Source organism: Salmo trutta, chromosome 18 (assembly GCF_901001165.1).
Source record: "Salmo trutta chromosome 18, fSalTru1.1, whole genome shotgun sequence".
In the NCBI taxonomy this organism is placed as follows: Eukaryota; Metazoa; Chordata; class Actinopteri; order Salmoniformes; family Salmonidae; genus Salmo; species Salmo trutta.
The window spans coordinates 50,237,615-50,357,585 of NC_042974.1; the positions used below are offsets into that span (position 1 = coordinate 50,237,615).

The following is a 119,971-nucleotide window of genomic DNA, read 5'->3' on the forward strand; positions in this document are numbered from 1 at the left end:
CATCTTTGCTTCGATCCTGACTAGTCTCCCAGTCTCTGCTGCTGAAAAACACCCCCACAGCATGATGCTGCCACCACCATGCTTCCCCGAAGGGATGGTGCCCTTCCCCAGATCTGTGCCTCAACACATTCCTGCCTCGGAGCTCTACGGATAATTCCTTTGACCTCATGGCTTTTGCTCTGACATGTACTGTCAACTGTGGGACTTTATATAGACAGATGTCCAATCAATTTAATTTACCACAGGTGAACTCCAATCAAGTTGTAGAAACATCTCAAGGATGATCAATGGAAACAGGATGCACCTGAGCTCAATTTTGAGTCTCATAGCAAAGGGTCTGAATATGTACAGTATGTAAATGTGATATTTCAGTTTTTTACATTTTATAAATTAGCAAATATTTATAAAAATCTGTTTTCACTTTGTTATTATTGGGTATTGTGTGTAGATTGCAGAGGATTTTTATTTAATCAATTTTAGAATAAGCCTGTAACATACCAAAATGTGGAAAATGTCAAGGGGTTTGAATACTTTCCGAAGGCAATGTATGTCCCCTTTTGAGGAATTACATTTCTGAGTGCATGATATTCAGTTTCACTGGCATATAGTACATTCTATGGATGGCTTTAAACTGCAGTAATTTATGTCTGAGATTATATGAACATGACTGGGAATTCAAACATATCTGTATTCATTCATCATCAATAGTGTCTCCCAGGTCTTCCTCACATTTTTGTTTTACACGCTTTGTGCCTCTATCAACCCTTGATACAGTTTGGAAATTAACTTTAGAGGTTTGTCAGACTACCTGAAAATACAGTAGTTTCAATCATTGAAGCTTCTGGCTCGTCCAGTGTTTGCATTAGAGAGAATTAAGTGTGCATCTGAAAAAAGTTCAACTCAGCGCTGTCACAGACTGGTCTTCCCTGGTTGCCTGACCCTGCTGAGACCTCTGTCATCATCTGATCCTGCTCAGATGAGGTAGGACAAATAATTACCTTGGTGTACATTTATACATTATATTATCCAAGTGTAGAATCAATGGTTCAATTGAAATTAACATTATTCCCAGATCCCAAAAAGGTAGCCTACCCATCAACTCAAGATGGAACTTTGTATCCATTGTTATAATATACTGCAAAATTCCCCTGAGCTCTGTAGACTGGTCTTCCCTGGCTGTCTGACCCTGCTGGGACACCTGTCACCATCTTTTCCTGCTAAGACATGATGAGCATAGTGTTCTATACTGACTGTGCACCATGACAGTGAAGCCTGTAGAGCTGTTTATACCGTGTCAGTGTGAAAAGTAGGGAATTAGCTTGGGAAACTGACAGCTCAATAACGTTACATTGTAGAATAGTGAAAATTCACTTTGTCTGAGGATGACAGAGAGTTGTAGAGGGACCCTAATATATGATGTACTATCTGACTCCACTATAATTCGAAGGCTAAAGGCCCATAATCGTATCCAGTGGGTATCGCCAAGGTTGCGAGCCTTGCGTCACCACTCAGAATACTATAAGATGCACGTGTCTAGGTTTACCGTTATGCAATTATTAAGAGGCTAAGGAACAAAGAACTACTATCTTGCAATCAATGTCCTAGCATAAAATGATTGAGTTAACCTTAGCTCAGAGATGCACAGTTAGAGACAGAGCATATATGCTATGTATATTGTGAATAACATTTACCATTAAACATTTCACCAAATAATAATTCAAGGAATATTACACAGAAATGTGACGACTACGGTTTGTATCCATTTAAAAATAACCTGATTTATTACAGTTTCGCAATAAGAATAGAATTAACACATGGTACATACCAGAAATCTTCATGATGAAAAGAATACAAAAATATAAGTATTTTAACAACGTACAAAATTCCCCACTCTGACATACAAGCATACTGTATATCAGGAGATCGGTTTACCAATGACTCCATGATCAACATTTAAACCCAGCTTTAATTCTTCCAAGAGCGCCAAATCTCAGTATCTTCCATCGTCTAATTAACATCACTTTGCATGGCCCAAAACATAAAAAAAGGCATGAAAACAACACAAAGATTCTTGGATCTAATCATCACAACATTTATCTAAATTATACAGATTCACCCCTGTATCACTCTTCTTTTAACTATTCCCTGTCCGACGAACAGAATAACACAGTTTCTCTGTAACAATAAATCCATAGCACTTACAGTACAATGAAATGTATCAAATTTCATAGCTTTTCATGAACTCTTGAAACAATCCAAACATGACAATTGAATTCACACAGTGACATTCATTTAGTCGATTCAAGTTTCATCAGTCTTCACCTCTCCTGACTTCTGTGGAAATGTATCTTCATCAAGATTGCCACAGATAAGGTGTGTTTGACCGCTGGGATAGCCCACAGATGGTTTGTCATGCAAACATTGCCAGAAATCGTGATTGTGTCATCACGCTGGCCCTCGGCGCCAGCAAGTCGCTAGATGCATCTTCATCACTGGCCTTCCTCATCTTTCCCATTTGTTTACTCTCTTTAGTTTTCCACTGCAACATTGCTATACTGACTAATAAAAACTCATATTGCATTGTCAAAAAACTTCAGAATATCAGTCTTCAATCATTTGGCTGGTGGTTTCAGCATTTCATTCATGTTTAGTGTGATTGAGGCACAAATATTAGCTAACGTTAGCCAACTTTTGGTACATCAACTGGCGAAAAACGACCAAGTTAATTTACTTCCATTGAAGCGGAACAAAGCAAAGGCTACAAATTTCCATACACACAACAGCTGTTAGATACAGATAGCTAGAAGCTAGAGCTGAACTGTCTATGTTAGCTGCTAGCTAGTTCATTCACTTCAGACAGAACTTCAGTTGAGAGGGGATTAAAATTAGCTAAAGTTACATGTCAGTTACACTACTAGCTCAGCACTGGGAATATATATTTTTTTCTGTTAAGTCAAACAGCAGTTAACTTGCCAACTACATCAGTCAAATAAAGAGTAGCCAGTTTCTGCTCTGCTTGATTTTACAACTGAGAAAAAGCACAACACAGACAGACAACAGCTGCTTCTTTTCGCAGGCTCTGTGGTGTCCTAAATCCAGCCGTCTGAAACTTCAAAACAGCCTACCCGAATGCTCGGAGGCTTCCGAATAGTCCTAAAGCACACTGATACCGCTTTTTGTATCACAGTGCAATGATAAAACTGGGGGAGACAAAAATGCCATTTCAGAATATGGGGGGGTCATGTCTATCAGGCAACACATGTTCTAGCACCCCTTGAAATCCCTTACATTTTGTTGACAAAAATGATAAAAGCATTTTAGTAATACTTCACTTGAAGTGGTCTGAAAGAAGGCATTTATAGCAACCTGACATGATCCTCTTATGTTAATTCAAAGCATCAAACGTTTGTTTTCCTATGAGCTTCACAATGGTTGATGTCATGTTCTGGCATTTTACAGTCCATTAAATATATTATAACGGTGAGGCAAGACTACAGAATCCCATTAGATGTACCTTCTTCTGCATCCCTTCATAAGTACATTTTGCTTCTGTCAATATATTGTCTTGAACAGTAACTTTCAGCAAAGACAACAAACTTACTCGGGTCTGGTGCCACGAGGGGCCTAAACGGGGCTTAGCCCCTTCAGTTCCAACTTTATTTTTATGTCCCTATATAAAAGTTGCAAAAAAGTTAAAATGATTGAGTGACAGATTGGCACCAACAAATCTGTATCTCCGCTGCACTGTGTCAGCACAATGGACAGGGCTGGCTACCATGTGTGTAGCCAGCCTGGTCTCATAGACTAGACGTAACATAGTAAATGTAAATCCGGGACACCTAATAAGAAAGACAGAACTATAACTAAACTTTTCTATGCAGCGTTAAGGCAAAAACGTATCGCACATTTTGTAAATTCATAACATATTGTAGTACATTTTGCAGATCGTAACATATTATACATATTTAAATTTGTAACATATCATACAAAAATGTATCAATATGTATCATATTAAATGGAGTGTCTCAGATTTACTTACAAAATAAAACAAAATGCTCTGAGACCAGGTTGCAGCAGGGGGACTATGGAAAACCACTGGGTGGTTAGGTATGACTCCTTTGGATTTATGTAAAAAGCGAAAAACGCTCCTCATTTCTCCTCTCTGTGGTAGGCTAAGTGAATAACGTGATACACCTCTGCCTGTAATATTTGATTTTGATTTAAAAGGGTTAATTATATCATTGAAGCGGCTTCACTCTTAGCTATAGCTGTAAAAAGCATTAGTGTTATAAGCCTTAGCCTATTTAGCTAGCACGAACCAGCTAATCTGCCTAGATGGATATCAGAAATTGGCTTCGCCAAAGTACCCAAACAAAGGAGGAGAGCAATGAGCAGCAGCAGCTGAAAAACATTTTGCCTGCGCTGCAGACGACTATATCGGTCTGCTAATACAGGACTAAAGGCCCAAAATATTTTTTTTCTAAGAATAATATTTATTTACTTGTTTTTTATTCAGATTTGTCAGGGGGTGCTGACTATATGATTTAGATGCACTATTGTAAAGTGGTTGTTCCACTGGATATCATAAGGTGAATGCACCAATTTGTAAGTCGCTCTGGATAAGAGCGTCTGCTAAATGACTTAAATGTAAATGTAAATGTAAATATCCACTGTAGAATATACTATATCCACTGGACAGTACAGTAGGCCAGCAGGACAGAGGAGAAGAGACAGTGTAAAATACTGTTCTTCAGCATGATGGATGCTGTCATTGGTGAAATGTCAGAACGATTCAACGAACGCAACAATCAACTGGTGGAGGCCCTGTGTGCCCTTGACCCAGAGAGCCATTGCTTTCTAGATGTGAAAAGGGTGAAGCCACTGCTGGATCTAAGTAAAACAGATTTAGTGGAAGCTGAGTTTAGTGTCGCTCGCCAGTTTTCGCAGATTTAAATCGCCTGCTCTGGCTCCAATGAGGACAAATGGACCCCACTTGATATCCTGCAACGATTCTCTGGGCCTCTCTCCGCTATTCTGACCGTGCTTACTGCTTTGAAACATGGACTGACTTTTGGGACATCCACAGCTACGTGCAAGAACTAATTTTCCACTTTGACAAACGTGTTCAGTCAGCACAGAAGAAGCATGCTACACCGGAGGAAAGCTCAACTAATCCAACTGGTATTTGATGGGGATCTTACAAGAACATTTGGGGGGAAATGAAATGATCAATTACTCAGGAACTTCAACAGAGCATCAAGCTGCAACTCTGTTGAAAAGGTAAGATTTAAACAATCTAGCTGGTTGGTTGCTTTAGTGTGTATGGCGCTGTCCATGGTGCTGATAGAGCGCAGCGTGATTTTGTGCCATTGAACCTGTCAATTCTTTGTCAAAAGCCTTTTTTTTACTTTTATGTGTATTGTGGTATAGCGTGATATAATCAGAATTCAATATAATTCCAATGCAAGAACCCAAGTGACGCCCCTGGGTATAGCTCTATATCAGTATGTTTCATCAAAGAAATTGATAACCATAAGAACGTAGGCTTTCTTGGTAGCCTATTGGTTTTCATTGCTATAAATAACTGGACGTATTGGAAACGTGTTTATGGTAGTCTGGCATTGCTTAATTGATTACGTAGGTCAAATTTGATTCACAGAAATGTACTGTGCCATATCACAACGTGTTGCTGAACTCGAGAGCGAGCGGCATGATTTTCCATGTTTGAAGTGCGCCTGTATAGGCCTATTTTTGGTCAAGACAGCTGTGCATGGCTGCATCTCACTGTAGCAGGTTGTAGGCTATGTTTTGGTTATTTGGATCTCCATTAGCCATTCGTTTACTGTGTTTTATTGCTGTTAATGTAACTAGCCTACATATAGATTGCGTCATACCTTTATTTATCTGATATTTAGTTTACTAGGCTCACTACTCGGCACCGCTGTTTTGTTCTGTTCGCATTTATTCATTCATTCGCTATCGCAGTTGTGTCGGTATTCTAAGCCAAACTGCTATTCAGTATTTTTGTGTGCATGCATGAATAACTAGGCTACTACTTTCAGCATTTAGTTTGCATTATTTTGGCAAGACAGCTGTGTGTACGGATGCATTCACATAGGTTATTTGCAATAGGGTAATTGCCCATCTAAACGGCATTGCTATAGGGGGCTGTTCATTGTGCTGATACAGCGCAGCAGAGATAGGCTACCGATTTCAAAAGCACTCAATGATCTCGGAATCTCGGCATTTTAACTTTATGTTTATTATGGCATGAATTATAAGCAGAATTCAATATCATTCCAATGCAAGAACCCGAAAATGTTTTGCCCCTCTGCGATTTCAGCTGCCCCTTTAGTCACTTTATCCTGGCGCCAGGTCTGAACTGACTGTATGATAAACTGTCAAGATAGCTGTCCATTTTTAGGTAGTGTGCTAGTGTCGATTGGAGTGCAGAGATGTCACGCTTGTCTCTCTAGACATCTGGGTTGCTTCCCACAATTTTAAAATGTTCTGGCTTAACAGAACATTTAGAACATTTAACATTTAATAGAACGTCCGTTTGGCATAGAGGAACTACGCCACTGCCTACATCACTACCTTATCTGCTTGAACAAAATACAAAATAGTAGCTAGCAAGATGGAGATCACATAGGTTATTTTTAATGAGTGCATTTTGTCTAGCTGTCATCAACTACCTTCACTAAAACCACTGCAAAGGTTTTGTCTGCAGACTGGTTTCAAATCGCAACGTTCTGGCTTGTCTCCTGTGATTTGTTGGGAGAGTTGTCTGTCTGAAGAGGGCCCACCCTGGAATATTTTTCCCCCTTTTGGAAATTGCCACAAGAGTCGGTTATTGAAACCAGCTGTTGCCTAGGGTCAGGATTACAAGACTAGTGTCGCACATATTGAAACTCAGGGGCACAGGACCTTCAACTTGATACTGTACATTTTTAGATAATAAAATATAAATGTACAGACTTTGGCTATCGGTGCCCCCTGAAACATTTTGGTGAGGGGGAACAACGTAAGAACTATATACCTGTAATAGAGGCCTTGCCATGTAATTTCACGGTGCAGAGTGGACCGGCTTCAAAACGTTTAATGTGATTGCCATCCTCCCTGGACTATCATTAAAGCCCCTTGGAAGCATATGTTAGAATGTTAAATGTAGCCAAAGTAAAACTAAAAAAATTAAGATAGCACCTCAGTGAACACCATGAAACACTGACTTTTCAAACGTGACGCACCAAATGACGCACCGAAACCAACACTCTTTGTTACACTCATTCACAAAATGATATGTGGTCAATTGGTATGAATCATCTTCGGCCCAATCTTCATCTTGGAATTCCACTCCATCCTGTAGTAATCCTGTGGTCTGGTCGATGAATAAGTGACTAGTTAATTGGACGTTTAACCTGCAGATTGAAGGTCCACATTCCAAGTAAATTTTGTATAACGTGTTTCTGGCCGGAATTGAATTATAGGATGTTTATCAGTTGTTAATCAAATTAATTTTTTTCAGCAAAGATTTGTTTAAAGGTGTGCACGGAAACCCTGGATGACCCTAGCGAAACACATTTGGAGCATGAACTGAAATGTAGAAAGAGCTTTAAGCATAAAAAAGCAATTGCTGTCTATTTTATAAAATTTCTGCGAAATGATGCACTTTCCTATAACACACACAACATGTTTAAGTAAAATTGCAAGGCCTCAGAAAGTAACCTGTCTCAGATTTGTGCAGTATTACAAAATGAACACTGACATGATTTGTCTTCTTTATAAAGTATCCGTTCTGTAAGCCTGTTACTATCAAATAACACTGATGTATTTCTTGGCATGTGACAAATCCTTCATTGTCTGGATCTATCCATCGCTTTGGATATTACAAAAGGATCTGGGGCACTTATCGTAGGAGGTAAAGGTATTAACCCTCATGTCCTGGAGATATTCCAAACCAGATGTATTTCACTTTCTGACCAGATAGTCATTCCCTGTGACGACTACATACAGTATAGCCAACTCCCCAGTGGCCAGGTGAACAATACCTTGGATATTGCAGACCGGAGAAATACATTTCACGTTTAGATACAATACATTGTGATATACAGCATAGCATAGAATTTGCTTTTACTTTAGTCAGAGCAAAAATAGCTGGTAAAGTTCACAACATTGCAAGACTTATCATTTCAAAATGTTGTATTTATGAGAGAGACTCAGAAATGTCTGTTGGCACCATTCCTTTGTTCTGTATAGAGAAAGCTAACATTTCTTCAAAGGGATTTCACCCACACTCACTTTATCTGAAAGTGAAAAATGCCTTGTGCCTCCAATGATAACAATGGCAGTTTCTACTTCAAAGTAATCTAAAATCGGACTTTTTTTTTACTCTCATACACCGAGAACCAAGATACTTCTGTTCTAAAACTAATTGTATCACAGACTCAGGGCTCTATTCAATCTGTATCACTGAAGCGTTCCAGATTGCGCGATCAAAATGTAAAGGTAAATTCTGATTGTGCCAACCTATGCAGTGTTTAACCGTAAATTTCAATCACGTTGTAACGTTGAACTTTCACGATACGGATTGAATAGAGCCCTCTATTCAAGTAACTACAGTAGTAGTGCTCTCTTTGTTTTGGGTTATTAAATCAATGAACACAAACAACTATTTTTAAATCACTGATAATGATCAGCAGGGGCGTCATGCCCATAGGAGGCACAAGGGCACGTGCCCCTTAAGATATGTTGTGTTTTTAAATTTGTCAGTTAAATTAATTACTCAACTTTATTTTTAAACCCACTTTTTATCATAAATCTTGATAAAATTGTATTTTGCGGATTAGGCACACTGACTGGACAGGGTAAAGAGTACCCCCCCCAACCTTCCCCCTAGTAAGTGGTTCCTTCCAAGGTGCACCACAGAGCAAAGATATGCTAGGCAGGATGCTAGATACTTTAGTGCTTGCAGACAGTATCGTCAATGGAGGAGGAGAGAGGGTGTAGTGACACCCCCAGCGTTTTATTTGATTTTAGCTGCTGGTGATGGGCAGGGCTCACAGGAGGTATATTTGTAAATTAATTTGATCAAGCTACGTAGCCTATTGATTCCTTCTTGATGAACAAATAAAACAAATTGTTTTTTTCTCTCTGTAATATTAGCCACATAGCGATTTTATGAAGTTGGCTTTAGCTAGATAGGTTCCCAATCTCCCAAACTCATAACTCTCTACCAAGACATTTCAGGCTATCAAGTTAGAGTAGCTTGTGTAAATAAATATCTTAGCTGGCATGGCTGCTGGTAAGGTTACTAGACTTTAGAAAAGCAAGCAATTACCAAATGTACTGAATAAAACTCACATTCCTTTCAATCTTCAACCCAGATTCTAGCAGAAATGTAGAGAAGCATATTTCATTTCTTTATAAAAAAAGAACCACAAGTCAGGAGGATACAGACAGCTAAAAAGGTATGGATATTAAGAAAAATACTTGATTTAAATCATGATATTTGTGTATTCATTATTATGCCATGATGTGCCTGTATTGATGATGTGTGTTATGATCCCATGTACTGTGTTGTAATTTTGATGTAATAGCCTAGGCATGTTAGTGCAGTACATTGAGATGTGTGATTTACAACAGTCGAATGACACCCTCATTAAAATGACAATTGAACAGCTAAAGAGGTATGTTTAGATAACCTATGCAGAAAAATATACACTACATCACCAAAAGTATGTGGACACCTGCTCGTCGAACATCTCATTCTCCAATCCAAAGTTAAATCTAGAATCGGCTTCCTATTTCGCAACAAAGCCTCCTTCACTCATGCTGCCAAACTTACCCTCGTGAAACTGACTATCCTACCAATCCTTGACTTTGGCGATGTCATTTACGAATTAGCCTCCAACACTCTACTCAGCAAATTGGATGCAGTCTATCAGAGTGCCAACCGTTTTGTCACCAAAGCCCCATATACTACCCACCACTGCGACCTGTATGCTCTCGTTGGCTGGTCCTCGCTACGTATTCGTCGCCAAACCCACTGGCTCCAGGTCATCTATAAGTCTTTGCTAGGTATTGCTCCGCCTTATCTCAGCTCACTGGTCACCATAGCAACACCCACCCGTAGCATGCGCTCAAGCAGGTATATTTCACTGGTCATTCCCAAAGCCAACTCCTGCTTTGGCTGCCTTTCCTTCCAGTTCTCTGCTGCCAATGACTGGAACAAATTGCAAAAATCACTGAAGTTGGAGACATATCTCCCTTACTAACTTTAAGCGTCAGCTGTCAGAGCAGCTTACAGATCGCTGCAGCTGTACACAACCCATCTGTAAATAGCCCATCCAACCAACTACCTACCTCATCTCCATATTTGTTTTTCTGCTCTTTTGCACACCAGTATTTCTACTTGCACATCCTCATCTGCACATATATCACTCCAGTGTAAATTGCTAAATTGTAATTACTTTGCCACTATTGGCCTATTTATTGCCTTACCTCCTTACTTCATTTGCACACACTGTATACAGATTTTCTATTGTGTTATTGACTGTATGTTTGTTTATCCCATGTGTAAGTCTTGTGTTGTTGTTTTTGTCACACTGCTTTGCTTTATCTTGGCCAGGTCGCAGTTGTAAATGAGAACGTGTTCTCAACTGGCCTACCTGGTTAAATAAAGGCGAAATAAAAATAAAAATTCCAGAATCATGAGCATTAAAATGGAGTTGGTCCCCCCTTTGCTGCTATAAAGGCCTCCACTCTTCTGGGAAGGCTTTCCACTAGATGTTGGAACATTGCTGCAGGGATTTGCTTCCATTCAAGTCACAAGAGCATTAGTGAGGTTGGGCACAGATGTTGGGCAATTAGGCCTGGCTCGCAGTCGGAATTCCAATTCATCCCAAAGATGTTCAGTGGGGTTGAGTTCAGGGCTCTGTGCAGGCCAGTCAAGTTCTTCCACGCCAATCTCGAAAAACCATTTCTGTATGGACCTCACTTTGTGCATGGGGGCATAGTCCTGCTGAAACAGGAAATGGCCTTCCCCAAACTGTTTGCACAAATTTGAAAGCAGAGAATCGTCTAAAATGTCATTGTGTGCTTTAGCGTTAAAATGTCCCTTCACTGGAACTAGGGGGCCTAGCCCGAACCATGAAAAACAGCCCCAGACCTGTTATTCCTCCTCCACCAAACTTTACAGTTGGCACTATGCATTCGGGCAGGTAGCATCCTCCTGGCATCCGCCAAACCCAGATTCATCCGTCGGACTGCCAGATCGTGAAGTGTGCTTCATCACTCCAGAGAAAGCGTTTCCACTGCTCCAGAGTCCAATGGCAGCGAGCTTTACACCACTCCAGCCTATGCTTGGCGTTGCGCTTAGGGATCTTAGGCTTGTGTACGGCTGCGTAGCCATGGAAACCCATTTCATGAAAATCCCAACTAACAGTTCTTGTGCTGACGTTGCTTCCAGAGGCAGTTTTGAACTTGGGAGTGTGTGTTGCAACCGAGGACAGACTATTTTTACATGTTACACGCTTCAGCACTCGGCGGTCCCGTTCTGTGAGCCTGTGTGGCCTACCACTTTGCGGGTGAAACGTTGTTGCTCCTAGTCATTTCCACTTCACAATAGCAGGGCAGAAATTTGACAAACTGACTTGTTGGAAAGGTGGTATCCTATGACGGTGCCAAGTTGAAAGTCACTAAGCTCTTCAGTAAGGCCATTCTACTGTCAATGTTTGTCTATGGAGATCGCATGGCAGTGTGCTCTAGATTGGCAGTGTGGCAGTGTGCTCCATAAAGATTATGGCTCTAGATTGCAGGAAAACGTTTCAGGTGTTTCAAAAATTCATCCTCATATACTTTGTGTTCTAAAAACAATGGGTGCATGATGCCTCTGATGATCAGTCATCAAAAGATTTAATAGCGCCATATCTTATGGTACATTATACATTAATAACATGGATTATATATTTGTTTATTTGGGATTCACCCAGCATTGATTGGTACCAGGTACTAGTTGCCAATTGTGTTGTAAAAGTACCCAGAAACAACCCAGCGATAACACATAATTTCCTAGTAAACACTTGATAAATACCAAATGTAAGCAGCACCATACAGAATAAAGTGAGACCTACAATTATAATAGATAATTCCCATATTACAGTATTATTGGTCAGCAATCACTTGTGGTTGATGATTGTTTCTTTTGAATATACCTTGGAGATATTAGAACTATTCTAAATGTAGAAATTTATTATTTATTAGCACTGAATATCCTCCTTTTCCAGCCATGTTCTTATCTTCATATTTGTTGAATAGCCCCTTTGGGAGCAGTAAGTAGATAAATCTCTTGCTTTTGTGTGTATTTGGGGTGGTATTTTGTCCACAATGTAGTTTTGTGATTCATCCTCCCACAGCAAATCGATGTGTAAAAGTAAGCCACATGATTCAGTGACTGGTGGCTCCCATCGGGTTTAGCGGTTGTACATGGGAGGTGTCTGTATGAAGCACCAGTGCCACCATGTGGTCATAGGAAATAGAATACCTGTTCAAAACTGCATTTCAAGGAATGGCTCCAATATTATACTGTATTTGAGTTGAAATGCACATTTAGGCTATTGATGGGGGATTACAAATACAGCTCTACAGCTTTTCCATTTAGAGCCTGTTTGCAAGTAGCAATAATCCATATGTATGAACATTTTTCAGGGGACGAGTGAGAGATAGATGGGAACTAGGACCAATATTTACATAATTGATTGATATAAGTTACTATTGAAAACGCTGATTTATATTGACTATTTTTTCCAGTGATTAAATATGTATGATTTAATTACATTTACATTTATAATTATTTCAAAAGCTAAATAAGACCATTTTCCTTAATTTGAATTATTCCAATCAAATCCCAACTCCAGTGTAATGATTACTAGAGACAGTTTATCAGTGAAATGAGGAAAAACTGTGACGTTGCAAATTTACTTCAAGGGCTAGGGCTTTGAAGTGTATCAAGCTGAAACAGTTTATCAACTACCCAGAAAGTGTATGACGCAAATAGTTAATTGGCTTGTGCTTGACATGTCTCATATTTGGCTTTTTGAATTGAACACACTCAATTAGGTTAGGAGAAGGCAACATGAATAAAGTTATTTCCTTTCCCATCAAAAGTAGACGTGTGATTGTGTATATTAACGATATCCTTGTGGAGATGCTTTACTTACAACTCCCAATGAATACTGGTGAATCTGGTGGCAAGTTTGCAATGTGCAAACAGCCATACATGAAGTGATTTGTCGATTTGAAAATGAGAGTGGGCAAAGAGGCTGTGAAAAGTACTGATGCGATTCAGATATGCCTGTAGCCACTCTAATTGTTTACATATTTTACACTACGGCTGCATTCAGACACTTTGGGTGAGTGTGCGCTGGAACCCAACAGTAAACAGCTCAGGGACGACACAGTGGGAAGTGATTTTGGCTCTTTTTTATTAACACAAAAGCAGGGGGAGACACGCAGCGGCGAGGAGGGTGACATGATTTATTTGGGGCAGTGACTAGAAACGCCGCACCTGCCACTATGGGCTAAGTGGAGGTCCAGCACTTTGGGGTTATCCATCCGTAGGGAGAGCCAATACCTCAAGATTCCACCAGCTAATTGAAAATGCAGCTTTTAAAACAGAGATTTAATAAACTAAACATCAAAGCTGGCCATTTTTCACCAAAGCGCCTCAAGGGAGACAGAGCCAAGTTCATTAGAAGGCTCATTCAGCTTTGTAAACATTGGTGACAAGCTCTCTGTTTTTTTGTGGCACAACTTCCAACACACTAAATATCTCTTGGCTTCCCGCTCCCAAACCCCCTTTCTTTCTCTCCGAGACATTGGCTCTATCATAAGAAGAAAAAGTGTAAGAGAGCTCAACTGCATCTTCAGTGAAAAATGACAGATATCTACTGTTAAATAACTTTCTATTTGATGACTCATGCTACCAGATTAATCACTTTTTATTTTCCTTTCTCTCTTTGGAATTGAAATGCTTTTGTTGTTTACTTTCTCTTTGTTGGGGTAGGGGACTTCATGCCACGAGCTGGGGTGGGGGACTTAAGTCCCCTAGGAGGGGTGGGGGACTTGGCACCGGCTGGAGAAGAGACATGAGCAGGGGCTGGGGAAGGAGTGACAACCTTGGGACCTGGGATCTCAATAGGACGTTTAGGTGGGATAATCGACTTGGGCGTTACAGTTGGTTTGGCCTGAGGAATCGTATCACCGTGCTTGTAGATGCTCACAACGATATCCACAGACTCTCCTCCATATTTGTTCTGCACCGTCATGGTGTACCTGCCAGAGTTTTCCAGGGTCACACCTTTGATGGTGAGACTGGCAAACTTTCCGGACTCGAGGGACACCAAGTACTGGTCATCAGGATACACCTCTGCACCATTTTTGAACCAGGTGACTTGAGGTTTTGGGTCTCCGCACACTGTGCAGGTCAAACTCAGGGTCTACCAAGCGGGGCAAAGGAATTGAAGGAATGGAAAGACCTTGGTTACCAACACAGATATAACAGAAGAACATAGAATGTTACTCATGTTGTTCTCACCTAAGCAGTGCTGTTCTTTAATTTAATCAGAGTTTACTATGTTTATCATGTCCTAATTCGCTAGTCTCTTGTCTTTGCCTTTCTGAGATGAGCATGTTTCTCAATCCGCTGGAAATATCCCCTCTTGTAGCATCAAGGTAAAAGAACCAATCACACTACAAACAAGCGTGTGTAGTCACTTTGGAGAGACGTGTCAGTGACCTTTACAAGTAGCTCTATTCTGCCATTATGTAAACCATATACCTCTATGACATGTCTACAGAATACTCCTAGCACATACATCACACTGTATTTGTTTCATAAGGACCCCAGTTTATGCTTACCCCACAATATTTCATATGCTGTGTGAAACCAGACATGAAGTGCTGTAAAAGGCAATATATCTGCACAATCTTCGCCCTATGGGTGATTATCTAGTGCAGAGTATAATGCAACTATAAGCTACAGTGGACACAATCAGAAGGCTCTCCAGATTGAATGGAAATTGGGAGCATAGACATCAGCTGCATCCACCTGGTTATGATAGTTGACACTGACTTTCCCAATGTGTTAAATCATGTCTGGTTACCTGTTCTAGCGTTAAATATATTCACATAATTGTATTCAATCGCTAAATAAAATGTAAATTACCTTCTTCTCCATGATGGTAACAACATCAGGCAGACCGCCCAGCACTTTGCCACGGTCTAAAAATGTAGATATCATATAATCACAAAATTGTCTGAATCAAAAGATTTCCCACAGAGCCACGATCTAGCATTATGACAAGAGAAGGTACTCACTGGCTTCAGCATATGCTTCCTCTCTGGAAAACAACAGAAGAATGACATTGTTATTGAGTTCATTAGCACAGTGAGGCTTGCTATATTTCACCCCAAGACTGTGACTCCGTACACATGTTCTGCTTTGCCAAATACTTTAACACTATGTAGGAATCCGAGCTGCATTTTAGCTGTAGGAACGTGGCATTTATACAGTACTGATGCCCTACATATATGTGCATGAAATGAACACTGAACAGAATTATGACGTGATTATCTTACTTTAGTGTTGTGAATTCCGCAAAGGCTTTATCGTAAGCTGTGAACGAAGAAAGAAAAGAGAGGTTACAGTTGGGCTTTTCATAACGTTTCATTAATGTTACACCATACGGAACCAATTTTGAAGTGTAGATGGAGTAGCCTACTTTATTTAATTTTGTGGCTGTACTTACTGCTACTTGTCTGGGAGACACAACAGCAGTGTGGCAGAGACATATCATACCTCAATATTGTAATGTTGTTCTGTTTTGCCTGAAATAGCTCATCCTCGGTCACTCATTACTGTTTCCAGCCCACAAAATCGCATGACCTGTCAGGGACCAGCCCTTGATTATGTTTGTCATCAAACAATATGTTGACTAACTGAAGTATGAGCCAGGATTGCACCTTTAATATTGTTGTTCCTGTTATTTCATCCCCCGGATTTGCCTAAATATGCAGCTTGCTTCTGTGTACCCAGCTGCAGAGATGCCCTTTTAATTATAAATGTAGAAATCTGCAAAACAACAGTGTGAGACTGGACACTGCATGGGTTAGTCTAAGACTGTGGCAGGACAACAGTCGTGTGGGCAATAGTTAGAGATGGTATGCAAAAACTGCAACAGTGTTTGGTAGTTGGTCATTTTAATAAAGATGTCCAGTGATCTCATTACTGTGGTGCAACTGAAGACTCCACCTCATTGATATACTGCCAGAGCAATGGTAATGATATACAACCTCTGCTTTTTCTACATTCAGATGTTATGTACACGTACTAAGATGTTATGTACACGTACTAAGATGTTATGTACACGTACTAAGATGTTATGTACACGTACTAAGATGTTATGTACACGTACTAAGATGTTATGTACACGTACTAAGATGTTGTGTACACATACTAAGATGTTATGTACACATACTAAGATGTTATGTACACATACTAAGATATGTACACATACTAATGAAGACAACTACAAATGCATGTGAATACAAAAAACAAAAATGGAACTTACCATTATCCTGGTATTGTCATTGAGGTTCATACATGCTGAACGTGCTAATATCACTCTTGGGATTCATTTATTATGCTATTTGCAAGACTGACGGAGAAGTAGGTTGTCAAAGTACAAGTACAACAACATGCATAGTCAATATCAGATATCGTCTGACTTACCATCTCCAGAAAGGTCAATGGTGCGACTGTAGGTGTTCTCCGTATCTATTATCTGGATGTGGTACAGACCCTTATCCTTTTCTGTGGGTTCAAGGATCTCCATAATGGCCATGGCAGGGGTACCTCCAATATGCACCTTCTCAGAGTGAGAGAGTTTACTTTCCCTGAAAGGGTGAAAGGGGAGGAACCGATGGAGCATAAGTATTGTTTTTGGGATCCATTGCGTTGGATTGAGTAGGTCCCTACTGGTTTACTCAAAGAGCAGTCAATGAAACATGGTATCAACTGAAATTCACAGGTAGCTCGATGAGGAATTTATTAGGAGAACATCAAAAAAACATAATATGAAATTGTGATTGATTCTAATGAAAATAGTCAAATGTCCAGATTTCTTGCATAATAAGTGTACTTTCTAGTAGTCTATCAAATAATGACCCGCTACAATTGCTGTGCTGGACCATTTGAGCATCATAATTATCTTATTTATGTGCCATTGCCCTCTTAGCAGTCAGGGAGGTCCTGAAAGTTGCCCAGCTCAAATTTGTGAGGAATCATGGGAAATGGTAGGCTTTGTTCATTCATTGTGTGTGAAATTGTTGCCATGCTGAAACATGTTCCCCCTGTCAGTGCCATGCACACTGCAAGAAAGTAAAGACCTGAAGCAGCTACTTCAAAATGTTCATACAGGGATTAGAAGACCCACGCATGGTTTAGCTGAAACTGGTTTGCCTTACACAAGCTGCTGTAACCAATGACTTCCCACAAGCCTGAGGGAGTGTTTTTTAAAAATCCTGTAGCTATTCTGCTAGGTACAGTAGGCCTGTATAATTGTTTCCAAAGAACAGATAATTTGGGAAAATTGTAAATATGATAGATTTATTTTGTATAGATAGTGTGTGAAGAGAGGCAGTCTTTAGTCTCCCTTTTGTGTCACTCATTTTCAATAACCACCTTTTTATAATAATCTCAAATCATGTTTACATGCCTGGCTCATGTTAAGCCTTGGAATAAAACCTTGTGTGGATTCTATTTCCATAAACATTTCCATAATTTCTAATTATCTGCATAATTGAATAAAAAAGTACCCCCCCCCAAAAAAATGTGCATATGCTTACGCATGCAGCCAATGGATTTTCATCTCCTCTGTGTAGTATTTCATGTGGCAGTGGAGCTGAATGCCTGTTGCAGTGCAGTGAATTGCCAGCTCCGCTGCAGAGGATCCTGGAGAGAGAAAAAAGTAAAAACCATGCGTCCTTTAGTGTACATATGCTGACATTTATGTTCTATACTTCTCTTAAGCTAACATATCTTCTTAGATATATACAACTTGGGTATTTGCAGTGGTTTACTAATTGGTTGGCCGGTGCTGGGAATCGGAATCAGTGCAATAAATGCCGTAATGGAGATACGACTTCTGGCTAGGATGACAGGTACAGTACAGATGTTACTTGCAGCCCAGTTCATGAGGGTGGAGTAACAGGACCCTTGATATGCCCAATGGCTGTGCAATCCTCCTCATTAGTTGTGCTGTACTGATTTAGCTGCACTGAGAAAAACCACAGAACTGTGTGAGGAACAAATTATCTGCAATCTAACGATCAAGTGAGTCTAACGGATTTCTTGCACTGGTTGAATAACAAGCAGAATAAACTGATAACAAATTTGTTTTAATACTAAAAAGAGAAGTGACAATCAAGAAGATATTAGTACCTACCAGCAAGTTTAGAAAGCTTCTCGATTATTTCATCAAAGGCTGTAAGAGAGATGTTGATAAAACAACATTTTGTTCAAAGTATGTTTACAGTAAGACAATATTTCAGATGCAACATAATATAGTTTTCATATTAATATTTACCATGGCCGGATATTTCAATTTGGGACTGATCCTTTCCTCTGTCATCACTGATGGTAGCTTTGTAAATGCCAGTGGAAGCCTTGGAGAACTAGGTTGGATAAAAAACAAAGCACAATTTCAGGGATGAAAATAGAATGCAGTCGATAGGCCCACCCTCTGCAACAGTAGCAGAGACCATGTAAACTACATTAGCTGCATTACATTGAGAATAATTGTTTTAATTTAGTAATTTCCTGTTCATATAATTGAAAACAAATTGTCCCAATTTCATATAATTTTCTCAGCTCTTCTGGGACTTACATTGCCATCAGAAAGTAATCACACCCCTTGACTTTTTCCACATTTTGTTGTGTTAAAGTCTGAATTTAAAATAGATTTAATTGAGATTGTGTCATTGTTTATGAAAAATGAAAAGCTGAAATGTCAATAAGTATTCAACCCCTTTGTTATGGCAAGCCTAAATAAGTTCAGGAGTATATTTTTGCTTAACAATTCACATAAGTTGCATGGACTCACTTAACATGATTTTTGAATGACTACCTCATCTCTGTACACCACACATACAATAATCTGTAAGGCCCCTCAGTCGAGTAGGGAATTTAAAACACAGATTCAACCACAAAGACCAGGGAGGTTTTCCAATGCCTCACAAAGAATGGCTCCTATTGGTAGATGGGTAAAAAAGAAAAAAGCAGACATTGAATATCCCTTTGAGCGTGGTGAATTTATTAATTACACTTTGGATGGTGTATCAATACACCCAGTCACAACTAGCATACAGGTGTCCTTCCTAACTCCGTCGCTGGAGAGGAAGGAAACCACTCAGAGATTTCACCATGAGGCCAATGGTGAATTTAAAACAGTTAGAGTTTAATGGCTGTGATAGGAGAAAACTGAGGATGGATCAACAACATTGTAGATACTCCACAATACGAACCTAAATGAAGGGTGAAAAGAACGAAGCTTGTAAAGAATAAAAATATTCCAAAATATGCATCCTGTTTCAAATAAATCACTAAAGTAAAACTGCAAAAAAATGGGGCAAAGAAATTAACTTTATGTCCTGAACACAAAGTGTTATGTTTGGGGCAAATCCAACACATCACTGAGTACCGCTCTTCATATTTTCAAGCATCGTGGTGGCTGCATCATGTTATGGGTATGCTTGTCATCGGCAAGGACTAGGGATTTTTTGTATATAAAAAGAAACGTAATAGAGCTAAGCACAGGCAAAATCCTAGAGGAAAACCTGGTTTGTATTTATATTTGTATTTATTATGGATCCCCGTTAGCTGCTGTTAAGGCAAAATTAAGGCAGGCATACAATTTTAAAAACATGACAATGCATTCATAACAGATTTCACAACACACTACGTGTGTGCCCTCAGGCCCCTACTCCACTCCCACGTATCTACAACACAAAATCCATGTGTACGTATGTGTATAGTGCGTATGTTATCATGTGTGTGTACGCATGTGTCTGCGCCTATGTTTGTATTTCTTCACAGTCCCCATAAGGTGTATTTTATCAGTTTTTTAAATCTGATTCTACTCCTTGCATCAGTTACCTGATGTGGAATAGAGTTCCATGTAGGCATGGCTCTATGTAGTACTGTGCGCCTCCCATAGTCTGTTCTGGACTTGGGGACTGTGAAGAAACCTCTGGTGGCAAGTCTTGTGGGGTGTCTGAGCTGTGTGCTAGTCGTTTAAACAGACAGCTCGTGCTTTCAACACGTCAATACCTCACACAAACACAAGTAGTGATGAAGTCAATCTCTCCTCCACTTTCAGCCAGGAGAGATTGACATGCTTATTATTAATGTTTGCTTTCTATGTACATCCAAGGGCCAGCCGTGCTGCCTTGTTCTGAGCCAATTGCAATTTTCCTAAGTCCCTCTTTGTGGCACCTAACCAAACGACTGAAAAGTAGTCCAGATGCAACAAAACTAGAGCCTGTAGGACCTGCCTTGTTGATAGTGCTGTTAAGAAGGTAAATCAGCGCTTTATTATGGACAGACCTCTCCCCTTCTTAGATACTGTTGTATCAATATGTTTTGACCATGACAGTTTGCAATCCAGGGTTACTCCAAGCAGTTTAGTCACCTCAACATGCTCAATTTCCACATTATTTATTACAAGATTTAGTTGAGGTCTAGGGTTTAGTGAATGATTTGTCCCAAACACAGTGCTTTAAGTTTTTTAAATATTTTTGACTAACTTATTCCATGCCACCCATTCTGAAACTAACTGCAGCTCTTTGTCAAGTGTTGCAGTCATTTCAGTTGCTGTAGTTGCTGACGTGTATAGTGTTGAGTCATCCGCATACATAGACACTCTGGGTTTACTCAAAGACAGTTGCATGTCGTTAGTAAAGATTGAAATAAGCAAGGGGCCTAAACAGCTTCCCTGGGAATTCCTGAATCTACCTGGATTATGTTGGACAGGCTTCCATTATAGAACACCCTCTGTGTTCTGTTAGACAGGTAATTCTTTATCCACAATATAGCAGGGGGTGTACAGCCATAACACATACATTTTTCCAGCAGCAGAATATGATCGATAATGTCAAAAGCCGCACTGAAGTGTAATAAAACAGCCACCACAATCTTTTTTTAATCAATTTCTCTCAACAAATCCTCAGCCATATGTGTAAGTGCTGTGCTTGTTTAATGTCCTTCCCTATAAGCGTGCTGAAAGTCTGTTGTCAATTTGTTTACTGTAAAATAGCATTCTAGACACTGGGAGACAAATTCACCTTTCAGCAGGTTAATAACTTACTGTAAACTCCGGACTATAAGCCGCAACTTTTTCCCAGCTTTGAACCTCGCGGCTTAAACAATGACGCGGCTAATATATGGATTTTTCCCGGTTTCAATTTTTTTTCAAAAAAAAACATTCTGTGACGTGTTCAGTTTTTTGGCGGCATGAAGCTTTCATTAGACCAATGAAATTGCCGAACGGGTTAAGGTCAAACAACTTTTTTGTTTACTGTTTAGATTAAATGGAGCGCTCTCAAACTTCCCATCATTCTCATTACGGTAGTCATTTTGTCACCCTCATCATGGCAAAGACACGGAGAAATGCATATGATGCAGCTTTCAAGTTGAAGGCGATTGATCTGGCTGTTGGAAAAGGAAATAGAGCTGCTGCACGGGAGCTTGGTCTTAATGAGTCGATGATAAGGAAACAGCAGCGTGAGGAAACAGCAGCGTGAGGAATTGACTCAGTGCAAAAAGACAACTAAAGCTTACTGCTAATTTTTTATTTTTGTTACAAGCCGTGTTTCGTTAAAGCATATTTATTTTTGTTACAAGCCGTGTTTCGTTAAAGCCTATTTATTTTTGTTACAAGCCGTGTTTCGTTAAAGCCTATTTATTTTTGTTACAAGCCATGTTTCGTTAAAGCCTGTGTAAAGTCCATTTGTTTCAATGTACCGGTAGGCACCTGCGGCTTATAGACTTGTGCGGCTTATTTATGTTCAAAATAATATTTATTTTTTAAATTCAGTGGGTGCGGCTTATATTCAGGTGCGCTTAATAGTCCGGAAATTACGGTACAGTGAGGGAAAAAAGTATTTGATCCCCTGTCACGTCCTGACCAGTGAAAAGGGTAATTTGCCATAGTAGAATGGTCAGGGCGTGGCAGGGGGGTTGTTTTGTGTGTTTTGGGGTTTTTTGGTTCAAGGGGAATTTGTTCTAGTTTTCATTTTCTATGCTTCATTTTCCATGTTTGGCCGAGTATGGTTTCCAATCAGAGGCAGGTGTCTTTCATTGTCTCTGATTGGAAGCCGTACTTAGGTAGCCTGTTTTCCTTTGGGTTTTGTGGGTGGTTGTTTTCTGTTTAGTATGTTAGGATACCTGACAGAACTGTTTGGCTGTCGTTTGTTTTTCTTTGTGAAGTGCTTTTTTCATTCAAAAATAAAAGATGAGCACTCAACACGCTGCGCCTTGGTCTGTTCACTACGATGCCTGTGACATCCCCTGCTGATTCTGTACGTTTGCCCACTGACAAAGAAATGATCAGTCTATAATTTTAATGGTAGGTTTATTTGAACAGTGAGAGACAGCATAACAACAACAAATCCAGAAAACACATGTCAAAAATGTTATAAAATGATTTGCATTTTAATGAGGGAAATAAGTATTGACCCCTCTGCAAAACATGACTTAGTACTTGTTGGCAAAACCCTTGTTGGCAATCACAGAGGTCAGACATTTCTTGTAGTTGGACACCAGGTTTGCACACATCTCAGGAGGGATTTTGTCCCACTCCTCTTTGCAGATCTTCTCCAAGTTTCGAGGCTGATGTTTGGAAACTCTAACCTTCAGCTCCCTCCACAGATTTTCTATGGGATTAAGGTCTGGAGACTGGCTAGGCCACTCCAGGACCTTAAGGTGCTTCTTCTTGAGCCACTCCTTTGTTGCCTTGGCCGTGTGTTTTGGGTCATTGTCATGCTGGAATACCCATCCACGACCCATTTTCAATGCCCTGGCTGAGGGAAGGAGGTTCTCACCCAAGATTTGACGGTACATGGCCCCGTCCATCGTCCCTTTGATGCAGTGAAGTTGTCCTGTCCCCTTAGCAGAAAAACACCCCCAAAGCATAATGTTTCCACCTCCATGTTTGACGGTGGGGATGGTATTCTTGGGGTCATAGGCAGCATTCCTCCTCCTCCAGACACGGTGAGTTGAGTTGATGCCAAGAGCTCCATTTTGGTCTCATCTGACCACAACACTTTCACCAGTTGTCCTCTGAATCATTCAGATGTTCATTGGCAAACTTCAGACGGGCATGTATATGTGCTTTCTTGAGCAGGGGGACCTTGCGGGCGCTGCAGGATTTCAGTCCTTCACGGCGTAGTGTGTACCCAATTGTTTTCTTGGTGACTATGGTCCCAGCTGCCTTGAGATCATTGACAAGATCGTCCCGTGTAGTTCTGGGCTGATTCCTCACCGTTCTCATGATCATTGCAACTCCACGAGGTGAGATCTTGCATGGAGCCCCAGGCCGAGGGAGATTGACAATTATTTTGTGTTTCTTCCATTTGCAAATAATCGCACCAACTGTTGTCACCTTCTCACCAAGCTGCTTGGCGATGGTCTTGTAGCCCATTCCAGCCTTGTGTAGGTCTACAATCTTGTCCCTGACATCCTTGGAGAGCTCTTTGGTCTTGGCCATGGTGGAGAGTTTGGAATCTGATTGATTGATTGCTTCTGTGGACAGGTGTATTTTATACAGGTAACAAACTGAGATTAGGAGCACTCCCTTTAAGAGTGTGCTCCTAATCTCAGCTCATTACCTGTATAAAAGACACCTGGGAGCCAGAAATCTTTCTGATTGAGAGGGGGTCAAATACTTATTTCCCTCATTAAAATGCAAATCAATTTCTAACATTTTTGACATGTGTTTTTCAGGATTTTTTTGTTGTTATTCTGTCTCTCACTGTTCAAATAAACCTACCCTTAAAATTATAGACTGATCATTTCTTTGTCAGTGGGCAAACGTACAAAATCAGCAGGGGATCAAATACTTTTTTCCCTCACTGTAAAACACAAGTACAAATATACACTGGAGTTGCTTACCAAGACAACATCAAATGTTCCTGAGTGGCCTAGTTAGTTTTAACTTAAATTGGCTTGAAAATCTATGGCAAGACTTGAAAATGGCTGTCAAGCAATGATTAACATCCAACTTGACAGAGCTTGAAGAATTTTAAACAGAATAATGTGCACATACTGTACAATCCAGAGACTTACCCAGAAAGACTCACAGCTGTAATTGCTGCCAAAGGTGATTCTAACATGTATTGACTCAGGGGTGTGAATACTTATGTAAATTATATATTTCTGTATTTCATTTTCAATACATTTTCAAACATTTTGAAAAACATGTTTACACTATCATTATGGGGTATTGTAGGTTGTTGAGTGAGAAAGAAAGTCAATTTAATACATTTTGACTGTAACAAAACAAAATGTGGAATAAGTCAAGGGGTATGAATATTTTCTGAAGGCACTGTACATGTGGCCACTTGATGAGCAGTATGAAACATGCGACTGTATGTCAAGCACAGGATCAGAGTATTCTTTTTCCATCTCATAGCTTTGTGAGGACATAGTATGAGTGAGAATGCAAGATTGCAGGGTGTGATTATTTATAATGACATCATTGGATGTGACTGGTTTCTATGACAGCGGTGCTCTACTGAGGAAAGAGGCGTTCGTCTTCTTCCCCTCAGGGTTATTCCTCTTGTTTCCTATAAATGGCTGGTGTTCCTAGGACTGAGAGTCAGAACTCGACTTGACTGCATCAGTGTCCGCTTCTCATACTTCTCTTTCATGATCACCAAATGTTTTGGTGGCTGTGTTTTTGTCTTGTCTTATTGTATAAAGCCAACCGTTCCCCTAGGAACTGGCTGCATGAGCGTGTTGGCGGATAATACCCTCCTTCAACACAAACAAGTGCGATATATTGTAGTACTAGCGACAAAGATGTCTGTCTGACTCTTGCTTGGCCTGATTGTGTCTAGATGTTTGCTGATGATATGGAAAGCCATAGACCTCTTCAATGGCTGCCTTGAGATTTCCAGCAATGGAGGTCATAGTATGAATGCACCTAACCCAGTTTAACTGGAATCCAGACGGTAAGGTCCTTCACTGTAGCCTATTATCAAAACTACAGGGTCTCAAGAACTCCATTGTGCTTCTGCCTACTGTCCACCTAACTGCTATTATATGTAGTTTGTTCAATCTGTGTGTTTGTGTGATAAAATTACCAGGGAAATAGGAAGCTTGCAGGCTCCAGATGCCAGATTGGCTGGCCCTTCAGGGGTAATCTCAACGTCATCCTTGAACCAGTGCAGCGCTGTTTCTTTCTTCAGATTATCCACCTGCATTATGAAACAATAGACCCGTGACCCGCAGAGAGGTGGACCAGCCCAAACAAAGAGGCATGACTGCACTACAACAACACCATCTGTCATCATGCCTCTCAACAGAGTGGAACAACGACTAAGCTGAATCATGCTGACTGTGTTTGTCGTTTAGATTGGCATTAGCGATAACTCACGCCATAATTTCCATTTAGTCTCTTTGTCTAATCTAATTGTACTTAAGGTGAATGTCTAATTACCTTGCAGATGAGTGCAACAGAACAGTCGTCCCCGACATGGACTGACAAAAACTCACTGAAGTGGGGGCCTGGAAATAGGCCGAGAGACAGAAAGTGGGAGAAGGGGCGATGTGAGGGAGAGAGGTGGGGGAGGGGGGATTTGGAGGGAGGGGGAGAGGGGTCACAAAGGTCAGATTTTAATGCATTGTTTTGCTAATAACATCCTTGTATCCTTGTAATATTCTTGTAACAATGGGTGGCTTATGGATTTGCAGGTGCGATAACAGTGTGTGGTTTCCATAAATAATGTGAACCTTACTAATCCATTATGATACCTAATCATCATTTTAGTGTACTGGCTGTTTGAAATTAATATTTCATTTAAATATTACTCAACTTAATTTCACAATTTTTTTACTTTTACCTTCTTTCACTCTGATGTACTCGCTCCTTTGGTGTTCTGCGTCTGCAAGAGCTGCCTTGAAATCTACAACCCAAACAAAGTGATACATGGGATAAATCCTGGATACCTCATGGACCTATCCTGGATTAGAGCACAACAACTCCCCCACAGCAGACAGGTTCTCACCATCTCCGATAAGCACCAGAGAGGACTGGCCTCTGGCTTTGCCATCCTCGATCTGAACAGTAAAGGTACCCTCGCTATCCTCTGTGAAATGATCCAGCACAAACTCAATGATACCAGTCCCCACGTTGTGACTCGCATGATTTGGCTGAGAACACAGAGAAGAAGACACCAAGAAAGTTTACAGGAGAGGACATTACTGAGGGAATATTGCGAATCCAATAATGTAGTTATGTTGTGTGATCTACTCTAGTCTTGGCTTAAAAAGGCTATTCATGCCATACATAGTGATGAGAGTAGAATGTCTAGTTCAAAGACAACAAAAGAATTGTCTGTGCATGTTGTGTCTGAAACGACACCCTATTTCCTGTATAGTGCACAACTTTTGACCAGAGCCCCATAGGGTTAGCCTCCTAGGGCCCTGGCCAGAAGTTGTGCACTTTATCGGAAAAGGGTTTCTAAAGAAGTGCACTAAATAAGGAATGGGTGTCAAAAGTGCACTAGGGAATAGGGTACCATTTTGGATACATTTTGGACAAAGACAATGTGTCAGTTTAGTGATGACAGGAATAAGGATGTGACTCTTACATCATTTGCTGAGAGCTCCTTGTTGTTAGCAAAGAACTTGTAGGTGACAGCAGAGGAGATGTGCTCAGCCTGCAGCCAGAAGCACATGCGACCGCGCTCCAGAATCTTGTAGGCCAGTTGAGTCTTTAGAGGGATCACTGTGGAAGCAGGAAGAAGGGAGGAAGAAGGTGATGCAAATAGAGGTAAGTTTTGTGATAGAAATTACATTTGCTCATGAAAGAAATGTAATTTGTTCAACAGGTATACATTTTCCTCCTTAGAAAATTAGAACAGATTAGAATTAGAATCCTCAGCCACGCTCGAGGTCCTAAACGACATCATAACCGCCATCGATAAGAGACATTACTGTGCAGCCGTATTCATCGACCTGGCCAAGGCTTTCGACTCTGTTAATCACCACATTCTTATTGGCAGACTCAACAGCCTTGGTTTCTCAAATGACTGCCTCACCTGGTTTACCAACTACTTCTCTGATAGAGTTCAGTGTGTCAAATTGGAGGGCCTGTTGTCCGGACCTCTGGCAGTCTCTATGGGTGTGCCACAGGGTTCAATTCTCGAGCCGACTCTCTTCTCTGTATACATCAATGATGTTGCTCTTGCTGCTGGTGATTCTCTGATCCACCTCTACGCAGACGACACCATTCTGTATACTTCTGGCCCCTCTTTGGACACTGTGTTAACCAACCTCTAGACGAGCTTCAATGCCATACAACTCTCCTTCCGTGGCCTCCAACTGCTCTTAAACGCAAGTAAAACTAAATGCATGCTATTCAATCGATCACTGCCCGCACCTGCTCGCCCGTCCAGCATCACTACTCTGGACGGCTCTGACTTAGAATACGTGGACAACTACAAAAACCTGGGTGTCTGGTTAGACTGTAAACTCTCCTTCCAGTCTCACATTAAACATCTCCAATCCAAAATTAAATCTAGAATTGGCTTCCTATATCGCAACGAAGCATCCTTCACTCATGCTGCCAAACATACCCTCGTAAAACTGACCATCCTACCAATCCTCGACTTCGGTGATGTCATCTATAAAATAGCCTCCAACACTCATCTCAACAAACTGGATGCAGTCTATCACAGTGCCATCCATTTTGTCACCGAAGCCCCATATACTACCCACCATTGCGACCTGTACGCTCTCGTTGGTTGGCCCTCGCTTCATACTCATCGCCAAACCCACTGGCTACAGGTTATCTACAAGTCTCTGCTAGGTAAAGCCCCGACTTATCTCAGCTCACTGGTCACCATAGCAGCACCCACTCGTAGCATGCGCTCCAGCAGGTATATCTCACTGGTCACCCCCAAAGCCAATTCCTCCTTTGGTCGTCTTTCCTTCCAGTTCTCTGCTGCCAATGACTGGAACGAACTGCAAAAATCTCTGAAGCTGGAGACTCATATCTCCCTCACTAGCTTTAAGCACCAGCTGTCAGAGCAGCTCACAGATCACTGCACCTGTACATAGCCCATCTGTAAACAGCCCATCTATCTACCTACCTCATCCCCATACTGTATTTATTTATCTTTCTCCTTTGTACCCCAGTATCTCTACTTGCACATTCATCTTCTGCACATCTACCATTCCAGTGTTTAATTGCTACATTGAAATGACTTCGCCACCATGGCCTATTTATTGCCTTAACGTACCTCATTTGCACTCACTGTATATAGACTTTTTGTTTTCTTTTGTTCTACTGTATTATTGACTGTATGTTTTGTTTATTTCATGTGTAACTCTGTGTTGTTGTATGTGTCGAATTGCTATGCTTTATCTTGGCCAGGTCGCAGTTGCAAATGAGAACTTGTTCTCAACTAGCCTACCTGGTTAAATAAAGGTGAAAGAAAATGTTAAAAAATAAAATAAAATAGGCTGTGATGAACCACATGCTAAAAAGTTGATGGATCAAGGGCTGACAAAAACATTTTCTGGGATTAACAGTTGTCTCTTTTATGTGGTTTACACGGATCTTACCTCATCATCAGTCTACAACGGCGCACACGCCCATACAGTATATGCAGATTATTCAAGCCAAACCCCCAAAAATGTAATCGTCCTTTTACCCTGAGCTGTGTATTCCAAAATATAATTTGATGGGGACCAGAATGAATGAGATTGAAAATAAAAAATCCATATTGAATAATTCCGAACAAAACCTACCCGGGTGTCTGATACCATAGCTCTTTGCCAGCATTTTCTCCAGCTCTGTAATAGAGGGAAATAAGGGGAAATGCATTTCAGTATTCCAATGATCCAATATCTGTTTCGCAAATTGATTTCAGGAAACAGCCAAACAGCTTCATTCACAGCAAAGCCTTTTTACATGAAACGTCATCGTATACTTCCACGGTAAACGTTATCTGCACTGCACAAGACCAGACATGCATGTACTGTATCACTAGATCATATCATATTTATGAAAGACTGTGATAGGTGCCATTATTGTCTGCCGTATAATGAAGTGCTGTTGTGTTGATTTAGATGTACTAGTACAGTATGCATGCATGTATGGACAAAATCTATTTTATACCATGATCTGTCCAGAATGAGGGTTCTAAATAAGTAACCTCCTATTTATGATCCACTCCCCACCCAGGGCCTACCTTCGGCATGGATTTCATGGCTGGCAGAAACACCATCAGTGTTAGTTACAGAAACAGAGAAGCAACCCACATCCCCCTGGTCAGGGTGCTTGAAAATAAGCTTGGAGCTAGAATGTAATAAAAGAAAAGACACACCATTGAATATAGGGTCCAGTAGATATTTAGCACATCAATAGAAGTATATATTTTTTTATTTAACTAGGCAAGTCAGTCAAGAACAAATACTTATTTACAATGACGACCTAGGAACAGTGGGTTAACTGCCTTGTTCAGGGGGCAGAGTGACAGATTTTACCTTGTTAGCTCGGGGATTCGATCTAGCAACCTTTCAGTTACTGGCCAAATGCTCTAACCACTTGGCTACCTGCTACCTATTACGCATTTCTGAATCACTACTGAGAAGTTTTATTTAGATAAAATATATTTGATCTGTTGACAAGTTTTGTGCATAGCTTACGTGCTGCCCTCTGTTTTGATGACAATTTCTTTGGAGAAGTCAGTGATTTCCTTGTAGAATTTCTTCCACACAAAGTGGGAGCTCTCCGTAATTTGACAGCTTTCAAATGACAGGATGATGTCACCTGACTCTTTGTCCACTGTGCAGGTCATCTCCTGGGCACCTTTTGGATTGACAAAGCAAAGAGCGAAGTTGACAGGCAACAGCAATAAAAATCTGGCATTGCAAGTACAGCATGTCCTAGAGATGGGTGTTTAGGTGCAGTCATACAGTACTAGCGTAGTATGTTCATTATATGTCCACGGTGTATTTGTGTCTGTATGTTCTGCATCCTCTGTTGAATTAATATCAAAAGAATTGTGATAATGACTTTTCCCTGATCTCACCCAGTGCTTGAGTTGCTGAGGTCCCTGCAGAATACAACACTGCTCTCTGCTGGTTGCCTGATGCTCTCATTCCAACCACTTTACAGAGCTCCATATGAGTCATCTATTTTTCTCTCCTCCCACGTCCTCCCAATGTTCCTTATCAACAGAAGAACAGACAATCCCTCCCTAGGCCCCTCCTCAACATCCCTGTCTAGTGTACCCCACACTTCGTGGTGTTACTCTCCTACATTTCAGCTAATCTAACTCCCATTTTAATGGGAATCCTGACCCAAATAAACATTCTCTGTGGAACGCTCTGAATGAATGCTGCTCTGTACTAAACCACATTGAAGCTCAGCATCGGAAATTGTGTCTATCTAACAGTACCTTCCACTGCTTTGGCAACCACAGGGTTAGAAGCCAAGGAAGGCTTGCCGGCACCTTCAGAGTTCGCCGCGCGCACTCTGAACACATATGACACACCGGCTTCCAGCCCAGTCACCTGAAAAGGACAAGGACTGTAAAATGTGCCAGACAGGGTACATTGTCATAACTCATAGGTATTCTAGGAATACTCTGTACCTTGTGGTAGCGGTGACTGACAGCATGGCTCTCATTGGAACAGTGCCATTCATCTGAGCCTTTCTTGGCAAAGTCCACAAAGTAGCCTGTGATTGGGCTGGCGCCGGTGTAGATGGGAGCCTTCCACTCCACCACCACAGAGTCATCACGGATCTCGCAGAAGGTCATGTCATAAGCTGGACCTGAAATTCAGAGTGCAGTGAATGTAGGAAATTACAGCCAAGCAGTTCTTTAAGTCAGACACACAGAACATAGGGGTCAGACTGTGTAATGTGTACGTGCTGCTATCTTAATGATTGATGTTGGAAGTGGCACTGCCGATAAGCTTGAATGCACCTCTTCCAGAATTCATCATCACATAAAAAGGATGAGATATGCATTATGGTTTAAATATGCAACGGTATTTGCATGTAAAATGACATTCGCTTCTTTGAACTATGCACACTTTGTTTCATCTTTAAAATATCAACTTGTTTCAGAGAGGTTTGCGGTACTGTACCTGGCTCTGGCATGGTCCAGGCATCACAGTGGAAAGCCTTGCTCGGGGCAGAGGGGGCACCAAGACCAGCAAGACTTCCACCATAAACCATGAACTCATAGACTGCACCTGCACTCAGATGTTCAACCTGTAGTTGATAGGGAAAGTATTAAAACTGTTAAAACTGTTTGAATCACTGCATAATAGATTCATTATGATCCTATGATCCTAACTGTAACAGATTTTATTTTTTACTAAGGTCAATCAGATTTATACCTTGAACAGCCTCTCTTTGATGGGTGGGATGTTGACCTCTCTCCATGTGTGTTCTCCGTGCCTGCGTTTGTTGATGTAGTATTCAGCCACCGGAGAGCCACCAGAGTGGACGGGCCGCTTCCAGTTCAGAACCATGGACTCTCCATCACAAGCGAGCAGAGCAATGTCATATGGAGCAGAGGGAATCGCTGCAAACAGTTTAAAAGTGTCTTAAACATGTATCATGGTGGATATATAGCAGGGGTCCCTAACTCCTGGTGAAATACTGGTTGTGCAGGCTTGAAGTAGCATGTATACAGTGCATACTTTCCGAATCCACTGTATAATACATCAATCTTAATTCATAATGGAGTAAACTAGCATGTTAAATATGATCATTGTTCACTACAAACTACAACATTTTGCCATCCACATAGTTTGGAGTATCGCCAATAAATAAGTTTAAAAATGTATGGTGTGATGAAACAATCTGCAATTGTTGGTTGAATGTCCCAAAGGAACTCTGAGCCAATGGTTGGTTTTTGACTCATATTGCCTAAATTATTCACATTATTTGGACGAGAAAAGTACATGACGATTGGCTAAATCATATAGGCTCCCAGTCTGTCCTGCTGAAACTTTTGAATTGGAAGGATAATGGTCCTCTTTTATTGGAGACATTGATTTTAGATATTCGGCCAACTTAAGGCATCAAAGTTAGATGTCTTTGTTTGTCATATTTCTGGACAGCTACCAACAGACTTGTTAAACAGTCTTGATAACCTTGCTATAATTGAATCACTATGATCATTCACAGAGAAAAGAGTCTCCAGCTAAGCACAGTGGGTCGCTAAAATCGTGTATTTGCATTTTTCTTCTGCTGTTACTTTTGCTACTGCCAGATTGAACCCAGCACTTTTTACGCCTGGTTGGAACCTTGACTAATGACAATTATATCCTGTGTGTGTGTGTGTGTGTGTGTGTGTGTGTGTGTGTGTGTGTGTGTGTGTGTGTGTGTGTGTGTGTGTGTGTGTGTGTGTGTGTGTGTGTGTGTGTGTGTGTGTGTGTGTGTGTACTCACTGAGGGCAGCTTTGACAGAGAGGGGGGACGACTCCTGTGATTCATCACTAAGACCCAGCTCATTGATGGCTTGCACACGGAAGACATACGTCTCACCAGTGGTCAGGCCTTGAACCACAAATCTAATCAAAAATAGCAGATGAAGTAAAATGTCAACATATTATGATGAATGAAATCACACTCTTCAAATAATAAGTCTATGACTGAATACATACTTGTTGCTCTTGTGAGGCTTGTGGTTAGCAGAATCCCAGTCCTTGGAGCCTTTTACACAGACATCGATGTAGTAGCCAATAAGGTTATTAGGCTCCTTGGGTTCAGCCCATTGGATAACAAGAGATGTGTCAGTCTGCCTTGTGGCAACCACCTGACCAGGAGCGGAGGGGACACCTACAGTAGATTAACAGCGTTAATGTCTAGGGGAAAATGTCAACTATCTACTTACTTTAATTGAAGGACTATTATTTCTTAGCAAAATCTACAATATGAATTACTTTAAAAAAATATATATATCAAATTCCACCCTTGACTATTGCTGTGATTTGCAGGGAGTTTGACTTTTAGAGAGAATACTTGAGCACAACCTTGGGGAGGACTCTAAGAGATACCTATAAAGCCATTGAAGAGGACCCTCTTACCACGCAGCTCTTGAGTCTGAATAGGCTCAGTAGGCTCAGAGGCTTCACTGCTGCCATACATGTTTGCAGCCAGCACGCGGAACAAGTATTGTTTTCCCTCAGCCAAGTCAAACACGGCATAGCGAGGAGATCTCACAGGCACCTGAGTGTTCACCCTCTGCCACGCACCGGTCTCAGCTAGGCACTGTGAGGGAAGAACCCCCCCCAAAAAAAACATTTACACCCTGTTACAACATCCACAGAAACAGGAAAATTAAATAGAGAGAAAGTTAGAACCCCAATTCATTTTGCTGACTTCAGCTATTCATTCGGGTGGTGACCCTGATTGTTTTTGCCCTCGATTATACTATTGAACGCATCTTAAGAAAGATTCCATCTGTTTTAGAGCAGAGTTTCTCAAACTTGTTGGGCCCGCTGACCTCATAATTAGAACACAACTTGAGTGAGATAAAAAAAAACATTTTACATACAAGGAATTTTACTACAACTTCCACAGTGCATGGCCGGACGAACCAAGTCTCGGGCCCTAGGAAGGAACATTTTAAAGGCCCGCGTCTTGTGCAGTTTTCAAGCTAATTTCCTGCAATTCTACACCATTTGTAATGTGGCACAGATATGTTGTTGCAGCTTTAAAGCTAAGATCCTGCAATTCTACAAATGTCGCATGAGGCAGAGAGATGTTACAGTGCAATTATTTAATAAAAATATTGAATCTCTTCTTGTTAGTAATAATCCTAAAAATAAATGAGACATTTGTATTTTTTATATTTTTTTTATATTTTGAGATCTGGCCACAGACCCCACTTTGAGAACCCTGTTTTAGAGGACACAAATCTATCAATTCCATGTTGAAATGTGTCTCCATTCCGTAGCTGCAAAATTTGTGAGAAAAAAATAAACCTGGGGGAGAACAGTGAGAGACCAACCTTCTCAATATAGTACCACACTGGGGCCCGGCCGTGATAGGGGGCAGGTTTCCAGCTGAGGACAACATATGTTCGGTCGGTCTCTGGGGCATGCAACTTTGAGGGGGTTCCTGGCACCTTCTTCTCGTCTACGGACACAAGACATCACAGAGATTTCCTGTCTTTTGCCCAAGTGGGAACATTCACCCGAGTTGACAAAAATATTGCCACAATAACAAATGTTTTCAAGGTTATGAAATTGTAGTACTGAAGACTTTTTTTCTCTAGCCTGTCTATGCACATTGATCTGTTGCTAGTATAGATGTGTTACATTCAGTCTGAAAAAGGTGCCACAGATGGTTGGATCTTAGCATCCTGATGGAATTCTCATCAAAAACTAATCAGCAGCTCTCTGATGAGCCCAAATTTAGGCTGTATAATTATTGCTAATTATTGAGACGGGAGAATCGTGAAAAGAAAAATGTGAAATGTGACAGTTATTATTGGTGTTTTATTATACAGATGGAAGACATGGTACAATGTGAGGAGCTAATGATATCTCAATATTCTAAATAGGTAGTTTACCCTCATTATTCTTCTTAGTGCTACTGACACTGATGAAGTATAAAGAAATAAGCCTAAAAAAGTAATAGCATGACTGCATAGAAGAACATCAAAGATTTTTGTATCAAACTAGTTATCGGGTTTCAAGGAACCCCATACATCATAGAAAACCATTTATTACCTTCAACGTCATCGTAGTAAGTTACAACGTCAAGTTTACCACCCAACTTGATGGCTGTCAAACAAAGATAAAAACAGAAAATGATATACATTCATTTGATTCTAGGGAATACATGACCTCACAAGTTAAAGTTTACGATATCATCCTCACATTACCATGGAGTCTTTCAAATTCAGTTGGGTCCAGGGCGGCAATGGGGTCAGACATTCTGGAGGGCTTGCTGATGCCTTTTGAGTTTATCGCCCGCACACGGAAGTAATAGGAGTGGCCCTCAAAAAGGCCAGGCACAGGGTATTTACAGATCTTAATGGGGGAGTCGTTGCACTGCACCCAATTTTCAGTTCCAGTTTCACATCTGCAAAAAATGGAGGAAAATTGGTACATCTCCAATATATAGCTACAAGCTACGAACAGTTGTGGGAGATTATAGCTTGTAATTTACAGATTTGCCTCCCATTTTTGGCCTAGAATGATATGTGATTTTAAGGAAAAAACTACCAGAATGTATATAACGAGGTCCTGGAGTTTTTCCTGGTCAGGTAATGGCATCAGGGAAAAGGTAGCGGGAAAAAGTAGCTGGATATATTCACATTTGATTCCCATTTTAACACCTTCCGTTACCTATCTACAAAGTATCCAATAATGGGGCCTTCAGTAGTGGTGTTGGGAGGCTTCCAGGACACGATGACATAATCTCTGTTGGCGTCATGGATCTTGATGTCCATAGGGGCACCTGGAGACCCAGGTACTGGGGGTGGACCATCTGGCATAGGGACACAAAGCAAGTCACATCATCACAGTCTGTCAAAGTACATCACGCTATACTTGAAATTCCCTGTGAACAGTATCATTCAAGGACCAAAGAGCTTTTTGAAAAATAGAAGAATATGGCTCATACTGCAGTTTTCAAAGTAGATTTATTGCTGGTACACACAGAGATGGTATACAATTCTCAAAGTTAGCAGATTTTTTTACCGGCACAGGAGACGAATGCACTGTGCGCAGCATCTCCCCCCTTTGTCACCATACGGAGAGTGTAGACGCCCTCATCATCCTTGTTCAGATGAGGCAGGGTCAGCTTGGTCTCGCCTCTACCAGACTCTATCTTCACCCACTTGGAGTCTGACAGCCGATGATCTAAAACAAAACAAAAACGGCAACATTAAAAGTGAGGAACTGTCCTTGGCTGAAGTTACAAAAATGGTCTTGTAAATCGGCTGTTATTGAAAGCAGTTATGATTGCAAGAGAAAATGTGTTACCATCTCTGAACCATTGCGCTTCAGGCTGCAGATTGGCTAGGTTGGGGCTAATGTTCATTGTGGCTGCCAATGTGACCGTGTCTCCTTCTGTTCCAAAGACCGAGCCAAAAGTCTCCAGGAAGGTGATGTTGATCTTGGTGTATTTGATCTCCGGCAACATGGGAACTGCAGAAGATAGTAAAACAGGATAAACTTACAGTATTATGACTCTATTTTAGTAATATAATTATAGATGGCCATGATCAGATGGCCATGATATATTCTGCAATGATGTATATAATTACATACACTTTAAAAGAGAGAAAGCACTGAATTACTCGGAAGACTTAGTAGTGTTCTTTAAAAGAAATCCATACAAAGGTGCAATTCATGTTGTGATTAGTATAGTTTCATCAGATAATGTCTCTGTCGATTCTTAACGGGGATAAATAAAAAAGAACATTATTCTCATATGTTGAGAATGCATGTTTGAATTGATATACCATCTACAGTAGTTTATGTTTGTCTCTCACAATAGTATAAACATTGTTTATATGTAGGCTACATCCTTGCAACGCAAGAAGAATGTTGCCATATTCAAACAATCCCCAGTTACTGGATTTGACTCAACAGTGGTCAAGATCTACTCAGAGGATAAATGTATCAGGAAGAATACACAGGACAGTGGTGTTGGGTGGACTTACTTGTGTAAGGAAGCCATGTATAGGAAGATAAATGCCCTTCTTCTCTGAATCCTGCGAAACAGACATATTATACACATACAATCACTACACAACAACAAAATACATTACACTGTAATATTGTATTGTGGTATAAATCAAGTATTTAAACATACCGTTATCATTTAAATAAGCCATATCATGAAAATCAATGCATTAACAAAACTTATATACTGTATGTTTGCTTTGCCAAACTTACTCTTGACAATGACAGAGGCCTGAGTAGAGACCTGTCCATGAATGTTACTAGCTACAGCAGTGTACTGCGCAGTGTCATCAGTTTCACACCTATAGGGAATACCAGAAGAATACATTGTTGATAATGTACATGAACACACAAAAACATCTCAGCAATACCTAAGGCTTAGACTTTGTCTCCATCTATAGTTTGTGTGGGTGTATTTTTGTATGTAGGACTTTGATTAATTGACTAACCACCAAAACATAATTTCCTGAGTTGAATTTACAGGATGGTAAACTTTCAAAGGATAACAAATTATGCAGATTATGCAAATTGCTGTTTGACAAAATGATTACTGGGAAATATCAAGCCATGATCCTCATTTGAAATGGTGCTATGACTTTATGAATGCACAGTAAATGAATACTGCAAATATACATAATTTTCTAGCTTGTAAGGGAAAAGTATAGGGGATTGACTAGGGGATACCTAGTCAATTGTACAACTGAATGCATTCAACTGAAATGTGTCTTCTGCATTTAGCTCAACCCCTCTGAATCAGAGAGGTGCGGGGTGGCTGCCTTAATCGACATCCACGTCATCTGCGCCCGGGGAATAGCAGGTTAACTGTCTTGCTCAGGGGTAGAACAACAGATTTTTACCTTGTCAGCTCCGGAATTCGATCCAGCAACCTTTCGCAAGGCTACAGTACCTTCCGCCCCAAGGGTCTCTTATTTTGACCTCTACAGTATAACCACACACTCAAGGTCAGATATTATCAAATGTTTGGAACTTAAGACTGGAGAATAATGCTATGCAGGAAAAAAAACTAATGCATTAATTATTCATGAGATATTCATGAGAAGCTCTAAGACATGAATGGAAAACATCTGAAGCTGCAAGGAGAGAGGAGGTTGAGAATAGTGACAGATATAAGACCTTGACCCCGCACATACCATTTTAAAACTGTCCATGCTCACTTTCCCTCACTGTTTCCAAACCATGGTTGTTTTCTTTGAGTGTGAAAAAGTTTGAACCCAGGGAGAATACAGAGTGGCATTTCTTTATTGAGACCCTTAACTTTGATTTGGAGAGGCAAAAAGGGCTTTGAGACTTAAGGTGCGATTTAGCGTTGGTGCTCCTGACACTGACAGCGAGCGTATACAGTGCTCTTTAAGGAGCTCCAGGATCAAATGACAAAGAGCTCAGCACTTTGCTATGAACAGCTGATGAGTCCTCAAGACGAGGGCAGTGCCCAGGGGGGCTTTAGACTAAATTGGAAAAGCTCCACCGCTACGGCTCCACCATTCACAAGGCTCCCTTTTGTGGACACTTGCGTGTTAATTAAGTTAACAGTAAACAATGTGATTGTGAGTGAAATGCAGGGAGGCCACAATGAAAATCTCAGATGGTCCAGGAGCAAAGTCATGATATTGTATAAGACTTTTTAAATGGGGGTGATAAGCTACCATGAGAGGATAATGTTTTCCGGACAAATGGATCTAAATAATATAAAAACCTGTGATTTCCCATAATATATAAAACCTGTGATTGTTTTACCACTGAATGTGTGTATCCACTGTGCAGCCTAAGGTTTTTCCTCCCGTGAGAATAACTTACTTGACGATCTCCAGGTTATGAATTCCAACATTGTCCTGCACATTGTACTTCATTGACGATAAGTCAATGCTGACACCATCTTTATACCTGGAGAGAAATCAATTAGAAATGGTTAAGGTGAAGTCTTTCAAGTAGCTGTGGTAACACAGGAAAAAAGTAATAACAGTATGCAGAATATTGTGATGTGACTGTGTATAAGCAGTCTGTACCTTTGTCATAACGTATACCTTTAGTGTAAAACTATAAGACGCAAATCTCAAGAATGAGAAAAAAAACATTATTACAGAGACAGTAACAGGTTAAGATTAGCTATGCTGACTTCTTACCCTCAGCTAAAATCTAACACCATCAATCATCCGTAAAACTTTGACCACTATTTCACTCTAACAGAGGGTATGAAAGAAAAACACTAGCATTAAGCAGTTCTCCCTTTGTGCTCCACCAGTACAATAACGTTCTGCACCGAAAAATAAGCCGCTAAATGCTGCTGTTGAACTTGCTGAATGACTGTTTTGGACACAGATGTAGGATTTTAATTTGATCACGCTTTTGTAACTGAGAATTTTCTTGCAAACTTGTAGTGTATTCTAGGTTTAAAAATGTCAGACTTGATTTGCCATAACGAAAAAATGTATCACCCCTACCAAAAATGGCCATTCATTATCATCCACATAATAATTCACATTTCTTGTTGCTGCAGGCTTATTTTACTGCTGTAGTAAACTTGCTCAAATGACGATCCTACATCTGTATTTAGACTGAATCCTCACCATTTCACAAAAGGGGTTGGGTAGCCCTCGACCGTGCAGTATAGGTTCACGGGAGTGTGCTCCCAAACAGTATGGGATCGGAGTGTGGTCAGGAACTTAGGGCCCCTGATCATAGACTCCTCACGGACGTACTTCTCAACCATCTTCTTCCTCACCTGAAGGCAAAATGGACATTTTACATTTTTCTTCAATACCCATTTCAAACTACTAAGCCAAGCCAAGCTGAGGCGACCTGTACTGCCATGGTCAGGTAATGCATCCATCATAGTTACTGGAACTGTGCTACATTTACATTTTAGTCATTTAGCAGACGCTCTTATCCAGAGCGACTTACAGTAGTGAATGCATACATTTCATACATTTATTCTCCGTACTGGTCCCCCGTGGGAATCAAACCCACAACCTTGGCGTTGCAAACACCATGCTCTACCAACTGAGCCACACGGGACCGATTAGACAGGTTAGACTAGACAGGATCATGGAAAAAGTAAATATCCGAGCCTGCACAATACGATTTGGCTTGGCTCAAATGTGTGAAAAGTGTACTTGTGCAGATCTGATACTTAATATTTTCGCTCATCTTTTTCAAATGACATCTTTAATTATGGTGACATGCTGAAATCTCCCAACATGACAGATGAGGACCTTACCACTCCCTGGATTCTTGTTTCTTGTTTGTGATGATAATCGTCCTCCACCACCTCAGAGCTATATGAGCAAAACAAACTTAGTTATTAAAGGATAATTTACAAAAAGTCAAAATAAAACAGTGTAAACAGCTAATTTTGTTTAAGTTAACAAGCATTTACGAACTAATATAAGAAAGGCCCAACACAGTGAAAACCTAAGCACCACAAAAAACATCTATGTTAAGTCTAACCATAACAATCATTATTTGCTATACATACAGTAAGCATCTTATTTGCATTTTAATCATTGGCTTATTGCTGAGTAAATGTAGTCATAGAGCTACAGAGCACTTCGTTAGCATCAAAAGACCTCTAACAGCATCATGTTGACAGTATTCTCATGCCCTTTTTGTCAGATGACCTAATGTACTATTTCTTGCGGATGAATCATCAATCTATACATACCTGACAGAACGATCATAGAAGTGTGTACAGGTAATATAGATTACGTGATCGGAGATGACACAGATGAAACTGGGTACAGTCCATAGAATGTATGGTACAAACTAATATGAGTGTCCTGTCTCTACTCCTGACGTCGACAAACAGAAGTAAACACACCCTTCTTTAAAGGCAAATCAGTCCAAGGTGTATTACAGAGGAAAACGTTAATGGTATTATAATCATACCCAAACAAATATGACAATTAGTCACCATAAAAGACAGTAAAGCATATGTGTCCCCAGTTTATAGAAGAGAATGTGATCCAGTGATGTAGTAGCAATTGGATGGTTGCATAGTTACATGAGATTTGACAATTAGCAGGGAGCCAACCTATTAGTGGGTTACAAGTGCTCTCTCTAGGTGTAAACTTAGCCACTGTTAAATGCCCAGCTGAATACACTAACTACCATTTGAAAATGTACACCGAGGGCCAGATTTACTTGATGTATTTACACCAGTTCTTTATTCTCAGAGGGGAATAAAGACCAGAAAAAATGTGTTAACTGTCTTAATTTACATTTAATCTAACTATGCTAAATAAGCTCTAAACAGTTTAAATGCTTAATTTACTCTGGTAAATAGCAGGTGCAATTTATACTCCTGTGCAAACAATTGTAAATCTGGCCACCAGTTTCCAAACCACTAGTATGTTTCAAATGAAGCATAGGATTCCAATGGGCCCATCTCCTTACCTTGTGTACTGCTTTGCTACCACCTTAGACTGTGCACTGTGGTAGTCATGGCTGACGTGCACGTGCTTGTGTCTGGCAACTGTCGCAGCCATAGTTGATAACTTTTAATGACCTGCGATTCAAATGAGGAACACACTTACTGTATTCTATTGGCTAACAGCAATATAATGGCAACCATAGAAATACAGTAAAATAGTTGTATCTCGATGATGGCAACAAACCATGTTAATGTAGAATTACTACAATGCAATGCAACGGATCCATGGCTCTTCGGGCTCTTTGATCCATTGATGCATTTCAGGGCACAGTATGCAGTACGGTACAGTATGTCCTTCAACGTCAAATTATATGTCTTAGGTATTAGTGCCTGTGAGGTTACAGACACTGGGGATAGAATTCCATCAAACCTGCACTGCGGGAGAAAGATTGGGCCTATTCTTATGTAATGGAAGAGTCTAAGTTATGGGCAGAAGAAATGGAAAGCAAATTCATTGGAGGTTTAAATTAGATGGTGTGTGTGGGGGGGGGGGTTGAGGCTTAGAGCTAGTTAATGGCTTAAGTATTCATCTATGAAAGTTCAGTTATTACCAGTTATTCTCACAATACAGCAATCTAAATGTAATTCAGACACCTATTAAATATGAAGGAGTTAAATATAGCCTATATTCACAGGTGATGTGGTGATAAATAAGAACATACAAAACCATATAGCCTTTAACAGATTGAATATTAACAGACACAAGAACATTCTAAGCACTTGCAAGTTATTTTTAATTGCAGTAAATAATATGGGAATAAGGTCAAAACTTAGTTTAAAGTAACTGTCCAGTGTTTGCAGATTTCTATGAAATATGACCTATAATTAATTATAATATGAGTGAAATAGTTTTCCTTCCAAAAATGTTTAGTTAAGTATGTTAATTAAAAAGCAGCTTTTCTTTGTTGGAATGATGCGGGCGAACCCCAACAACAGAATGGTGTGGGCGTTAACCGGTCATAAAAAATATTCACATCAGTAGACCGCTGATTGGCCAGCTCATCCAATGAGCCAAAATGACATCATTTTCTGTGAGGAAATAGCAAGTATTTTATAAACGATCTGTTTGAGATGCAGTTTTTGAAGTGTTTTTCACCAATGTATGCTTTGGCCACAAATACGAGTAAAGGACAACATTATTTGGGTGTCAGTTAACAGAATATTAACTTTTAAAAGTGAGATTTTCACTGGACAGTTACTTTAAAACTTACTGTAGCTTTGAAAATGTTCTCTGAATATGGAAATAGTTGAAATGTTCTATAGGCCTATGGCAGCCTTAAATTCCCACAGTCCTACAAAGTTGCATATTGCCTCTCAATGTATATTGGAATAGGTTTACAACCAAATAACAGCTTTTTGACTCTATTCTTTTCCTTTTCTATCTTATTCGCTCATTCATTTATCAGTCAGGTTCAGCTAATTCTCAAGTGCAGCAAAAGTGCTTAACATCAGAGATTCAGGTACCAGAAATATCAACCTCTTGACACTTGAACTCCTGAGCCACATTTCTCTGCATATAGAAGACAAAGTAAACTGTCTTTTTATAGAATTAATTTTAAAATATATAAGCTGATGCCTCCATTTATCAACATGCCATCAGAGCAATATTCTCATATCAATCATTTGTGTCCAAAAACTATTAAAATTAATATTGCTAGATAATATCCTTATTATGTCAATTAGGTAACTGGACTAATCAATCTCCACATTCTGATATAACCAAGAACCAAGCATGCATCTCTCAATTCAACACCTTTCTGAAAAACTAATAATCTGAAAAGGAAGGAAATAATAGGCCTGACTTACCCCAAGAGATTACACGAGCGCAAAGCAGAGGTAGGTCAGCCTAAACCCGCTTGGGAGTCACTGGCTGATGAAAACCAAAGATTACCCACACAGAGTGCAGCAACTCTTGCATCCCATTTATGGATAGGCATATGACTATATATAGCTTTTACATCAACCCTTAACATAATTTCTTACTTGCAGTAGGCTAGGCACATATCACGTAGTATTAGTTATTCTTTGATCACTGAATAGGTCATAAAAACTGTATCTAGTTTGCAATATTTACAAAATTTGGACTGAGCACAATCTGTTCAGTTTACATAATTTAAATAATTTCATACTTTTTTTTCAACTCTATCCATGATATTTAGGATAATTTTGATATATCCTATATTTGTTTTTATATTTATTAGCTTTAAGCTATGTTAATATAATATTGCTTATCTCTATACTCAACTGAAGGAACCTTAAGACAGAATCTTAAGATGACCTCCTGAAACCTGAACTGTAGCCAAGCACTATTTTTAACAAGAGATTGGGTTAACAGACACAGCCTAGGCTACGGCTATTCCTGCCAATAGCCTGAGGCAATGTCACACAGTTTGTTAGCTTCATGCAAGCATAATTCCTCCATTACTTATCTACAAGGTCTAAAATGATACAATAACATAGCCTACTGTCTAAAATAACATTGTAAAACATGTTGCAATGTCTGCCCGTTTTTTTATAGAAAGATTACAGAGATAAATGCAATTGCAATAAAGATTCAACACATTTGTCTTGTTTTTGTTTTTATTAAACTGTATGTGGCCCAGTGGAATATCATCGTATGTGTGCGCGCCTGTGCGGTACAGCTGCCTACAGTGCACGTTTCACATGATCTCACGTGACTTACATTTTTTGAGCACGTGACCCTCAGTTCAGCTGTTGAGGGAAACAATTTCACGGTATTGTTGTTGTAGGCTTCTACCAGACGTCTAATCGGACGGAGTGTGGCTGTCTCATTTTAAACCATAATAAGTGATACTAGTGGGATCTTCATATTGCTAATCTATCAAACGACATCACTGTTTCGTCATCTAAATGACCGTTCCAAACGTATAGTTGTATATACGACTTTATTGTTAACCACAGGAACAAAACACGGGTAAGAACTTATTGAGTCCGTCGTAGGTTACATTTAAATCTTACCCACACAGTCTACGTTTAGCCAGGTGGCAGGCCCAGGTGATAAAATTATGTACGTATGTAACCTTTTGTGCAAACTGAAGTTGCGCTCCCTTATTTGACTGCGGTATTGATGGGCGCAAATATAAACTCAATAGTATTTGACAGGCACCAAAATAACAATCACGCCATGCCAACCATTATATAACTGTTTGTTACACAAGCTATCTATAAACTAAAATTGAATAGTTTATAATAGGCTTTATAATTGTAAGAGTTTGCCTACCATCACATATTAGACCAGCTAAAATCAGTCCATCTATGACCCAAAATCTACTACTCCTAATTGTAAGTTCTCTTTGTTTCAGTGTAAATATGAAGTCATTGACATTTGTTGTCCTGCTGTGCCTTGGCTGTGGTCTGATGACTTCTTCATTCGTACTCGAGCTGCCGTAAGTAACGTTACTGGTTATATCTGTCTGGTTAATGTCAGATGCCAACCCTGGCCTCTGCATCAAGCCCTTAACTGTGTCTGTCATTCTAAAGTCAGTAAGTAGCCTTTTTCAAGCCACAATGGCCCATAGGGCAGCTTGATGTACAAGTACACACCCTGGACAGGAGGTTACCTCCAATCCATCACCTTAATGTTGAATGCCAAGTAGAGGGATCATGTCCTGTTTTTAGAGCTTTGTTTTGACCAGGGAACCTTCCAATCTTGGGGAGGACACTAACCACAAGACCACTGAGCTGGTGTCATTCCATCGTCGGCCTCTATGCAAATTGAAGGCCATTAAATGAGTGAGGCACTTTGATTATGCTAATGTTACACTTCAATTTAACTTTATTTCAGGCATATGTGGAGCAAGCTGATCCTGACTCACCACTGGCCGAGCACATTTTGCAGTGTAAGTTACTTTATTATATGGTTTCATGGCATAATAAACTCAACGTATCATGTGATGATCTGATCATATGATTGATACGGTGGCCCTAAATTGCCAGATTTGCCAACTTGTATGACAAAATTAACATTTCTATTTGCAGATGGAACACTGTCATTCCAAATTTGACTACTGGACTTTGCATGGACTGTGGTAAGGAAGGACTTCCAACAAATTCAGTAGGAAAGTGCATTTTTTTGAGTGACCAGATAACATAACATAGAATGCAAAACAGTTCATCTTTGTACACATTTAACCAATGTCTGTCTTACAGGCCAGATAAAGGCCAGGAATGCAATTCATCTTTGCACTTCAATGAAACTCTAATCCAGGTATGTTCTGCTGGGGGAAAAAAAACATTTAAAATACAAACATTTACAAAAGGCAGTTCGAGCTTATTCATGACAAAATATCATTTTGATGGTAAAAGTAAACGTGTTTATATATTTTGAAATTAAGATAAATATTTGATAATGAATATGTTTTACAGGACCTACTTCCAGAGATGCAGAAGTGGTGGCCGGATCTAAAAATTCCAGAATCCTCTAGATTCTGGTCTGTTCCAGTTTTCTATTTTGTATTAATACTTTACTCCAGGTAATTGTTATATTTTCAGGTAACAATATTTTTCTAAACAAATGTAAGTGTTTGATCTTCTATTTACAGGAAATATGAATGGCAAAAACATGGAACATGTGCTGCAAAAGCGGAGTCCCTAAACAGTCAACACAAGTACTTTGGCAAAGCCCTGGAGCTGTATCACAAGTTAGACCTTGATGGGTAAGTGTACTGAATTAACAATAAAGTACCCTCATGAAACATATGGGATAATGTATGGTTTCAATACCCTGAACCCTGATTTATGTTTTCTACTAGTTATTTATAAATTCTTTGTATGTTTTCAGGGTGATGAAGAAATGTAACATTGTGCCCTCTGAGACTTACTACACGGTAAGTACACAAAATCAATATTACTACATTACCAAGGACAATGTAATTTTTCACAGAGTAAATAGTTGCATGTTTAAACTTCAAGCATTTCCGCATCGTATCCAACAACACACTATACTTTGTGTTTTGGGAACACGGACAATTTTAAATGTGCGAGTATGTGAAGTCAACAGTGACTAATTTACTGCAAGTCATTTGACTTCCTGTTCCTATTTACTTAGTTACTGGCAGTAAAATGACCCAGATGTGTGCATGCATTCAATACCAGGTTATCGGGCGGTATTGGCCTTTTACCACGATAACCGATATTCAATAAATAGGATGAATAAAAGGGAATCTCATGCTCAACTGAAGATTCACAGCCATTCCCATGATGTTTCATTATTGTCACAATGTAAGGAATCAACATTTGAAACACATTTCTTGGACAATTGGTCTTCAGGATGGCAATTTTTAAGAAATCAGTGTGGAAAAATGACTCTTTTTAATTTCCCCTCTTAAAACAGTACAGTTGAAGTCGGAAGTTTACATACACTTAGGTTGGAGTCATTAAAACTCGTTTTTCAACCACTCCAAATTTCTTGTTAACAAACTATAGTTTTGGCAAGTCGGTTAGGACATCTACTTTGTGCACGACACAAGTAATTTTTCCAACAACTCTTTACAGACAGATTATTTCACTTCTAATTCACTGTATCACAATTCCAGTGGGTCAGAAGTTTACATACACTAACTTGACTGTGCCTTTAAACAGCTTGGAAAATTCCAGAAAATGATGTCATGCCTTTAGAAGCTTCTGATGGGCTAATTGACATCATTTGAGTCAATTGGAGGAGTACCTTTGGATGTATTTCAAGGCTTACCTTCAAACTCAGTGCCTCTTTGCTTGACATCATGGGAAAATCTAAAGAAATCAGCCAAGACCTCAGAAAATAAACTGTAGACCTCCACAAGTCTGGTTCATCCTTGGGAGCAATTTCCAAACACCTGAAGGTACCACGTTCAGCTGTACAAACAATAGTAGGCAAGTATAAACACCATGGGACCACGCAGCCGTCATACCGCTCAGGAAGGAGACGCGTTCTGTCTCCTAGAGAGGAACACACTTTGGTGCGAAAAGTACAAATCAATCACAGAACAGCAGCAAAGGACCTTGTGAAGATGCTGGAGGAAACGGGTACAAAAGTATCTGTAGCCACAGTAAAACGAGTCCTATATCTACATAACTGCCATACAAAAGCCAGACTACGGTTTGCAACTGCACATGGGGACAAAGATCATACTTTTTTGAGAAATGTCCTCTGGTCTGATGAAACAAAAATAGAACTGTTTGGCCATAATGACCATCGTTATGTTTGGAGGAAAAGGGGGGAGGCTTTCAAGCCGAAGAACAGCATCCCAAACGTGAAGCACAGGGGTGGCAGCATCATGTTGTGGGCGTGCTTTGCTGCAGGAGGGACTGGTGCACTTCACAAAATAGATGTCATCATGAGGTAGGAAAATTATGTGGATATATTGAAGCAACATCTCAAGACATCAGTCAGGAAGTTAAAGCTTGATCGCAAATGGGTCTTCCAAATGGACAATAACCCCAAGCATACTTCCAAAGTTGTGGCAAAATGGCTTAAGGACAACAAAGTCAAGGTATTGGAGTGGCCATCACAAAGCCCTGACCTCAATCCCATAGAAAATGTGTGGGCAGAACTGAAAAAGTGTGTGCGAGCAAGGAGGCCTACAAACCTGACTCAGTTACACCAGCTGTCAGGAGGAATGGGCCAAAATTCACCCAATTTATTGTGGGAAGCTTGTGGAAGGCTACCCGAAATGTTTGACCCAAGTTAAACAATTTAAAAGGCAATGCTACCAAATACTAATTGAGTGTATGTAAACTTCTGACCCACTGGGAATGTGATGAAATAAATAAATCACTCTACTATTATTCTGACATTTCACATTCTTAACATAGTGGTGATCCTAACTGACCTAAGATAATTTTTACTAGGATTAAATGTCAGGAATTGTGAGAAACTGAGTTTAAATGTATTTGGCTAAGGTGTATGTAAACTTCCGACTTCAACTTTATATCAGCAGATACTTTCAGAAGGCCCTGTATTCATACCCCTTGACTTATTCCACATTTTGTTGTGTTACAGCCTGAATCCAAAATGGATTAAATATATTTTTTCTCACCAACAATACCCCATAATGACAAAGTGAAAACATGTTTTTTTGTAGCAAATTCATTGAAAATTAAATGCAGAAATATCTCATTTACATAAGTATTCACACCCCTGAGTCAATACTTTATAGACGCACCTTTGGCAGCGATTACAGCTGTGAGTCCTTCTGGGTAAGTCTCTAAGACAGGGGTGGGGGCCACAAAAAATCTGAACAACTCACGAGGGGCTGCAGTTGCTCGTGGTTCTGCGTACCCACATGTGCATAGTTGTTACACAGCTAATTTCCTACATTTTACACATTTTGCTATGGGGAGAGATAAGATTTTGTGATTTTCTATCTAATTTCATGCAATTCTACTCATTTTGCCATGGGGCTGAAAGGAAAATGAGCTATTATTAGTGACATAGCAAAAAACTGCTAATGCACAACCAAATTTTGAAATTGCACCTTCTACTATTCTAACTTGAAACAGTAAGTTGAGACCCTAGCTCTTTATTTTTTTATGATCCGAGCACCGGCCTGCGGGCCGCCAGTTGCACATCCCTGCTCTAAGAGCTTTCCACACCTGGATTGTGCAACATTTGCCCATTTATTCTTTTAAATTCTTCAAGCTCTGTCAAATTAGTTGTTGATCATTGCGAGACAACCATTTTAAGGTCTTGCTATAGATCTCCAAGTAGATTTAAGTCAAAACTGTAACTGGGCCACTCAGGAACATTTTATTGTCTTCTTGGTCAGCAACTTGTGCTTTAAGTCATTGTCCTGCTGAAAGGTGAATTCATCCCCCAGTGTCTGGTGGAAAGCACACTGAAACAGATTTTCCTTTAGGATTTTGCCTGTGCTTCTTTTTTATCCTGAAAAACTCCCCATTCTAAGAATTACAAGCATACCCATAACATGATGCCGCCACCACTATGCTTGAAAATATGAAGTGTGGTACTCTGTAGTGTCTTGTATTGAATTTTCCCCAAACATAACACTTTGCATTCAGGACAAAACATTTTTTTTTGCCACAGCAGTATTATGTGCCTTGTTGCAAACAAGATGTATGTTTTGCAATATTTTTATTCTGTACAGGCTTCCTTCTTTTCACTCGGTCAAATAGATTCGATTTTTTTTAGATTTATGTAACACTTTTGTACCAACTGAGGTACTCAAAGGACTTTACATAGTAAATGGCAACCATTTTTGTGCCACAGCGCTCACCACCCATCAGGTGAGGAGTGATATGCCAGTTAGAAATTAGGGGGATGATTAGGTGGCCTTGATGGAATGGGACTAGGTTGGGAATTTAGCCAGGACACCAGGGTTAACACCCCTACTCTTAAGATGAGTGCCATTTTTAATGACCAGAGTGTCAGGACAACCATTTAACATCCCATCTGAAAGACTGCACCCTACACGGGGAAAGGGTGGTATGCTGCTGGCAATTGTCTCAAGTCAAACTAATCACAAACACTTACATCAAACTTCCAAATTAAATTTCTTGACAATAAGAAAACATATCCTTTTAAAATACATATTTACATATGTAGAAACCTGAGGAAGGGACAACTCACTGGTTTATATTGCCCATCTTGAAATACCAGTAAAATACATTTAACATATAATATCATTAGAAATAGGCCTAGAACAAGTCTGAGGTTTATACAGTCCATCATAACAGGCTAGACCAACTAATCAATCAGTTCTTCAACGCAATACTAACCTGTGGAGATCAGGACCGATATCCACAAAGCATCAGAGTAGGAGTGCTGATCTAGGACCTGTCTACATCTGTAGTTCTGAGGGGTAAAAGTAAATAAAAAGTCCCCTTGCTATCGACACGTTATACTGACACAATGTTAAAAACGGGAAACATTAACATATGATAAAAAGGTACACAGACAGACCATGTATGTATTAAACTAGCCTGCAAATGGATAAAATAAATGAATTAAAGAATTTTGAGTATAAATGATTCCCTGTTTGGTTTTAGTATGCTGCCATTGCCCTGAAATTGAGAGGTCTCACGATCAGGTTTAAAAAGTAACGGTGTGATCAAGGTGTGCTGGAAAAGAGCTTCAGATAGTGGACAGTCCATGTCCACTAATAATTGCTGGTGAATCCTCTGACATCTTCAAAGACTGCTGTACTATAGTCTGTATTACAGGCAACTTTACCATACATAAATGGTTTTGGTAATAGTCCGAAACAAAGAAAGAACAGGGCAAATCTGAAAGGAAAGGGTTGAGGCCTCATCCGCATGGTTTTTGAGGGGAAAGTCCTAGTTGAAATACCTCTCTGGCCTGCCTGTATGGTTAGTATTGTGGAGTAACTACAGTGTTGTTGATCCATCCTCATTTTTTCCCTATGACAGCCATTCATCTTTAAGCGTCTAAGCTGGGGGGTCCATTATTATAATTTTTTTTAATGAAACGTTGAATTTGGCCTTACTGCTATTAGCCCATAGAAACGCATTGAATAGCAGCTTCATACATAGTAAAAAAAATAAACATCTATACAGAAGTTTGTTCTGAAGTGTCTGTCCTATATCTGAGCGATAAAGATCAGAAACGATTTAGTTTTTTTCTTCTTTTTATACATGTACAGTGGCTCAGTTGGTAGTCTCAGCTTGTGGCTCAGTTGGTAGAGCGTGGTGTTTGCAAGGCCAGCATGGTGTGTGCAACGCCAGGGTTGTGGGTTCGATTCCCACGGGGGGCCAGTACCAAAAAAAAAATGCATGAAATTAAATGAAATGTATGCATTCACTACTGTAAGTAGCTCTGGATAAGAGCATCTGCTAAATGACTAAAATGTAAAATGTAAAAAAGTATTTGATCCCCTGCTGATTTTGTATGTTTGCCCACGGACAAAGAAATGATCAGTCTATAATTTCAAATGGTAGGTTTATTTGAACAGTGAGAGACAGCATAACAACAACAAAAAATCCAGAAAAACACATGTCAAAAATGTTATAAAATGATTTGCATTTTAATGAGGGAAATAAGTATTTGACCCCTCTGCAAAACATGACTTAGTACTTGGTGGCAAAACCCTTGTTGGCAATCACAGAGGTCAGACGTTTCTTGTAGTTGGCCACCAGGTTTGCACACATCTCAGGAGGGATTTTGTCCCACTCCTCTTTGCAGATCTTCTCCAAGTCATTAAGGTTTCGAGGCTGACGTTTGGCATCTCGAACTGTCAGCTCCCTCCACAGATTTTCTATGGGATTAAGGTCTGGAGACTGGCTAGGCCACTCCAGGACCTTAATGTGCTTCTTCTTGAGCCACTGCTTTGTTGGCTTGGCCGTGTGTTTTGGGTCATTGTCATGCTGGAATACCCATCCACGACCCATTTTCAATGCCCTGGCTGAGGGAAGGAGGTTCTCACCTAAGATTTGACGGTACATGGCCCCGTCCATCGTCCCTTTGATGCGGTGAAGTTGTCCTGTCCCCTTAGCAGAAAAACACCCCCAAAGCATAATGTTTCCACCTCCGTGTTTGACGGTGTGGATGGTGTTCTTGGGGTCATAGGCAGCATTCCTCCTCCCCCAAACACGGTGAGTTGAGTTGCCAAAGAGCTCCATTTTGGTCTCATCTGACCGCAACACTTTCACCCAGTTGTCCGCTGAATCATTCAGATGTTCATTGGCAAACTTCAGACGGGCATGTATGTGTGCTTTCTTGAGCAGGGGGACCTTGCGGGCGCTGCAGGATTTCAGTCCTTCACGGCGTAGTGTGTTACCAATTGTTTTCTTGGTGACTATGGTCCCAGCTGCCTTGAGATCCTTGACAAGATCCTCCCGTGTAGTTCTGTGCTGATTCCTCACCGGTCTCATGATCATTGCAACTCCACGAGGTGAGATCTTGCATGGAGCCCCAGGCCGAGGGAGATTGACAGTTCTTTTGTGTTTCTTCCATTTGCGAATAATCGCACCAACTGTTGTCACCTTCTCACCAAGCTGCTTGGCGATGGTCTTGTAGCCCATTCCAGCCTTGTGTAGGTCTACAATCTTGTCCCTGACATCATTGGAGAGCTCTTTGGTCTTGGCCATGGTGGAGAGTTTGGAATCTGATTGATTGCTTCTGTGGACAGGTGTCTTTTATACAGGTAACAAGCTGAGATTAGGAGCACTCCCTTTAAGAAAGTGCTCTTAATCTCAGCTCGTTACCTGTATAAAAGACACCTGGGAGCCAGAAATCTTTCTGATTGAGAGGGGGTCAAATACTTATTTCCCTCATTAAAATGCAAATCAATTTATAACATTTTTGACATGCGTTTTTCTGGATTTTTTTTGTTCTTATTCTGTTTCTCACTGTTCAAATAAAACCATCATTAAAATTATAGACTGATCATTTCTTTGTCAGTGGGCAAACGTACAAAATCAGCAGGGTATCAAATACTTTTTTCCCTCACTGTATTTAACCCCATATTTTAGGCATTAAACTAATCTCCATATATAATACTGCCATTTGTTTTTTAAACTGGTACCTGGCTACCTTCAGACTAGTTTCGTGAGACTTGTAGGTGTCCTAGAGCAAAACAACTGACATGTATGTGTTAGTGAGAGAATCTCCTTTCCATATTAGTGTGTAGCCCAAACTGGGCTGGGTTGTACACACAGATGCTGTCAGATCGGCTGTACCGATTTCAGACAAGTCCCGTGACACTTGTGGGGGTCGTAGAGCAAAACCGTTCGGTCGCTACATATGTTGTGACAGGACCGATTTTCGATCTCATCGTCTGACAAACACCACTCAAGGTCTGCCACCTTTCACCACCAATGCGGAACAGGATCCGGTGGATTGAGACGTAGCCCATGCAAAAAAAAATAACTAATTAGATTTCCACGGGGGTGTGGACATCGACTCTAGGGGGTTTTAAACTCAGTAACTGTTTTAAAGTCACCATTGGCCTCATGGTGAAATCCCTGAGTGGTTTCCTTCCTCTCCGGCAACTGAGTTAGGAAGGACACCTGTATCTTTGTAGTGACTGGGTGTATTGATACACCATCCAAAGTGTAATTAATAACTTCACCGTGCTCAAAGGGATATTTGTCTGCTTTTTTTATTTTTACCCATCTACCAATGGGTGAGCTTCTTTGTGAGGCATTGGAAAACCTCACTGGTCTTTGTGGTTGAATCTGTGTTGGAAATTCACTGCTTGACTGAGGGACCTTACAATTATCTGTATGTGTGGGGTACAGAGATGAGGTAGTCATTCAAAAATCATGCTACACACTATTATTATACAGAGTGAGTCCATGCAACTTATTATTTGACATGTTAAGCAAATTTTTACTCCTGAACTTAAGGCTAGCCATAACAAAGAGTTGAATACTTATTGACTGAAGACATTTCAGCTTTTTATTTTTAATTTGTTTGTAAAAAAATAAAAATGTAATCCATTTTAAATTCAGGCTATAACACAACAAAATATGGAAAAGGTCTGGAATCGGAACCCAAAAACCCATGTCGGTCAGGTTCTAATAGCATGTGATGAGTACTTGTGGTAAAATTGATTACGTCTGTTTTTAGTTTGACCTCATTGAAGGAAACATTCTCAACTTCTACAACGTGAAACCAAAGATTCAGTGTATTCATCCAAAGGTATCATGTTTTTTATATTTTGTCTTTGGGTAAAATGCAAACTCAAGCACAACTAGTTAATGGATATGCTACAGGTTTTCTTTGAAGAGTATAGGATAACAAGAATTGCGTTCCATTTTGTATTTAGAATACGTTTCTCTAATCATTCTACATGAAGAATAGTCATTGTACACAACTTAAAGATAAAATCATGAATCCTAACCATACATTCTAGATTTATCATTAAGTTATTTATTGTTTACAGGAAGGGAAGGTGCAAATCTTGGGGCAGATCGAGATCTGCTTCAACTCAGACTTTCAACTGGACAACTGTGAGCATTCTGAGACAGACACTGTGAACCTCAATGTTAAGGGTGCAGGGTTTAGTGTGTGTGACCATGCCACACCGGTCTACTACCCTCCCCTGAAGGGGAAACTGTTAGTGTAGTGGCTAGTGCGGTATGGTCACGCATCCCATTATAATCAGTGTCATATCTCACATGGAACATAGATACAGGAAGGTTCCACTTGGTGTGAGTCCGCACAGAAATACTGTATCTGAAAAAACCCTAACAGTTTTTCATTGAATGTGTCTACTGCAATTTGGATCTGTTTGCTGGCATTCAAACTTAAAATTGTACTGCTTGATTCTTGGAAACAGGGTGGTCATGTTGTAACTCAAGGAACAATCAGCTTTTTTTGTTTATATATAATACTTTGCAAATCATAATAAAATGTACGTAAATAAGAAGTTCATCTTAGATGTGGCAGAGAAAGAGGGGAATATATGACACCAGGTATCGTAGCCTAGTGGCGGATGCTACATGTGATCGTCAGTCATGTAGTATGCAGTGCATTATATCCTGTAGAGGGAAAGGGGTGTCCATGTTTGAGCCTGTCGATGTATAATGTGAGTTTGGAATGTATCACTAATGCCACCTGTAATATAGGATGACATTTGCTTTCAAGGGATTTGGGAGTCATTTTAAATAGGCCTTAGTTTGTTTAAAGTATGGTCCTACATTTTGTTAAACATAACATTTAAAGTTTGATGCACAGTTTATGAAGAGGTCTGATGACTGCCTTCATTAATGTTGTCTTTCAATGTTTTTCATTTTATTTTGTTGTAAACTGTGTTGAGTAATTATGGTAAGAATGTGCGTGGTGGTGGTTAAAATGCATTGGTTAACATAAGTTACGGAGATGGCATTACTAAAGTCAAGATTTTCTGCACACAGTTTCACAAGGCTATGATGATCAGGATTTAACCAGATATAGGTATTATATCTAACAATGTCATTTCTGCTGTTTAGTTAGTTTGATTTCATTGAATTGTGGGATAATCTTTGGTTTTTAACTGGTGGCCTTTTTTGGTAGGTTCCAATCCTCTGTAATGTTTATGTACAATTCATTAAAGTAATTTTTCTATTGCAGCCGTTTGTACTTACTATTTACCCTGCAATTTGCTTTTTAGTGAATCCACTTAACAAGCGTAAGTATGCACATTCAACTAAATGCCACAAGAGGTCAGAAAACCCCAACACAACACCAATGGCCAAAAGAGGCAGTATCCCTGTCTAACACTGTGTGGCATTGTTCAGTCTAACAAATTACACATTTTAAAGAAATGTTATATCCACAAAAAGTATCCAATTATATAAAACTCCATGTCCAGGAACGCTGATGATTTTGACTTGAAATCCTGTATTTGTATTGTAACCCTCTCTTAATTTTAACATCATGTCAACTGCAGATGTATAGCCAGATGTATATTAGAACAAAGATGATGATTACTCCTGAGCAATTTTTAAGATATAAAAAAGTAAAGCTATTTACTATAGTGTTCACAAGTGGTAGAATAGCAATGCTGGTGGTGTATATGCTAGTTGTCCCTAGTTGCCATTGATCTATCCTCATGACACCTTGTGTGTAAGAGATTTCTAGGATGTAGGAGTACATGGAACATTTGTGCTTTTTAGACCTCATGTAAGGCATGTCAGCACACTGAAGAGATTTGTCTGTTGGTGACCGGTGGTAAGTAAAGCTTATTTTTGCAACAAGTATTTTACATTTCATATAAAAGGTTTTTATCAAAAATATGACAAATGTGTATCTGTCCTGGGAATGTTGAAATATTACGTTGCACAATAACTTGTCTACTTATATTTCAGCATAGTTTAATATTCCCCTTGTGAACTGCATTTGAATCCCTGTCCCCAAAATAAGAGTTAAAATGTTGTATTATGGGCCTTGGCTGTCGGTATAATGGATATTATGTGTGGTGCAATCAGTTTTATGTAAGCTGTCATCGTAGGATAAGAGGAAAGAGGTTATAGTGTCAATGTGAAATCTCATTTGCCAAGAACAGGCAGAACCAAATAGTTGTAGGGAGGCAACGGTTGCCTCAGTGGGTATTACACACATATACACAGTGAGATCCATGCACTACTCTTAATGTGGTTATTGAAGCTTATCAGTGAGTGAAGTAGTCAGGTTGATTCTTCCTGACTAAAAAATCTCTGGCTCGCAGCCATTCCGAGGGCTGAACAATGGATCGGCTACATCACTGCTTCCTAATTGGTGACAAGGCCCATTCGAAATGCATTTCACTCTTCTTCCCTCCCTCTCATTTTGAAGAGAGTTAAGTGTCTTATGTCCTCAAGTCAACAGAGACAGCATGGGATAGTCACTGCACACAAGAGCACTCATGGCCTTATACCTCAGCTCCTCTATAGCCGGGCTAGTTTACTCTTGGTGGAGGTTGTAAGTCAGATCCAGCCAACTGGCTTTTAAGCAGTGTGAATTAATAGGACCTGGTCCCAGAGATAATGGTTATGGCTGAGAGCAATTCTGGCTGCCCTTGAATGCAACTGTTTTGTCATTCACTCATATCTGTGGTAGAGGAGAGCAGAGATCCTGTGTTGGTTCTGCCCTTCTTCCTGTAAGGGTGACGGGGCCGAAAAGGAAGAAACTTCACCATGAGTCATTGCCAGTGCTCCCTGACTGGAGTGAGCAGGAATGTAAGGCAGAGTTTGGATTTGGCATGTGCAGACATGGAGACGTTGTCTGTCGACAGTGCCTTCGCCTCATTGACAGAAGACGAGGGTCCTTATGAAGAGCTCCTGAATATAGCACAGGTTAGTATACTAAAGCAGTATCTGTGTTTTACATGTTCAGTATCTGATATCCTTCATTATAACTTCCTGTAGTATAGCAGTAAGAATAGCCAGTGGATACAGAGGACACATACTAGAAAGGGGGATACCTAGTCAGTTGTACAACTGAATGCATTCAACTGAAATGTGTCTTCTGCATTTAACCCAACCCCTCTGAATCAGAGAGATGTGCTGTAGTGAGAGTATCCAGCTATCTTATGTGTTGATCTCTAAAATGCTTCAGTAGAAGGGAGGAGTTTGGAAGACACAAATAACTATGATATACTGGCTAACTCAGGAATACATGAGTTGTTAGCAATACAACAGAGGCGATGCATGCAGAGTTTCTATATATTCCATTTAGTGCCTGTGAGGTTCTCAAAACCACAGAGCCTAGAAATACACTGCTCCAAAAAATAAAGGGAACACTTAAACAACACAATGTAACTCCAAGTCAATCACACTTCTGTGAAATCAAACTGTCCACTTAGGAAGCAACACTGATTGACAATAAATTTCACATGCTGTTGTGCAAATGGAATAGACAACAGGTGGAAATTATAGGCAATTAGCAAGACACCCCCAATAAAGGAGTGGTTCTGCAGGTGGGGACCACAGACTACTTCTCAGTTCCAATGCTTCCTGGCTGATGTGTTGGTCACTTTTGAATGCTGGCGGTGCTTTCACTCTAGTGGTAGCATGAGACGAAGTCTACAACCCACACAAGTGCCTCAGGTAGTGCAGCTCATCCAGGATGGCACATCAATGCGAGCTGTGGCAAGAAGGTTTGCTGTGTCTGTCAGCGTAGTGTCCAGAGCATGGAGGCGCTACCAGGAGACAGGCCAGTACATCAGGAGACGTGGAGGAGGCCGTAGGAGGGCAACAACCCAGCAGCAGGACCGCTACCTCCGCCTTTGTGCAAGGAGGAGCAGGAGAAGCACTGCCAGAGCCCTGCAAAATGACCTCAAGCAGGCCACAAATGTGCATGTGTCTGCTCAAACGGTCAGACACAGACTCCATGAGGGTGGTATGAGGGCCCGACGTCCACAGGTGGGGGTTGTGCTTACAGCCCAACACCGTGCAGGACGTTTGGCATTTGCCAGAGAACACCAAGATTGGCAAATTCGCCACTGGTGCCCTGTGCTCTTCACAGATGAAAGCAGGTTCACACTGAGCACATGTGACAGAGTCTGGAGACCCCGTGGAGAACGTTCTGCTGCCTGCAACATCCTCCAGCATGACCGGTTTGGCGGCGGGTCAGTCGTGGTGTGGCATTTCTTTGGGGGGCCGCACAGCCCTCCATGTGCTCGCCAGAGGTAGCCTGACTGACATTAGGTACCGAGATGAGATCCTCAGACCCCTTGTGAGACCATATGCTGGTGCGGTTGGCCCTAATGCAAGACAATGCTAGACCTCATTTGGCTGGAGTGTGTCAGCAGTTCCTGCAAGAGGAAGGCATTGATGCTATGGACTGGCCCGCTCGTTCCCCAGACCTGAATTCAATTGAGCACATCTGGGACATCATGTCTCGCTCCATCCACCAACGCCACGTTGCACCACAGACTGTCCAGGAGTTGGCGGATGCTTTAGTCCAGGTCTGGGAGGAGATCCCTCAGGAGACCATCCGCCACCTCATCAGGAGCATGCCCAGGCGTTGTAGGGAGGTCATACAGGCACGTGGAGGCCACACACACTACGGAGCCTCATTTTGACTTGTTTTAAGGACATTACATCAAAGTTGGATCAGCCTGTAGTGTGGTTTTCCACTTTAATTTTGAGTGTGACTCCAAATCCAGACCTCCATGGGTTGATAAATTGGATTTCCATTGATTATTTTTGTGTGATTTTGTTGTCAGCACATTCAACTATGTAAAGAAAAAAGTATTTAATAAGATTATTTCTTTCATTCAGATGTAGGATGTGTTGTTTAAGTGTTCCCTTTATTTTTTTGAGCAGTATACATTAATTCTCAGGGCTCAGTCTGTCCTCCAAAATGTAGTTAAAGGTGGGTAATCATTCAGTGATGCACCGGTCAGGGACAATACAAGAGATGTGCAGATTTTCAGTAGTAAGTTGGTTAAATCTATCATTGCTACTCACCTATGCGGTGATTAGAATTGTGTAGTTATGTTAGGCAACTGTGTTCTTGGGGACCTTCAATGCTGGAGAAATGTTTTGGTAACCTTCCCCAGATCTGTGCCTTGACACAATCCGGTCTCGGAGCTCTACAGACAATTCCTTTGACCTCATTGCTTGGTTTTTGCTCTGACATGCACTGTCAACTGTTTGGAACCTTAAATAGACAGTGTGCCTTTCCAAATCATGTCCAATCAATTGAATTTACCACAGGTGTATTCCAATCAAGTTGTAGAAACATCTCAAGGATGATCAATCAAATCAAAATCAAATCAAATTTATTTATATAGCCCTTCGTATATCAGCTGAAATCTCAAAGTGCTGTACAGAAACCCAGCCTAAAACCCCAAACAGCAAGCAATGCATGTGAAAAAGGCACGGTGGCTAGGAAAAACTCCCTAGGAAAAACTCCCTTGAAAGGCCAAAAACCTAAGAAGAAACCTAGAGAGGAACCAGGCTATGAGGGGTGGCCAGTCCTCTTCTGGCTGTGCCGGGTGGATATTATAACAGAACATGGTCAAGATGTTAAAATGTTCATAAATGACCAGCATGGTCAAATAATAATAATCATTGTAGTTGTCGAGGGTGCAACAAGCACGTCCGGTGAACAGGTCAGGGTTCCGTGGCCGCAGGCAGAACAGTTGAAACTGGAGCAGCAGCATGGCCAGGTGGACTGGGGACAGCAAGGAGTCATCATGCCAGGTAGTCCCGAGGCATGGTCCTAGGGCTCAGGTCCTCCGAGAGAGAGAAAGAAAGAAAGAGAGAAAGAGAGAATTAGAGAGAGCATATATAAATTCACACAGGACACCGGATAAGACAAGAGAATACTCCAGATGAAACAGACTGACCCTAGCCCCCCGGCACATAAACTACTGCAGCATAAATACTGGAGGCTGAGACAGGAGGGATCAGAAGACACTGTGGTCCCATCCGATGATACCCCCGGACAGGGCCAAACAGGCAGGATATAACCCCACCCACTTTGCCAAAGCACAGCCCCCCACACCACTAGAGGGATGTCTACAACCACCAACTTACCGTCCGAAGACAAGGAAAAGTATAGCCCACAAAATCTCCGCCATGGCACAACCCAAGGGGGGGCGCCAACCCAGACAGGAAGACCACGTCAGTGACTCAACCCACTCAAGTGACGCACCCCTCCCATGGACGGCATGGAAGAACACCAGTAAGTCAGTGACTCAGCCCCTGTAATAGGGTTAGAGGCAGAGAATCCCAGTGGAAAGAGGGGAACCGGCAAGGCAGAGACAGCAAGGGCGGTTCGTTGCTCCAGCCTTTCCGTTCACCTTCACACCCCTGGGCCAGACTACACTTAATCATAGGACCTACTGAAGAGATAAGTCTTCAGTAAAGACTTAAAGGTTGAGACTGAGTCTGCGTCTCTCACATGGGTAGGCAGACCATTCCATAAAAATGGAGCTCTATAGGAGAAAGCGCTACCTCCAGCCGTGGAAACTGGATGCACCTGAGCTCAATTTCGAGTCTCATAGCAAAGGGTCTGAATACTTATGTTAATAAGGTATTTGTTTATTTTTAATACATTTGCAAAAATGTCTAAACCTGTTTTTGCTTTGTCATTATGGGGTATTGTGTGTAGATTGATGAGGGGAAAAAAACAATTTAATCCATTTGAGGCTTTAATGTAACAAATGTGGAAAAATACAAGGGGTCTGAATACTTTCTGAATGCACTGTATACATCAGTCCTCTAAGGAATCACAACTTTTCAAGGAAATTAATAAATCCACAATAAGATCATGTCAACTGCAGATGTCTACCTCTATCAAGGAACAGTTATAGTCAGGTATTTTAATACTACTTAGTTAAGTGGTAAAACCTCTGTAGGGATATTTAAAATCCTTTTTTCTGCAGTAGAATAACCAAAGCGCCCTCTAGTGGCCTCATGGATGGAATATTAATATTTTAAATAATTTCATAATTAATAAAACAAATATAAACCTCCGAAAAGCCTGTGTTTCTACGTCAAACGGTTTTGTAATAGATGCTGTATTGAACGTCTGCATCTGCACAGGTGAGATGAAAGCAGTTCTCTCCAGAGAGCGGAGAGAACAGGAGATAGACATAAAGACCATACAGAGGTGTGGCTGTGACAGTCTGGGTCCTAATGGATTGCTCTCTATATGAATCACAACACTCCTGGCTTTGGGCAAGATAACTCTAATCAGCCACAGGTCAGACCTGGCTGCAAGTCAGATACTTCTCCACTTCGGTATCTCTGCCTTTAAGCCCTCTATAGCTTGTATGTTCCTGCCTAACTATAGTTCTTCCAGCCATTTAGACACAACAAAGCAAAGCAGCCCCTACCTAAGCAAGGGTTTGGACTGCACTGACAACCATGCCATTTCTCATTAATGTACATTATGATATTTGAGGGGCAATGTGGAATGGACAGTTTTTCAGGAGTATGTTTTGCTGATTGAGCATGAACAATGGCTCAAATTATGTGCTCAGTGAATCCATTCCAGTACCTTCTTAAAAAAGATCAATGTTTTCCATACTGTCTTGATTTCATTAAACAAGACACATTTATTTTAATTAATGTCTACCTCTATCAAGGAACAGTACTATGATCAGGTATTTTAATACTACTTAGGTAAGTGTAAAAACCTCTGTAAGGATCTTTAAAATCCCTTTCCTGCAGTAGAATAACCAAAGCTCCCTCATGGATGGAATATTCATATTTTTCATAATTAATAAAACAAATATAAACCTCAGAAAATCCTGTGTTTCTATGTCAAACGGCTTTGTAATATTTCAGTTGTCTGTGATGTATATAAAGTGTAATATTGGGACGCAAACTCAAAACTGAATACATTTCAACTCTATCTGACATGGTACAGGTTTCTTTTTTTTAAACCCAGAACCATGTGTGTGTGAGGTGTATACTATTATTTCAAAGTAGTTAAGAGCTTGTTAGTAAGCATTTCACTGTAAGGTCTACACCTGCTGTATTTGGCGCATGTGACATAATTTGATTTGTTTGACTACCAAGAAACACTGTGTGACCCTGATTTAGCCCACTGCAGTAAAAGGTTAAGCCTTGCATTTCATAGAAGTTAATTTATTGTATGACTTGAACATAAATGTAAGGTTCTGATATACTGAATGAAATATCTGCATTAGACATATCATAAGCCTATACCTGCAGGCTAAGGTTCAGATCTACTACCGTGTTCAGACAGTTATTCATTTTCAGCTACATGGGGACCAGTGTTTTGTGAGAGGTTTACATAATCTGCTTGAAAGATCACTTGAAATTAGCTAATTTCATTGTGCTAATTGGCTTTTTTATTGGTCTGTAATAATATAGATATGTTCCTTTCAGGGGCGGTTGGTGCCATTTAACCTGATATGGATAGGGGGCAGTATTTTCACAGCTGGATGAAAAAACGTACCCGATTTAAACTGGTTACTACTCTTGCCCAGAAATGAGAATATGCATATTATTAGTATATTTGGATAGAAAACACTCTGAAGTTTCTAAAACTTTTTGAATGGTGTCTGTGAGTATAACAGAACTCATATGGCAGGCAAAAACCTGAGAAAAATTCAACCAGGAAGTGTAGGATCTGAGAAATGTAGTTCTTCTTTCTAGTCCCTATCGAAACTACAGTATCTGTGCTGTCACGTTGCACTTTCTAAGGCTTCCATTGGCTCTCTAAAGCCTTCAGAAAGTGTTTTGAGCATTCCCCTGTCACTGGGCAGAGTATAGTAGCTCAGTTTCTGAGTGGACTACCTGGGGACAAAGAGATTGGATATGCGCATCCCCGCGAACACGCTGTTTTTTATTTTCCTCCTTGAATGAATACACTATTGTCCGGTTGGCCACATACTAAACAGCTTGTGTGTTCCTTCTCGCATCTACAAGCTCTCCTCCTCACCCTTTCCCTTCGTTTGTGGACTTCAATGTTCACCACATCAGCTGTCTGTGACCAGGTGAAAAAACCTTTCCAAGCCAACCCGTCATACCATAACCGTTAAACACAACATACATCGTTGTCACCATTTTCGCTAAAGTAACGTCCTAGTCAACATAGCTAATAGAACTAACACGTTAGTAAACCCGCTACAATCATGCAGTACAGTGTAGTAAGCAGTTTAGCAGTTAGACCGACGGGCCCCGGTGGCAATACATTTGTGAAACCAAAAGCTTACCTTGACTTGAAAGAGTTCATGTGTTGGATAGTCATAGCCAACTAGCTAACATAGCATCCCTCTGTTTGAGCCAAGTGTTTGAGTCGGGTAAACTAGCTACCTGCATTTGCTAGCTAAGTAAGTGAAAGTGAGAACAAAACAACGAAATATAGCTCTCTTCCTCTCTCTTGTTACTCCTTCACTTTCAAAGAAATGAATTTGTTCAAAACTTTTCAGCTATGATCTTTTTCCTCTCTTTGAGTCAACTACTCACCACATTTTATGCACTGCAGTGCTAGCTAGCTGTAGCTTATGCTTTCAGTACTAGATTACTTTTCTGATCCTTTGATTGGGTGGACAACATGTCAGTTCATGCTGCAAGTGCTCTGATAGGTTGGAGGATACCCACCGGAAGTTGTCATAATTACTGTGTAAGTCTATGAAAGGGGGTGAGAACCATGAGCCTCCTAGGTTTTGTATTGAAGTTAATGTACTCAGAGGAGGACGGAAGCTAGCTGTCCTCCAACAACACAATAGTGGTACCCTACAGAGTGCTGTTGAGGCTACAGTGGACCTTCCTTGCAAAACAGTCTAATTTAGTAAATTACACCGAACAAATTATAAATGCAATATTTAAAGTGTTGGTACCATGTTTCATGAGCTGAAATAAAAGATCCCAGAAATGTTCCATATGCTAATGTAGATCCGAATAAACCGAAAGGTTGCTAGTTGGAATCTGTAAAATCTGTATTAATACACACTTGTACATGTGAAATAGGAAAAATATAAGCACACACCAAATAATAATTATTATTATGGACTGTACTTGCCTTATGTGATGTGCTCAATATGTCAATGTAAGTAGTTAGTTCTGCACAACACCAGTAGGTTCTATGAGGAAATATTTGCATGATTACTCCCACCTTCCATCTGTGTTCTCAGTGGGATCATGTCCAGTACAATTATGGTCAGTCCATATGACTGCTATACAAACTGAAGTGATGACTGAATTTTTTTTCACACCCTGTGAATCTAAAATAAAGAAATTGCATATAGACATTTCTTATACATCTTCAACAGATTCTAAGGACATTATTGCAACTAGGAAAATGTAGGGGAACAGCTTTGTATCATGAATCCCAGTCGGATATAAGAAACCTGATGGTTCAATCCGTTCCAGGTAAATTACTGTATGGAAAGCGAGTATGTCAAGAAAGACACGGCAAAGCTTTTTGAATGAAATCCTCTCTGATGTTTGTTTCGAGAAACACACCGCAACACTTTTGCTGTACGGTTGCTCCAAAGGGGAACATTTTTAGGTGCTTATATCCACTAAAGCATGCACTTTGAAGTCTTGACATTGTCATTGCAAAGTAGGGTGTTGACTTTTTAAAGTGGGTTTACATGTCAAATCATGACATTCTTTTGAAGTCTCACCAATAAGGAATATATTCACAGCAGTGACTCTCCAAAGATATGAAAGATTGGTTTTGAGACCTTTATTATCTTTGTCAGACAGTACTCCATGAAATTCCAATCTAAAGTGTGTCTTTGGGTTTTTCTAGGTATGATATTTTGTGCCATTACCACATTTGTGAATGACTCGTTATCTCGTTATTTGCAGTATTTCACAGATATTAACATATGGACAGATTCTCGCAGAATCACTCAGATGTTTCTGTTTTTTGTTTGCAAATATAATACCCACCAGGGTGTAATTTAATTTGTCACGCTCGTAGACAACAGGTGTAGACTAACCGTGAAATGCTTTTTACAGGTCCTTTTCCAACAATGCAGAGTTAAAGATAAGATAATAAATAAATACATTTTTTTTTTTTAAATAGAAATTGTGACAGTGAATAACAAACAAAAATAAGGAGTAAAATAAGATGTCCATATATAGGGAGTAGAAAATAACATGCTATATACAGGGAGTACCAGTACCGAGTTGATATGCAAGGGCATGAGGTAATTGAGGTAGCTATGTACTGAACATGTAGGTAAGGGTAAAATAAGTATCGGCAGCGTGTGTTTGGGTGTCAGTGTAAGGACTGTGTGACTGTGTGGGTAGAGTCCAGTGTGTGTCTCCATAGTCAGTGCAAGAGAGTTAGTTAAAAAAAGGGTCAATGCAGATAGTCCGGATAGCCAGTTGATTAGCTATTTAACAGTCTTGTTTAGGAATTTAAAACCCACCAGGGTGTAATAAATTGCAGTCTGTCCCACAGATGGCCAGAGCCAGAAATAATGAATGCCTTGTGTTGTCCAAAGGAATGAGGTATTATGGAAAGGTTCACATTTACTGAAGATTCACCACATACAGTGTATGCAGGCCTTTTAACAACTATAAAAGTACTGCTCTGCTTTAAACAAACAACTGTAGAGGATTCCGGAAAATAATTACATGTTTGTCCCAATCATTTTTTTCACAAGATTTGGTGAAAATATCATTATCCTTAACTTACAGGTGTATGAAAAGTTGTTTATGCCCCCTGACAACGTCTGGTCTGGTGTCCTGTCCTCCCCATAGCCTCTGGATCAGGCTTAGATCAGACGGTGACCTGGTGAGTCTGGGACTGGGTCATTGCTAATTATAATCTTGTTATTCTTAGAGGCATTGTCCCCTTTGTGAGAACAGAAGCAAGCGTCTCTATAGGGCTGGTAACAACTGTTATCACTGTTTGATTGTACTGGTACAAGTGCAATCTATTCCCAACATAAGCTATGTCTGAATGTTCATATACTGTAAGCATGCTCTGATGAATGTGGAACATATGAGTGTGAAAAATCTGATCCACTGCAATGGGTATTTCTCACCTCACTACCTCTAAGCTGCACATGCAGAAGGAGAAAAATATGTTCTATCTGAAGGTTTCAGTGTGGCTCTGTATGCAACATCAGATTTTTACATTTGTACAAAGCATTGGCTTAGGTACCACTTTAACCAGGTACCACTTTAACCATACTTTCACTGTATTGTAGGCCTAATACATCATTGCATAAACTAGCTAAGCGTGTGCATCATTTCATTAACAATCTCTACACAGTAAACCTATTCAAAGTTGTTTATGTATTTGTAGCTGCGCTGTGATGACCCTCTATGGTATAGACAGACAGAGGGGTTAGATGGTAGGCCTAATGGAGTTCTCCTCATAATGGCTCCCATATTGATAAACTAATGTACATTTATATAATGAGCTACTCCTAAGAGGTCAATTAGGATTCTCAATGCACACTATCAAGATTGATTGTACATTTCAATTGAGTACATGGGTTATACATTTCAAGGTTATATTACAGGCATTCTAATTTTGCAAAGGTTGTTTGCATTTTATCTTAATCATCTTCCTGGGGACAGTTTGAGGGGGGGGGTCAAAAAAGGGGAGGGTTGTCTAACTTTATTATTTTATTTATTTTTGCTTTGGGGCGGTTGTGTTTCTTTTTATTGTGCACTGTGGAAGGTAGTGCGTTTTTTCCCAGGTTAACATTCGCTCATTTGTAGGGTTTACTCTATGTAATTTCTTACATCCTAGCCAAATTTCCTCATCTGCTTGCATGCACCTCCCCTATAGCAAGGTGTATTGGTACTTCCCTTATGCACTACACTTTTCCAGACGCCAACTTTTACTATACCACATGTCAATATAGTCTACCAGTCTATCTAAGTATCTATCCTGCCCTCTGTCCACCATTCTTAGTGACAATAGTGGTAGGTGGATCATTTGTCCAGATCTGCAATAGGCTAACTATCAATCATACCACACATAAAAGCATTCAAAGCTGCATCAATTTTCAATATGAATCCACAAGAACAAATAGGAATAGTTTGATAGGTAGCGGGGAGGCCAGGTGCATCATTGTGCATATGAAAGAACAGTCAAGACATGAGACATTCAGCTCAAATTGCTCCCCTATTGATCTTGTTTAGGGACAATATAATTATCCCACCTAGACTAGCTCACAACACCACAATGCTATGAATAATTGCATTATTGTTTTCAAGTGAGAGCAAGTTTTTACTTTAGGCTGCAGTGAAAATGTCATTTGAATAATGGCGCAAAAGCTCTGTGATTCTGTTTTAATTCCATTTGGATCAATTGTGGGTCTACTCTCTACAGTTTACAAGGGTTAGAAACACACAGTAGCAGGCCAGTCTGGCTGTATTTTTACTTCTGATACTGAGATGTGCTTCCTGTTGCAGACCATCATTCTCCCAAGTCGTCCTACAATAATGTGGCCACATATGTTCCCGGTAGACCCAGTTATTCAGGAAAGCTTAACGTGCACTCTGCCTCCTCTCCAATCTGGGCGGCTATTCCTCGCACACCTAGAACATAACGCTTCAATATAGCCTAAATATTTGTCATTTAACTTTTTTAAATGTATTACCTTTTATATGTAGCATAACCACAACCAGTCACAATATTTGAATATGATTAGGCTGCTGCAGAAGTCTGATGTAGGCATGGGCACGTTCATCCAAAATCTAATTCCAGCATCCTCAAAATGGCTTGACATTAACCAGGTTTCCATCCAACCTTTATGTGAGTAACGTACATGTCGGATAAAAATTTTTCACAACATCATGGGAAAGCATGCAATTTCTTAAAGATTAAATAAATTAGGATGAACTTCACAGGGTGGTGAAAGTCCACGGAGATGAGCTTGATGCTCCTTTCAATAAATATCGAGGGTCTTATTCTGGTGACATGATGATCAATGCTTGACTGCCGTTTGACAATAAAAAATGATCTCGCACCTTTGTCCATAATAATCTCATCATGTAGGCTATACCCGCACTGTACCTATGCGCTGTTGACTAGAGCGCATGTGCAAATACCAGAGTGGGCACATTCACTATACCGAAGCAACATTATCAGTACCTGGGAATTTAACCGCAAAAGTAATTTTTATGCGCACTACGTATTTACACAAAGACTTTTATCTGCAACAAGTCAATTTGCCTATTGTTTTTATACAGATTTTAGAATATTGGCATGAAAATATTTTGCCAGTTGGATGGCAACCTAGCAATAGACACAGTTAAGATGCTGGCAAGTATGCTAGTCCAGTGTCACTTTGATTATGACTGCACATCATGGTTCACCAGCAGCCCCAAACATCTAAAGAATAAACTACAAATCAGCCAATACAAGCTTGTAAGAATTGTACTTATACTCCCCCCTCATACCATCTGAAGGTCGAGCATTTTAACCAGATTCTGGCTATCTGTGGAAAAACTGAGTAGTATTAATTCAACTTGGTCTGGTCTACAGAATTATCACAGACTCAGTCCCCTAGCTTCTGTCCAACTCTTTTTCATTTGTGAGAGATGTTCACAAGTATAATACCATAGCTTGAGTCTCTAAAATTCACTGTTTTAAATAAGAGTATGTGGTAAGAACATTTTTATATACTGGTGCTGTTGAGTGGAAACTACCACAACAATTCAAACCCATACTAACCATAACAACTTATAAAAAGAATGTCAAAAGCTGGTTAACAGTATAACCTTTATTTCGGGTATCTCTGTAATGTGTCTGTATCCATGTAATTGTATATGTATTTGTGTAAAAAAATAGGACCTCAGTGGAAATAATTCCCTCGCTTTATTGTACAATTAGTTGGATATATTTTATAGAATTAGAAATATGGCATCAATGTTTAAAATCTGATTTCCTTTTAGCTGATCCTTGTCTGAAGCAGACACTCCAACCTTAATTTATTCTGAGGGTGGGAGGATGTACAGATTTGGGCTACCTGTGCAAACACAGCCTTAAAAACACAACAACATTCGCCTGTGATCCATGCATCCCTAACATGCCTGACGACAGATGAGACGTCTCATAATTTCACTGGGCTTCATACCAACATTGCATGCTGCTCTCGGAGTCTGTGTCCACCCTCCTTGATATTTACATGAGGTAGGGGTGTATCATGAACATGTGGATCAGTTGCTCTCTGTTGTCAGAGAAGGGGAGTTCTCTACTACCAACGGTGAGAGTAGTTTGATTGGGCGCGAAAAGAAGCTGAATGTTGGGGAGGAGGGGAGCCCTCGCTTGCTTCACATTGCATGACTGCACCGTGCTGATTCAGCGGGACAAAAGGGATAGCGACGGGTGCTGAGGACCGTAATCGCCAGAATCACTGCTGCTTGGATGGCACTGTCAAATCAAATCAAATCGTATTGGTCACATACACGTGTTTAGCAGATGTTATTGCGGGTGTAGCGAAATGCTTGTGCATATCAAAGCATTGCGCTGTAGCAAGGACGGACGGACACTGCAGTGGTGTCAACAGTGACCAAATCGCTGGTTTTCCTGGTTGTTGTTTATCTGCCATATAGGAAGTGGATTAGAAGAGTGGCTGGGAGGAAACTAAATCCTTCTCTATTGTTGTGTACTGATCTGGATTTAGGTGTTGAGCAAAGACAAACTGCCAATGCAGATCTGAAGCGAGGCACACAATGGACACGAACATGCAGAAATTTACAGTTAGGAGATGGTTTTCCGTCTACCTTCAGAAGAAGTCACGGTCCAAAAACGCGAACCTCTGCAGATTAGAGGTAAGTGTATAGTTGTTTACTGCCCAACTACTTTGTGGCTGTGCGTGCCATAACGCAGAATAATTGTTTGCTAATGGTGTGATTCAGCTGCAACTGACTGCTGTCACTCAATAATGTTGTGGTAGGCTGTTGTGGAACCTTGTCGGTCTTGTTTGTTACCCGATATTAGGCTACACTTGCCAGTACAATTTCAGCATTTTGACAAGCCTTGCAGACTACCATTGCACAACATTTTCATAAAAAATCATGTTGAATTCTGTCTAACATGGTATTGCACACACACGCACACAAAAAAAATTATTTTTTCAACTAATGGCTTAATCAACGTTAATCTGTGAGTTTGAGTGGACTTGAAAAGGTGAATATTTTTTGCTAATGTGTCGTTTACTCAACAAACTCTGCTAGAAGTGAGCTGAATTTGAATAAACTTGAGTAAAATTACAAATTCATGTTTGCTCAAAACCATGCTCATCATTATCATATTTCCCAGATGCCCTTTTGCAGGTTGATTTTCAGAATTGTTTGTTTCAATACCTGTGTTTTTGCATGTCATTTGATTGGTTGATTTGATCTTATGCTATACAAAAATAAATAACATACTTTTACTAAAGGGTAAACACATTTGAATTCATTCACATTTTGACAGCACCCCTTTTTTTTTAACGAAACCTTCCATTGTGCTCAGAAAGTGACTTTTTGGATCTGAAAATCAAAACATTCAAGAGATATATAAAAATGCTCAAAGTTGGCCCCTTTTTTTATACCCATACCATGAGATATCCATGTATTCAACCACTGGAAAAGATAAATGGTTGAGACTGATATCAAAGTTTATTTGTCATGTGCGCCTGTGTAGACCACATGTGTAGACCTTACAGTGAAATGTTTACTTACAGGCCCTAACCAACAGTGCAATTTTAAGTAAAAAATAGGTATTAGGTGAACAATATATAAGTAAAGAAATAAAAAGACAGTGAAAATAACAGGAGCGAGGCTATATACAGGCACCAGTTAGTCGGGCTAATTGAGTCAATATGTACATGTAGGTATAGTTAAAGTGACTATGCATATATGATAAACAGAGAATAGCACCAGCATAAAAGAGGGGTTGGCGGGACATAATGCAGATAGTTTGGGTAGCCAATGTGCGGATGATAAACAGAGTAGCAGCAGCGTAAAGAGCGGTTGGTGGGGGGGCTCACAATGAAAATAGTCCAGGTAGCCATTTGATTACCTGTTCAGGAGTCTTATGGCTTGGGGGTAAAAGCTGTTGAGAAGCCTTTTGGTCCTAGACTTGGTGCTCCTCTCTGCTACTGCATGGCAAGCAGTACCGAACAGTCTATGGCTGGGGTCTTTGACAATTTTTACACCGCCTGGTGTAGAGGTCCTGGCTGGCAGGCAGTTTAGCCCCAGTGATGTACTGGGCCATGCGCACTACCCTCTGAAGTGCCTTGTGGTCGGAAGCCGAGCAGTTGCCGTACCAGGCAGTGATGCAACCAGTCAGGATGCTCTCGATGTTGCAGCTGTAGAACCTTTTCAGGATCTGAGGACCCATGCCAAATCCTTTTAGTTCCTGAGGGGGAATAGGCTTCGTCGTGCCCTCTTCACGTCTGTCTTGGTGTGCTTGGAACATTCTAGTTTGTTGGTGATATGGACACTAAGGAACTTGAAGCTCTCAACCTGCTCAACTACAGCCCCATCAATGAGAATGGGGGTGTGCTCGGTCCTCCTTTTCCTGTAGTCCACAATCATCTCCTTTGCCTTGGTTACGTTGAGGGATAGGTTTTTATTCTGGCACCACCCGGCCAGGTCTCTGACCTCCGCCCTATAGGCTGTCTCGTCATTGTCGGTGATCAGGCCTACCACTGTTGTGTTGTCTGCAAACTTAATGATGGTGTTGAAGTTGTGCCTGGCCATGCAGACGTGGGTGAACAGGGAGTACATGAGGAAACTGAGCACGCACCCCTGAGGGGCTCCAGTGTTGAGGATCAGCATGGTGGATGTGTTGCTACCTTCCCTCACCACCTGGGGGCGGCCCGTCAGGAAGTCCAGGATCCAGTTGCAGAGGGAGGTGTTTAGTCTCAGGATCCTTAGCTTAGTGATGAGCTTTGAGGACACTATGGCATTGAACGCTGAGCTGTAGTCAATGAATAGCATTCTCACGTAGGGGTTCCTTTTGTCCAGGTGGGAAAGGGTAGTGTGGAGTGCAATTGACATTGCATCGTCTGTGGATCTGTTTGGCGGTATGCAAGTTGGAGTGGGTCTAGGGTTTCTGGGATAATGATGTTAATGTGAGACATTGCCAGCCTTTCAAAGCACTTCATGGCTACGGACATGAGTGCTACAGGTCTGTAGTCATTTAGGCAGGTTACCTTAGTGTTCTTGGGCACAGGGACTATGTTGGTCTGCTTGAAGCATGTTAGTGTTTCAGACTCAATCGGGGACGTGTTGAAAATGTCAGTGAAGACACCTGCCAGTTGGTCAGCACATGCCCGGAGCACACGTCCTGGTAATCCGTCTGGTTCCGTAGCCTTGTGAATGTTGACCTGTTTATAGGTCTTACTCACATCGGCTATGGAGAGTGTGATCACACAGTCGTCCGGAACAGCTGATGCTCTCATACATATCTCAGTGTTGCTTGCCTCAAAGCGAGCATAAAAGTGATTTAGCTTGTCTGGTAGGCTCGTGTCACTGGGCAGTTCTCGGCTGTGCTTCCCTTTGTAGTCTGTAATAGTTTGCAGGCCCTGCCACATAAAACGAGCGTCGGAGCTGGTGTAGTACGATTCAATCTTAGTCCTGTGTTGGCGCTTTGCCTGTTTGATGGTTCATCTTGGGGCATAGCAGGATTTCTTATAAGCTTCCGGGTTAGAGTCCCACACCTTGAAAGCGGTGGCTCTACCCTTTAGCTCAGTGCGAATGTTGCCTGTAATCAATGGCTTCCATGCCTGTAATCCATGGTTGGGGTATGTACATACAGTAACTGTGGGGACGACATCCTCGATGCACTTATTGATAAAGCCAGTGACGGATGTGGTGTACTCCTCAATGCCATCGGAAGAATCCCGGAACATATTCCAGTCTGTGCTAGCAAAAAAGTCATGTAGTTTAGCATCTGCTTCATCTGACCACTTTTTTTATGGACAGAGTCACTGGTGCTTCCTGCTTTAATTTTTGCTTGTAAGCAGGAATTGGGAGGATAGCATTGTGGTCAGATTTGCCAAATGGAGGGCGAGGAAGAGCTTTGTATGCGTCTCTGTGTATGGAGTACAGGTGATCTATATTTTTTCCCCCTCTGGTTGTGCATTTAACATGCTGATAGAAATGAGGTAAGACTGATTTATGTTTCCCTGCATTAAACTCCCCGGCCACTAGGAGCGCCGCCTCTAGGTGAGCAGTTTCCTGTTTGCTTATTTCCTTATACAGCTGACTGAGTGTGTTCTTAGTGCCAGCATCTGTCTGTGGTGGTAAATAAAAAGCCACAAAAAATATAGGTAACTCTCTTGGCAAATAGTGTGGTCTACAGCTTATCATGAGCTACTCTACTTCAGGCGAGCAAAATCTAGAGACTTCCTTAGATTTTGTGCACCAGCTGTTGTTTACAAATATGCACAGACCGCCCCCCATCGTCTTACTGGAGTGTGCTGTTCTATCTAGCCGGTGCAGCATATAATCCGCAAATTGAATATCCATGTCGTCATTCAGTCATAATTCTGTGAAACATAAGATGTTACAGTTTTTGATGTCCCGTTGGTAGGATATTCTTGATTGTACTTTGTCTAATTTATTGTCCAGTGATTGTATGTTGGCAAGTAATACTGACGTTAAAGGCAGATTTCCCACTCGCCATCGGCGGATCCTTACGAGGCACCCCACTCTGTGTCCTCTGTACCTGCGTTTCTTTCTCTTGCCATTGACGGGGATTTTGGCCTTGTCGGGTGTCTGAAGTACATCCTATGCGTCCTGCTTGTTGAAGAAAAAATCTTAGTCTAATCCGAGGTGAATGATCGCTGTCCTGATATCCAGAAGCTATTTTTTGCCGTAAGATACGGTGGCAGAAACATTATGTACAAAATAAGTTACAAATAACGTGAGAAAAAAACACATAATAGCTCAATTGGTTAGGCGCCTGTAAAACAGCTGCCATTTCTTCCGGCACCATTTTTGTAAGCATTTAAAAGCTTACAAACAGCGTTGTCAAACTATTTGATAATTTCTTGATTTTTTTTGTACCTTTTAATGTCAATGATCTAACAACGCATCAACAGTAATTATTTTTTATATTTGCATATGTGGTAGCTTAGACCCTATTTTACATCATCTGAGGTTTTTGTGTTGTGCCCACCATTGGTTGAGACACAACATGCTATTGAATACAAGGTGGATGCCATGTTTTGGCTGATAAATGTACTAAAATAGGAAAACAATTTGACATTTTAACCTTCTAATTGGAAATCAAAGGTTTGAGGTCCAGACATCTGAGAATGTTTACTTGAATGGGAATATCTGTTTTTAAATTATACTGTCAATTCTCCATAGGAAACCTATTGAAATCATAGAAATGTACTGTATATTGAAGAAAAATATAAACACAACATGTAAAGTGTTGGTTTCATGAGCTGAAATAAAATATCCCAGACATTTTCAATATACACAAAAAGCTTATTTCTCTCAAATGTTGTCCACAAATTTGTTTACGTCCCTGTTAGTGAGAATTTCTCCTTTGCCAAGATAATCCATCCACCTGACAGGTGTGGCATATCAAGAATCTGATTAAACAGCATGATCATTACACAGGTGCACCTTGTGCCGGGGACAATAAAAGGCCATTCTAAAATGTGCAGTTTTGTCACACAACACAATGCCACAGATGTGTGCAATTGGCATGCTGACTGCAGAAATGTCCACCAGAGCTGTTGCCAGATCATTTTATGTCTATTTCTCTACCATAAGACGCCAATGTCAATTTAGAGAATTTGGCAGTACGTCTAACCGCAGACCACGTGTAAACACGCCAGCCCAGGGTCTCCACATCTGGCTTCTTCACCTGCGGGATCGTCTGAGACCAACCTCCCAGACAGCTCATGAAACTGAGGAGTATTTCTGACTGTTGTAAAGCCATTTTGTAGGTAAAAACCCATTCAGCCAGTCTCCCAAGTGGGTGGGCTTATGCCCACCCATGGCTGCGCCCCTGCCCAGTCATGTGAAATGCATAGATTGGGGCCTAATGAATTTATTTAAATTGACTGATTTTCCTTATATGATCTGTAATTCGGTAAAATCATTGAAATTGTTGCATGTTGCGTTTTTTAAAATTTTTGTTCGGTAGATAATAGAATGGACTTGACCATATAAGTTGACATTCCACGGTGGGTGGACCGGCGGCCATCTTTGTGGTAGTAATTTAGAAGTTACAATTTCAATTCAATTAAAATGTCAATGGTGGACCAGATCAATTCCCGTGGTCCTAAGGGACTGGTCTGTTCTATGAATTATGTTTCTGATTAAAATTACACCCTCCCTGTATTCAAGAGCATGTTGTGTCTCAACCGATGGTGGACACAACACAAACATCTCAGATGATGTAAAATAGGGTCTAAGCTACAACATATGCAAATATGATTTGTTTTATTTTGTTCACGTTTTACGATAATTGACGTTATTTATTTTTTTATCATTTTTTTTAAACAGTTTGACAAACCTGTTGTAAGCTTTTAAATTATATCAAACTCAACCGTTTATCTTTTCCAGTGATGAAGACATGGATGTCTCATGGTAGGGTGGGGTATGCAAAATGAGTCAACTTTGAGCACCTTTATCTCCTGAATGTTTGGCATTCAGGTCCAAAAAGTAACAATCTGACAACTTCTTCAATGGGCAAACATGTATGCAAAGTTGTCTTTTAACCTGTCTGGGCTAGGGGGCAGTATTTTCACGGCCGGATAAAAAACGGTACCCGATTTAAACTGGTTACTACTCTTTCCCAGAAACGAGAATATGCATATTATTAGTAGATTGGGATAGAAAACACTCTGAAGTTTCTAAAACTGTTTGAATGGTGTCTGTGAGCATAACAGAACTCATATGGCAGGCAAAAACCTGAGAAAATTCCAAGCAGGAAGTGGCCTGTCTGCGATTTTGTAGTTCTCCCTTTGCTTCTTTATCGAAACCCCACGGGCACTGTAGTTATGTAGCACTTTCTAAGGCTTCCATTGGCTCTCTAAAGCCTTCAGAAAGCGGATTGACGCGTCTCCTGTCTCCGGGCAGAGTACAGGAGCACAGTTTGTCAGTGGACTGCCTGGTGGCTAAGAGATTGGAAATGCGCGTTCATGAGACCTCGCCATTTTTTCTCTTCCTTTTTGAATGAATACAGCATTGTCCGGTTGGAATATTATTGCTATTTTACGAGAAAAATACCATAAAAATAGATTTTAAACAGCGTTTGACATGCTTCTAAGTACGGTAATGGAATATTTTGAAAATAAATTCTCAAAATCCGCTCACGCGTTACCCTTTGGATAGTGACCTGAATGCACGAACAAAACGGAGGTATTTGCACATAACTATGGATTATTTGGAACAAAAACAACATTTGTTGTGGAAGTAGCAGTCCTGGGAGTGCATTCTGACGAAGAACAGCAAAGGTAATCCAATTTTTCTATTACTAATTCTGAGTTTAGTGAGCCCCGAACTTGGCGGGTGTCTGAATAGCTCACCGTGATGGCGAGCTATGTACTCAGAATATTGCAAAATGTGCTTTCGCCGAAAAGCTATTTTAAAATCTGACATAGCGATTGCATAAAGGAGTTCTGTATCTATAATTCTTAAAATAATTATGTATTTTGTCAACGTTTATCATGAGTAATTTAGTAAATTCACCGGAAGTTTGCGGTGGGTATGCTAGTTCTGAACATCACACGCCAATGTAAAATGCAGTTTTTTTTATATAAATATGATCTTGATTGAACAAAACATGCATGTATTGTATAACATAATGTCCTAGGAGTGTCATCTGATGAAGATCATCAAAGGTTAGTGCTGCATTTAGCTGTGTTTTGGGTTTTTGTGACATATATGCTTGCTTGAAAAATGGCTGTGTGGTTATTTGTGTCTATGTACTCTCCTTACATAATCTAATGTTTTGCTTTCGCTATAAAACCTTTTTGAATCGGACAATGTGGTTAGATTAACGAGAGTCTTATCTTTCAAATGGTGTAAAATAGTTGTATGTTTGAAATACTGAAATTATAGCATTTGAGGTTTTTGTATTTCGCGCCACGCTCTTCCACTGGCTGTTGAAGAGAGTGGGACGCTAACGTCCCACCTAGCCCATAGAAGTTAAATCGTTTAGGTAAAAATACTTTAATGTACTACTTAAGTAGTTTTTTGGGGTATCTGTACTTTACTATTTATATTTTTTAACAACTTTTATTTTTACTTCACTACATTCCTAAAGAAAATAATGTACATTTGACTTTGTACATTTTCCCTGACACCCAAAAGCAAGACAGGAAAATGGTCAAATTCATGCACTTATCAAGCGAACATCCCTGGTCATCCCTACTGCCTCTGATCCTGCGGACTCGCGAAACACACATGCTTCGTTTATAAATGAAGTCTGACTGTTGTAGTGTGCCCCTGGCTATCCATGAATAAAAAAAACAAGAGAATTGTTCTGTCTGCTTTGCTTAATATAAGCAATTTGAAATGATTTTTATTTTTGATACTTAAGTATATTTTTGCAATTACATTTACTTTTGATACTTAAGTATATTTAAAAACAAATACTTTTAGACTTTTACTCAAGCACTATTTTACTGGGTGACTTTCACTTTTACTCTGGTCATTTTCTATTAAGATATCTTTACTTTTACTCAAGTATGACAATTGGGTACTTTTTCCACTACTGCAAAAAGTGATTACATTCAAATTAATTTTTCCCTAAACCAGGGTTCCCCAATACCAAATACAGCTTGCGGGTGATTTTATTTGGCCACCCAAGTTATCCGAGGGAAAAAAATGTTTTTATATAAAGTACCAATCAAATGTTTGGACACCTACTCATTAAAGGGTTTTTATTTATTCTTACTATTTTCTATATTGTAGAATAATAGTCGACATCAAAACTATTAAATAACACATGGAATCATGTAGTAACAAAAAAAGTCTTCAACAAATCTAAATATATTTTATATTTGAGATTCTTCAAAGTAGCCACCCTTTGCCTTGATAACAGCTTTGCACACTATTGGTATTCTCTCAACCAGCTTCATGAGGTAGTCACCAGAAATACATTTCAATTAACAGGTTTGCCTTGTTAAGTTAATTTGTGGAATTTCTTTCCTTAATGCGTTTGAGCCAATCAGTTGTGTTGTGACAAGGTAGGGGTGGTATACAGGAGATAGCCCTATTTGGTAAAAGACCAAGTCCATATCATGGCAAAAACAGCTCAAAAAAAGCTAAGAGAAACGACAGTCCATCATTACTTTAAGACATGAAGATCAGTCAATCCGGAAAATTTCAAGGACTTTGAAAGTTTCTTCAAGTGCAGTTGCAAAAAGCATCAAGCGCTATGATGAAACTGGCTCTCATGAGGACCGCCACAAGAACGGAAGACCCAAAGTTACCTCTGCTGCCGAGGATAAGTTCATTAGCGTTACCAGCCTCAGAAATTGCTGCCCAACTAAATGCTACAGAGTTCAAGTAACAGACACATCTCAACATCAACTGTTCATAAGAGATTGTGTGAATCAGGCCTTCATGGTCGAATTGCTGTAAAGAAACCTCTACTAAAGTACATCATTAAGAAGAAGAGACTTGCTTGGGCCAAGAAACACGAGCAATGGACATTAGACCGGTGGAAATCTGTCCTTTTGGTCTGAGTCAAAAAATCTCAAATTTGGTTCCAGCCGCCGTGTCTTTGTGAGACGCGGAGTAGGTGAACGGATGAACTCTGCATGTGTGGTTGCCACCATGAAAAATGGAGGAGGAAGTGTGATGGTATGGGGGTGCTTTGCTGGTGACACTGTCTGTGATTTATTTAGAATTCAAGGCACACTTAACCAGCAAGGCTACAACTGCATTCTGCAGCGGTACGCCATCCCCATCTGGTTTGTGCTTAGTGGGACCGTCATTTGTTTTTCAACAGGACAATGACCCAAAACACACCTCCAGGCTGTGTAAGGGCTATTTGACCAAGAAGGAGAGTGATGGTGCTGCATCAGATGACCTGGCCTCCACAGTTTTTACATTTATATTTTACACAATCACCCAACCTCAACCCAGTTGAGATGGTTTGGGATGAGTTGGATTGCAGAGTGAAGGAAAACCAGCCAACAAGTGTTCAGCATATGTGGGACCTTCTTCATGACTGTTGGAAAAGCATTCCTCGTGAAACTGGTTGAGAGAATGCCAAGAATGTGCAACTCTGTCATCAAGGCAAAGGGTGATTACTTTGAAGAACCTAAAATATGTTTAACACTTTTTTTTTGGTTACTACATGATTCCATATGTGTTATTTCATAGTTTTGATGTCTTCACTATGACTGGCACTGTAATTGGGGACCCCTGCCCTAAATGTATTCAGTAGTTGGTCTTATTGCAAATGTTACTGAGATGCGTTGGAGGCTGCTGAGGGAAGGATGGCTCATAATGGCTGAACGGTGCGAATGGAATGGCCTCAAACACATGGAAACCATGTTTGATGTATGTGATACAATTCCGCCCCAGCCATTACCACGAGTCCGTTCTCCCAAATTAAGGTGCACATAATTAAGCATAGCCTAATATAGGCCTAATGCGGGCTGGATTTGGTGTAGCTAGGCTACTTGCTTATTTGTTTATTAGGGACTATTATATTTTAAGAGATTAATCATTTGTAAGAATCCAGATTTTTTTTTTTACGAGGCAGTCTGCGATTGCTACATTTTTTTACTTTTATGTAGGCTACTTATATTGATTCTTGAAGAATACAACTTTTTTTGCTTATTGAGCTTAGAATAACAGTTTAACCCAATCAGAACCCAAAATATAAACTTGTTTTACTCCATTGTTTGTAAACAATCTAATTGTAAACAAACATTGTATAGCTTCAAAACATGGTTACAACTATCGTATTGATCAAATGGATGGTCAGTCCTTGCATTTATATTCCAGTCTATGAATTTGAGAGAGGTTACATTTCTCCAGCTCCATCAGTAAGCTGTTTACCCAGAACGGTGGCTGGATGAGTGCTTTATTGTTTGAACTGCAGATTGACCCTTTGAAATTATTAATTCTATATTAGATTTGGACTGAAATATTTAAGCATGAAACCAAGATCTTCAACGTATTCTCTAGGCCTAGTTTTACAATTGTACGTTTCGGGGGGAATGGGAATTGGAACAGTAGACAAACATGTCAAACCCAACCACTACACAGGTGATTGCAATCTCCACCATTTTCTTCGCCACACTGCAAAGCTACCTGGGCATGGCGCTGTTCAGCAGCCGTGGTGCTGAATCAACGATTAATCTTTTGTCCATTTGAAATTTCAAATTGATCGCAACGCTATCCATGGTGCTGTCCATGGTGCTGAATGCTGTGCGATGGTTAAAGGCACAAGGTATTCCCGCAGAGTTGGAATGCCTTCTAAAGTGGTGGAACCACAGATATCCTATTAAATTACTATGTGTGGAACTCTGTACGATACAAAACGATATACTACACTGAGTGTACAAAACATTACGAACATCTGCTCTTTCCATGACAGACTGACCAGGTGAATCCAGGTGAAAGCCATGATTCCTTATTGATGTCACTTGTTAAAACCTGTTGGGGCTACGAGGTAGCAATGAACCCTGAGACGGGATTGCTAGCTAGGCTGGAAATTCAAAACATCAAAAATCTAATAATTTCAATTTCTCAAACAATCAACTATTTTACACCATTTAAAAGATAAACATCTCCTTAATCTAACCACATTGTTCGATTTTCAAAGAGGCTTTACGGCAAAAGCATAAAGTTAGATTATGTTAGGACAGTACATAGCCACAAAAGTACAAACATCCATTTTCAATTCAAGGTCAAGCAGAAACCAGCTAAAATTATGCACTAACCTTTGACAATCTCCATCAGATGACACTCCTAGGACATTATGTTATACAATACATGCATTTTTTGTTCCATCAAGTTCATATTTATATCCAAAAACAGCATTTTACAGTAGCGGTGAAATTCAGATTTTTTTCTTCTCTGAAATGCTTCCGGTGAACAACGTTACAATTTACAAAATTACTATTCGAAAACATTGGTAAATTATAATATTGTCATTCAAATAATAATAGTTTAACATTTCGTAAATGCTACTGTATTGCCAGATTTCAAAATAACTTTACTAGGGAAATCACAAGTTGCAATAAACCGGGTGCTGTGCTAAGAACAATAGGCTAGGCTATATAGGTTAGCATCATCTTGTAACCATGTAATATCAATAATACTATTGTCAATAATCCATTACCTTTGATTATCTTCATCCATTGGCACTTCCAGGATTCCCAGGTCCACAACAAATGTGGATTCTTTTGACAAAGTTCATAATTGATGTCCAAATAACTCCTAGTTGTTAGGCTTCGGTGGCTACTAAAAAGTAGCGCGGGGGGGTGGGAAGTCACGGCGAAAAGTTAAAAAAGTTAAAAAAATAATCTATTCACGTAATGTTTCAACCCGACCTCTCCTGTGTCTAGAAAAACGTTTTTGAAAAATGTCTCGCGTCTCATGATTGCGCAGGTGCAGGCAATAATGGAAGTGACGACATCCCAGGGACGTCAACTTCCCTGCATTCTAATTCGATGTCTGTTCATCATAGACGCTTCAAACAACTTTATAAAGATCGCTGACATCTAGTGGAAGCCGTAGGAGTTGCGAAATGAATCCTTTCTCACTGTGGTATGTATTAAACAATGACTCCAAAAAAATAGTACAGCCACAAAATTATTTTTTTCTCTCAGGTTTTCTCAGGTTTTTGCCTGCCATATGAGTTTTGTTATACTTACAGACACCATTCAAACAGTTTTAGAAAATTCAGAGTGTTTTCTATCCAAATCTGGTAATAATATGCATATCCTAGCTTCTGAGTTGGTGTAGGTGGCAGTTAAAAATGGGCACATATTTTTTTTCAAAATTCTCAATACTGCCCCCTAGCCCCAACAGGTTTGATCCACTTCACTTCAGTGTACATGAAGGGGAGGAGACAGGCTAACAAAGGATTTTTAACCTCTACGGGATCGGTGTCCCTATACCTGGGCGGTTGTTGCTAACGTGCTCTGATGTGACTAGAATGACGTAAGTAACGGCCATCTTTCCAGGACATATGCATGTTTTATATGTGCAGAAAGCTTAAATTCTTGTTAATCTAACTGCACTGTCCAATTACAGTAGCTATTACAGTGAAAAAAAGACCATGCTATTGTTTGAGGAGAGTGCATGGCAACAAACTTTTATCACGGCAACTGTTTTGATACATTCACCTCTGAAGGTAAATAATGTACTTGCACTCAGTAATCTTGCTCTAATTTGTCATCCCGAGGATCCCAGACACAAAATGTAGCATAGTTCTGTTTGATAAAATAAATTTTTATTTTCAAATGTAGGAACTGGGTTCTACAGTTTTCCTTTCAAATAGTATCAAGAATATGCATATCCTTGCTTCAGGTCCTGATCTACAGGCAGTTAGATTTGGGTATGTCATTTTAGGTGAACATTTAGAAAAAGGGTCAGATCCTTTTTTGAGGTTTTAAGCCTTGAAACAATTGAGACATGGATTGTGAATTTGTGAATGGGCAAGACAAAATATTTAAGTGTCTTTGAACGGGGTATGGTAGTAGGTGCCAGGTGCACCGGTTTGTGTCAAGAGCTGCAACGCTGCTGGGTTTTTAACACTCAACAGTTTCTCATGTATATCAAGAATGGTCCACCAGCCATAGGACATTCAGCCATCTTCACACAACTGTGGGAAGCACTGGATTTAACATGGGCCATCATCCCTGTGGAACGCTTTCGACACCTTGTAGAGGCCATGCCCCGACAAATGTAGGCTGTTACCCCACAACATATTTCTCTGTACAGTGGGGCAAAAAAGTATTTAGTCAGCCACCAATTGTGCAAGTTCTCCCACTTAAAAAAATGAGAGAGGCCTGTAATTTTCACCATAGGTACACGTCAACTATGACAGACAAAATGAGAAAAGAAATCCAGAAAATCACATTGTAGGATTTTTTTATGAATTTATTTGCAAATTATGGTGGAAAATAAGTATTTGGTCACCTACAAACAAGCAAGATTTCTGGCTCTCACAGACCTGTAACTTCTTCTTTAAGAGGCTCCTCTGTCTTCCACTCGTTACCTGTATTAATGGCACCTGTTTGAACTTGTTATCAGTTTAAAAGACACCTATCCACAACCTCAAACAGTCACACTCCAAACTCCACTATGGCCAAGACCAAAGAGCTGTCAAAGGACACTAGAAACAAAATTGTAGACCTGCACCAGGCTGGGAAGACTGAATCTGCAATAGGTAAGCAGCTTGGTTTGAAGAAATCAACTGTGGGAGCAATTATTAGGAAATGGAAGACATACAAGACCACTGATAATCTCCCTCGATCTGGGGCTCCACGCAAGATCTCACCCCGTGGGGTCAAAATGATCACAAGAACGGTGAGCAAAAATACCAGAACCACACGGGGGGGACCTAGTGAATGACCTGCAGAGAGTTGGGACCAAAGTAACAAAGCCTACCATCAGTAACACATTACGCTGCCAGGGACTCAAATCCTGCAGTGCCAGACGTGTCCCCCTGCTTAAGCCAGTACATGTCCTGGCCCGTCTGAAATTTGCTAGAGAGCATTTGGATGATCCAGAAGAGTATTGGGAGAATGTCATATGGTCAGATGAAACCAAAATATAACTTTTTGGTAAAAACTAAACTCGTCGTGTTTGGAGGACAAAGAATGCTGAGTTGCATCCAAAGAACACCATACCTACTGTGAAGCATGGGGGTGGAAACATCATGCTTTGGGGCTGTTTTTCTGCGAAGGGACCAGGACGACTGATCCGTGTGAAGGAAAGAATGAATGGGGCCATGTATCGTGAGATTTTGAGTGAAAACCTCCTTTCATCAGCAAGGGCATTGAAGATGAAACGTGGCTGGGTCTTTCAGCATGACAATGATCCCAAACACACCGCCCGGGCAACGAAGGAGTGGCATTGTAGGAAGCATTTCAAGGTCCTGGAGTGGCCTAGCCAGTCTCCAGATCTCAACCCCATAGAAAATCTTTGGAGGGAGTTGAAAGTCCGTGTTGCCCAGCGACAGCCCCAAAACATCACTGCTCTAGAGGAGATGTGCATGGAGGAATGGGCCAAAATACCAGCAACAGTGTGTGAAAACCTTGTGAAGACTTACAGAAAACGTTTGACCTGTGTCATTGCCAACAAAGGGTATATAACAAAGTATTGAGAAACTTTTGTTATTGACCAAATACTTATTTTCCACCATAATTTGCAAATAAATTCATAAAAAATCCTACAATGTGATTTTCTGGATTTTTTTTCTTCTCATTTTGTCTGTCATAGTTGAAGTGTAATTATGATGAAAATTACAGGCCTCATCTTTTTAAGTGGGAGAACATGCACAATTGGTGGCTGACTAAATACTTTTTTGCCCCACTGTATAGCATGCACCTCAATTACCTCGACTAACCTGTGCCCCCACACGTTGACTCTGTGTACCAGGACCGTCCTGTGTATATAGCCTTGTTACTGTTATTTTATTGTTGCTCTTTTAATATATATTTTTTCTATTTACATTTTTTTTATTTTCTTAACACAATTGTTTCTTAACTGCATTGTTGGTTAGGGGCTTGTAAGTAAGCATTTCACTGTTGTATTCGGTGCAAATGTTTTCAGACTAGTCGGGCTCTAAGTGTTAGCTAATGGTACTGTTTGTGTAAACATGTCTCTGCTTGTGACTGTTTGTCTTACAGAATGCTTCAGTCTGTGTGCAGTTATCATTAGAAATCACATTCACTTTGACGTCTCTTTGTAATCCTTCCTGAGTGTCTCATAGCAAGATGTTCAGACAGACCAGTCTCTCTGAGATAATATGTAGTCATCATGTACCAAACCCCAATCCCTTCACCAGGAAACAGACATTCACATCACACAATAGACATAGGGGATTTAATATTACACGCTAGATGTAGGGGATTTAATATTGCACGCCAGACGTAGGGGATTTAATATTGCACGCCAGACTTAGGGGATTTAATATTGCACGCCAGACGTAGGGGATTTAATATTGCACGCCAGACGTAGGGGATTTAATATTGCACGCCAGACGTAGGGGATTTAATATTGCACGCCAGACGTAGGGGATTTAACATTGCACGCCAGACGTAGGGGATTTAACATTGCACGCCAGACGTAGGGGATTTAACATTGCACGCCAGACGTAGGGGATTTAACATTGCACGCCAGACGTATGGGATTTAACATTGCACGCCAGACGTAGGGGATTTAACATTGCACGCCAGACGTAGGGGATTTAACATTGCACGCCAGACGTAGGGGATTTAACATTGCACGCCAGACGTAGGGGATTTAACATTGCACGCCAGACGTAGGGGATTTAACATTGCACGCCAGACGTATGGGATTTAACATTGCACGCCAGACGTAGGGGATTTAACATTGCACGCCAGACGTAGGGGATTTAACATTGCACGCCAGACGTAGGGGATTTAACATTGCACGCCAGACGTAGGGGATTTAACATTGCACATCTGCAATACATTGAGGCATGCTAAGCATGATTAACGTAATGCATAAAAATACATATATGGAAACAATTTTCAAAACAATACCTGATGGATTTAGATATCTGAGCGCTTGTGTCATAATGGGGTATTTTACTCCATGATTGCCTCTTGAGTTATTCTGTCTGTATCATTAATCTCACAAGACAATAATGCTGTTTTGCATCGCAAAGTGATTTTCATTATATTGTTGTCATTAATACTTTATTTGGATGAAGACAAACCCTTGTGGGAGTTAGGTATAGTTTACCCAAGACCATGAAATGAAGGGTAGTTTTCTTGAGGGAGAATCTGGTACTAAGTCAAGTAGACTCATCAGACAGATGGCAGTCAATCAGACCATTGGTATGTTTGTGTTATTGTTTATTTAAATCCCTGTTTGACTGCTTTATGCCATGATACTGAGATTATTAAGGGGAGAGATGAACTGCTGTGGTAACATTTAACTCAATTCCTACTTTGACTTGGAAAGTACAGTATACTGTAGGTCATCAGCCTTTACAAACAGCATGCACGGAATGATCAGCCTTTACAAACGGCATGCTAGGAATGATCGGCATGCACGGAATGATCAGCCTTTACAAACGGCATGCACAGAATGCATGATGATGATGATGGTTTGTAATAGTAAACTGGTATAGCTGCTATCAGAGTTGACATTAGAACTACCATTGAGATGCATAAACATGAAGTCATGGTCAAATAGCTGAATATGAAAACAGCATTTACCAGATGTTTTTATCCAGGTGGCCCATGCAGGAATCGTACCCCAAATTATTGTATTGCAAGCAGCATTGTCCAACCGACTGAGACATTTTGTCAAGTTGACTTTTTCAATCAAAGAGATTATCTTGAAATACACACCATCAACAGCTGTTGACCCAGATAACAAATCCTGGTGTTCAGAATACACTACGCATGTCAGTCTGTTATCCATGTTTATTGGTAAAGAGTAATAGTTGGACAATGGTTGTTTATTATTTTGATTCACTAAGATCATCTGCAATGGTGTCTTTTTAAAAAGACTGATTTAACAACAGACTGATTGGGTACTGTGAAAAGCTACTAGTACTACCAGGTAGACTCCCTCCAAAGGTAAATGTTTTCTTTTCCTTTCCAGTATTTTAGAATAATGTGAAAGGCTGTTAAGAGGAACTGAGCGAAATCCATTCTCGCTTTCTTTCTGATATGTATTATTTTTTTTATTCCCAACAGACTTAACATTAGTTTGATCTTTAGGATAATAAAGCAATTCTCTGTAATCTAAAATGGTATAGAATAATTGGAAGCAAACTATTTCAAATATAGGCCTCGTTTGGAAAACAAAACTGATGCTTTAACTAAACTCAGCAAAAAAATAAAGTCCTCACTGTCAACTGCGTTTATTTTCAGCAAACTTAACATGTGTAAATATTTGTATGAACATAAGATTCAACAACTGAGACATAAACTGAACAAGTTCCACAGACATGTGACTAACAGAAATTGAATAATGTCTCCCTGAACAAAGGGGGGGGGGGGGGGGGGTCAAAATAAGTAGTAACAGTCAGTATCTGGTGTGGCCACCAGCTGCATTATGTACTGCAGTGCATCTCATGGACTGCACCATATTTGCCAGATCTTGCTGTGAGATGTTACCCCACTCTCCCACCAAGGCACCTGCAAGTTCCCGGACATTTCTGGGGGGAATGGCCCTAGCCCTCACCCTCCGATCCAACAGGTCCCATACGTGCTCAATTGGGATTGAGATCCGGGCTCTTCGCTGGCCATGGCAGAACACTGACATTCCTGTCTTGCAGGAAATCGCGCACAGAACGAGCAGTATGGCTGGTGGCATTGTCATGCTGGAGGGTCATGTCAGGATGAGCCTGCAGGAAGGGTACCACATGAGGGAGGAGGATGTCTTCCCTGTAACGCACAGCGGTGAGATTGCCTGCAATGACAACAAGCTCAGTCCGATGATGCTGTGACACACCGCCCTAGACCATGACGGACCCTCCACCTCCAAATCAATCCCGCTCCAGAGTACAGGCCACTGTGTAATGCTCATTCCTTCGACGATAAATGCGAATCCGACCATCACCCCTGGTGAGAGAAAACCGCGACTCGTCAGCGAAGATAACTTTTTGCCAGTCCTGTCTGGTCCAGCGACGGTGGGTTTGTGCCCATAGGCAATGTTTTTGCTGGTGATGTATGGTGAGGACCTGCCTTACAACAGGCCTACAAGCCCTCAGTCCAGCCTCTCTCAGCCTATTGCAGACAGTCTGAGCACTGATGGAGGGATTGTGCATTCCTGGTGTAACTCAGGCAGTTCTTGTTGCCATCCTGTACCTGTCCCGCAGGTGTGATGTTCGGATGTACCGATCCTGTACAGGTGTTGTTACACGTTGTCTGCCACTGCGAGGATGATCATCTGTCCGTCCTGTCTCCCTGTAGCGCTGTCTTAGGCGTCTCACAGTACGGACATTGCAATTTATTGCCCTGGCCACATCTGCAATCCTCAGGCATGCTGTAAGGAGGCATAAGGCACATTCACACAGATGAGCAGGGACCCTGGGCATCTTTCTTTTGGTGTTTTTCAGAGTCAGTAGAAAGGCCTCTTTAGTGTCCTAAGTTTTCATAACTGTGACCTTAATTGCCTACCATCTGTAAGCTGTTAGTGTCTTAACGACCGTTCCAGAGGTGCATGTTCATTAATTGTTTATGGTTCATTGAACAAGCATGGGAAACAGTGTTTAAACCCTTTACAATGAAGATCTGTGAAGTTATTTGGATTTTTACGAATTATCTTTGAAAGAAAGGGTCCAGGGTTTTTTTGCAGAGTTTAGTATTAATGGATGGTGTACTGGTTACTGTGGAATATCACTGTTTGTACAAGGAATCATGACTCATTTCTTTGTTCACTTTTGGACAGCGGACTGTTGAGGTGTTAGAGGGTAGGTAGGTAGCAACACCTGCCACGCTGATCCTCAACACTGGAGCTCCCCAGCGGTGCGTGCTCAGTCCCCTCCTGTACTCCCTGTTCACCCACGACTGCATGGCCAGGCACGACTTCAACACCATCATTAAGTTTGCAGATGACACAACAGTGGTAGGCCTGATCACCGACAACAACGAGACAGCCTATAGGGAGGAGGTCAGAGACCTGGCCGGGTGGTGCCAGAATAACAACCTATCCCTCTACGTAACCAAGACTAAGGAGATTATTGTGGACTACGGGAAAAGGAGCACCGAGCACGCCCCCATTCTCATCGACAGGGCTGTAGTGGAGCAGGTTGAAAGCTTCAAGTTCCTTGGTGGCCACATCACCAACAAACTAGAATGGTCCAAACCCACCAAGACAATGGTGAAGAGGGCACGACAAGGCCTATTCCTCCTCAGGAAACTAAAAAGATTTGGCATGGGTCCTGAGATCCTCAAAAGGTTCTACAACTGCAACATCGAGAGCATCCTGACCGGTTGCGTCACTGCCTGGTACGGCAATTGCTCGGCCTCCGACCGCAAGGCACTTCAGAGGGTAGTGCGTACAGCCCAGTACATCACTGGGGCAAAGCTGCCTGCCAGCCAGGACCTCTACACCAGGCGGTGTCAGAGGAAGGCCCTAACAATTGTCAAAGACCCCAGCCACCCCAGTCATAGACTGTTCAATCTCTACTACCGCATGGCAAGCGGTACCGGAGTGCCAAGTCTAGGACAAAAAGGCTTCTCAACAGTTTTTACCCCCACGCCATAAGACTCCTGAACAGGTAACCAAATGGTTACCCGGACTATTTGCATTGTGTGCCCCCCCCAACCCCTCTTTTACGCTGCTGCTACTCTCTGTTTATCATATATGCATAGTCACTTTAACTTTACATTCATGTTCATACTACCTCAATTGGCCCAACCAACCAGTGCTCCCGCACATTGGCTAACCAGGCTATCTGTATTGTGTCCCACCACCCTCCAACCCCTCTTTTTACGCTACTGCTACTCTCTGTTCATCATATATGCATAGTCACTTTAACCATACCTACATGTACATACTACCTCAATAAGCCTGACTAACCGGTGTCTGTATATAGCCTTGCTACTCTTATTTTCAAATGTCTTTTTACTGTTTTATTTCTTTACTTACCTACACACACACTTTTTTTCGCACTATTGGTTAGAGCCTGTAAGTAAGCATTTACTGTTGTATTCGGCGCACGTGACAAAAACTTTGATTGGATAGAGGTTTGGAAATATAAAAAGCCCATGGGACTGACACCTTGGATAGCTACAGAGAATTTGTAATCCCACTGCTTGATTTATTTGCCTTTATTTTCTAGAGCCCCTACAGAGGTCATCCTTAACCCATTGATTCTTCATCTACATGATACATGATTGTCTTCCTATTCAATGCTGTGTTCAACATGATATGTTGAAGGAGAAGTTATAGGTTAACGTTAACCATAAGGGACAAATCGGCATATGGATTTGAAAAGCATATTTTTTATTTCATCCCAATGATATATTGTATGCAAAGGGTTATGTAACTGTGTGTTGTACTTGTATGTATTGAGGGAGATAAACAGGTTTAACCATGCTCTCTGCTGTGTCAGCGTGGCAGATTCTGCATCAATCCGCGATGGTCAGGACAGGACTCTCACATGCCTGGGTCGGCATATTTCAGAGGCACGTCATGAAGACAGCATTAATAGCCGGAGTGTTCCCTTTTAAGATCTCCCGTTTGGCAGCCACATAGCCCCACTCACGCAAAACATGGTTACACTAATCTCCCCTGATAAGAGGGGAACAGGATGGACTACTGGCTGGTTCTGTAGCCAAGGTCACACTCTGACTGTTAGCCTACAACATCTGTTTCAAATCCTCCTATTGTCACCAGTTAACGTGGATATGTGTGGAGATTGAGGATAATAAGGGCAAAAAGTCTAATAGCAATGTGCGTGTTCTATCCTTGGATGTAATAATGCTAAGTTTCCTCTGATACTTGTATACTCATGATACTAGCTGTAACATCTCAATTCATGATTATGTTGAGTAGTCTCCATTTGCCCTGATCAAATTTGACTTCTCTAGGTTGGACATCTGACTAAATCCCTCTCTGGCTCTCCCTGCTTCTCTTTGGACGATATGGGTGTTCTTGGTATTCCTATAATCATGTGATTGATATGAGGGCCATCTGTTTCCCTACAGGACGATGGCATCCTGAAAGAGATCGACATCAGCCAGCACACCAAAGAGGGCTTTGAAAAGGCAGACCCCTCCCAGTTTGAGCTGCTGAAAGTGCTAGGCCAAGGCTCCTATGGAAAGGTAAACATATAGTTACCTGAATTAAGGTGTTCACATCTATGTTACACCTACTGTGTATGTACTATGCATTCGTCACATTTCCCCTACTGTTCAATCTGATATTAATCTCTTCCATAGGTGTTCCTGGTGAGAAAAATCAAAGGGTCTGACAGAGGACAGCTTTATGCCATGAAAGTGTTAAGGAAAGCAACGCTAAAAGGTACTTATTCTGATACTTTCGAAGAGTGGTATGTTTTTCATCTGACCAATCTTACTAAGACAGTAATATTATTACAGTAAACAGACATGATATGGGTATGAATTAATTCCAAATCCAGCCAAACTGGTTTTCCGGCATAAGTAATAAAAAATATATCCTTTTTTTTCCTTTTTTTTAAACATCTCACGTTTCCTATACTCATCAAATCTCAGTCAAAAACATTTTACGTTTCCTATACTTATCAAATCTCAGTCAAAAACATCTTGCGTTTCCTGTACTCAACAAATCTCAGTCAAACGCTTTACGTTTAAAAAAAATCTGCACTAGATAATGAAATGCAGCCTTTTGGCCCTGTCTCAGGAAATGGAGATGATGTTCTCCTTGCTTACATAATACAGGCACAGCTGCAGGAATGTCCTCTGCAAAGCAGAGAGCCGTTGCAAGAGGAAGCTGGCATTGCAGCACAGGTGCTTGAGGGGATTATGATTTTGATTATTATTGATAACGAAGTAGCTGACCTCCATTTCCCAGGTGACATAGGGAGAAGGCTTAGGTAATGCAGATAGATGAGCATAATGCAGCAAGTCATTGCATTAGCTCACTCTGTCTCGATTATGCGATGACATTCCCAATGCACTGATTAGGTAAGTGGCTGACTAGTGAGGGAGAAGTCTTGCATGGTTGAGTGGTTTACAGATTTTCATTGTATCAACAGTTTTGACAGTATAGAAATGTATACCTGAGGTATTTTATACAGTATTGTCGGATACCGGCCCAACTCTAATGGGTTGTATATGTATAGCTTTTGTCCACATCTGTTCAGTTCTACAAGTATCTTAATTCATTAACACCATTTTGATAAACTTTGTCTGTTTTTCAGTCCGGGATAGGGTGCGGTCCAAAATGGAGAGAGACATTCTGGCTGAAGTCAACCACCCCTTCATAGTCAAACTCCATTATGGTGAGCGTATTTCCCAAGTGCCGTCTTTCTCATCCATGCAACCATGTTCTGACTGGCACGCATACATACAACAAACATTGAGACATGAAAACCCTCTTGTTAAGACAGCCAAATAATTATGTGACGAGATTGTCTTTAGCCATCAGTTGTTAGAATGGTTCTGCCATTAGGCAGCAGGCAGAAACACATAGTGATATCAAATGGAGTAGGTTCTTGCATTGAATAACTCTCCAAGCGTTTTATAAGGCTTGGCACGTCCCTCTAAACATTTCAATGACGTCTGGAGCCCTTCAGACAGCGTAAGCCATCACTCCGTCTCAAAGCACTTTACCTCCTTATTTATTAGCATGCTCTGAGTATTGCCACAGCAGCCCCAGCCAAACAGATGCACTCAACAAAGCAGATAATAGGAATACACGAGAAGAAGTCCATAATATCAAAATTATACCAGGGAAAAAAAGATTTGCCTTGACATGTACCTTTTAAGCAGAGCCGGATTACTGAATGGGCACGTAGGACACATGACCCGGGGCCCCCTGAACTCCAGGTGGTACCCAACCAAATTGAATTATTTTGGGTTGTTGGCCCCCTGGTTGTGGGCCCCCCAGATAGCATATGATAGCTAAATGTGTAGAATTGCAGGAAATTGGCTTTAAAACTGCCAAATCGTCTCTGAGCCTCATTGTAAAATTGTTATTATTTTTATTTTTTATTTAACCTTTATTTAACTAGGCAAGTCAGTTAAGAACTTAAGAACAAATTCTTATTTACAATAACGGCCTATCCCGGCCAAACCCGGGCGACGCTGGGCCAATTGTGCGCCGCCCTATGGGACTCCCAATCATGGCCAGATGTGATACAGCCTGGAATCGAACCAAGAACTGTAGTGACGCCTCTTGCACTTTGGAGTGTTTTCATTTTATTGCATGTCATGAGTGAAGGAGAATATGTATTTTGCATGACCATTTATGTTGTTTTTATGGCACAGCCTTTCAGACGGAGGGGAAGCTGTATCTGATTCTAGACTTCCTCAGAGGGGGAGACCTCTTCACGCGGCTTTCTAAAGAGGTCAGTCATCATGTTACTCACTGTGATGGCTTACTGCTCATTCACTGTTTTATTAATACATTCAATCACCACATGCATATGTTTAAAAAATATATACTTTTATTTCCAATCATTTGTTTACTTGTTGCAAATGTCCCTTTTTGATTGAATAGGTAAAGTATATTTTCGAGGCATTCTCAATTTGCGTGATATTACTTTTTTTTTATTGGTCAACTCAACAGCAATTGGTAATTTGGCTTATAGAGTAAAAACCCTCCGAAGTAAAAACCCTTCCCTTGAACTATACCTTTAGATTTGTTTGCCTTTATTGATAACAGAAACAAACAAGCACATTCCAAAAGAGCTGTAGATGAATGGTATTCTGTCCTCATGAAAATCTGTTTCGATGACCAATTGTATGTTCAATGCCGAGCTATTAATGGATCTTTGACAATTTCTTAGTAGTACACTGATTCATCATGCCACTTTGGGGCCCATCACTGTGCAGCACAATGACCAATCTATAACTGCCTCTGCCACCACCATAGTTAGCCTTCCTGTGAAGTGATTTCGGAGCTTGAGCAAAGTAGGACTTTCATTCATCACACGTGCGCGCTCCAAAGCTTCAGGACTCATTCTGTGACAAAAAATAGGTCCGTCCACCCCACTGATTCAATCGATATGTATAAACACCCTGCCATTGACCGTACCCTATCAGGAATAGGTCCCTATATTGCAAATGTTCATTCCTAATTGGTTTGGCTTTAATCTTATACTTCAGCATCTCTGAATGTCCATGCATTCATAGTGAGTTGAAATAAGTAGGCTACTTCAGTAATAAAGTGTAGCTCTTTCAAGTGCTCACTTCCAATTACCAGCACAGGTTTATTTCAAACCACAGACATAATGGCTTGTGTGGTATGTCTAGCATGGACTTTCGATGCAAACATTTTAAAGTGCTCACTGCCAATGAACAGCCCAGACCTCATCAGTCAGATTACAATATCTCCTTCGTTCCGTTGATTAATTACTCCTTAATCCATGCACTAACCCAGGGTTGGGGGGGGAATAATTATTTGGGGTTAAATAACACTCCGGGTCACATTTGAACATCTACAGCTAGATAGAAAGTAATGACAAAGCAAAAACAGGTTTTTAGAAATGTTTGCAAAAAATGTAAACAATAAAACTGAAATATCACAATTACATAAGTATTCAGACCCTTTACTCAGTACTTTGTTGAAGCACCTTTGGCAGCAATTACAGCCTCGAGTCTTTTTGGGTATGATGCTACAAGCTTGGCACACCTGTATTTGGGGAGTTTCTCCCATTCTTCTCTACAGATCCTCTCAAGCTCTGTCAGGTTGGATGGGGAGCCGCTGCACAGCTATTTTCAGGTCTCTCTAGAGCTGTTTCGATTGGGTTCAAGTCCGGGCTCTGGCTGGGTCACTCAAGGACATTCAGAGACTTGTCCCGAAGTCACTCCAGCATTGTCTTGGCTGTGAGCTTAGGGTCGTTGTCCTGTTGGAAGGTGAACCTTTGCCTCCAGTCTGAGGTCCTGAGCGCTCTGGAGCAGGTTTTTATCAAAGATCTCTCTGTACTTTGTACCATTCATCTTTCCCTTGATCCTGACTAGTGTACCAGTCCCTGCCGCTGAAAAACATCCCCAAAGCATGATGCTACCACCACCATGCTTCAATGAAGGGTTGGTGCCAGATTTCCTCCAGATGTGACGCTTGGTATTCAGGCCAAAGACTTCAATCTTGATTTCATCAGACCAGAGAATCTTGTTTCTCATGGTCTGAGAGTCCTTTACGTGCCCTTTGGCAAACTCCAAGGGGGCTGTCATGCTTTTTATTGAGGAGTGGCTTCCATCTGGCCACTACCATAAAGGCCTGATTGGTAGAGTGCTGCAGAGATAGTTGTCCTTCTGGAAGTTTCTCCCATCTCCACAGAGGAACTCTGAAGCTCTGTCAGAGTGACCATCATGTTTTTTCCCTGACCATGGCCCTTTCCCCCCGATTGCTCAGTTTGGCTGGGAGGCAAGCTCTAGGAAAAGTATTGGTGCTTCCAAACTTTTTGGTACTCTTCCCCAGATCTCTGCCTCGAAACAATCCTGTCTCTGAGATCTACGGACAATTCCTTCAAACTCATGGCTTGGTTTTTGCTCTGGCATGCACTGTCAACTGTGGGACCTCATATAGACAGGTTTGTGCCTTTCCAAATCATGTCCAATCAATTGAATTTACCACAGGTTCACTCCTATCAAGTTCTATAAACATCTCAAGGATGATCAATGGAAACAGGATGCACCTGAGCTCAATTTTGAGTATCACAGTAAAGGGTCTGAATACTTTTGTAAATAAGGTATATAAGATTTAATTTTTTTTAATACATTTTAGAATAAGCCTGGAGCGTAACAAAATGTGGGAAGGGGTCTGAATACTTTCCGAATACACTGTATATGACTGTTATCAGATGTTAGCAAATTATTGATTTCATGAACCTTATGTCTAAGGTTACATATATTAATATTCTTAGCCCTATCCTGGGTAGCTTATCATAGATAATATGGAGAGAAAATATGAACTTGTGAGTGTCAGTTGGTGTGTGTGTGTGATGTTGGGCTGAAACAACTGAACCTGAAGCTTGGCTCTCTCACTCCTCCCAGGCTTTTGGGACAATGTGCTTGCTTGTTGTAGCGGTTGTAGCGGATGTAAGCAATGTCCCAACGCTCTCTGGCAGCTTTTATAGCTCGGATAAGTTATTTCCGGCTCTGGCGCAAAGCTTCAAAGAAGTCCTCGTTGAGGAAGATGTTGGTTTCTACACTTTTTCCTCAGACTCCGTCCAGGCCTCATGTGGAGACTGGTATGCCATCCACAACAATGTTATTCCTCCTGGATTGTCCCTCTAGTCTAGATAGTAGGGCTGGGAATTGCCAGGGACCTTATTATACGATATTATCACTATACTTAGGTGCCGAAACGATATGTATTGCGATTCGATACTGTGATTTTATTGCGATTCGATGTTCCAAACATATTGCTCACCATACGTCTGCTGTAGAGGGACAAGACAGAGCCATGAGAAAATCAGTCATGGAAATAAAAGTTCTCAAAACAAATTGGAGTTGTGGTGTAGGTACAGCCAACTAGGGCAAAAATAATATTCCTATATTGTCAAAACGATATGATATATCGTCAAAAATAATATCCTGATATCACTACTGTTTTCCCAGTCATCTGAAATAATGATCCACAGACTGCTGTCATCTCGCGTGGGCTTACAGTTTGTTGTCATCTTGCTGCAAGTCTCTTTCAGGATATCCACCTCTCCCTGGGAGAACTGAAAAACTGTTCCTAAGTTCTTGGACTTCTCTGGTCAGATTGCCCATTATTTTGTTAGTTGAGTCCACCAGTGTTTGGACAAAGCTCTTGAAGGTATTTTCCTGTTGTTGTAACAATTGCTTGTTGACATATTTTTGGTTGGTTTTTAAAAGATCATGCACCTGTGATAGTGAAACACTGTCCTCTCCATTTCTCCAAATTTCTTTAACTTTGGTCGGCATGACGGTAGTAACGTAGGCTAATGCTGGTTATCCACGGAATTCCAGCTAGCACAGCTCACAGGGCTGATATGAACAGCAACAAACAGCAGAGATTTAAACCGCCACAAGTGCGGGACTAGGGCTGGGACAATACCAGTATCGCGATACTCGTTAGTATCGTGGCAAGGAAACAAAACTTGAACTTTAGGAAAACAGCCCTAATGTTGGAACCAAACATCATGTTGTCATCCAGAGTCACGTTTATTTGATTTTCCAGCTATAGCACACTGTATTTTACATACATCAGATTTTTAAAGGACCAAAGAATTTGTTCTGCTTTGTGTTTTCATTTTTGCCATGGAAAAAATATTGCGATACTGGTATCGTCACAGCCCTACTGAGCACACACCCCTGGGGGCCCCTGTGTTGAGGGTCAGAGTGGCGGAGGTGTTGTTGCCTACTCTTACCACCTGGGGTCGGCCCGTCAGGAAGTCTAGGATCCAGTTGCAGAGGGAGGTGTTCAGTCTCAGGGTCCTGAGCTTGGAGGGCACTATGGTGTTTGAAATCTGAGTTGTAGTCGATGAACAGCATCCTCACATAGGTATTCCTCTTTCCTAGGTGAGAGAGGGCAGAATGGAGTGCACTTGAGATTGCATCGTCTGTGGATTTGTTAGGTCGGTAGGCAAATTGGAGTGGGTCCAGGGTGTCTGGGCTGACGGAGTTGATGTGTGCCATGAACAGCCTTTCAAAACACTTCATTACAGATGTGAGTTTTATAGGGCAGTGGTCATTGTGGCACGATGCCTTAGTGTTTTTGGGAACAGGAATGATGGTAGTCAGCTTGAAACGTGTGGGGATTACAGACTGGGAGAGGTTGAAATGTCTGGAAAGACACCTGCCAGCTGGTCTGTACATGCCCAGAGGACACGCCCTGGAATACCGTCTGGCCTTACAGACAGACAGACGAGAGATATAACCTAGTCCTCCGGATCAGCGGAGGGCCTCATGCAGGACTCTGTGTTGTTTCCAAACCTCTCCTTGAGTACCCCCAGCCATTCTTCTTATTTGTTCAATTCCAACTAGCATACCTGCTCCAACTAATTAATCATCAAGCCCCTGATTAGTTGAATCGGGTGTGCTAGTATGCCTACTGGAATAGATCATATAAAATTAACTCTCTGGGGTATTCGAGGGGAGTTTTGCTCAAAGAAATGATTAAATGGATGGAGACCTTGATTATTATTGAATAATAAAAACAACCTGCAGTCCGGATAATAGACCACTAACTTTGGAAATGCGTTCATCCATTCACCCATGTTTCCTAAAACTACTGCCTCCTATGTGTCATCGTGACTGCTACCAATCCTTTTGTAAATAATAACTGGAATGAAATTGGGCAAACAATTTGTCTCTAGATTTAAATTTGTTCTTCTGGGCCGACAGACAAGTGGGAATTGAAATATGAATGAATTACTGCTGGTTTTGGAAATCACTCATCTGGAACAGCTAGCAGATGCCCTAATGCTGGTAGCAACTTGTTACTTTCACCACAATTAAATGCTCTCCTTGGCACCGCAGTGTTTATTCCCCACACATATTCCATTTGAGAGCTAAAGTAATCTTTCTGTGGTTAAAATGTGCTATTTAGTAAACAAAGAGAAAGACAACAATACATGCTCTACCTGAGGAAACTCAGCAAAGTTTTTATTAAGATGAATGCAACGCGCTCTGGATAAAAGTGTCTGCTAAATTACTAAAATGTAAATGTGTAACATCTTTGATGCAAATATTTTGGGTGTGGTTCCAAACAGCTGGCTTTGTAATCAAGTTAATGAGTTTCAGTAGTGTTCAATCTGTGGGTAGTGCTCTTGTTTTGCTCAGGCTACCTGACATTGGAATTATGGAAAGCTGTCTGTTTGTTTTTTATGTGTTTAAAACACATCAATGTAGGCTACTCTACGGTTTTAAAAACACGGCTTTTATTTTCACAATCACATATCACACATGTACTGTTTGCATCTTGTCAATGACTGTTACTTTATCTTTCACCTTTCTCCATCTGCAGGTGATGTTTACTGAAGAGGATGTGAAATTCTATCTGGCTGAGCTGGCCTTGGCCTTAGATCACCTTCACAGTCTGGGCATCATCTACAGAGACCTCAAACCAGAGAAGTAAAGCCTCACTGACTGTACTGTGCCATAGACTACTTCCTTATTCAAAAAGCATCTTGCATATCCATTCTCCACAGCTATACAATTTTTACCCATATGAGTACTCCTATACATTGTTTATTTATCTCCGAGACTTATGAATATTCTGATCGGGAATGACCAAGTACATAACAGTCGGATTTGTTATCATATAATTCCGATCCATGAGTTCAAACAAGGTTGTGTTACTGCTCCGTGGTGCTGCCTGTGACAGGTCTATCAAAACAACAACAGGTCTCTGGTGCAATCAAGGATGCATCTGTTCTGCATCTTTTTCTTCCTAGACTTGTAAATTGTCTCTCGGGTATTTGATGAGAGGAAATAAAAGAGGAACTCTCGGCATGGGAATAATTTACGTTTGAAGGTCTCGCGTAATTCCTGGTTTCAGTGGTTCTGCTTTTTTTGTCTTTGAAGGACGAGCTATTCCCAGCTTTACTGTTGATGATTAACAACACCAACCCAAGGGCAAAAGTGTGCTGTGCACATATCCATTAGTTCTAACAAACAAACACTCAATAAATGTGTGGGTGTGCAGTGCCGAGAGGTGTGTAAGATGTGAAGATTTTATATAAAGTATTTCTATTATACAGATAGTTTATTAGGTACACCCATCTAGTACTGGGTCAGACCCCCCCTTTGCCTCCAGTACAGACTGATTTCTTCGGGGCATGGAAACGTTGCTCAGCTGGTATCAAGAGACCTAACATGTTTCAGGAAAACATTCCCCACACCATTACGCCACCATTACACCACCGCAACATCCTGACAGGATGTTTTTTGTTGCACCATTCTCTGTAAACCCTAGACACTGTTGTGCTTGAAAAGCCCCGGAGGCCAGACGTTTCTGAGATGCTCAAACCGGCTCGCCTTTCACCGGCGATCATACCACGCTCAGTGGCTTAGGTCACTCGTTTTGCCCATTCTAAGGTTCAATAGAACAGTAACAATGCTTCAATGCCTTATTGCCTGCTTTATATATCAAGCCACATCCACGTGACTCACTGTCTGTAGGAGCAAACCTTTTTCGTGAAGTGTGTGTGTGTGTGTGTGTGTGTGTGTGTGTGTGTGTGTGTGTGTGTGTGTGTGTGTGTGTGTGTGTGTGTGTGTGTGTGTGTGTGTGTGTGTGTGTGTGTGTGTGTGTGTGTGTGTGTGTGTGTGTGTGTGATACAGTACCAGTCAAAAGTTTGGACAGACCGACTCATTCCAGGGCTTTTCTTTATTTTTACTATTTTCTAATAGAATAATAGTGAAGACATCACAACTATGAAATAACACATATGGAATCATGTAGTAACCAAAGAAGTGTTAAACAATTCAAAATATATTTGAGATTCTTCAAAGTAGCCACCCTTTGCCTTGATGACAGCTTTGCACACTCTTGGCATTCTCTCAACCAGATTCATGAGGTAGTCACCTGGAATGCATTTCAATTAAAAGTTAATTTGTGGAGTTTCTTTCCTTCTTAATGCCTTTGAGCCAATCAGTTGTGTTGTGACAACGTAGGGGTGGTATACAGAAGGTAGCCCTATTTGGTAAAAGACCAAGTCCATATTATGGCAAGAACAGCTCAAATAAGCAAAGAGAAAAGACAGTCCATCATTACTTTAAGACATGGTCAGTCAATCCGGAACATTTCAAGAACTTTGAAAGTTTCTTCAAGTGCAGTCGCAAAAACACTCAAGCCCTATGATGAAACTGGCTTTCATGAGGACCGCCACAGGAATGGAAGACCCAGAGTTACCTCTGCTTCAGAGGATAAGTTTATTCAAGTTAACTGCACCTCAGATTGCATCCCAATTAAATGCTTCACAGAGTTTAAGTAACAGACATATCTAAACATCAACTGTTCAGAGGAGACTGCGTGAATCAGGCCTTCAAGGTTGAGTTAAAGTACACCAATAAGAAGAGACTTGCTTGGGCCAAGAAACACGAGCAATGGATATTAGAATGGTGGAACTTTCCTTTCGGTCTGATTATTCCAAATTTGAGATTTTTGGTTACAACCGCCGTGTCTTTTGAGAAACCGAGTTGGTGAACAGATGATCTCCACATGTGTGGTTTCCACCACGAAGCATGCATGAGGAGGTGTGATGGTGCTTTGCTGGTGACTCTGTCTGTGATTTATTTAGAATTCAAGGCACATTTAACCACCATGGCTACCACACCATTCTGTGGCAATACACCATCCCATCTAGTTTGCGCTTAGTGGGACTAAAATTGTTTTCAACAGGACAATGACCCAACACGCCTCCAGGCTGTGTAAGTGCTATTTGACCAAGAAGGAGAGTGAAGGAGTGCTGCATCAGATGACCTGGCCTCCACAATCACCTGACCTAACCCAATTTGAGATGATTTGGACCGCAAAGGGAAGGAAAAGCAGCCAAAAAAATGCTCAGCATATGTGCTCAGCCCTTCAAGACTGCTGTGAAAGCATTCCAGGTAAAGCTGGTTGAGATAATGCCAAGACTGTACAAAGCTGTCTTCAAGGCAAAGGGTGGCTACTTTGAAGAATCAAAAATATATGTAACACTTTTTTGGTTACTACATGATTCCATGTGTTATTTCATAGTTTTGATGTCTTCACTATTATTATACAATGTAGAAAATAGTAAAGATAAAGAAAAACTCTTGAATAGGTGTGTCTGAACTTTTGACTGGTACTGTATGTATATTGATGTCACATTCCTTCCCTCTACAGTATTCTTCTTGATGAGGAGGGCCACATCAAGATAACAGGTGACTAAAGACTGTTTTAAAAACATACAGCAGTGGTAGTAGTAGTTTGAATAGATATAGAAGTAGTCTCTCTTCTATGTTGAATCCATTAAGCCCATAGCTGGTGGCTGGTTTCCTCTGTCTTTGACTTCAATCCCTTTTATCAAATGTATTTTAGATTTCGGGCTGAGTAAAGAGGCAATAGACCATGACAAGCGAGCGTACTCCTTCTGCGGGACGATAGAGTACATGGCCCCTGAGGTGGTGAACAGAAGAGGACATACACATAGTGCTGACTGGTGGTCATTTGGCGTCTTAATGGTGTGGACTTCCCTCCCTTTCTTTTTGACAATGCATTATAGACATACTATAGCTTTTGGTTGGCTGCAATGTTATTGCAACACAATCTCCAGGTCAGAGTTTCATATAATGAAATTATGTTTGCATACATTATATGGATGTGCAGCCTGTACAACCAGGTCACGAATGGTCCAATCTATAGTCAAAATGTGGATCTTAATGCGGAGACATCATAATGACGATGCATACTGGTATGATAGTAGTCCACTACTTCTACGCCATACACTAGTCTCACCTCTTCAATCCTCTTATATTAAAAGATGAATGCTGATTGAATAGAGCCAGACCTGTTATAATAAGGTTGCTGCTGACTAATCCACACATTACTCCACCACCTCTAAAGAACAAAGGACTCCCTAATGGTTTCTTAGCTCAGTACTTTAGCCTCACGTTAAAACCAGATCAATACAAACCTTGCCAAATGTATTCCTTTAGGGCCAGAATTTATAACGCAAGCTTTGCTCTCTCCAAAAGAAACCCGCCAGGCACTCTCACTGATATCACCTTGAAGACACATTTCAGTTGAATGCATTCAGTTGTACAACTGACTAGGTATCCCCCTTTTCCTTTCTCTTTGCTCTGCATCTGCAGTGTTAGAACAAGTGCATGTGTAGTAACTGGAAAATATTATTTTCCTATATCATGCAACAGTATATTGAGTTTTTCACCCAAGAAACTGTCAAAATTGTAGTGGAATACATTATATTGTTTTGTAAAGAGATTTAGAGGATTGGCACTGACATTGTTTGTCTTTATTTTCAGTTTGAAATGCTGACAGGATCTCTACCATTTCAAGGCAAAGATCGCAAGGAAACAATGGCCCTCATACTAAAGTAAGATACGACAATTTGTATGGCAAATATATATGAAATGCATTAGTTTTTGAAATAATATATATTTTTTCTGTTTTGTAGGGCAAAACTTGGCATGCCGCAATTCTTAAGCCCAGAGGTGCAAAGTTTAATACGGGCCCTCTTCAAAAGAAATCCTACCAATAGATTAGGTATGTAGTCAAGAGAATTAATAGTGTGTGTCATTTCACATGCTCCTCTAATTGGAAGACTAATTTACAGCATTAGATAAGCCATTTCTCATTTATTAAATGTGACACAGACAGCATTGAAATCGGAATTTTACATCTTCACATTGAGGGTTTTGGGGACAGTGCAGGCTAGAAAGCACAGTTACTGCATGTGCTCTCTTACCCCTCAGTGGAAGCTGGTTGACCAGTGTTGGGATTGAATATAACCCCATGAATCACTTCCTCCATGATTTATAAGATGGAGAGTAAAGTCAAGCTAAATTTCAACTGTACCAGGCATCACTAGTGTGGTACCTGTGGTGCAGTCAGATTAAAGCCGGAAGTCATTCTGTATGTATGATTGCGTTAAATATTAGTAACAATTTACCTAAAGTATTAAACATTTTTTTTAAATCATCTTTATTTAACCAGGTAGGCCAGTTGAGAACAAGTTCTCATTTACAACTGCAACCTGGCCAAGATAAAGCAAAGCAGTGCGACAAAAACAACAACACAGAGTTACACATAAACAAACATACAGTCAATAACACAAAATAAAGGAACATTTGAAAAATCTATGTACAGTGTGTGCAAATGTAGAGAAGTAGGCAATAAATAGGCCCTAGAGGCAAAAATAATTAAAATTTAGTAGAGATTCTGGGGGGCAAGAGGGTAAGTAATAATATGGAGATGAGGTAGACGGGTGTGCTATTTACAGATTGGCTGTGTACAGGTACAGTGATTGGTAAGCTGCTCAGACAGCTGATGCTTAAAGTTAGAGAGGGAGATATAAGTCTCAAGCTTCAGTGATTTTTGCAATTCGTTCCAGTCATTGGCAGCAGAGAACTGGAAGGAAAGGCAGCCAAAGTAAGTGTTGGCTTTGGGGATGACCAGTGCAATATACCTGCTGGAGTGCGTGCTACGGGTGGGTGTCGCTATGGTGACCAGTCAGCTAAGGGGCTTTACCTAGCAAAGACTTATAGATGACCTGGAGCCAGTGGGTTTGGCGACGGATATGTAGTGAGGGCCAGCCAACGAGAGGATACAGGTTGCAGTGGTGGGTACTATATGGGGCTTTGGTGATAAAACGGATGGCACTGTGATAGACTACATCCAGTTTGTTGAGTAGAGTGTTGGGGGCTATTTTGTAAACGACATCGCCAAAGTCAAGGTTCGGTAGGATAGTCAGTTTTACGAGGGTATGTTTGGCGGCATGAGTGAAGGAGGCTTTGTTGCGAAATAGGAAGCCAATTCTAGATTATTTTGGATTGGAGATGCTTAATTTGAGTCTTTACATTCTAACCAGACACCTAGGTATTTGTAGTTGTCTACATATTCTAGGTCAGAACCGTCCAGAGTAGTGATGCTATTCGGGCGGGAGGGTGCGGGCAGCAATCAGTTGAAGAGCATGCACTTTGTTTTACTAGCATTTAAAAGCAGTTGGAGGCCACCGAAGGAGAGTTGTATGGTGTTGAAGCTCGTTTTGGAGGTTTGTTAGCACAGTGTCCAAAGAAGGGCCAGATGTACCGTCGTGGCCAAACGTTTTGAGAATGACACAAATATAAATTTTCACAAAGTCTGATGCCTCATTTTTGTATGATGGCAATTTGCATATACTCCAGAATGTTATGAAGAGTGATCAGATGAATTGCAATTAATTGCAAAGTCCCTCTTTGCCATGCAAATGAACTGAATCCCCCCCAAAACATCTCCACTGCATTTCAGCCCTGCCACAAAAGGACCAGCTGACATCATGTCAGTGATTCTCTCGTTAACACAGGTGTGAGTGTTGACGAGGACAAGGCTGGAGATCACTCTGTCATGCTGATTGAGTTTGAATAACAGACTGGAAGCTTCAAAAGGAGGGTGGTGCTTGGAATCATTGTTCTTCCTCTGTCAACCATGGTTACCTGCAAGCAAACACGTGCCGTCATCATTGCTTTGCACAAAAAGAGGCTTCACAGGCAAGGATATTGCTGCCAGTAAGATTGCACCTAAATCAGCCATTTATCAGATCATCAAGAAATTCAAGGAGAGCGGTTCAATTGTTGTGAAGAAGGCTTCAGGGCGCCCAAGAAAGTCCAGCAAGCGCCAGGACCATCTCCTAAATTTGATTCAGCTGCACGATCGGGGCACCACCAGTACAGAGCTTGCTCAGAAATGGCAGCAGGCAGGTGTGAGTACATCTGCACGCACAGTGAGGCGAAGACTTTTGGAGGATGGCCTGGTGTCAAGAAGGGCAGGAAAGAAGCCACTTATCACCAGGAAAAACATCAGGGACAGACTGATATTCTGCAAAAGGTACAGGGATTGGACTGCTGAGGACTGGGGTAAAGTCATTTTCTCTGATGAATCCCCTTTCCGATTGTTTGGGGCATCCGGAGAAAAGCTTGTCCGGAGAAGACAAGGTGAGCGCTACCATCAGTCCTGTGTCATGCCAACAGTAAAGCATCCTGAGACCATTCATGTGTGGGGTTGCTTCTCAGCCAAGGGAGTGGGCTCACTAACAATTTTGCCTAAGAACACAGCCATGAAATAAGAACGGTACCAACACATCCTTCGAGAGCAACTTCTCCCAACCATCCAGGAACAGTTTGGTGACGAACAATGCCTTTTCCAGCATGATGGAGTACCTTGCCATGAGGCAAAAGTGATAACTAAGTGGCTCAGGGAACAAAACATCAATATTTTGGGTCCATGGCCAGGAAACTCCCCAGACCTTAATCCCATTGAGAACTTGTGGTCAATCCTCAAGAGGCGGGTGGACAAATAAAAACCCACAAATTCTGACAAACTCCAAGCATTGATTATGCAAGAATGGGCTGCCATCAGTCAGGATGTGGCCCAGAAGTTAATTGACAGCATGCCAGGTCGGATTGCAGAGGTCTTGAAAAAGAAAGGTCAACACTGCAAATATTGACTCTTTGCATCAACTTCGTGTAATTGTCAATAAAAGCCTTTGACACTTGTGAAATGCTTGTAATTATACTTCAGTATTCCATTGTAACATCTGACAAAAATATCTAAAGACACTGAGGCAGCAGACTTTGTGAAAATTAATATTTGTGTCATTCTCAAAACTGTGGCACCCCCATAGAGACTGTCAGAGGTCTGGACAACAGGCCCTCCGATTTGACACACTGAACTCTATCTGAGAAGTAGTTGGTGAACCAGGCGAGGCAGTCATTTGAGAAGCCAAGGCTATTGAGTCTGCCGATAAGAATGCAATGATTGACAGAGTCGAAAGCCTTGGCCAGGTTGATGAAGACGGCTGCACAGTACTGTCTTATCGATGGCGGTTATCATAAAGTAGATGGGTTTAATGCTTTATTACGTGTTATGCAATGGGTGGGTCTACAGGTGGCATTCCAGCTGGTGTCTATTCCACAAGTTACCACCGGCTAAATCTGATGTTAAAATACCTATTTACTCTGTTCCATCTGACTGTGCAAGCCACTGTCTCATCAGTCCAGCCAGGCAATTTTTAAACTTGATCTCCCCTATAAAAAGCATCTAGACATTATCTCACATTTCTTTTAGATTAACCTTTAGTTTTCAACAGTGGAGATTTATATAAACCTTGCTCTCTGTCTCTCTGACATTTGCAACATTGTTTCAGTATTCAAATTCCATCTCCAGCTGTCCCATAGCAATGAACGTGTCGGGAGTCCGGACGAAACAGACAGAGCGTTTCTCAGCCAGTCGAAATCATGAATCAGATGGCATTATTTTTATGGATATATACAAACAAATGTCAATTGAAAAAAGCTCAAACGAAATGAAGTGCAGCTACTTTGCAGTCTTTCCAGCTTCAGTTTGAGGTGCTTGTGTTCACTGTGTTGTTGACTAGCTCCTCTGAACAGCAGTGTCCTGACGAGTGAGTGAGCACATTTTCTATGCCAGGCAAAATCGCGCCTCATTAGCTCATTGTTATTTATGGATGTATCCAAATAAATGTCACTAGAAAAAAAGCTTAAACTAATTCAAATGCGGCTACTTTGTTGTTATTCTGGCTGCACTTTTTAACGTGACTGTAAGCTAGCTATAGTTGGCTAGCTAGCAAGCAAGGATAAGAACGTTGCCAGCCAGTATGGCTATGGAACATTTAGTACGAACGACTGGGTCGCGTCCATAGATACAGAACAAAAAGACTGAACGGCTGGGTCGCGTCTCTGGCAACCGAACCGATAGAACGAACGACCACCCGTAGAAAAGTGATAATGCCCTCGAAGCCGGTGTTTGGAGGATATATTGGCATGGTTTGCTGGCCCTTGACGAACAAAACCAGTGGAAATATATCCTCCAAACACCGGCTTTGAGGGCATTATCACTTAATTATATGCATGTATATGAGCCTTTATGTATTACTGCATAGGGCTTGTATTTTACCACCCTAGACCCTTGTTCAAAAATCATGTTTAGAGAGTGTAGCCTAATAATCCCCATAATACCCCATATTCTCACTGAATAATATGGTGGAGCAGAGATACTTGAGATAGGATTTTAGTAAGTGAGCAATTACAGCCCAGTGAAGCTAAAAAAGAGTATTCAATCTAAATGTTCTGGTGCATTTTACTGTTAGGTGCTGGACCAGATGGAGTCGAGGAGATTAAAAAGCATAATTTCTTTGGAAATATAGATTGGAATGTGAGTATAAATCTCTTCATAACCCTTTCTAAAAATCCTTAAAGGCATTGCTTCGGATATGTCCTCCTGAGGATTTGATTGTCATAACTTCAGACAAGAAGTAAAGGTATTTTACCCCAGACCCCAGTACTTACATGTAGGACCTTACATTTGAGCCAGTTTTCTACAGCAGTAAAATAATCCTGCAGCAACAGGATTAACAGCTAATTAATATGTGGATTATAATTAATAGACATTTTTGTAGGTGTTGATAAAAAAAAATTGTAAGGGGGAAAAAAGTCTGACATTTCTAAGTGGAAATTACAAACTTCAGAAGCCTTTTTAAACCTCAAATAAAAAAAGTTTTACATTTCCTGCATTGCAAGACCGTTCATCTGCAACAGGGTCCTTCTCCTGCAACAGGGTCCTACATCTGTAGCTCAAATACTAAATGGAAAAATACAAGTTTTATTTTTCCTTTTCCCCTCATGGTGAAACCACAGAAACTTTACAGAAGAGAGATCAAGCCTCCATTCAAACCAGCAGTGGGCAGGCCAGATGACACCTTCCACTTTGACCCTGAATTCACCTCCCGCACACCAACAGGTGATTGGTAATTGTAGGTGAAGTAGTTCATCTGTGCGTGCGTGCCTGTGTACGTGCTTGCATCCCTGTCGCCTCATAATTTCATTAATCATGTTATGTTTTACTTCATGCTGTTTGCTTCATTGTTATGCTCAGAATAATAATTTCTCCATGCACCTGGGTTTCTCCTCACACACTGACATAAAATTGCCACTCAATTACTGACAAACAACCCCCTCTTGTAATGTCCACATAAACTCACACTTATATATCTGCATAAAGTCACCAAGCTGCAACTTTAAATCTTTGATTTTTGAATCCTCTGAAAGAATTATATCCTTCAATGGATCATCATCTCTGAAACTGGAAACACTTATCTCCCTCACTAGCTTTAAGCACCAGCTATCAGAGCAGCTCCCAGATCACTGCACCTGTACATAGTCCATCTATAATTTAGCCCATACATCTACCTCTTTCCCTACTGTATTTATTTATTTTATTTATTTTGCTCCTTTGCACCATATTATTTATATTTTAACTTTGAACTTTCTTCAAACTACAAATCTACCATTCCAGTGTTTTACTTGCTATACTTTATTTACTTTGCCACCATGGCCTTTTTTGCCTTTACCTCCCTTATCTCACATCATTTGCTCACATTGTATATAGTCTTATTTTTTTTCTACTGCATCATTGATTGTATGTTGTTTTACTCCATGTGTAACTCTGTTTTTTTGTATGTTGTCGAACTGCTTTGCTTTATCTTGGCCAGGTCGCAATTGTAAATGAGAACTTGTTCTCAACTTGCCTACCTGGTTAAATAAAGGTGAAATAAATAAAAAATGTTAAAAAGTCCATGGGCAAAGGAAATGTGGTACAAAAAGTGCCAATTTAGTCTCCTATATCATATATCTCCTATATTTCATATATCTCCTATATCATATATCTCCTATATTTAGTCTCCTATATCAGCTGCTAGTTTGACAAGACCCTCTAGACCACAGCTGTACAGTACAATGGGACTAACCTTTTCAAAAGTGAATTGAATGATAACTGACATTCAGTCAACTGTGATGTATTTCCAGTTGCCAATGTGTCCTAGTTCCCATGTTTGTTTCGTGCCTGCCCGTTAGACAGTAGTGGTTGTAACATTTTCTGTACCTTTCTCCCATCAGACTCGCCGGGCATCCCTCCCAGTGCCAACACACACCAGCTCTTCAGAGGGTTCAGCTTCGTGGCCACTAATCTGGACCAGGAGCAGTCCATTGCTGAAATACGGCAAAACTCAACTGTCAACACTATTGTCCAAGTGAGAATGATAGACTAGAGGGAGAGGACTAATCATCTCTGTTATTCAGCTCTATCAACCATACTCTATTTAAATACTTAATATGGCATCATTCAGGCCATTGTCTTTTATTTATTTATATATAGAAGAGAAAAAAAACTCATGAGTTTTTTTTTCTCCATTAATTAAATGTAACCACCGGACAAGAGTATCAACATCAAGGAGAATGTCAATCCTTGTTTCTGTATGTAAAAAGGAAGAAGAAGAAATCAATATGATATCAGGAAGGAAGCTCAGGGGGATGTCATGGCATTACATCAGAATACAATGGATTAACCACTTTTGATACTGTATTCAGAAAGTGTTGAGTAAAGAAAGTAAAGGCCCCCTTACAATCATCAATACAACTCATATTCAAAGGTAATTTCTGGTGATTTTGTAATTGTGTGGGGCATAAAAGATTCAATTAAATACATTTTCTCTGTACGTAATTCATACCTTTTTGCAACCTTCGTCCTCTTACTTACACATTGGACACATATGAAAGGTGGGAGCTTAAGGAAGATAACATTGTAGCCCAACTGTACTAACAAGCTACCACTGTCATGCTACTGACATGACTGTCCGCTTACCTATAGTACAGCATAAACATCTAAGGAATTTGTCTTTTGACGAATTCAATTTATTTTAAATGGACAAATGACAGTGAGGTCGAAGTGACCCTCTTCTTTAAGGCTGACCCCTGATCTTTTGATCTAACCACAACACACATCTTAGCCACTGCTCCAGAGAGGCCCTTTGGTGTGTCCTGCAGCACACACAAAAACAGATCCACTTACATAACCACCAGGACTGATTCTTATCAGATGGTTCATACCTGAGTGAGCATTTCATTGAAGTTACTCACCAGAGAGGCCTCCCAGTGCCCTCAGCAAAACATATTGATTTGTGAGAACACTTAGTTCCCTCTGACATCATGGCCATGGGTGCTCTGCAGTGGCAGCGTTCTGAGAACATTTGGATCCTCTGCTGCGGCGGTGCATAGATCAACGGTGAACATTTCCATTGTATTGAACAAGTGAGATTAGATGCCACTGCAGTGTGGATGAATATGAATGAGCCAACATATGTGCAGACAAGGTCTCTCAGCGAACACAATATAGCATGGACTATACTGCAGACCGCAAGGTGGATGTGTGAACCCAAGATGGACTGTTACTGTGAACATTTTCAGTTCACCTTTCTTGATCTTATTTGTGTTTTGACATACTGTACAGCAATAAAGGAACACGTCCTAAATCTCCACATATGAAGCATTACATCACAAGAGAAAGGAGAAATGCCACCAAAGTGCACTCTCGCTGGAACACTGTTCACATAGAATGTTCTTCAAGGACAATTCTTACTAGGGGAATAATTTGATAGCTACAGTAGATCTGTTTTGAATACCAGTGTGCTACCCCTGAATATGTCTGAGGATTATAGGAAGACTGATGGATTCCCTAGTCTGCCTGAGCAGGATTATGACATGAGCGAATAGTTTGTAAATCAGATGACAAGCTTAGAGCATAAATATGAGCAGAGGCTTAAACGTTTTCATGATGACTGGATATGTTTGTCATTTCAGCAACTTCATGGGACCAACATCCATTTCACTGATGGGTATGAGATGAAGGAGGATGTGGGCTTGGGGGCGTACTCCGTCTGCAAACGCTGCATCCACAAAATCACCAGTGTTGAATATGCTGTCAAAGTAAGTGAACCCTATAGGTAGATTTTTTTTTCAAGAGGAATATTTTTTATAGGTACTTTATCATTCTTGGAGATAAATGATTTTCACGGCCAATCAGTTATAAGAAACAGCATCATACGCAGCAAGGGGATGTTACGATCAGTACAAGGATTCCAGAATGATATATCATCTTTAATTATAGTAGCTTTGTGATATACTGTATGTAGTTTACACATTTCACTTCCTTGAATCCTGGAACAACTACAAGCCTTCCAACTATAATATAGTCTCTCAGGATGATTCATGCAGCGACAATGATTCTGTATTTTGTGCAGATGATGCTCTGTCACACATTTTATCGTAAGAGGGATACCAAGCAGGGGGACCAGTACGAAAATGTATGCACTACTGTAAGTCGCTGGATAAGAGCGTCTGCTAAATAAAAAATTAAATTCAAAAACTGTTCTAATCTAACGGGGTGTGGTGTGTCTCTTTCAGATCATCGACAGAGCCAAAAAAGATCCATCTGAGGAAATTGAGATTCTGTTGAGATATGGGCAGCATCCAAACATTATCACGCTGAAGGATGTAAGTAATCATTCAATGACTCAAACACATGCACATGCTGAAAGACCTCCATAAGGACAGAGAACCTTGTGAGTTTGCATGACTAATGAAAAATGTGTCCAGCAAACTTGAGTTTTCACTGACCATCATATTTTACTGCATCTTCTCTTGTCCATTTGTATCTCTATTAGAATTTCACTAGCCACTTTTTGTGGGCTCTGAGGACTAGACTAATGTACTCTTGGTTCATAAATAACTCCATGTGGGATTAAACTGTCTTTTTGTCCCCTAGGTCTATGACGATGGGAAGTATGTGTACCTTGTGATGGAGTTGATGAGAGGTGGAGAGCTGCTGGACAGAATCCTCCATCAGAAGAGTTTCTCTGAGCGAGAGACCTCTGCTGTGCTATGCACTATTACCAAGACAGTGGAGTACCTTCACTCACAGGGGGTCAGTATCATGAATGTATATGTCCAACTAAAATCTGTATCAAAGTGAAAGGAGTAGTGCTCCTAGCTAGGACATATTCATACTGGCAATTTATTTTATTTATTTTGTCATAGGTTGTACATCGGGACCTTAAACCAAGCAACATCCTCTATGTGGATGAAACGGGAGATCCGGAATCGATCCGAATTTGTGATTTTGGGTTCGCCAAACAATTAAGGGCAGAAAATGGTCTCCTCATGACGCCCTGTTACACAGCAAACTTTGTGGCTCCAGAGGTAAGGAGTGGTTTGATCAGCTCTATTTATTTCAAGTGCTGTATATCTCTATATTGTGATATGACACAGATTCTTCATGTCTTTCATAGGTCCTGAAGAAGCAGGGGTATGATGCTGCTTGTGACATCTGGAGTTTGGGAATCCTACTCTACACTATGCTCGCAGGGTAATCCTAAATCGCTGGTTTATTTAAACCTCAAGAAGACTGAACACGCAGGGTCAGACCATTTATATCCCAATTTCCCTTTGCTAAGTGACAGTTGACCTTTGCTAGAAACCTGGTTAAACCAGTTTCACAGTAACAAACAAAAAACATTGAATTCTGGACTGTGCTACCTCTCCTGGCAACCACTGATTAAGGACTCATTTTGGAACGGTGAGAGGGACAGTGGACGACGGATTACTTTCTAAGCTGAGGTTGAGTCTGCGGTAGAGTCATTTTAATTGTACCCTGCACAATGCCAAATCTCTCAGGACCTGCTCTGACAATTTAATGTCCCAGCCTGTGGCTCATGTTTTAAATCTCTGTAATCGGGGCATTAGAAAAAAAGCTGAATTCTTTCATAGATGTCAAACACTGTTTAGATGCCATTATTATTATTATGTTTTTGCTCAATAAGGCTATTGGAGAAATGGCCTAAAAATAGCACCTCAGATATAGCCCATACTCACAAAGACAAGCCCACTCACACACACCAACAGCCAACGCTGCTGTCCCATGTATATAGAGACATTAAACACTGGACACTTCCTGTTTCTTTTATACTGTTTTTCACACTGTCTGTGTATACTGTATTCTCGACATAGCTCATTCTGACCCACTGTATCTACTACTGTACATTTAATTTTTTGTTACAGTGTTTATACACTGCGTATTTATACTGGATTCTTGACCTAGCTAATACAGTGCCTTCAGAAAGTATTCAACCTTTTACTTTTTCCACATTTTGTTGTGTTACAAAGTGGGATTAAAATTGATTTAATTGTCATTTAAGAAAAGTTGAAGAAAAATTCTAAAAAATAAATGACAAATAACTAATATATTTGTTAGAAACACCTTTGGCAGCGATTACAGCTGTGAGTCTTTTGGGGTAAGTCTCTTAAAGCTTTGCACACCTGGATTGTACATTATTATTATTATTTTTTATTTTATTTTTTTAACTCTTCAAGCTCTGTCAAGTTGGTTGTTGATTATTGCTAAACAGCCATTTTCAGGTTTTGCCATAGATTATAAAGCCAATTTAGGTCAAAACTGTAACTTGGCCACTCAGGAACATTCAATGTCGTCTTGGTAAGCAACTCCAGTGTATATTTGGCCTTGAGTTTTAGGTAAACTTTTCTCCCTGTCTCTGTTGGAAAGCAGACTGAACCAGGTTGTCCTCTAGGATTTTTCCTGAGCTTAGCTCTATTATGTTTATTTCTATCCTGAAACTCCCCAGTCCTTATCGATGAAAAGCGTATCTATAACATGATGAAGCCACCACCATGCTTGAAAATATAGTGTTACTCAGTGATGTGTTGGATTTGCCCCAAGCATAAGGCTTTGTATTTAGGACAAAAATGTTGTTTCTTTGCCTCATTTTTTGCAGTATTACTTTAGTGCCTTATTGCAAACAGGATGCATGTTTTGGAATATTTGTATTCTGTATAGGCTTCCTTCTTTTCACTGTCATTTAGTTTAGTATTGTGGAGTAACTACAATGTTCTTGATCCATCCTCAATTTTAACCTATCATAGCCATTTATACTCTAACTGTTTTAATGTCACCATTGGCCTCATGGTGAAATCCCTGAGCAGTTTATTTCCTCTCCAGAAACGGAGTTAGTACATACGCCTGTATCGTCATAGTGACTGGGTGTATTGATACACTATCTAAAGTGTAATTAATATCTTCACCATGCTCAAAGGGATATTCAGTGTCTGCTTTTTTTATTTGTACCCATCTACCAATAGGTGCCCTTCTCTGCGAGGCATTGGAAACGTTCCTGGTCTATGTAGTTGAATCTGTGCTTGAAATTCACTACTCGACTGAGGGACCTTACAGAGAATTGTTAGTGTGGTGTACGGAGATGGGGTAGTCATTTGAAAATCATGTTAACCTCTATTATTGCACTCACAGAGTGAGTCCATGAAACGTATTATGTGACTTGTTAAGCAAATTTTTACTCCTGAACTTATTTAGGCTTGTCATAACAAACGGTTTGAATACTCATGACATTTCAACTTTTCATTTGTAATTAATTTGTAAAAAATTCTACATACAAATTTCTACTTTAACATTATGGGGTATAGTGTGTAGATCAGTGGCACAACATCTCAATTTAATCCATTTAAATTCAGGCTATGGCAGAACAAAATGTGGAAAAAGTCAAGAGGCTTGAATACTTTCTGAAAGCACTATAACATTTATCTACTGCTGTACATATCATTCTTAGTATATTTATTCTGGTGTATATATGCATAGATTGCATTTGGATTACTGATAGTGTTAATTGGATTCGTTCTGAAATATTGTTTTTCGTTTTTCTATTATTTGTCTAGGCCTACTTGTTTGACATTTTACTGCACTATTAGGAGCTAGTAACACAAGCATTTTGCTACACCCTCTATAACATCTGCTAAACTGTGTACGCGACCAATTAAATTTGATTTTGATTTGAGATACTAAAAGACATACAAGACCCCCAATTCAAACAAACCCAGATACATAATTATTTGGGCAACAGTTTAGCACATTCATTACGGTAGAGCAGGGTGAAAAAGGTTAACTCAGTTACCTAAAGTATTATTGAAAAGTGTATGATTGTTTTGTCCTTCCCCATACTTGTGCTTATAGCTTCACCCCTTTTGCCAATGGTCTTAATGACACCCCGGAGGAAATACTGGCTCGCATTGGTAGTGGAAAATATGCCCTCATTGGAGGAAACTGGGATATAGTTTCTGATGCTGCAAAGGTGAGGTTACTTGGCTTTTATTAATGACACATCATTGTTGAATTTGATTAATAAATGCTTGTCCTAACTGGACTATTTCTTTATTGGGTTCCAATAGGACATTGTCACTAAGATGCTCCATGTGGATCCACACCAACGGCTGACGGCCCCCCAGGTTCTCAGACACCAGTGGATAGTCAACCGAGAACAGCTGTCTCAGAGTCAGCTCATCAGACAAGATGTACAGCTTGTGAAGGTAAGGAGGAAAACTTAAGAAAAACACTAAACCTGACATAGTGTAAGAAGCACCATCATCTGCATGTTGTGCCAATCTCTAGCCTCGTAAACCAGACTGACCACATTGTTTCACTTCAGCCCAGCAGTTTGACTGATTGACCAGGCTAGTCGATTTGTCCCTAAAGCAAATTATGTTAGCTAATTGTGCAGGCATTTTTGTGCAGGCATTTAGCAGGCATTTTTGCCTGCTAAAGCTCACTGATTTATGAAAGGTTTCTCACAAATAATTTGTCCTCTGCAGAAATGCCATTTCAGTATTCACTGACATTCTACTGCCACCCTGTGTACAGCTCTGCCATTACATGTAGACCTTTTGCGTTCTTCTCTGTGTCAGCAAAAGTCATTTGAAACCTGCTCAAAGTTTCACATACTGTGCTCACTTTGCCCCCTTAAAAAGGTCCAATGCAGCCTTTTTTATCTCAATATCAAATCATTTCTGGGTAGCAATTAAATACCTTACTGTAATTGTGTTCAATTAAAATTGTCAAATAATAGCTTCTTAGCAATTTCTCAAGTAAGAATTTTGCTAAGACTGTCTGGGAATGGTCTGAGTGGTGAGGTGAAAACTGAAAACTAGCTGTTATTGGCAGAGAGGTTTGGAATTCTCTTTCATATTGGTCTATTAACTAATTTACCGCCTGAGGATATCACCAGGTGGGCAAAATCTCTATCCCACCAAAACAGGCAAAATTTTCAGGCCGTCTTTTCAGACAGCTCTTACGCTAAAAGAACATTATCATCATTTTCACAATTTCACAGTATTATTCCAACCTCATAGTATGGAAATAAATCACAGAAAATCCCATTTTTGACTGTACTGGGCCTTTAAATAAGCAGTTTTTCCCCCAGAGCAATTTTTCCAGCTTTATATCATTTAAAGATGTTTTTTCTCTGTCGTTCTAGGGTGCAATGGCTGCAACATACTTGGCTTTGAATCGTTTGCCTCTGGCCCCAAAGCTGGAGCCTGTGGAGTCTTCAAGTTTGGCGCAGAGAAGAGGAATGAAGAGACTCACATCCACTGGTTTATAGCACCCTCATATATTATTCAGGGACAGAGTTAGAAAAGGGGTTTAAGTGCCCGTCCAAAATACCAGGAGGTCCACAATAGTGGGAGCAAGGAGGAGCAACTTATCAGAAGAAGAAAAAAATGTGGAGAAGATGCATCCGGTTGTTGCACTAAGAAAGAAATCTTTACGGATTTTAGATGCACTAGAAACAAATGGTGGTATTAAAAGACCAACCAGAATGATGTTCAAATGTTCATTGGTATTGAAGATATGTAATGTTCATATATTTTATTCATTCATATTTGCCTTTTCCTTTAGGTGCCATCTGCTACTCTTTAATTATTTGTCACCTTTGTATTATGTAGAGTATGTTTCATATGATATTATCTAAAAGACCAAGTAATCTTACAGAACCTCAAGTTGACACTGTCATAAAGGCTGTAACAGAGAAGTTGAGAACAGTTTATAACTACATGATGACTACATATAACTAACTACATTTACGGGATTTTATCAACATCGGACATCTGTATTTTTCGCTGTGGCATGTTGGAATGTTTTATTAGTCTTCATCTGGGAGAGTAATTGCTGACAGATTGTTGGTAATGTAAATGTTCAGCTACAGCTGCTGAGGATACGTTGATACATTTTTGTAACAAAAACTGAAATGGCTAAATGAGCACAAAGAGTATATGTATGCATCTGTCTTTGATTTTCAGGTTGGTTCATAAGGTTCGATATACTGTAGTGTACAATATTTATTTTCTGTAGATCACAAATTCACTCTATTGTTTAAAAAAATCTAGTGAGCATTATTTTGGATGCTTTTGATAGTTTTGGCAATTTCTAACAGCATTCTATGTGTTTTTGGAGGATTTACTGAAAACAGACCCATTTATAAATTGCCAATGCAAGTTATATTTATTTTAAATGTGACTTATATAAGTTATTTGATCAAACAAATGTATTTGTTTCTACATTATCCATTATTTTTGTGTATTAATTTATGTAAATGTCTATTTATTTTATTTTTAATACACAACAGATTTAAGTGTTTTATACCTGATCTGAAGTTACTTTTTGGAAGGAAGTATTTGTTGTATTAGCAAATACATTGCCTTTATCGGCATTACCTTGTTTTGCCGTCTGTAAAATGTTTTTTTCAGAAAATATACCATTCATCTTTAAACAGTATGGAACCAATATGAATGCACATGAGTATTTACATTTATTGTTCAATTTTTGAACAGGGACAACAAAAAACACCTACAGTAGAATGCCACCTTGGATGCCTTTGTTTCTGATTTATGTGCAAGTCAAGTAGTAAAGAAGCTATGTGAAACACACAAGAAATCTCAACAGTATTCAGTGTACTCACACATTGAGATATAGAATTACAGGTAGAAAGCACACAGGATTCAGGAATGGTTTATCAATCAACCTAAGCCCACAATGGAGCTTTAGTTGCTCCATAATAAGAAGAATATGGGATACACACCAATATGACAAAACAGGTTACATAGGGTAAATACTACACTTACCTTTAGAATATATTCATCATTTTGACAGTACAACTTGCTAAATTGGGGCAGAGAAAATTAAAAGCATTATAGCTGATTGCACAGTGAGCCTTAATTTCTGTTTTCGCAAAGCTTCATTGAATAACTACTCAAATACATGATGTAAAGAACAATCCACCATAGAATAACACAATAGAGTACCTTGATCAATGCCTCTCCATGTGCTGCTGTGGCTTGTATAGATATTATTTTTTTTGTGCATGCTGAAGGTACTTCTGCAAAGATAATTGATTCAAAGAGTCTTCAGCTCTGTGTTGTTCAGTCAAAAAGCCCTCAAGTGAGCACACACTGGCTCATAACTGCTAAGTAAAAAGTAACATTGTGAAAGGAGTACATTTACATTGACATTTTAATCATTTAGCAGATGCTCTTATCCAGAGTGACTTACAGTTAGTGCATTCATCTTAAGACAGCTAGATGGGGCAACCACATATCTCAGTCATAGTAAGTACATTTTCCTCAAAGTAGCTATTAGCAAAGTCAGTGTGAGTGTTAGTATCTGTGCTAGTAGGACTGTACATACTGTGTAGGCTAAATTTAAAAATAAATCAAGTGTGGAAGAAACTCTTGTGTTGATATTTTGTGATGATTGGGTCAGGCATACACACAGTAACTGAAACAATGTGGTCAGTCTGGTATACGAGGCTAGAGATTGGCACCACATGCAGATGATGATGCTTCTTACACTATGTCAGGTTTAGTGTTTTTCTAAGGTTTTCCTCCTTACCTTCACAAGCTGTACATCCTATCTTATAAGATGACTCTGAGACCGCTGTTCTTGGTTGACTATTCACTGGTGTCTGAGAACCTGGGGGGGGGCGGTTAGCCATTGGTGTGGATCCACACGGAGCATCTTAGTCACAATGTCTTATTGGAAACCATTAGAGAAATAGTCCAGTTAGGACCAGTGTGAAATGCAGAATTGCAGCATAAATCGCATATGGGTCAGGCATCCACACGTTGGCTAATGGCAGTTTGTTGACAATTTGTGGTCCTGTGTGGCTCAGTTTGTAGAGCATGGTGCTTGCAACGCAAGGGTCGTGGGTTTGACTTCCACTGATCCCACTCATAAAAAAATGTGATGCATACACTACAGTACGTTGCTTTGGATAAAAGTGTCTGCTAAATGGCATGTTATTCATCATTATAATACTATGCAAATAGTTGAAATCAAAGCCTAATTGAATGGAAGTGTGGTCAGTCTTAAACGGTTGCTCATTGTTTCCTGGTTCTACATGTTTTAAAGGTGGTAGCTATATGTTTGAGCCAGTAAGTGATAGCTAAAGGGACACCTGAGAATTGTGGTGTAACCAGTTCAGCCACTATTCTTGAGCAATATGTGTATTGGGCT

The 119,971-nt window shown here is 40.5% G+C and overlaps 3 protein-coding genes across 8 annotated transcripts; 2 read left to right on the forward strand and 1 right to left on the reverse strand.

Annotated features, from left to right (window-relative positions):
- Positions 1-13,462: 13,462 nt before the first annotated feature.
- On the reverse strand, positions 13,463-43,363 carry LOC115153449 (myomesin-2). Of its 2 annotated transcripts, none has more exons than XM_029698900.1 (36): positions 43,262-43,363; positions 41,419-41,530; positions 40,244-40,301; positions 39,594-39,748; positions 38,824-38,910; positions 37,222-37,310; positions 36,987-37,037; positions 36,304-36,468; positions 36,019-36,180; positions 35,665-35,806; positions 35,199-35,398; positions 35,044-35,097; positions 34,320-34,447; positions 33,394-33,577; positions 32,971-33,145; positions 32,756-32,877; positions 31,697-31,884; positions 31,442-31,568; positions 30,943-31,124; positions 30,748-30,862; positions 29,993-30,155; positions 29,536-29,642; positions 29,093-29,137; positions 26,929-27,065; positions 26,344-26,488; positions 26,179-26,241; positions 25,776-25,843; positions 25,420-25,533; positions 18,645-18,732; positions 18,504-18,542; positions 17,905-18,010; positions 16,790-16,953; positions 15,637-15,673; positions 15,376-15,398; positions 15,224-15,279; positions 13,463-14,495 (listed from the first exon to the last, which is right to left on the reverse strand). In XM_029698900.1, exons 2-36 carry the CDS (start codon positions 41,508-41,510, stop codon positions 14,040-14,042), a joined length of 4,287 nt encoding a protein of 1,428 aa, XP_029554760.1. In that variant the 5' UTR covers positions 41,511-41,530; positions 43,262-43,363; the 3' UTR covers positions 13,463-14,039. The 2 variants fall into 2 exon arrangements, with proteins under 2 accessions (XP_029554760.1, XP_029554761.1); XM_029698901.1 differs by lacking the exon at positions 43,262-43,363 and adding an exon at positions 41,640-41,749.
- Positions 43,364-44,169: 806 nt separating this feature from the next.
- On the forward strand, positions 44,170-55,486 carry LOC115153450 (ribonuclease T2). Its single transcript, XM_029698902.1, has 10 exons — positions 44,170-44,390; positions 44,779-44,862; positions 45,261-45,315; positions 45,455-45,504; positions 45,626-45,683; positions 45,842-45,906; positions 46,018-46,131; positions 46,257-46,302; positions 54,003-54,074; positions 54,319-55,486. Exons 2-10 carry the CDS (start codon positions 44,786-44,788, stop codon positions 54,499-54,501), a joined length of 720 nt encoding a protein of 239 aa, XP_029554762.1. The 5' UTR covers positions 44,170-44,390; positions 44,779-44,785; the 3' UTR covers positions 54,502-55,486.
- Positions 55,487-56,819: 1,333 nt separating this feature from the next.
- Positions 56,820-119,184, forward strand: LOC115153452 (ribosomal protein S6 kinase alpha-2). Of its 5 annotated transcripts, XM_029698908.1 has the most exons (22): positions 56,820-57,190; positions 65,981-66,077; positions 91,102-91,218; positions 91,336-91,417; positions 92,298-92,378; positions 93,367-93,446; positions 99,038-99,144; positions 101,882-101,919; positions 102,077-102,219; positions 103,021-103,091; positions 103,173-103,261; positions 107,862-107,926; positions 108,409-108,511; positions 109,666-109,799; positions 111,406-111,531; positions 112,009-112,098; positions 112,370-112,528; positions 112,642-112,803; positions 112,893-112,969; positions 115,640-115,757; positions 115,855-115,992; positions 116,937-119,184. In XM_029698908.1, the coding sequence occupies exons 2-22, from the start codon at positions 65,985-65,987 to the stop codon at positions 117,060-117,062; spliced, it is 2,199 nt and encodes a 732-aa protein (XP_029554768.1). In that variant the 5' UTR covers positions 56,820-57,190; positions 65,981-65,984; the 3' UTR covers positions 117,063-119,184. The 5 variants fall into 5 exon arrangements, with proteins under 5 accessions (XP_029554768.1, XP_029554765.1, XP_029554769.1 ...); XM_029698905.1 differs by lacking the exon at positions 65,981-66,077; XM_029698910.1 differs by lacking the exons at positions 56,820-57,190; positions 65,981-66,077 and adding an exon at positions 69,308-69,437.
- The last annotated feature ends 787 nt before the right edge of the window (positions 119,185-119,971 follow it).

Bases quoted from the DNA above. Each gene is read 5' to 3' on its own strand.
- LOC115153449 (XM_029698900.1), bottom strand. From the start codon at position 41,510: ATGGCTGCGACAGTTGCCAGACACAAGCACGTGCACGTCAGCCATGAC. The intron at 37,038-37,221 runs GTAAGTTTGGCA...TCTGTTTCGCAG, and splicing joins GGCCTCTGTCATTGTCAAGA to GATTCAGAGAAGAAGGGCAT. The intron at 18,543-18,644 runs GTAAATATTAAT...TCTCTCTTACAG, and splicing joins AATTGAAATATCCGGCCATG to CCTTTGATGAAATAATCGAG.
- LOC115153450 (XM_029698902.1), top strand. From the start codon at position 44,786: ATGAAGTCATTGACATTTGTTGTCCTGCTGTGCCTTGGCTGTGGTCTG. The intron at 44,863-45,260 runs GTAAGTAACGTT...ACTTTATTTCAG, and splicing joins TCATTCGTACTCGAGCTGCC to GCATATGTGGAGCAAGCTGA. The intron at 45,907-46,017 runs GTCTGTTCCAGT...TTCTATTTACAG, and splicing joins CCAGAATCCTCTAGATTCTG to GAAATATGAATGGCAAAAAC.
- LOC115153452 (XM_029698905.1), top strand. From the start codon at position 57,032: ATGAGTCATTGCCAGTGCTCCCTGACTGGAGTGAGCAGGAATGTAAGG. The intron at 108,512-109,665 runs GTGATTGGTAAT...TTCTCCCATCAG, and splicing joins CACCTCCCGCACACCAACAG to ACTCGCCGGGCATCCCTCCC. The intron at 112,970-115,639 runs GTAATCCTAAAT...TTGTGCTTATAG, and splicing joins CTCTACACTATGCTCGCAGG to CTTCACCCCTTTTGCCAATG.